Source organism: Aulonocara stuartgranti, assembly GCF_965226115.1.
Source record: "Aulonocara stuartgranti genome assembly, chromosome: 2".
Taxonomy (NCBI): Eukaryota; Metazoa; Chordata; class Actinopteri; order Cichliformes; family Cichlidae; genus Aulonocara; species Aulonocara stuartgranti.
Genome location: NC_138940.1, coordinates 9232255 through 9363386, shown reverse-complemented (window position 1 = coordinate 9363386; position 131132 = coordinate 9232255). Strand labels below are relative to the sequence as shown.

Genomic DNA, 131132 nt, shown 5'->3' with positions numbered 1-131132 from the left:
AAAAGGAAGAAAGAAAGAAAGAAAGAAAGAAAATGGGAGACTATAGAAATGTCTGTCTCCTAAACAGCTAATGCAGTGCTCTTGTTAAACTCTTTGAATTAAAGCTGAAAGTCTGTGCCTCAATCACATCTTGTTTTTTGTTTGTTTGTTTGTTATTTTATTTTAAATCCACTGTGGTGTGGACAGAGACAAAATCACAAAATATGTTGCTTCCCCAAATTCTTTGGACATAACTGTACATAGTCCTCACCCTCACCTGACCGTGAAATTTATACAAATTGTAAAACCTCCATACACACCTATCGTTCAACTAGATTATCCCATTATTGATGAAAGTATATGAATCAGTATAATAAAGGGTTAAAAATGCTCACACCACTGATTTCTCAGAATCATTTTTGTTTCAGTCAATCAGGTTTGATTCCTTATTGAATGATTTTAAACACAAAATTAACATCTGAGTATATCAAAACAGTGCTTACAGACTGGCAAAAGCAAAGGAAAAGGCAGATAGTGAATTTTATAGGAGGTCGGATACTAAGGCATGAGAAAAGAACTTGTATCAACTGGCTAGGCAGAGATATCAAACTGTAAAGGATGTGCAACAGGTTAGGGTGATTAAGGGCAGAGATGGAAGTGTACTAGCACTCAAAATGAGTACTTTGAGTGGAGGATGGATGGTGGAAAGAGTGAATCAGGAAGAGCTGATGATTCGTAGGGAGGAAATGAGGGTAGCTATGATGAGGACAAAGAGTGGAAAGGCAGATGGTCCAGATGACATACCAGGAAATGTCTAGGAGAGAGGGCAGTGGACCTTTTGATCAGATTGTTTAACACAATGAGAGTAGGGAACAGCTGGAAAAGAGCCCGGAGAGGCGAAGGCGTGCTCTGGAGAGGATGACTGAGAAATGGAATAGAAGTGCGTTGGTACCTATTTTCAAGAACAAGGTTCTCAGAGTTTAACAAGAGCAGTGAGCAGTATTCAGTGATACAGGAAACATCAGGGTAACGAGACACAGCTAATTCAAAAAGATGATACCTGGGCATCATTACTGGAAACAAGTGACAGGAGTTACAAAACAAAATACAAACCTTATTTATTTAGATTTTTCTAAAAGGATCTTGGAGCAGTTACCACTTAAAAAAAGGAATGAGAATGAGGAGAGAAAGTGGGGGTTTGGTACCTCTGGGCCTCCATCTGGAGCCTGCCTAACATTAAAAGTTTCATCCACAGTGAGAAACAACCAGCAGCTTACTTACAGGTATTATCACTTCTCCTTCAGTTTGCACAGACGACAGAGCAAAGACTGCCGGCCGAGGAAGACTGCAGGTGCTGCTAAACGCTTCTGGAAAAACATAACGAAACTGATTCCAAGTCCAGCATAAACTTTTAAATTTATGGATGGATACTTGATTTCTTTTTTGCCAGGCAAAAAGCTGTATTGAACATATTGTAACAACAACACAGGCTGACCAAATACAATGATCCATAAATATAAATATGAAAAATAAATATGTCAATAAATAAAAATTATACAAAAAGAAAAGAGAAAAAAGAAAAAAGGCACAGACACATATTAAATTTAAATTACTAAGTAATGAGAGTAATTTATAGACTGATCCATTTTGAACTGCTTTCAGAGACTTACTAAACAGGTTTAGATCATTCGTCCAGAATCTGCATTTGTGAATGAAATATTTTCCAATTAAAATTACATTGTTAAGTTCAATTCACGGAGAATCTCCGTGAATCGCTACCTTATTGTGTTCCCAGGGATCCCAGGGGCTATGCTGTCTGGGCGCTTTTGCCCCCTGGTAGGGTCTCCCATGGCAAATTGGCCCTGGGTGAGGGACCAGACAAAGAGCGATTCAGAAGACCCTTATGAAGAAAAAAAAATAGGGTTACCGGGGCCCCGCCCTGGAGCCAGGCCCAGGGAGGGTGCCCGAGGGTGAACGTCTGGTGGCCGAGGCTTAGTCCATGGGGCCCGGCCGGGCACAGCCCGAAAAGGGGACATGGGCCCATCCTCCCGCAGGCCCACCACCCTTGGAGGCGCCATAGGGGTCGGGTGCATTGTGTGCCCGGCGGCGGCCAGGAGCGGAGGCCCTGGCGGACTGATCCCTGGCTGCCAAGACTGGCAATAGGGACATGGAACCTCTCTGGTGGGGAAGGAGCCCGAGTTAGTGCGTGAGGTTGAGAGGTACCGGCTAGATATAGTCGGGCTCACCTCTATGCATGGCTTGGGCTCTGGAACCAGTCTCCTGGATAGGGGCTGGACTCTGTCTCAGTCTGGAGTTGCCCCTGGTGAGAGGCGGCGGGCTGGGGTGGGTATTCTAATATCCCCTCGGCTTGCTGCCGGTACGTTGGGGTTTTCCCGGTGGATGAGAGGGTTTGTTCCCTGCGCCTTAGGGTCGGGGAACGGGTCCTGACTGTCATCTGCGCTTATGCGCCAAGTGGCAGTTCAGAGTACCCAGCCTTCTTAGAGTCCCTGGGTGGTGTGCTGGAAGGTGCTCCACCTGGAGACTCTGTTGTCCTGCTGGCAGACTTCAATGCTCACGTGGGTAACGACAGCGAGACCTGGAGGGGCCTGATTGGGAGGAACAGCCTCCCTGATCTGAACCGGAGCGGTGTTTTGTTATTGGACTTCTGTGCAAATCACAGTTTGGCCATAACAAACACCTTGTTCGAACATAAGAGTGTCCATAAGTGCACATTGCACCAGGACGCTCTAGGCCGTAGGTCGATGATCGATTTTGTAATCGTATCACCAGACCTGCGACCATATGTTCTGGACACTCAGGTAAAGAGAGGGGCTGAGCTGTCAACTGATCACCACCTGGTGGTGAGTTGGATCAGGTGGCGGGGGAGGACGCTGGACCGACCCGGTGCACCTAAACGCGTAGTGAGGGTGTGCTGGGAACGTCTAGCAGAGGCCCCAGTCCGCGAGATCTTCAATGCACACCTCTGGAAGAGCTTCAACAGCATTCCGAGGGAGACTGGGGACATTGAGTCCGAATGGACCATGTTCAGCGTCTCCATTGCCGAAGCTGCTGCATTGAGCTGTGGCCGCAAGGTGGTGGGTGCCTGCCGTGGTGGTAATCCCCGAACCAAATGGTGGACACCAGAGGTGAAGGGAGCCACCAGGCTGATGAAGGAGTCCTATCGGGCTTGGTTAGCCTGTGGGACTCCGGAGGCAGCCGACAGGTATCGACAGGCCAAGCGGAATGCGGCTCGGGCAGTGGCTGAAGCAAAAACTCGGGTGTGGGAGGAGTTCAGAGAGGCCATAGAAAAAGACTTTCAGACTGCCTCGAAGCGATTCTGGCAAACCGTCAGGCGTCTCAGGAGGGGAAAGCGGTGCTCTACCTGCACTGTGTATAGTGCTGGCGGAGCGCTGCTGACTTTGACTGAGAAAATTGTCAGGCGGTGGAAAGAATACTTCGAGGACCTCCTTAATCCCACTGACACATCTTCCGAGGAGGAAGCAGAGTCTGGGGATGAGGGGAATGACCCGCCAATTTCTGGGGGCGAGGTCACTAAGGCAGTTAAACAACTCCTTGGTGGCAGAGCCCCTGGTGTTGATGAGGTCCGCCCCAAGTTCCTGAAGGCTCTGGACGTTGTAGGGCTGTCCTGGTTGACACGCCTCTACAATGTTGCGTGGAGATCAGGGGTAGTACCCCTGGACTGGCAGACCGGGGTGGTGGTCCCCATCTTTAAGAAGGGGGACCGGAGGGTGTGTTCCAACTACAGGGGGATCACACTCCTCAGCCTCCCTGGGAAAGTCTATGCCAGGGTGCTGGAAAGGAGAGTATATCCGCTAGTCGAACCTCGGATACAAGAGGAACAATGCGGTTTTCGTCCTGGTCGCGGAACACTGGACCAGCTCTTTATCCTCTCAAGGACACTTGAGAGTGCATGGGAGTTTGCCCAACCAGTCTACATGTGTTTTGTGGCCTTGGAAAAGGCATTCGACCGTGTCCCTCGGGGTGTCCTGTGGGAGGTGCTGTGGGAGTATGGGGTGTCTGGCCCATTACTATGGGCCATTTGATCCCTATACAACCGTTGCAAGAGCTTGGTTCACATTGCCGACAATAAGTCGGACTCATTCCCGGTAGGTGATGGGCTCCGCCAGGGCTGCCCTTTGTCACCGATTCTGTTCTTTAGGCTGTTAGCCTGTACGTTAGCCTGTTATTGGACTCATCTCGGACGGGGATGAGTCTGCCTACAGGAGGGAGGTTGAACGTCTGGTGTCCTGGTGCAGCCACAACAACCTGGTGCTGAATGCCCAGAAGACAGTGGAGATTATTGTGGACTTCAGGAAGCACACAGCCCCACCCCCCCTGTGTTCACTGCATCATTCCATGTTTGGAACTGATCACCACCTGCACTCATGTATATATCTATCTACTTAGCACTTTTAATTCTTATTTTTATTTTTATGTCTATTTAAGCGTTATATGACAGTATGTTTGCACTAAGTACCGCAGCAATTTCCTAATGTTGTAAACCTGCTCAACATTTGACAATAAAACCCTTTCTGATTCTGATTCTGTTCAGAATTTTTATGGACAGGATTTCTAGGCGCAGCCAAGTGGCGGAGGGTTTTCACTTCGGTGGCCTCGGAATCTTATCTCTGCTTTTCGCGGATGATGTGGTTCTGTTGGCTTCATCGGGTGAAGGCCTCCAGCTTGCACTAGAACGGTTCGCAGCCGAGTGTGAAGCAGCGGGAATGAGGATCAGCACCTCCAAATCTGAGGCCATGGTTCTCAGCCGGAAAAGGGTGGAGTGCCCACTCCCGGGTCGGGGATGAGTTCCTGCCCCAAGTGGAGGAGTTCAAGTATCTCAGGTTCTTGTTCGCGAGCGATGGGAGAAGGGATCGGGAAATCGACAGATGGATTGGTGCTGCAGCTGCAGTAATGCGGAGGCTGCACCGGTCCGTCGTGGTGAAGAGGGAGCTGAGTGTAAAAGCAAAGCTCGCAATTTACCGGTCGATCTACGTCCCTACCCTCACCTCTGGCCACGAGCTGTGGGTAGTGACCGAAATGAGCTTCCTCCGAAGGGTGGCTGGCCTCTCTCTTAGAGATAGGGTGAGAAGTTCGGCCATCCGGGAGGGGCTCAGAGTAGAGAAGCTGCTCCTCCACATCGAAAGGAGCCAGCGGGCCAGCGGGCATCTGATAAGGATGCCAGGAGGCATCCTTATCAGATGCCCTCAGGAGGTGTTCTGGGCATGTCCCACTGGGAGGAGGCCCCGGGGCAGACCCAGGACACGCTGGAGAGAGTATATCTCTCGGCTGGCCTGGGAACGCCTTGGTGTTCCCCCGGATAAGCTGGAGGAGGTGGCTGGGGAGAGGGAGGTCTGGGCTTCTCTGCTTAGGCTGCTGTCCCCGCGACCCAGCCCCGGATAAAGCGGATGAAGATGGATGGATGGATTGTTGAGCAAATTTCTGCTTTTCTATTCTGGCCTGCAACCAATCCAAAAGGACTGTATTGTTTTACACTGAATTTTTCTGACTCACTGTTACAAAAATACAGTGATTTACCTGTTCTTTAAATCTTAGTGTAATAAAATCATTAACTGGATAAATTTCATTTAAAATGGTTTAAAATGTTGTCTCCAAATTTTGGTTATCTGATCTGATAGAGATAAAAATATCTTATAAAGATATAGTGTCTTTTAACCTGATTAGTATAATTTTTTTAGCATTAAATGTAATATTTTCATTGTGGCGCAGATCAGGATCTTTGAAATCTCTGAGTGCTGCAGATCTTCGCTAAAGTTTGAGAGAGTGGGACTGTTTTATCAACTTTTTATAGATTTTTGGATTAAAGCGAAGACTGAATTTAAAACAAAGTTCTTGACACGGCCAGACACCACCAATATCATTCATTTATATGTGCTATTGCCCAAACGGATATTACTGAGATTGGTGTAATTAAGAAAACTTTGTTGTTGTATTTCAACATTTTGACCACATGGAGGCGCAGTAAACATTCGTAAATTACCACAGCCCGTTCAGACTGTAATAATAAACTTCATGTCAACAATTTATTATACTTTTTAAGTTCTTTTGTGTAGTTTATATGATTTATTTTCAGATAATTTACTTGGCTTGTAGTTTTTATTTTGTGCCAATTTTTCAATGTTCAATTAATTAATTTCACTTTATTTTATTTTAGTTTTGTTTGCTTAATCGTCTAAATGCATTAATATTAAATTAATGTAGTCATTGTTTTAAAGGTACGTAACTGATTGTCACTTAAGTAACGACAACTCTGTTGTTTGTTTAACTGAAGCATTGTTTGTTGTTGTTTACCTGTTTATTGGTTGTTTATTAAATTGTTTCTTCTCATTGTTTTATTTTGTCTTAATGTACTTTATTTTTATCTCTTATTTTACTTTGTGTAATTCATTTGATTTAAGTAATTTTATTTTATTTTAGTATGATTTATTTCATTTCATTTCATTTTATGTATTTATTTATTTATTTTTTCGTCTTCTTCGTTTAATTTCTTTACAGCCTTTAATCCTTAAGAATAACTAGCTTGACTCAGGGAAGATCAATGATTCATAACGCAAATAAAAGATTTGTGAAGTCTGTAGGCGGTAAGAAGACGTCACTGCTTTGTATAACCGCAAGCCAAGTCTCTTCTTCAAATTCACTACCGTGAACTTCCTCCAGGAAAATCGTTGCGTTTGCCTTCAAAATAAAGGTCTGGCTAGGAGCTAAGAAGAGTTTAGCTAATTTTATTCTCAGGTGTTATCGTCACCCTAGCATATTAGCATAGGAAAAAAGTAACTGATTATGTGAGTAATTTCATTCAATAATCTGATACATCCTAAATGATTTGGTGCTCTGATAATTTTGACAGTTGTATATTTTTTATGTTTAACAATAATTTCTGATTTGAGTTCTAGTAGTTCTTACATTCGATGTTGTCTCATTAATCATCTGACAATTCTTCTGACCTCTACAGTTTGGCCTGGGTCTGCCTCTCCACTGTTAGGATAAGAAGATCTTTTGGAACCTTCACTAAAGCTGTTTTTTGTACTGTGATGAGCTCTGAAACCTGACTGGATCTCTTCAAATAAACCATCTTCAGATAAAAGGAAGCTTGGAGATTGGCCTATAATTAGCTAAGACAGTGGCCTTTAAAAATGATCATGAAAGTACTTGAAGGCATGTGGTACATAGCTGATTAACAGTGACAGATTAAATGGTGAGGTGTTTCTTTTATTATGTTTATCTATATGATTGGAGCAGAACTGGCTGAAATGTTATATTAATCACTATGTGCCTCATTGTGGCATTTTAGGGTACTGTATTGCACAGGTACAAAAGTGTGTTGCCCTTTCATATGTGAACACTCAATATGGTTTCTTGAATTTTTATTTCAATTAACTTTGGCCTTGGGCAGTGAGAGTGAAGGTAAAGGTCAAATGCAAGGCCTAATATGTCTTTAAAGCTGTGGATGCGAACAAACCGACACTACCTACTCCCTCCCTTGGGGTGGAGTGTGTGTGTGGGGGGGGGTGTTATATTAAAAAGAGTGTTTGTCAATAAAAGAAAAAAACTTATCAATGGATACATCCATGTTTTATATAGAAAAAGACTTCTTGATTGATTAATTCACTGACTGACTGACAGATCAGTGGGATTAATTTATAACATATAATTTATTAGTAAGCATTTAGAGAAACGGCACTCCGGGTGGTTTTGTGTTTTATTGTGAAAGTCTGAAACCGGAGGTGTTCACAATAGTTTCGTCACACTGACAGGTTAGTGTCCTCTGCGGCACGCGAAAGTTTATCCACTCTCTCCGGAACTTCGCAGCTCACCCTCCGAACTGACGTTTGCTGCTCCCGGCTCCGGTACTGACTGACGTGCGGATGTTTCTCTCGAGCACTTTTCAGAACTTTTCTGCGGGATTTGTTAACGTTTGTTAGCCAACTTTAAAAGAGCCGTTTAACGGAGACGCATAGTTTCCGAGCCGCGTAGCTGTGAGTTTATTTTAAACCGGAACTGAGGGGCAAACTAATTAATTTACCATCCACCTGAACGTGACGGAGCTCGTTTTTGTTTTTCACGTCTCGGTTATTCGCTTTATTCCCGCGACATTTCGCTCTTATTTTAACCGGATATCACAGGAAACTTGGAAACTTTCCCGACAACTTGCAGGAAAATGGAGTCTGAAAGCAGATAACATTAAGCGACCAGGGGAAACAGACGTTATTTCCGCTTCATCGGCCGGGTTTTAACGAAACACCTCCGGGACTGTGCGAGCCAGGATGCCCGGAGAGTCCTCCGTCAACTTCGGCGTCCTCCACCGGATTTGTAAGCTGGTGGTGCTGCTCTGTTTTCTCCACATCGCCGTCACTGTGGTCTTCTATGTCCGCTCCTACGATTTCCGCCTCGCTTTCGTTCAGAATCAGCAGTCCAGTAATAACATCCCTAAGATCCAGAATAACAACCCGGTGGTGACCTCCGGACTCGAGCCTGCGAAAGACGGGGATAAAGTCTCCGAAGAGGGGGAAGTCTTGGAGCAGCCGGTGAAGAAGCTGGAGAAATGCCCCGAGACGTCCCCCCTGCTGGGTAAGACTAGCCAGAACCCTGGTTCTGAGGTCCACAGTCTGTTTAAAGGTTTAAAACAGCACAAACCTCGGAGATTGACTAGTTTCGGTCCTCACATTTTAATAGGAAACAGGGCAGTATAATTGTGACAGTATTGGTTTCTGTGACTTAATAACCTATTCAAACAGACTTTAGCTTCAACTACCAAAAACAATAAATATGCTTTTCACGACTCACGATCGTTTACTTTTTAACGGCATAAATGCAGATTACTAACAATTAAAACCAAGCATTTGGGGCTTAAATAGTGTACTTGTTCCCTCCCGACACCTCACTGTATTTCTGTAGCAAGATACTGTACTGCTCCTTTAAGTTTTATCACCAAGAACAAATGAGGTCACTTGAGTGTTTGAATTGTTGTTTTAGAAACGGTTTGTGGAGCTGGATTTTTTTTAAATAACTGCCCGAGGTTGGAAATGCTGCCTTATTGCAGGGGTAAGACATTGTTTAAGATCCATCCATCCATTCTCTTGCGCTTATCCTTTTCAGGTTGACGATGCTGTGACAGCATGAGTCGTGGCAGAAAAAAGCAGCACACTGGACATCGTGTCTTCCTTTCCTGACAAAAACTACAGTTAGGGTAGCTTTATCTACTAAACTTAGTTCATACTGGTTGTTATTATTTACGTATGGCACATCACTCTGCTGTGGAGAAGAGGCGCGAGAACAGTTACTCAAAGAGACGCCTTCACGTGCTCATCTTGTCCAACAAACAGTCCATACCTCTATGATATTAAATAAATGAAAACGGCACTTGAAGAGTTTAATTCAGAAATGTGGCTGCCTTAAAGCCACATTCCTGTACTCTTTTTGCCTGCTGCACAATCGAGTTACAAATCACTTTCTGTTCCCACTTTATGGCATTAGAGAGCACCTACTTTCAGTGATGCTGGCAGAAATGAAACTTACAGGTTTTAAAAGTATGATCTAAATATGAAGCTCAAGCTTCAGGATCTGCTCCAGTATCAGGATAGGTGAACAGACAAGGCTTTGCAATTTAGCTGAGATCTTTAGACTTGATCAGGTATTTTTCATAGGTTTTACAGCTTTTTATATTGATAAAAGACCCCTCCCTGCAATAGTAATAGATACACAAAGAAAAAAAGGTCACCTTCTGCCTTCGGGTATAGAAATTACTCTCTCTCTCCTCCTCCTCCCCCCCCCCCCCCCCCCCCCAGCGAGTTCAAGGAAGTCTTTTGTGAATGAACAAAAACTTCATATGTTATATTTACAGGACAGTCTGGACAATGAACCGTCAGCAGTTATATTTTCTGTAATTTTACACATTTTGTTATATACTTTCACTGATCCATGATGCAAAATAACTTTGAGATCCCTGGACTAGATTAACCAAATATGTTTTGTGGTACATGATATGTTTTGAAGTGTACCTGGAAATAGCTTAAATGACATCTCGGTCCAAAAATACCTCCTGCCTCCTTCTGTCGTGAGGTCAAAGATAGCTCTGAAGTACGACTGATAAGAACTTGTGCTCTGCCTTCATGCTAACAGTTTGTTACCATGAAAAAGTCATTACAAAAAAAAGATCCAGTGTAACTCCATTCTTCCTCCTTATTAAGGCTTCTCATGTCTGCATCACTATGAATTATGGGACAGCATTATCTCCTTTCCTTCCATAAAGGAGAATTCAAATGACTAATCTTGTCAAATTGCATATGTGTATGAATTTCATGGACACATGCTAAATCTAGCAGTGGGAAAGCTTTAATGTTTGTTTTGGGTTTTTTTTTTTTTTAGTAAACCAATTAGACAGAAAATATTAAAATTTTAATCACTCCTCACAGTCTTAAACCTCAAAAATGTGATTAATTTGCTTTAATAATAAGAGTGCATGCACCTTTGCATTCATGTGCTCCTCGGAGAGCCGGAATCTCCCAAGCTGAGAAATCATTCCTATGATAGTATTGTGCTGATTTTGGCCGAAGAGGATTACTGCCAGTTAATACCTCTTCCAACTCATCTTTGTCTGTGAACGGTTACAAATTACAAACTAAATCCCAAAACAACGAAAAGTTTCAACTTTATTACCATTTTCCCATTATTTATTTTTTAGCCAGCTGGAAACAACTTTTTTCGATATCACATGACCGCGCAGTAAGATTGAAATAACCAAAATGAGAGTAATTGTTGTGTGTGTCGTTACTTTTTAAATAGATGAGGTGGAAGAACACGAGGAGCTGCCTCCACGTTAGGTTTCATGAATCTGTGGGGTTGCAGATGGCTCTAGTTTAAACACCAGAATGGGCTTGATTTATGGGAGAGTTTTGTGTGTTCTTGAGTTCATCTGATTGGAGTCCAAACAGCATTCAGGAGATACAACGTACAGCTGCAGCCAGGTGTTCGGTTACTTTTAAACTTCGTAGTTTTGGCTCACATTAAATCTCAGTGTCATCCAGCTGTGATCTAAAGATCTCTAATAAGGTGTTTCCTCTCTCCTCATGTCTCCTCCTGGTGTGGGGATGCAGTCAGAGGTGCTGGGATGTTCTCCAGATGTGAGATAATGCAAGCCAATCAGAGCCTCTGTACATGCTCCTCCTCTGAGTTTCTGCTGGAGCTCGGGTTTCTGCTAAAGCTGCTTGTCCTCCATGCTTTGTTTGTGAGAAACAGCCGACAGAAGCAGCAGCAGTTTGCAGGCTTACGAGTCTCTGAGGAGGTAGAGTAGAGGAAACCAGATGCTGTCTGTTCACATCTGACCTGAGGTTTCCAGTCCTGAGGCTTCCTTTATAAACACACACATGCAAACACACACACACCTCATGTCAAGGTTGGAATTTATAAGATAAAAAAACGCTTACAGAGCCCCTTTAGCGGAAACATTCAGACCAGCTGGCTCTCGAGTGCGTCTCTCCTCCCATAGACACACTCAATCTCCTCCGTGTTGGACTGCAGCTTGGAGTCCTCGTCTTGTTCTGCAACCTCTGTGACTTTGGCATAGCAGCACCCATGAACCAGTTCGCCAGCCTACTGCAGGTTTTAGCTAGAGTGCTGCAACTAAAAGGAGAGAATCCATATTCATGAGGTGCTTTGCATTTTTGGTTGAATGAGTTGTGTCCATTATGAGGTGGACTGTGGTTTTAAAACAAGTCTGTTCCAAATCACAGGTGCAGACAGTGTTATAAAATATTTTGTAGTGCAGGTACACTTTTAGTACGAGTTCTGTGTTCTCTTTCATAAACGTCCTCTCTGCGTGTTTGTCTGGACTTTCAGTTTGATCAGTTTGTGTAACTTTGATCAGGATGTTTGTTATTAGTCTGATGATCTCACCGTTTCCTCAGCTGTGACCTCTCGGACCCCCTCAGACCTCTCAGATCAGCTCTGTCAGCCCACAGACATTCAGCTTCATCGCACTCTTTGGTTTCTGAGTGCGAACTAGTCTGAACCCATCTTGACTTTTAACTACACAGAGAACTTGTGAAAGTGTGGATTTTTAAAATTGTGACCTCGTACAGACAGCTTTAGAAAATGTGACAGAAAACATACATTTTTAACTGTATTTTCATAAGCTTTATAGCTTTATCTACCCAATATATGGATGTTCATGCTACACAAAAAAGATTGTTTTTTACAATCTACTATAGACATTTATATATTTATTTATTCATTTATTTTTTGCAGTGTGCAATTAATATTCATTGCACACTGTCCATTTTCTTTCTGTTTGAGCCGGATTAAGTTTGCTCTCCTTGGTTATTAATGAGCAGTGAAAATGATCAATGGTTTGACTCTGTGAACTCTGTCAGACATTGTGTCATATAAAGAGGTTTCACTCTACAACACTTATTTGTTTCTGTAAGACCAAAAGCTCCTATTATCCTAACTAATATTTACTCAAGTATTGGGCAGATTACGTGGAGCCACAAGATGGCTCCATGTAATCTACGGTCTGACAGCCAGAGGTCAGTAATGGGTATGTAGGATTAGTCGATTGGTCAGCTGTGGGGTTATTTAGGTCAAGTGACTTGTGTTTGCTCCAATCTCATAGATGGCAAACTGGCTGAAGTGAACCCTCACTATCAAATAGGTTTGAATTTTCACAGTAAAGAAAGACCATTGAAATCCGCTTGTTAAGTGGATATGATTTGCCATTCGCTCTTTCTGGGTCCAAGCGCTCCTTCGGGTTTCAGAATCAAACAAGCACTTAAAAACAGTCCAAATTCTTCTAGCTCCAGTAAAATGATCTGTGCAAGTCTGCTTTTTAAAGACTGCCCTTAAATCTCCTCAAAGACCAGCTTGAATGATCCAGGAGCAAAGTGACATTATCCAGCAGTTTGTATCCATTGGCAGGAAACTTCTCAACTTTTAATTCAACTGAAGACCTACGAGCAGTCCTTTAAAAGCACAAACTGTGATTAGCTAGGAGTGTTGGTAAGTCCAGCATGCTACGGAGGATTGAAAACGTTATGAAGGAGACTCACAACTGTAAATACGGACTCTACACTGTAAAAGTGAATTATTTAGCAATAAAGTCTTTGAAACTTATGACATGCTTATGATTGTTGTTCACTGTATCATAGGGAGAAAATTGAGCCATTGCCCAAACTTTTGTATATGACTGTAAATACTCAGCTCAAGATTAACTCCCCCTTTATAAAAAACAAACAAAACTCCATTAGGATATCTCAAAACTCCTGAAATATGATTGCACGCTGCTCTATTTAACAAATCAAATCTCACACAGGCGTACATCTTTTAATAGCTGACCTTAAATCTTTATCCAGAGGGATGACCAACTGAAAGCAGTTTGAAGTGGCTTAAAGATGAACATATTAACATGTAAAACTGTGCTGAAACCACGAGTGGAAGGCTAACAGTGAAGGATGTGGTAAAATGGTTCCAGCTGTGCTCCTGCTTCCTCTGTTAGGGAGTCCTGTTTGGTTTCTGTTGACACGTCATCACACGGTGAGAAATTGTACTCTGGACTTGCAGAGGAGCAGAACATTTTATCTGACATGAGTAGGACTCTGTTCTAGCTGTAGTTTTCTTGGCACTGGTCTAGCATGATGTCACTGTTACAGAGATGTCCGTAACGCGCGGGCAGACATGTTTCCGTGTTCAGGAAAATGACGTGAATATACAGGCTGTATAAAAGTTGTTGACCTGAGATCAGCGTCTAACTGCTTTCTGGATGAAGAGCGCAAATCTTTGTGTGTTAATGAGCTGTTTGGACTTTTGGACGCTTTCTGCAGCAGCATATTTCTCTGATTACACACTGAGAACTGCAGAAGGTTGGAAAATGTTCTGCAGGACAAAAACAGTTTTCTGTCCTGCTGTTTGTGCTCACATCATTTCAGTCAGAATAAACCAGAACAGACTGGAAGAACACGCTGCAGGCGTACACAAACACATTTAACCTGTCCTGACGATTATGTGACCAGACTCTTCACAGCAGTTTTCCTCAGATACATTTTACTTCGTCTCTCAGGGGCCGCTCTTTTCATTCATTCAGATATAATGCTTATAACACATCAGAGTTTAATGGGAGGCGGTGCTGGTTATCTTGGTGATATGTTTGGCATGAAAGGACTCCGCATCGTTTGATGGGAATGAAATTTATCACTCACAGAGGGATGAACCCTGAAAATCAAGGTGTGACTGGCTAGTCCAGTTTGCCCAAATTTCATTGTAGCAACTCAAAAGCGGTTCTCAGTAGTTTGTATGCCTCCCCCCCCCCCCACCTGCTTGTATGCATGCCTGACAGTGTTGGGCCATGCTCCTGATGAGATGAGATGGTGTCCTGGGTATCACTGAGCTCCTGGACAGTCTGAGTTGCAACTTGGCATAAGCCAAACATAAGTTTTGAGCGCAATCTATCGGATTTAGGTAAGGCAAGTGTGGGGGCCAGTCAGTAGTATCAAATCCTTCATCCTTCAGGAACTGCCTTCATACTCTCGCCACATGAGGCCGGGCATTGTTGTGCACCAGCGGGAACCCAGGGCCCACGGCACCAGTGTATCGCCTGACAACAGGTCCCAGGATTTCATCCTGATATCTAATGGCAGTCAGGGTGCTGTTGCTGAGCCCGTGGAGGTCTGTGCGTCACTCCATAGATATGCCTCTCAGACTATCACTGACCCTACATACTAATACATACGTGCTAAACAATGTTACAGGGAACATATTGTTCTCCACGGCTTCTCCATATGCTTTCACGGCTGTCACATGTGTTCACGGTGAAGCTGCTCTCATCTGTGACGAGCAGGACGCCAGTGGTGGACCTGCCAGTTCTGGTATTCTATGGCTAATGCCATATGGGCTAAGGGCCTTCTATGGCCCTGTCCAGCACTCCCAGGGTACCTGCCTGTCTCCCAGAATATTTGGAATAATTTTTATTCATTAGCTTATCCTACTGTATTTTTCCATGTGGATGTTAGTGAATGAGGCCTAGTTGTTGTATATTTATATATTATTTAACTTTTTGTTTTTCTACACTCTATTTTTTTTTTTTTTTTTTTAAATAATACTTTGTCTCAGTTTTTTGCCTGTGGGTGAAGCTCTCTGCTGTGGCCACCTGAAAAGGTTGTGCTGATCCTTTACTCTGTAGTCAGACTCTCTGATGTTGGTGTTTGTGTCCTCAGTGGGTCCCCTGCGAGTGGAGTTTAACATTCCTGTAAACCTGGAGCTGATAAAAAAGGAGAACCCCAACGTGCAGCCGGGCGGACGCTTCAAACCCAAAGACTGCGAGGCGCTGCAGAAAGTGGCCATCATCATCCCGTTCCGCAACCGAGAAGAGCACCTTAAGTACTGGCTGTACTATCTGCACCCGATCCTGCAAAGGCAGCAGCTCGACTACGGGATCTACGTCATCAACCAGGTACACTTGCGATGTGTGTTCATACATGAGAACAAAGGGACAATTAAAATCCTGTGTGTATAAGTTCCACTGTTTACTTGACAGGGTGGACTGTTGGCCTCTTTGCGTAAAAATGAAATGAGAGAGAGCATGTTTATCCAGAGTTTGGTTTCACAAATAGTAAAATAATACATCAGGTCTCCTGCCTGTGTGACGCCAGTGTTGGCATGAATGGCTCTTTAGCCTCACAACGCCAGATACATTCCTGGAATTCAAGCTTCAGCTTGTTGCTTACATGAAATAATCAGTTTGGAGACATTAAATACACTGTTGTGTCTGGGTGCTTCCTCCTCACTATCACTCCCCCTTACTGTGCGATGGCAGGAGTTTGTTTTGCAGTGTGCAGCTGTCAGTGATAAAAAGAAGTTTATCAAATGTGACTGATGGGGGTGTGTGCAGGGGGTTGATCTTGCTACTTCTGACCAGAAATACCAGTCAGTTAAGCTATTCATGTAGCTAACTATTGATTTACAACAGGAATAAACCATTTATAATAAGTCCTCTGTACAAAATCAAACTTTTTATTAATGCAGTAACTACCTTTAAAATTACTGTTGAGTATTAGATTAACAAGAAAAATAAGTAATGAAAGCAAGCCATGGGGTTTATAAATAAGATGATAATCTTTATTTATTTATTTTTTTGCCTCTTTTTGAACTGGACCCCATCTTATAACTAAAAAGGAGCAGTGGCTATCAGATGTAAAGCTCTTAAAGTTCCTCTTAGGGTGGAGAACAGTGGTTAAAAAAAGGCTTCAATCCTGGAACAATTAATGAAATACCTTTGAACTTCTCTGTCTACTCTTCAATCACATCATGATTGTTTAACATAAAAATCCACAGGTGGTTCACAGAGTATCTCACAGTAAGAACTCTAAACTTCTTTCTTACGCGAAGCTTCTTCAATCAGCAGAATTTACTGTGAATTCTTGGAAACTGGGAGTGTGATCACTAGTGCTATTGATGTTTGCAGGCCGCAGTGTCACATACTTTTGAGGATTCTGGAAACTGTGCGACTGAAAGACTGGTGGCTTTTGCTTAAGTACACAGAGAGGGTGTGTTCACTGTGTTTTGTGTTGTGCAGAAGGCTTATCAGCACAACACAAACTGGAGCAACACTAACAGCGTTAGTGGCTTTGGAGCTGAAATTCGAGTCGGATCAGTCACCCATCTCAAACAATTTTAGGTTTAGATTGGACTCTGGTTACTAGGAAGATTCATTGTATTGCAGTTACTCCCACCACTTATAGATTACCAGAGGAGTTATTTAACATCTCTCTTAGCAGGACTGAAGTAAATACGCTTAAATCTATTTTAAGCCCAACAAAACCCACTCAGGCAAATTATTATCAAAATAAACTATTGTTGTACAGTTTGATAAGCTGACAGATTCTGCTACTCCAAGATGTAGGTGATGATGATGCGTTTAACTAAACAAACGAATGTGTCTGTGTGACATCAAGTGTTGTGTTTGGATAGTAATGTCTTTTCTCAGCTTCTTAGATCCTGTTCCTGATAAATCCTACAAAGGGAAACAAAACTGAATTGAAATAAAAATTCAAAATTAATAACTCTCATCTGTGTTGATTATTTTTTGATTACTTGAATAAAAGGACAGTTTTTAGTTTTGGGGCTCAGAAGTCACCAGTGTTTCTGGATCTTTGCATAGTTGAAATGTTAAAATGTGTTTACACAGCATCCGGAGAGCTTGTGATATGCAGTAGAGGCCATCAATTAAAAACTTGTTAGAAATTTGTTATTGCTCCCAAATGTTGTGCCTCTGGGCGCTGCTTTCTGCTGTCTGTGTGGGAATAAGAACTTTGCGTATAGTTACAGTCTGCGTGCTTGGTCTGAGGATCTTTGCTGCTTGGTTTGATGAAAGCCAGCCACCAGGCCTCTGAGGACGGATAAGCAAGCTCGGGTGTTATTTACATGTAAATGAGCTGGTGCCCCACCTGCAGACAGAATCAGGGTCAGTTTACACCTACCCAGGTGAACCCAGGTGACCTAACGAATGAATATTCGCTAAATACGTGGGAGTTCATTTGCAGAAAACTTAAATAACAGAGACGAGTAAACACGAGTAAACTAGCACCTGCTTTTCCAGTCAACAAAGACCTCAGTGTTTTGCCTTTCTATACCACGGAACTCTATTCAAATATCTTCTAATTTACCTGCAGTCACTCTGCATGTATCCAAACCTAATCCAAATGTTTCCCAGCCTCCATTCAAATATCTGCTGATTTACCTTCTCTGTAGGTATATGCTAACGTAAACATACACAAAACTTAATTTAAGATAAATGCTAATATAACATCGGTCTGCGCGTAGGCCAGCAGGAGGCTGTCGCTGATGAAAATTTCACACAATTGAATGGAAGATGACAAACAATAGTTTTGTAATATAATCATTTTAAATTGAAGGGTTTGAATCATAAATATTTAACACTCAGTAAATATATGTGGTGATAGTGACTGTTTACAAACATCATCTGGCACACGCAGCTGTTGTATGTAGTGTGTGTGTGTGTTGTTGTAACTGCATGGACCCCAGTGACTGAAGACTGAACGTCATAGTCAATCACCTGACTGATTTCTGAACTTTCTTCTTCTGCTTTGTTTCTCTGTGTGACTCACAGTTGTTGTTTTTCTCTTTCTTGTGTGTGTGTCCTTCCTCCTCCTCTTCCTCCTCACTGTGCTTATCTTGCTGCCCCTCCTCACCCCTCCAACCTCCCCTCCCTTTGCATGTCAGGCCTTTCTGATCAATGGTTGTGGCCCTGGAGACGCTGAGGCTCAACCCCCGTTTGGTGTTGACTGAGGGGGTCGCACTGGTAATACAGGCTTCCTTCTTCTCTTGTTTTCTATCTGCTCCAACTTGTTTCTACTGTATTTGTTTCCTGTGAAGCTTTACTAACCTCTTTGTGGATCTTTTCATTCTGGCAACAGGAATTTTATCAGTTCCCTTCGGGCGCACTTCTTATTTTTTTGCATGATTACACTTGTTAAAGCATGCTACAGAGCTGCTGTGATGCAGATATCTGCAGCAGCTGCAGATCTCAACTTGCCTTCATGCCTCATGAAGTCACCTGAAGGATCTCTAGCTTTGCGTGCTTGTCAGCTGAAACACAACTCCTTTGTTGGGTTGATTTTGCCCTAAAAATAAATATGTTTAGTTTAGTCTTTTAAAAAGAACGCTTGTTTGGTTAGAGCATTAAAAACTACTTTGTTAAGATTAGTCACTAACAAGAACTCAGTTATGTTTAGGCCCTCCATACACCTTGGTCAGGTTTAGACTTTAGAAACTACCCATTAATTGGCTTCTGTACTTTTGGATGGAAAATCTGAAGATTTACGTTTATGTAGATGTACATCAACCTTCATCTTTAGGCTCCCTTCACACCTGCTCAGTGCTCACGTTTGTTGCGTAATCACCTGAGGTCTGAAGTTTCTCTCATCCATCCCACGTGGCTGCTCACAGCTCCTTTATTCATCATGAAGGACAACTGGACCAGGATCAGTGAAGGAGTGTTGGATTCACTGCTGGTCTGTTTGTGAACAATGGTCATGAGTACCATTCACAAACAGTTGGAGAATGGCTGCAGTAACAGCATTGTAAGATGGTGAAAGATGTACCCTTAGGTTCTGTCCTCGATTTAGAGATGGTGAGGTCTTCCTCACAGCCCATTGTTCATTCAGTGAGCTTGTTTCAGTTATTATGCAAATATACGGTTTATAATGTTGGGGAAACCCGCAGTCACCTGAGACACTTATGTTACACTTCAATGAGATACTTTTCACCCCCCCCAAAAAAGGCAGAGGTACAGGGAGTGCAGAATTATTAGGCAAATGAGTATTTTGTCCACATCATCCTCTTCATGCATGTTGTCTTACTCCAAGCTGTATAGGCTCGAAAGCCTACTACCAATTAAGCATATTAGGTGATGTGCATCTCTGTAATGAGAAGGGGTGTGGTCTAATGACATCAACACCCTATATCAGGTGTGCATAATTATTAGGCAACGTCCTTTCCTTTGGCAAAATGGGTCAAAAGAAGGACTTGACAGGCTCAGAAAAGTCAAAAATAGTGAGATATCTTGCAGAGGGATGCAGCAGTCTCAAAATTGCAAAGCTTTTGAAGCGTGATCATCGAACAATCAAGCGTTTCATTCAAAATAGTCAACAGGGTCGCAAGAAGCGTGTGGAAAAACCAAGGCGCAAACTAACTGCCCATGAACTGAGAAAAGTCAAGCGTGCAGCTGCCAAGATGCCACTTGCCACCAGTTTGGCCATATTTCAGAGTTGCAACATCACTGGAGTGCCCAAAAGCACAAGGCGTGCAATACTCAGAGACATGGCCAAGGTAAGAAAGGCTGAAAGACGACCACCACTGAACAAGACACACAAGCTGAAACGTCAAGACTGGGCCAAGAAATATCTCAAGACTGGTTTTTCTAAGGTTTTATGGACTGATGAAATGAGAGTGAGTCTTGATGGGCCAGATGGATGGGCCCGTGGCTGGATTGGTAAAGGGCAGAGAGCTCCAGTCCGACTCAGATGCCAGCAAGGTGGAGGTGGAGTACTGGTTCGGGCTGGTAACATCAAAGATGAGCTTGTGGGGCCTTTTCGGGGTGAGGATGGAGTCAAGCTCAACTCCCAGTCCTACTGCCAGTTTCTGGAAGACACCTTCTTCAAGCAGTGGTACAGGAAGAAGTCTGCATCCTTCAAGAAAAACATGATTTTCATGCAGGACAATGCTCCATCACACGCGTCCAAGTACTCCACAGCGTGGCTGGCAAGAAAGGGTATAAAAGAAGAAAAACTAATGACATGGCCTCCTTGTTCACCTGATCTGAACCCCATTGAGAACCTGTGGTCCATCATCAAATGTGAGATTTACAAGGAGGGAAAACAGTACACCTCTCTGAACAGTGTCTGGGAGGCTGTGATTGCTGCTGCATGCAATGTTGATGGTGAACAGATCAAAACACTGACAGAATCCATGGATGGCAGGCTTTTGAGTGTCCTTGCAAAGAAAGGTGGCTATATTGGTCGCTGATTTGTTTTTGAATGTCAGAAATGTAGATTTGTGAATGTGGAGATGTTATATTGGTTTCACTGGTAAAAATAAATAATTGAAATGGGTATATATTTGTTTTGTGTTAAGTTGCCTAATAATTATGCACAGTAATAGTCACCTGCACACACAGATATCCCCCTAAAATAGCTAAAACTAAAAACTACTTCCAAAAACATTCAGCTTTGATATTAATGAGTTTTTTGGGTTCATTGAGAACATGGTTGTTGTTCAATAATAAAATTATTCCTCAAAAGTACAACTTGCCTAATAATTCTGCACTCCCTGTATTGTTGTCATTCCGCCAGGTGGCCATGTAGTGTAGACATCCAGGTCAAAGGTCAACTTTCCTTAAACTCCCCTAGTGTGCGATAGAAATCCTATCTATTAGGATGTTTTGTTGGGCATTGTGCCTTTGAAAAGTGAAGAGTGTAGACACACAGGATTTTATTTGATCAATGTGACTTGAAGCTGTCAGACCAACTTTATTTACTTTATGGGGTAGTGCAGATGTGTGACTTAAATGTTTTTTATTTATCACCTCGAGGCAGTATGAAGATTTGGGTGGCTGGTAACAAGTCACCGAGGAATCCAGAAGACTCAGTCTAATAGCTTGAATGATCCATCATGCTGGGATTAACTATATTTTTTTTCTAGTTTTCGTCCATCTGTTTAAAGTTTCTGTGCACTGTAATAACCTCTATTTGGAGCAGCTTCGTGCTGTCTTATTGTCCTTAAACGGCTCTTCTGACTTCACTCTCTCTTTGAAGGAAGTCATTTTTTTTCATATGAAGCAGAAAGTACACTAAATGCAAGAATAATGCTGCAAACTTGCATAAAGTGATTAAGAGTGTAGCAGGACACTCAAAGTCTGTCACCACTAAATGGGTGATGCAGATTAGGCTGCATTGAAAGTAGCCCCTGTAATCTTATGACACGATAGTCGTACGTCAGCGCAGACATAAACATTTTTAAACCCAGTAAAATTTCATTAAACTGTTTGTGTTGTCTCAAAATCCTGCAATGTTTTAAGGTCATACTGAGCTTTATCTTGTATTACCTCGAGGGAGGCTTTTACGCATATCAGTTTCTGCATATTTGTACAGTTCAAGTTGTCTAACATTCTTCAAACCGGTCGATCAGGAAGCTGCTGTACAAGGAGACAAAAAAACATCATTGTTTGCCTGGTGATGGATTCATTACATTTGATCTATATTATATACTCTACGATACAGGTCAAGTTTGAAAGTGTTTTTTGTGACTAACTTCACACTCTGTTCTTTAACCAGTGCTGCACTTTTAACCCCGTGATTACCTGTGTGTGTGTCAGGATGGCGACGAGACCTTCAACAGAGCCAAGCTGCTGAACATTGGCTACGCGGAGGCCTTGAAGGAGTACGATTACAACTGCTTCGTCTTCAGCGATGTCGACCTCATTCCCATGGACGACCGCAACACCTACAAGTGCTTCAGCCAGCCTCGGCACCTGTCTGTGTCCATGGACAAGTTCGGCTTCAGGTGAGACGCCACAGGAAATAAAGGGATGAGAAACTTAAACGACAGTTACGCTACGGAAAACTGAATGGAGGTGCAAGACAAGCAGATTTATTGTGACCATCTCCAATGAACTTGGGATCTCGTTGATTTGAAGTGATTACTTCAAAGTCGGGGACCAGGTCTGCAATAACTTGCAGTCTACTGTTGTCTTCAAAGCAACTTTAGTGCATCGAGATGGGACGGAGTTAGTCTGCTATTAGTGATAAAAACTGTGATTGGAAATCATTTGCTGTCTACATTCACAGAAATTCATATGTACTTCTTACAGTCAAAGTCCAGTCAGAACCTCGTAGATTTAGAACAGAAGTTCAGAAATTCCTCCATTTTACACGTGTACTTACAGACAGACAGTAATGGTTTATCAATTTCTTGTAACCTGACCCTGTTATTGAGGATCTCTTTGTCATGCTTTGAGCTGATGGTGTCAAACTCTGTTCTGTTGAGGTCAGCTGAGAGAGGCACAGTATGTGCCGTATACCTGTCAGATACATGTTTTGGGAGGAGACTTTTAAAGGAGTCGTGTTTATCTCAGCTATGTAACCCAAGGTCGAACACAAGGTCAGGCAGAATTATCTCATGATTAGTTCATAACAATACCCTGGAACTGTAAAAAATGACCCCTGCTTGCATGCATTTAGAAGTTTTTGAGGAACAACATCCTCTTCCTTTTTCTTGCTGGATCCTCCAGCCTGTCTGACTGCATTGCAACACAGGAGAGGCTATGCAGCTGCTGACTGTAATGCTGTGTTTGAGGCTGGGATAATTATATAACACAAAAGTGATTGAACTCATTAGTCACAGTTTTGGAGTAAAAGAGACTTGCTGCTGGAGATAAATTTAAAAAAAAAAAGCCTCCTTGAAGCATTCCTAGCTGAGAAATGAGGGTCTTTTTTTTTTCTTTCTAAAAATCCTTGTCTTTGGTCTCGCTGTGAGATGTGAAACGAAAGTGCCATTTTTGGCATCGGATCATCCCGCAGAGCTGACGTGTCAGTACTCAGGTCTGGATGTGCTCAGCACTGAATCTGTATTGTGGGCCGGGTTAATCGTGCAGACAGTGTGTAGTTCTAGTGAAGAGAACAGACAGACTTTGAAACCACTGAGAAAGAGGTGGGTACTGAAAGAAAACCTCCCTTCCTGTTTCCTGTCACCGCTGTCCCTGAGCAGCAGCATTTCCTGTCAGGAAGCCCAAAGAAGCTGATGTGTGTCATTTCACCTCCTGCTGTTGTTCTGTGAAAAACAGGCTGAGCATGGAAGGAAAAAATGTCCACTGTCACTCAGATCACGACACGAAGTGTTTACACAAAACTGCTTTGTACAAATACAGGATGGTAACTGGTTATGAGAACAAGTGAAAGCTGCTTCCTCTATGCTCTGCAGGCTGCAGCTGAGTGAGGCCTTATCATGTCCAGCTTTATGTTTTTCTTCTTGACTTTATTAGAGTCACTTTGCACGATTCACAGTTTAGAATAATAATAATTTACCTTATATTAGGCCTTGGTGCAGTCCCTCAGTTCATGCTTTGTCTGAAATGAGCCATTTTAGCTCCTCTGCCTTTAATATCCAAGATCGATCATGTCGGTCAGCTTTAATGACCTGTTTGTCCTCTGCAGGTTACCGTACAATCAGTATTTTGGAGGCGTCTCCTCGTTGAGTAAAGAGCAATACTTGAAGATCAACGGCTTTCCCAACAACTATTGGGGCTGGGGAGGAGAGGACGATGACATCTACAACAGGTACATTTTCTGCTTTACATGCTGCAGCGGACTCGCTCGTGTCATTACAAACGCATCACATTAGGGCTGCTCAATTAATCGAATTTTAATCACGATTACGATCTGGGCTTTCAACAATCATTAAAAATGACTGAGCCGATTATTAGCCCCTCCCTCATTTATCCGCAACACCTTAAAGGCCGGTCCGTGAAAATATTGTCGGGCATAAACCGTCCGTGGCGCAAAAAAGGTTGGAGACCGCTGATTAAGAGGACCCGAGGGAAGCTCGGAAAGCTAAGCAGAAGTTATTTGGAGAGTGACTGCCGTTGGTTGAAAAGAGAGTTTAAAAAAAAAAAACTTCAGTGGTGTTGCACACTATTTTATATTATTTTTTAAAGTCATTATTCAATACATTGTTATTGTTAACCCTTTAAAGCCGGTCAGAGCTGCACACTCCGTTTTGTGTAACTATTTTTAAATCCCTGTAGAACCTGAACTGTGTAAGCTAGCGCAATAATTTGTTTTGCATATGAAACTTACATCTTATGCCATCAGCTTGTCCTCGGTCACGGTTTCCTTCCACATAAAGCTTTGCAAAAATTGCATAAAAAGCGCTTGCAGGAACAAAAACATAATATTCCAGAAACACGCTTTGCCGTTCCTATCAGCTGTTCGTAACACTTCCCACATTGAAACAGACGTCACCGCTAACTATCGCATGTCCGCCATTTCCTGCCCGAAACCGGAAGTGACGTCATTTTCGCGGAAAATGTAGTTGTTTTTTTTAACTTGTAGGCCTTAAAAGCCTATACTGGTCATGTTTGACTTTTCTGAATAGTTTCTGGGATGCTTGCACTGCTGGAAATAGTTTATTTTGATGCACATGCTGTTTTCTTAGCAAATTTGCATCATAGGATTGTTTTTGTTTTTCCTGCAGTATATAAAAATTGCTGTATCTCCAAAATAAAACTATGAAGACACTCAAAATAAATTTCCTGTTGTTGTAAACTATTTTTTCCAACTTTTTTGTATTTAAAGTTTTGAGGGATAAGCCTCTTAAATTTCTCCAAGTAGAAATATATGTAAAAAAACAAAACAAAAACGATTTTCAATTTTTTTTGTAGTTTATTGCACTTTTTTGCAATTAATGTAGTTACTATGGACTTAATGCATACATATTATTAAAATATGGGCTATAACAGTTGTATAGCAACTTGAAATGCTCCCACAAATGGCACTACAACATGTAAAAAAAAAATAATATAAGCTCTGGCGGACTTGGTTCTATGGTAGGTCGTTAGGGTTAAATAAATATCGTCAAATAATCGAGATCTCAATTTCAGTGAAAATAATCGTGATTATCATTTTTGCCATAATCGAGCCGCCCTACATCACATACCGTCTTTATACACATGTCACATGATCCACAGTCTACAGGTCAACCACAGCTCCAGTGTCAGTTTTTATGTGTCTGAGGCTTTTATTTGATTTGAATTGACAGCAAATATGTGTTGTTATCCACTCATCAGCTAATGAATCATCATAAAAATGAATAAATATGTGCATGAAAATTACCCACGTTTGAAAAGAACATTTTTATATGGGGCAAAAAGGAAATATGTAACATTTACAAACACTTGGAAAATATTATATTATAAAATATATTATAAAATTATGAAGAAAAAAAAATGCATGCCTGGACAATAATAACATTTTTTTTAAATTACCAAAAAATAATTCAATGCTACAAATTAATTATTACCATCTTTATTATATTTAAAAAATATAAATCAAAGAAAGACAGTTTAAATATATTCTTTTAAAAAAACTGTTGTGTTTTCAGGGTGGCATCTAAAGGAATGTCCATCTCCAGAGCCACCGGTGAAATCGGGAAGTGCCGCATGATCCGACACAACAGAGACAAGATGAATGATCCAAACCCACAGAGGTGCAGACCCAAATCATCTTCACACAACTCTGCTTGTTATACCAGACACACACAACACACACTGTCGTTTATTCTGCATGATGACAGGGAGTCACGCTGGAGTACACCCACTCCTGAACTGTTTTCACTTCATATAAAACTTGTCACATGAGATTTAATTTCATTAATTTCATTTCCAATGTTATTCCTCACTGTTGCATACTTTGGAAATATAACATTGACTTTCACTGCTATGCCGATGATCCGCTGCAGTGTATTTCTTCCAAACCCAGTTTCTCCCTTCCACCCATCTCTCTTTGATTGCTTTAAGAAGATTAACCAAAGTTCTCTGATTTTCTCAAACTCAGTGGTAATAAAATAGAAGCTCCACCTGTCAGCACAGATTCCACTTCAACTAAATCCTACAGGTTTTCCATTAATATTGATGACAACTCCATCCTTCTCTCCACTCAGGTTAAGAGTCTGGGTGTCATCCTCGACAGTACTTTATTAATCTTCCACTTAAGCAACATCAGTCATCTCTATCCCATCATCATCCTCCATGCTGCTGCCACGATTAGTCGACTAGTCACGATTACGTCGACTATCAAAATCGTTGATGACTAATTTAATAGTCGGCGCATCGTTTGAAGCTTTGTAAGATCCCAAAAGACGCAGGAATAAGTAGCAGGATTTAAGAGTGTAATAACGGACTGAAACAGAAGATGGCAGCACTGCATGTACAAGGATGCCAGCTGCCGTTAAAACCCGAAGAAGAAGAAGCAGCGTCCGGTATCGTAGCTGTGTCCAAATTCAGGAACCGCATCCTCCTGTGACCGCATTTGTAGGCCGATTACGTTACAGTGACACGACGAAGACTGTCCAAATTCGAAGACTCCCGACAAATGCGGCCGACAAATGCGCCCTTCATTTCCCCAGATTTGAAGGATGGGTCGGGTGTATACTTCGTGGCCAAACCTATCCCAGAATTCATAGCGCGGCCCTGCTCAGTTTCCAACAATGGCGGCAGCTAGTTAGTTTTGATATTTGATATTTTAATTATTCTTTCTGGGTCACAAAATAAACATTTAACATATTTTCAGGCGAGAATGTAGCTGTGTAAACTTCAAATATCTGCTCAGTTTATCAAGTAACCACATATAGGGCTGGGTATCGTCACTGATTTCTAGAATCGATTCAATTCCGATTCACAAGGTCCCGAATCGATTCGATCCACGATTCGATTTGATTCGATTTAAATCTGGGAAATTTTGACAGTCAGAAATATTATAATTCAGATCAGTACATTTACATATTTTTGTATCAATAAAAAGGAAGCTGACACACGCAAGACTTTATCACAGGTGTGAGCATCACAGCAGATGCTTTTGTGTCAAAGTAGCTGAAGATAAAACACAGAAAAACATGAAGGTGATTTTCCTGGCCTGGGATTTTATAAAAATATTCTGCAGTACATCAAAAACGAAAGAAAACCATTAATCAACATATGAACATTACCTCTGACGTTACAGCGGTTTTATTAGAGACACAGTTAAGCGTTTTACATTTTGAATAATTTTAAAAAGTTTAAATTTGTTCAGTATTGAACAGCAGAAATTAGGTTTTCTTTTCGGAAGAATATAAAAGGGAAAAAACAGCGGCTGACAGCACTGTAAACAACAGACTTTGCGTAACAAGCAAGCGAATAATGAAGAAAGCGAAACTGTTCTTGAAGTACAGAGAGAGAGAGAAGGGGGAGGGAGAGAGAGAGCTGTGCATCGCGGTGGAAGCAAAACAGTAAAAGTCAGAGTGAATTCATGACGATGTTTATGTGAAGCGTTTGGATCTTCTTTTGCTGCTGGTTCGGTCAATATTGTTTGGAGAGAGATCAAACTAACAGCTTTAGAATCGGCTCATTAAGGGCGTGAACACAAGGCGCGGAGCCGCCGACAGATCAGAATCAGCGAGCTGTCGGCTTTCAGCCCCGACTGTGAGAAAGGCAACATCTGATTCTGATCCGCGGGTCGCGCTGTGTGTTTAAGTCTATGTGCAGAATCCGTGTTCCTGCTCTCATTTACTGTCTTAACTGTTTGGTGGTTCTTGAAATTTTGTGAGATGTCACCAGAGATTCTGGCATTTTGGGCAAAATAAATTTATATTAAAAAAATCGATTCAGGATTTTAATGAATCGATTTTACGTTATCCAAGCCAGAATCGATTTTAATCAATGAATCTATTATAAAAACCCACCCCTAACCACATATTTTCAAAAGCGCTCCGACGTTTTCGGAGACGTCTGTTACCCACTAGCTCGATAGCTAGCCGGGGTTCAAGGCTCACTAGAGCTCGTGAAAACATCGAACTCTTGGTAAATCGTTTTCAGACCCACCGCCGTCTTTCGCTACTCAGGTTAAACATGATATATGAGTCACTTAGATAACTTAAAATGTTATTGTTTGGTTTTTTTTAGTATTTTATTTGTTCCTGAGTAAATCGGTTTGGCTGAGATTAAAGTTTTTACACAGCTGAATAAACATCAAGCAGACAACTGATTATCAGAAGTGTGAGATGCTCGAGAATATTCTCCGGTGTCCTGTTATATTTTAGATAGCAAGGAGCAGACGGCTGCGTTTATTAAACTCCACCAAGACAATCTGCTAATTTCATTAAAATTGAATAAACTATCATCTTGTCTTTATTTTTAGTTAGCACATACCTTAAACACTCAAAGCTGTAAGCTAATGATAGTTATATAAGAGCAGATCCATGCTGGTGCAGTAAGCTGTACGTTTTACGTCCAATGGATGCATGATCTGATTAGTCGACTCATGGCAAAAATAATCGGTGACTAGTCGACTATCAAAATAATCGTTTGTGGCAGCCCTACCCTCAATGCTGCTGTCATCCTTGTCCATGGCTTTGTCACTTTTTGGATGAATTATTGTAATTCTCTTCTCTTTGGTCTCCCTAACAAGTCCCTTGATGAACTCCAGAATTCTGCAGCCTTGATCGTAACTCGCCCACACCCTCAGAGAGCACATCACCTCTGTGTTTCAGCCACCTCACTGGCTGCCTGTAGTGTCTAGAATCACTTTTAAAATATTGCTTTTCACTTTCAAATCTCTCCATAACCTGGCTCCTCCCTGCTTGTGTTGCTAGTCCCTTCCGCTCCCTTATGTCTTCTTCTGATACTCACCTTATTGTTCCCCGCACCCATCTCACCACTTTTGGGAACAGAGCTTTGAGCTGCTCTGTTCCCCAGCTCGGAAATTCACTTCCACCTGATATTAGAAACACAGGCTCTTTTCCCTTATTCAATTCAAAACTAAAAATGCATCTTCAAACTGGCTCACTCTCTTTAAACATCAACTCCAATTATTGTCTAATGGTGTTTTGTTTTTTGTTTTTTTTTTTTAAATCCTTTTTACTCTTTGTCTTCTATGCTTTGAACACTGACCTTGGGTTTTAGTAAGGCGCCCACAAAAAATGTGTTATTATTGTTATCAGTACTGTTAGGTCTACACTTATAGACCTCGCTGACTCAGAGACTTATTCCCGTGAACAAAGCAAGACGAACAGAGATCGATCGGTTTTAACTTGCGCACGGGGAGCCCAGTTGGAATCTTAGAGCTGTGAGTTCTGCACCCAACCTCAGAGGCCTCCAACTCTGGCCCCCTCCTGCAGAACATATGTCGTGTGTGTCCGCAACAGTGAACGTGTGATGTGTGTGTGTGTGAGCATGTGATGTGATCAGTGAAAAGTGAATGTATGTCTGTGTAGAAAACAGAGGTGAGCATTCATGCTAAAGACCTAATCATCTTGCACACTGACAACCATAATGATCCACAATTGTCTAACAAGTACCATTACTCATCAATATTTATACTGCTAATTAAAATGATGGCTAAATGTGGTTTTAAGAGTGAGGCTGTTGGTTCTGAAGGGTCTGGATGCTGTTTTTGGTTCCAGGTTTAACCGGATTGCTCACACTCGAGAGACCATGTACAAAGACGGCATAAACTCTCTGAATTACCAGGTGGTGAGCATCCAGAAGCTTGACCTTTTCACTATGATCACCGTGGATGTGGGAAAGCCATGAAGGATCTGTGGCACTGGGACCAGGCTGAAATTCACACCGTGCCTCTGACACTTGAAGCTTTAAGTTCTGGTTCTGCTCCAGAACTACTGGACTGTTTCCATGATTTTTCTTTTTTTTGTTTTTTGGGTTTTTGCACAAACAGACTCATGGTTTGTGGAGTTTTTTCGGGGCCTTAAGGACTCATTTCTGATTGGTCAGCTGGAACCAATCAGCTCCCACCATCTGTGCGTCAGACGCTGCTGCTGGGATATTTCCTAAACAAGACTTTTGTTTTGAAAATCAGACAATCAGAGCGGCCCTCAGGGTCATGTGGTCTGGGCTTTACTGCTGGAGGATTAGGGGTTATTGAGTGTGTCTGTTTTACCTTTTTTAAAAATCAGGTTTTCAATCAGTGATCAATGTTTCTTTTCTTTTTACAGCCAAAGTTTAATCCAAAATGAAACAAGAGTCTGTTCCTCAATAGATTCTATTACTAATTAATCAGCACTGATTGATTATCTGCTCGTTTTGATTCCAACAAAACAGGAAAAAAAAGAAAAATGATAGATTATCGGTGATGGTTGGTTTCTCTGTTGACTGATTAGCTGTACTTCATTTTGATTGATTGATTGTATCTCTAAGTGTCCTTATTGGTACCAAAGACTTTACTGATCCTGTGGATGAGGTCAACTGACTGCTGGACAAGTTCGTTTGATTATTGATGACACATATTGATTCAGTGTGTGTTATCTGTCCTGCATGTTCATTTGTGTCTGCAGACCAGTCTCCTCCTCACTCTGTGAACAAATCACCTGTAAATGTGCCTTAGTGGTGGGACTGGTGGAGAAGCCAGTGTATGAATGTGTGGGTTCTTTTTGTTTTGTTTTTTTCCCCTTTTAATATGCCATGTGTATGTTCTTCTTTGTGTCTTGTTTCACTCGGTGTTTGTGGTGTTGTCTCTGTGGGTCATGCTGTGCTGTAGATAATCATTTCCAGGGTGGAGGTCAGCCTGACCCACAGAGATGAAACGTGAATGGGAACACAGCAGGCTAGAAAAAAAGAAAAGGTAATGATCCTTTTAAAAGCACTAAATTCAGATTCATAAAACCAGTTAAATTAATAAATACCTGAAATCAGATTTCTGTCCTGCTGCAGTGATTTTGACTATAATATGTTTCTGTATGTGGACATTAAAGATGATGTGTTTGGCTTTTCATTGTTTCCTCTATTTGGATTCCTTTCCTGTAATGCAAACAGCATTTCACAATTTAAAAAAAAATTAAGTAAATAAAGAATTATTTGGTTTCCCTGCACCATTAATATGCTTTGATGCTTCTTAGAAGATTATAAAAGCTTTTGCTACTGAAAAACAGGTTTTTTAGTTAAATGTTATTCACAGAAGCCCCGCCCAACTGCTCTTTCTGACTCGGAAAGCTTATTTAACGTTTGAATCTGTTTTGCCTGAAAAAGAAAGACACTATAGTCCTGTCTTCCTGTCTTCACCCCCCAACTTGTTGCTGCAGATGGCTACCCCTGCCAGTGCCTGATTCTGCAGGAGGTTGTCTGACATTGGGGTTTTCGTAAGCTGTAAGCCATAATCATCAACATTATAAAAAAAATAAAGGCTTGAAATATCTTTCTTCATATGTAATGAGTCTATATCATATATTAGTTTGACTTTTTAAGTTAAATTACTGAAATAAAATAACTTTTGCAAATCTTCAAATTTTTCAAGTTTCAGGAAATTCTATCCAAATTCAATAAAAGCTGTGCCTCCGAAGCATAACAGAAAAGGAACTTTGCTTTGATTAAAAAACATTTTACGCCAGTAAATGAGGGAAAGTGATACAGTCCTAAAAGCAAATATTTAAAATCACAGCTTAAAACTGACCACTGCATGTACAGAATCATTAGAAACAAAGTTACAGGGCAACTTAACAAATTTCTTCCTCGAGATCAGAACACAACAGAGAAATACTAAATTACTGTGGAAAAGTATTAATCAGAGAGCACCTGAAAAATATATCCATACAACTTCAAGTAAACTGGGCCATACAAAATGAGTCTCGTTTTTGTAAACAGTTTTAATGACTATTTTATTAATATTTGTTATTAATATTTTATTAATAAAGTTTGCAGAAATACAATCTGCTTTATTTTAATTGGTAAAACTACTTTAACTCCCAATTACAAAGATGATGATGATAAAGTACGTAAAAATATCTAAACTATAGCCAAACTCATGAGCAAAGTGCACCTGGGGGCTTGATACTTTCCCCCTAAAGAATTATAAGGAGTTTTTAACTACTTCTGTTAGTCATTTTATTAATTAGTCATTGGAGGAAGGTATATTCCCATGCCATTAAAAACCTCTACTGTAACTCTATCAATATACCACCAGCCTCTTCAAAAATGATTGAAAAGGTTGTGTCTAAAGAACTGATGGCCTATCTAACTGGAGAAAATCTACTACACCCCATACAGTTTGGTTTTCGAGCTTACTGCTCCACATCAATAATTTCCCCCAGGGATCAATAAAGTATTCTGATTCTGATTCTGATGATCTAACTCCATCTGTCTATCAATGCCAACAAACTGGATTCAGTCCTGACTCCTGCTTATCGTACTGCTTTCAGTGTTTCAGGATAAAACTGAAAATATAACTGAGAGCCTGTATGGGAGTACCACAAGGCTCAATCTTAGGACCATTGCTGTTCACTATAAACAATTTAGTAAATATGATTTTCCATCTGTGTGATGGTGTTAAAACCTTGATGTATGCTGATGACCCAGTGCTATATTTACACGTTAAAGACCTTGAACAAATTGCTGCCAAATTAACATTCAGTATTCAAAAAGTGCCAAAATCATTCATATTTTATTCTGAATAAACAGAAATCAGTGACTGTTCTTTCAGAATGAACACAACGTATTCACCCAAGTATCTACACTGATGGAAAACAGTTAAAAAAATGCTGTTCAGTTTAAATATTCAGAGGTTACCTTAGATTCCACTCTTATATTTTAAAAAACATTTCAAAAAGATGTGTCATATGCTTAAATACAGCATAGCTACTTTAATTCATTAGGAACTAACTGACAGTTGCTGCATCGAAGACATAATTGAATGCAATGATTCTTTCTTAATTTCATTACTGCATTTCATGCTGGTCACAGGACTGGATTAAAATCCATCAGATCATTTCACAAATGAGTTCTTCAAGTTCTGGATACTATTATAGTGAGATAATTACTGAAAATAACATGTAACATTTTGATAATCTAATATTGTATTGTTTATACATAATGCTGCTCTGACACCTTTGATGGAGAATGAAGTTTCACCAAGTCATGTAGTATAAAGAAGAGCTTTATGACTTGACCAAAGAGTTTCAGCTTGTCCCCTTCATCAGGGTCATCAAGAACAGTATTGCAGACAGCATTTTAAATAAACTAAGTGTCTGAGTAGAGAAAAAAATCTAATAGGAAACATTTAAAACAACCGATTGTATGACCTCAGTGTATTTCTACACCAACAGAGCACCAGCATGGATGGGCTCAGCATGTGGTCATGTGACATAAGACCAACTAAAGAGTGACTGATGTCCAGAGATGGGCAGTAACGCGTTACTTGTTACTGTAATATAATTACTTTTTCAAGTAACGAGTAAAGTAAGGGTTTACTATTGTAAAAACGGTAATTAGATTACTGTTACTTTCCTGTAGGAACGCTGCAACAGTGGATCATATATCGAGTGCGGGAGAGAGTATGAGCATGCAGTGTTTAAAGCGTGGAAGTACTGACCTTACTTTGAGTTTGATTCCATAAAAAGTGACAAAAACATTAGCGTGGGAAGAAAACTTCTTTTTACAGCGAAAAAAACCCTAAACAAGCTCCTAGTGCGCAACGACGTAATGGGAAATTCACAGAGAAACTCGCAGATTCTTCCACTGACCACTGCGGCACACCTGCACCAGGGCACACCTCCGCCTACTCCACTCCTGCTTTACAGGTGAAAATAGAGCAACAGGACCGCTAGTCTTTGATTTTATTTATTTTCTGCTGTGTTTTACTTGCATCTATTTGAAAGACTGAGTGTAAACACAACAAATATTTTATTTTATGTGCTGGAATGTGCAGAAAATAGGTTTAGATATTAAACTAATTTCTTCAAGTCAGAGAATGGTGCATATAATTTAATTTTTGCTTGATGCATAAAGTTAAAAGATTAAAACTGATAAAACAAGTTTAAAAAAAAGAGACTTTTCCATTTGATTACATTTTGTATGATGGATTATGCAGAAAAAGTAGAATTGGGCTGAAAGATCTATCGCTTTATCACCTATTCAGGTTGTAAATCGTGTTTTTAAAAAGTAACTAAGTAATTCATTACTTTTGAAAATAAGTAATCAGTAAAGTAACGGGATTACTTTTTTGGGGAAGTAATCAGTAATTAGTTTTGATTACTTTTTTCAAGTAACTTGACCAACACTGCTGATGTCACATCTAAGTGTGAGATTTGTCCAGCACTGCTCTGAGTAAATAAACGGAGCTAATGGTAGGACTGTAATATACCTTTCCAGATGACACTGGGAGTGTCAGCGGGAAGTTTAAGGTGGTTTTCAAACAAGATTTATAACCAAACACCTTTATTATCAGCGTGTTGATCAGAGTGAGTTTACTGAATGTAGTCATAAGAGAAAGTTTGAGAGAGTTTGAGGTATTTTCAGACCTGGAGGTTTGATGATTGCTAAAGTCTCCATGAAACAAATTGAAGTCACAGCCCATTGTTCATTTAGTGGGCTAGTTTCAGTCATTGTGCAAATTTACTGTTTATAAGGCTGAAGAAACCTGCAGTCAGCTGAGACTGAAGAAGTCACTTGGATGAGTGACAAAACGATTCTCCCACTGAAAAAGCTAAGTCCAGATGAACAGAATCAACCTTTTGGGATCTTGATGAAACAGCACACCCCTGCTGAAGGACCAGAGTCCCTGCAGCTCTTCGCTGTTTCAGGACTCCGAAGTTCTGCTGTCTCTACAAAAAATAAAATATAAATAACTAAAACTTAAGAAATATGAAAAATAACAAAATCACAGTTAAGGACTTTTAAATACTGAATGCAATACAAATTTCTTCAAATTTGTATTCTATTAAGGAGGTCAAGGGCAAATGTGGCACCATATATTGACCTCTTACTCTTACTCTTAAACTCAACCCTGAGATTTCTGCTATATCTTCTCGCAAGTTCCCAAAATGCTGTCCTGTTCAGTCACATATTTGACTTTCCAAGTAGGTACAAAGGTTTTGCATACAGTTGCAGTGATCTGGAACGTTCCACTCAATGCATGTTTTGCGCTCTCCTCAGTTGCATCTTCTTGTGCATTACTTCTCATAGCATCTTCATGTCTGCAGCCTTACTATCATGAGAAATATCTCCTGTCTGAAGAATCAGGTGTCAATTTGTGCTCCCTGATGATGTTTCATTACAATTGACAAAACCAAATAAAGGTATCAATCACCATATAACAGACTACCTATAAGCATTTAATAGTTTCTCATTTTCTGTGAAGAAGCAGTGTCATTGTGGTGCTACGAGTGCTGATCATCAGCCTGAAACCGACCGGCTTCCTCAAATTTGACCCTGGCTCACTGTCATTAACAACTGTTTAAAACCAGTCCTCAAGCTGCTCTGCTCACCTTTGTTTTGGAATAAAGTTGTTTTCCTATAACTTCGATACCCTAATGTGGCTTCTTGGGGAAAGAACAAGAGTCAAGGTGTTTGCCAGTCTGAGTTTGGTTTGAATTAAACGAATGTCTCATGCCGCTGGGGCTCTGGGATGCAGAAAAGTTTCTAGTTTGGCAACTAATCTTCAGATAAGAGATAAACCTGACTCATTCAAAGAACATGAAAAAGGCTTGGAACATAATCTGAAATCTTACTGAAACAAACCCGAGATTTTAAAAGTGACAAGTTGTTGACAAACTGAGGTGACAGGTGCACATTTAATCTGTTCTTTCCCCAAACAGAAGATACAAAACAAGCCTGATATAAGGGAAGCGACCTCCATACACCCACATGTGAAACCAGACTAAGTGTGGAGGCCTGAATTTCCTAAATGAAAAAACTGGAGAATCATTTTTAGAAAGTGATGAATGTTTGAGACCATCACTGCACTGTGTTAAGCCCTCATCAGACATGTGTCAGAGATAAGGGAGGATAAGGAAGTTGGCGGTTACTTCTTTATGTCATGGTTACCAACTGCCTTTGCAGGTTGTGGTTCATTATCTGATAGCACAATAGCAGAGGAGGCATTTGGTGCATCGTTTCTCTTCTATTCAAACTTGACCAAGTGAGCTCCAGTCAGAGACGTTATCAGAGGGAGAGGTGACAGACAACAGCAGATAAAGATCTATAAGCTGCAGAACAGCATTAATATTCCTGTGAATTTATGAGATAATATTAATGCAGTAAACAAGCATGAAACTGTGTTCTTATCACTGTCTATGAAACAGTTGCTTTGGTCTTTTTTAAATATTATTTTCTTTTGTCTTTGTTTTTATGTGTTGCCGTGTTCCACTGCCCCCTGGTGGTCAACACAGATGCTGCAGGTCACCTACAGTCATTTAGAATTAAAAAAAAAAATTAAAAACAATTTTCTTTTTACTTAACACTTAAATTCAAACCTCTTTAAAAACCAGAAGTAAAAAATTAAATCCATATTTGATAAATGCACGTTATGCTTCAGTTTTTAATTTTGATCCTGATCCCATCTTTGGGTTCATTAACAGGGGGACAATTATCAACTTCAGACTATCTGAAAATCTAAAGGAATCATGAAAATACAAATTTTATCACGCAGTGTCTCCAGTTATGCTGCTGCTGTGTCTGCCATCAGGAAGCCAAGCTGTTCATGTTGGACTTGGAGCCGATTAAAAAAAAGAAAATAATCATGGCTAAAGGTTTTGACAGTGTCAGAAATGTGTGCTTCAGCTTTTTTAAATGTCTCCATCTCATAGAGAACAAAGCAATTTATACATTTTAAAGGCTTTTATTGGCAAATAAATCAAATGTATGCACAGGGTTAGTATTTACAGTGTTGACCCTTCTTTGTAACCTCTACAGATCTCCGTAATGTGCTCTAGATCCATTCCTGCCTCATCAGCACTCCAGTTGATCACAGATTCTCAATCTCATTAATAGTGGAATTTTCTGGTCCTGGATCTGAGATATTAATATGCAGATCTCTGAGGGATCACTTTACCTTGTGATGTGGTGAAAAAGGCACAGACTGTCACCAAACTGCTCCAGGATTGTAGGAAGGAGCCGCTCTTTGGTCAATCCTCAACTTCTCTGAACATTTATAATTTTGACATTACTTTTTTTTTTTTTTTTAAATATTCCCCCCTCACCCTCATCTAGTTTTATTTATTTTCATCTTGAGTCTGTCATGTTTGTGGTTTTTGAGTGGGCAGGTTCTTTGACAGCTGCTTTTCAAAAACGTTCAGACTGGAGCTCCATGTGAAAACATGTAATGATCCTTTAAACACTGAACAGCTGTAGCCATGCTCAGTGTAATGTCACAGAGCCCAGGAGTGACATCACTGCAGCATTACACCTGGACTCAGGTCTGAAGTGGTCTACAGTGTGGGCTCTGCTGGTTCAGTCGGTGTCCTGGAGTCAAGAAGTCGTCTAGAACGCCCCCTGCTGGACCTTCCTGAACAGCTGCTGTCTCTGCTGGGCCGTCATGGTTTCGGCACTCTGCAACAGGTTTGCGATGATCAGCGTCTGCTGCACGCTGGCTGATTTGACCCAAATGCGTCCGTTCATCCCGACCACAAGCTCACACGGGAAGAGGTGCTCAAGGTCTGAGCGGATGTTGCTTTGGGGTGCCAGCAGCCTGAGGGGGGGAAAGTAATGTTTAGCCTGAGTTAAAAAGACCACAGACACAAATGCTGGTGTCATGTTAGCTGCAGAGGGTGCCATGTGTCAGTTACCTTCTGACAAGACCAAGAGAGACTCTGAATAGCAGACCTCCTGTTCCAAACACTCCCATCCCATTAGCTCGTCCTGAGCTGTCAATACACACCAGCTCTGGTTCCATGTCCTTATTGGCTATGAGGAACTGAGCAAACACCAGGTCGCCCATCTGTACAGGTGACACACAAACACACAGGGAGGAGAGAGGGGGAATCATTACAGTGGCTCTCTTTAACCTAAAGGTGGATTACCTTTAGAGTTCCCTGCACACCAAACTCCAGTCTGATTTTGGATACCTGGACGTTGGGTCTGTTCCTCTTGGTCGCTCCTTCGAATGCCAGGTAGGACAGAGATGCCTGCTCACTCCCTCCGAAGTCCACCTTGAAGACATCTCCAGATTTGGCGGTGACGATCCCGATGATGCTCTCTCCTTTAGCTGGGACATACTGAGGATAAAGAGAGACATAATCAGCTCCCAGCACGCACTGGTTTACGGAGGTCTGCTTGGTGCTGTGATTAATTCGGGGTTATACTTGAACACTGAGAGAAACACACGTTTCACACTTCCAGGTTTCTGAGATAAATTAGCATCCAGAGAGCAGAAAACCAGCCCCTATCGATGAATTAGGTTATCAGAAACTCACACTGGCGTTATCTTACTAATATTTCTCTCACCCTTCTCTGTTGGGAATCGATCCAGAACACGTTGGGCTCCTTGTGTCGCAGCACGCCGCTCTTACATACCACTAGCCGGTCACCGCAGCGCCGCAGGCCCGGACCGCACATCACCTTCTCCGACTTCACCGGCGCCGTCAGAGAAATGTTCTCTTCGGCCTCGAAGGAGAACTCGTCCCCCGGTAACAGCACCTCCCCAACCCTTTCCTTCACGGTAGAAAACATGCTGCCGCCTATTCTTCAGCGTTAACTCCTCTAACAGGTTGTTGTTGTTTTCCACCGGAACCCCCCCCAGTATCACACGCAGGAAACATCCAACAGCGCCCTCTGTCAGTCAGGAGGTATTACAACATGCTGGCAAACATGCCAGTAATTTGTTGGTAGATTTAGAAAACAAAACAAAACAAAATAAAAACCAAAAACATGTGTGACCCAAACCATTGTTACCAGGTCTGACTGATCTTTACCTAATTTTTAACATGTCTCTTTATTAAATATGTTATTTAACATCTCAAAGTGATTATAAATTGAGAACAAAATCATACATCATTATAGTGTTATTTTATTCTTCAGATACTTTGATATGACAGTAGATTGAAAGACAAGAGAAAAAAATAGGGATACGTCTGAGAAAAAAGGCTAAACAGTGAAGTCCCAATTGTATCAACAAACAATTAAATAAACAGGGAAAAAACAAAAATCCAAGAGTAACATTATAATTTACAAGAAAAAAAGTGTCATTTACAGTGAGGATCATTGTACACCTAAATAAACAACTAAATAAATACATAAATATGTGTAGACAAACAGAGGATCCAATCTAAATTAATTTACAATAAAACAGTTATGTCACATTATATAATTAATGATTCTTTAGTTGTTACATTTTGTGCATTTAATGGCACTTACTGTACATTTTAATTGGTATGAATATATTTTTGTATTTATTTTATATTTTGGCAGGTTTTGTCCAGTCAGCTGCTGTTTTCTATTTTTATTTATGTAAATATACACCTCACACCTAGTTAATTTCAAATTAATTTTGCGCATCAGCAGATCTCTTTTCTTGAGCAAACGAGAGATCAATCAACTCATTCAATTCAGGCCATAATAAAGGAAAATAGCAAAATTTAGAGCATAGATTTTTACCATTAACTCAGCAGACAGATCTTTTTTAAAATTTTCCACCACCTTTGGCAGCAAGAACTGCAATTGGGTTTTCTGATAACTGACAATATAAGTCTTTCATATTGCTGTGGAGGAATTTTAGCCCACTATTCTTTGCAGAATTGTTTTCATTTCATACACATTGAAGGGTTTTCCAGCATGACAGACCTGTTTAAAGTCACACCAAGGCATCTTGGCATCTTGGCTGAGTCAATCTGGACTTTGACTCAGCCACTCTAATGCCTTCATTTTGTTTTTCTGAGCCATCCAGAGGTGGACTTCCTGCTGTGTTTCTGATCTTTGTCCTGCTGCTTAACCTCAGTGTGCTTGAGCTTCAGGACAGGAACTGATGGATGGATTTTAGTAGAGAGCAGAATTTATGGCTCCTGGGTACCATCACACTGCCACCACCATGTTTGAAATGTGAAATGTTGTTAGTGTGATGTAATGGGATTCAAAATAGTTCCACTTTTGTCTATCCAAACAGTCTACAGAATATTTTCCTCAAAGTCTTGGGGATCATGCAGAAGCATTTCAAAAAATGTGAGATGAGCGTTTGTCCTGTTTATACTCAGCAGTGGTTTTCTCCCTGAACTCTCCCTTGGATGCCATTTTCGCTCCATTTTTTTCTTAATTATTATTATTTTTTTTACCTCAACTGAGATGTTACAGTGAAATGATCAGGGTGACAAATATGCAAAAAGCTAAAATCATGAAGGGGGCACACACACAGTAATATAAATGTTCTTGAGGGGGTAAATGAAGTATTACTTGTGTTTTAAAGTAAAGGGTTGTACCGAAGAAGATTAGGGCCAATGGAAAAAAAAATGAGCACATCTTTTTTTTTTCTTCTTTTCCAGAATTCTGAGATCAAAGTCAGAATTCTGACTTTTTTCTCAGAATTCTGAAAAAAATAATTCTGAGGAAAAAGTCTGAATTCTGAGAAAAAAAGTCAGAATTATAAGAAAAAAGTCAGAATTCTGACTTCTTTTTCTCTGAATTCTGACTTTTTCCTCAGATTTATTTTGATGTGCGCACTTTTTTTCCCCAGTGGCCCTAATCCTATTCTGTTAAAGAGTATGACTTGCTCACTTCCATGAAAATCCCACTTTGTTGGTTTTTGGAACAGGAGCCTAACATTTAAAAACGTCTTAGCTTGATTACACATTACAGCAGTAATGTGATTACTGTGGGGTTTACTTTTATATAGAAGATATAGTAGGTCGGAGGGCACTCTGAACTCATACTTATATAGATGGAAATATATCAAATGCGTTATTAGTTAGTGCACATCAACATGTTAATATATGACTCTTGTATTTGAAGTATTCTGTGATGCTAGAACTGCCCAGTATGTGGTTATGTGGTTTAGGTTCTGACACCAATCTGGTCCACTGGATTTATAAACATCTGGACACTATAGAGAAGAAATGTTGATATTTGCAACTATTTTAATTAAGAAGATGACAGAAGATGAAAGTTTGAACTGCAATTTATTTTGAATCATCAGACTTAATCCACACCAAGGACCAACACTTCAAGTGTGGTAGCAGTAGCAGATACTAATGTAATTGCACTAACAGTATAATGTAACTATAGTAACAGTAACTGCTACTATTACTATCCGGTCTTTAATTGATGACGTGATGAATCCTGCTTCCAAAGTACCCTGCGTTAAATAAGGCTTTTGTGTTTTTAACAAGTTTTAATGCTTTGTATCTGGTTCTTTTTATTCTCAAAAAGCCCCTAAAACAGTCAGTGATCACTGTCGCCCTCTCTGTTTTTATTACCGCTATTCATTTTAAAGCTCAGTGGATGAATTATCTCAGTTGTTCTCCTGACTTAAGTTTGGTCCGTTTACAGCATCCTGCCATGCGATTGCATTTGACCCTGACCATCAAGAATCCTCACGGCAACTTTTATCGAGTGGAATAAAGTTAGCGTTCATCCTCGACCTTCACTGTTTATATTATGCTAACATAGCTGTGTCGCTAGCGATCACGTAGCACATCAGCTAGCCAAACTTCAGTAACCCTACAAACGTCAGTGCTGTTTACTTTCTTGTCTTCATTTATGTCGGAAGTGATAGCAGAGCTGTACGTTTTAATTTGTTTCAGAAATCTCTCAGTCAGGACAGGCTATATTATATTTAGATAAAAACTAGCGAGCTAACTTCCTGCTAACTCCATTAAGTTTAATAAATTCCGTTTTCATGGATGCCTGGATGTTTAACCTAATTGTTACACCTGGTAGAGCAGAACACTGATCATTTTATTACAGATGAAAGACAGTAATTTTTAGTAACAGATATTGATAAGTTGACACAAGAAACATAAATATATTGGTGGAAATCTGTGTAGAAAAACTAGTTATGCGGATTGGAAAATGTTTCGGCACGTTCTTCACTCAGGAAAGAGTTGCAGTCATCTGCAACAGGCTTACCAACAGAATCTGGGCTAAAACCAAGGATGAATTTGCCAAAATCCCCTTAGAGAAGTTCACAAACCTCGACAGATGATTTTTGAAGTCCTGTGTAAAAACTGGACACATGGAGAAGTTCTTATGGAATTACATAGCAAATTAATTGAAGATGAAATTGTTGATATTAAATCGGACGTGGACAAGCTGTAGATATTGAACCTTCGAGTCAAGTAACAAGGTTTCTGTAATGTAGGAAAAATAGTGATATTGATTTTAAAATGTTTCTAGAATACTAATTGGAGACTTTAAATTGGCTAGTTTTAAAATTATAATGGCTCTTTTAAATTCATGGAGTCACTTTTGAAAATCCTTTGACTGGTCCTATAGCAGGCATTCGATTCGATTCATCAGTATAAAATATTTATGTTCAAAGCACATTTCTCAGATTAAAAAGGTACAGAAAGGTAATTTGTTTTGTAAATAAATATAAATATACAGCAGAAAAGTTGTTTGTTAAAACAATGACAAAAATGTTTCTGAACCTGCATGGAACAGTTAAACCTTTCCCAATACACTGTGAACAACAGGCAGGTAAGTGTCTTAAACTCTCACACATAATAGCATTTCTGTCACACTTCACTATCAGAACCTTTTGTTCCGTTTCAGCAAGAGCTGCTTTTCTAAATTGACAGAGGCTATCTGGCTTTGTTTGGCTGTGAAGAGTAAACCAGTACAGCTAAAAAGTTGTTCACACGCAGCAGAAGCAAGCAGAGCTGTGTTCAGCTTAAGGTTCTTGATGGCTGAGAAGGAGTGCAGCAGCTCCATGGTGTCTGTGGCACAAGCAAGATAACCATCAAGCTCAACTGCAATTTGCAGCCTTCTGGAGATTGGTCTGGAGAAGAATTCATCTTCATGACTCTCTTTGCTGATCCTCACTCTCATGCTCAATCTTTTAAAGATGTTGTATGATGTATGTCAAGGCTGCAAGTAGATAACACAATTTTGTTATTTAAATTGAAGTAATTATTCCTGAACACACAAACTTAAAATCAGCTAATTCTCAACAAGGATCGTTTGATATTAAGGACACACCATCAATAACTTACAATGTATTAGGTGACATAAACATGTGTTCAAATGTAATAATACACAAAAATGGGATCATATGAATCTGGCATACCAGCCTACATTACATCTGCTCTATCAGTCCAGGAAGGCTTGAACTTGGGTAAGAGGACTGCAGCTGCAGCCAACTCTGGATCCTCCATCATCGGTCCAAAATGCTTTTGAAGGCCATGTTGCACTCTGATGAGTGGCATGCATGTCTTGCTTGATGTCTCCAGCCTGCTAAGTTTGGACAGTAGTTGTTGGATTACTGGCAGCAGCCCTCCCATGAAGGAAGTGGACTCAGACTGGAGGATGTTTGAAGCTTTCACCAGTGGCTTCATGGTGGTACAGCCTTAGGAATGCAACTTCTGCGGGACTCAACCTGTAAGATACAACAACAAAAGCCACTATGACTACTAGGGGTGCAACGATATTCGTATCGATATTGAACCGTTCGATACAGTGCTTTCGGTTCGGTACGCATATGTATCGAACAATACAAAATTTGTAATTTATTTTATCAACTTTCCTTCTGACGATGCTGTCTGTGTTGAGCGCTCAGTGAATCTGCGTTCGACTACTCCGCCTAGGCTCGACAGTGCAGCCTAGGCGGAGTAGTCGAATGCAGATTCACTGAGCGCTCAACACAGACAGCATCGTCAGAAGGAGCAGGGCAAGCTAGCGAGACAGAAGTTAAGCTCTCCTTGCAACATGGACCTCCCCCACCCTCATTCAGATCTGGCGTTTGGAATTATTTTGGTTTTCATGTGACGTATGACCCTGAAGGTAAGCGAGTCATGGACTAAAGTAAAACAGTATGTTGGATGTGCCATGCAATGCTCAATTACATGGGTGGGAACTAGTGTGTTAGCGCAGTTAGCTCGTTAACGTGTTGGCCGTCTAGCCCCATGCACGGAGCGATCGGCGGTAGCTCGTTAACAGAGATTTGCCGTGTTGTGGCGTTAAGGTCATTTCAACGAGATTAACCTGAAAGCACTAGTGGGAACACAACGAATATGACTGCACATTTACGCCGACATCATCCTAGTGCAAAGACAAGTGGAAGCAGAAAAAAACAAGCAAGCATGCTACTAACTTTAGCCGAGTCATTTAGACAGCTGTTAGCACATGATTCTCCTTATATGTTTAATATGCTGCTGAGAATATAGCCCAGAAGAAGCGGATAGTATAGCTTTTATTTTGGAAAGAGGCATTTCTCTGTAATAAACTCTCTTTTCCAAAGATGAGTGATTCCTCAATCAGATACAGGGCTCGCAATATCGCTAGCCCGACGTCCGGGGGCTAGCGATTTTTTCAGTCGGGCTACCAAAATCTAGCTCTTCCCTGCCCATCGGGCTATTGTAGGAAGGAAAAATATATGTCAATGCTTCTGCATTCTTTCAGAAATGTAGCTGGGTAATTATGTCATTGGCATCGGTGAGCCACTGTCAATATGTGACATATTGAAATGCGTTTGAATTTGCGCTTGTTTTTTGCTTTCACTTTGCAATTGCGCGAACTGTGTATAGAGAGCGACAGCACTGATCTGTGAGTGATGATAATTTGTGCACCAATTCCTCTGACATCGTCTTATTAATCGTTAGCTTACTATGCAAACATGACAAGTGAAATCTCCCGCAGCTTAAACATGTGAGAGGTTGATCGCGCAGAGAATCGCTGAGCTTATGTGAGTCCGTGTGTAAAAGCAGCAGGATTTATATTTGACTACGATGACCTGGATGACTGAGAACCTTCACAGACAGATATATATTTTAGTTCTGCTGAGCCAAATAAGACAGGTCAGGGTGAAGAAGTGACAGCCAAAGAAAAGCTTACCACAAAACGGAGAAGTTATGACAAATCAGACTATAAGGCAAAAAGAAAGTGCAGCTTTATGGTTTCATGGACAAAAGAATTTCTGTGGCTGCAATATGACGAGCTAAATAACCAGGGCTGCACATAAGTGGTCCGCAGGTGCGCATTCGCTGTCAAAATAAAAAACACGCACAAGGGTTAGGGTTAAATTTAAAAACTGTACTTTTGAGTTAAAATATATATTTATAATTTTAATAAATGACAAATTAAAAAGGCATGAACATTTTTTTTGTATCGAAAAAATATCGAACCGTGACACCAAAGTATCGAACCGAACCGAACCGTGAATTTTGTGTATCGTTGCACCCCTAATGACTACATATTTATTACAGAAGAGAGCGCTTCGAATTATGCATAATGTTAAATATAGAGAACACACTAATAATTTGTTTATAAAATCGAAATTGTTAAAACTAGAAAACATAGTGAAATTACAGACTTTAACTATTATGTTTAGGGCGAAAAATAAAACACTACCTCTTAAGTTACAAAGTTTATTTGTATTGTGTTCAGAAAATGGGGACGGCAGAAGGAAGTTTTATTTTAAGCACCGGTTTGCTCGAACCACACAAAGGCAAATGTGTCCAACAGTCAATGGCATAAGAAACTGGAATTCTCTCAGTGATCATCTTAAGTGTTGTATAAATGTTTCCCAATTTAAAACCTACTATAAGAATAAAATGATAAACCAATATGAAGAAGTTGAAAAGAATAGAATTTAATTGTAGAAAAATGATCCTTTTAGTTTGATATTTAGTGGTATTGCTCATTGTTGAGTATATTGTTCTGTTTGCTTTGTTTTGTTTTGTTATGTGCAGAAAATTGTCATAGTGTAATTTTGGTTGCCTACTTGTATTATCACAGATAGGGGGCAGGTATCAATAAGAATTTATTCTTCTTCCTGCTCCTTTTCATGCATGGAAACAGTGTTACTTTAATTGAAAGGAAGGTTGTGTATGGGAATGCATTACCATGTGTGAAACAAAACAAAACAAAACAAAAAAAAAATAGGGATCTTCTTATTAAATATTAAGAGTCTGCTCACGTTTTCAACCGTCTATTAAAGAAAATTCACAAAATTTGCAACCATATTGGTAGGTGTCCAATTTTACTCACATATTTACCTTGATCATCAAGAGAACCGGTGTTGTGCCAAAAAGTGATTGTCTGCCAAAAACTGATTCCCAGTGTTTCTGTGTATTTTTTATGTGTAATATCTTTACGTATGTTCGTAAATAGACTTCGGTGAACAGGGGATACAAAGGGGTTACATAAAGAATTAAAAAATTATCTGTTTTTTAAGTATCTTTACAACTTGTACTTACATTATAACCAATCCGGTCCTTTATCCCCACTTAAAATATTTTTACAGAACTATTGTAATATTTGCTGCCATTTCTGCTGTCCTGTTGGGCAACTTACTCTTACAAAATACATTTTTAATGTTAATGAGATTTTTTTTACTGCATAAATAAAGGTTATATAAAAGTCGCTGCCAAAAACTGATTGCGGCTTGTATCTTGTTACACGAATGTTGTTTGTGGCTCAAGATGACTTTATGTCATCCATAAGGGATGCATTTGACATATGTTTAACATATTATAGCCCAACAAGTTACTTATAGCACTTTAAATATGAGCAATCGCTTTTTGGCAAATACCGGAAATCAGTTTTTGGCAGACAATCACTTTTTGGCACAACACCGGCAAGCATGTCAAATGTGCGACACCCTCTCAATCTTTTGCACGCTAGTTCAGAAAACGGATCACATACACAAAAATGCTGCTCATAGAGCTAACAAATCAAAACAATCCACATTATGTTCTGTAAAAAAAAAATCACATTGGGAAACATATAACCCTACCGATTAAGACCCATGTCACTATGATAGACCTATATTTGGCCGATGATACTGATCCATCAGTGGCTCTGCTATGTGTCAACTGAGAGCTGGAAGATTAATTTGAGATGCAGCTCAGCAGTGTGTGCCATTTTTGTTTTTAATATAGACCAGCTGATTTTAGGCCTCTGAGTTTTATATGACTCAAGATTTAATTTATTGTAATGATGATGGTTGTCTAAATAAGCTAAAACATTCCTAAGAAGTGTAGCTCAATTGTGTTATATTATAATTGTACGAGTTAGCTAGCTCCGTGTTACTTTAATACTGTATCAGGCTAACCAACGGCAGTGACAATATCTTAGCCAAACTAATGACCTTAACACACATGAAAAATAAAAAAAACAATATCGTACAGGTATAGTTGTAAGACTTCTTACCTCAATGTGTTTTTTTTAGATTAGATGCTGAAGTCTTGTAAGCTGATATCACTGTAGAGGTCAAAGTTTGCACTGCATCTGGACGCTGTCTCCTTTTCTCCCTCTCTACATGAAAAACCCATTCCTCCGGTACGGCCACAGGCACTCGTCCTCCGTCTTTTCTACATAGTTTTCTCGGTTGACGGCGTTGTCTTCTGTCTCCATTTAGGCTTCTTTGTCTCCAAATCTTCAGTCTATAAATTTGTTTAGCAGCGGAGGTTGCTTGCGTCTTAAATTGGCGCGGTCGCGATTGCCTGGTTTTTCCTCTCCACTGTTACATATTGCTTGCTCAGAGTTTGTCTGTTAGGGTTTTCTTTTTAATACTGTAAGGTTAAGACCTTAAAGTAATACGCTGCAAGCTTACCTTGCTGTGTATTACTTTAAGATCTTAACCTTACATTGTGAAGGCTTTGAGAAAAACACCATTTCATTTGGTGCTATACATATTGAAGTGAATTGAATTGAACTAACATGACTAATGACTAATGACTTCAAGTTTTCTTTCTGTTTGTTTCCATTGTCTGTAAGTTGAATAAATACATGTGTTACCTGTTATTTAGTTCAAACTGCGGGTACAAAATTCAGAGAATATGCTGTGTTGTCATGTGACCTGTTCTCTCATGTGTGCCTTTTTCTTGTTTTGTATGCATTTCTCTTATTTATATTTATTCCTGCTGTCTTACTAATAATATTTTATTCCTGCGGTTGGTGTGGAATTCACATTTTCATTAAATTATTTTAACCCTCTCTGGCATTGATTTTAGTTTTTCAGAGAAAAAATACTTCACCCTATGTGTGGTGCTGGAAACATTTTACCAACTTATAAACTCATAAGTCTAAAACAAACAAGTTCATGTCGTGATTGCTGAAATTTCCCATCACCTGAGGGTTATGCAACTCAGTTACCTTGGGTCAGATGTTCGTGCTACACGGAGCTGAAAGGTTTGAGTTAGAGAACTTTTCCAACTTCTGTGCCCGCTCCGCGTGGTGCCCTGCTGCGAGCCGCAGCTGTCCTGCATTACCTGCTGCTGTCACTCATCTCCACAGCTGACACCTGAGCCGCAGCTTTAAACCTGCTCTGCATTAAAAGAAGCCAAACACAGAGAGCAGACTGACAGGAAGTCCCAGAGTCTGCTCATACTAACTAAATAAAAGGCCCGGTAATTTAATGAAATCAGGCAGGGAGAGCATGTTTGTAGAAGAGGTCATCCTCACCGTTTCCAAAGTTTCAGATGAACTGAAGCTGATAAGAGTTAAACTAATGATATTGGTGACTTATTACTGACTTGATTTAGACTCACAATGAGTTTGTTTTGTGCTCATGTCTGAAATTTGATTTTGATGGGAAACACTCATCGAACAGCTCACGGCTGATGTTGATGTTCGGTCTTGAAACAAGATCATTTTAACAGCATGTTCTGGTCTCTGAGAGGCGTTCACTGCTTCAAATTAAACTGTGCAAAAAGCAGCTCAGTTTCAAACCTGGATCACATCAGGGACGATGCAGGATTCCCAAATGTTAGAGGGATGGAGTCACAACCACTGTCATAGGTAGAATCTGAGAAAATTACAGAGCAACTTTTGTTGTAAAAATGTAACTAAGACATAATGATTTGATTGTTCTTCAACTTCACTTTCATACAGAGATGTTAGTGCAGACAGATGCGAGGTGAGGCTGAAGGACACATGGTGTCAAACGAGCGGCAGTGTGGTCTCACTTTTCGGTTTTATTTTACAAAAAAAAAAACCACACACACAGAAACCATCAGCTCTATGGTTGCTTCGAGCTCTGACATGCTGCAGAACAACACGAGTACAAAACACACTTTACAAAAGTTCACACTCTGAATTATGGAAGTAAAAACTAGCTGTTATATATATATATATATATATTTTTTTTTTTACAGCGCACAGAAAAAACAACATTGGTTTGATTAAAAATAAAAAAGGAACAATTTTAAAAAGTCTTCACACACATTTCTTCTTTTCCAGACATGAATTACACCAGAAAATCACCTTCAGATCCTCTCATGGCCACGCAGCAGAGGATTTAACACTTGACCTTTGACCCTCTCTAGAGAGCCTCTGCTTTTCTCCTTGTCGTCTTCCCTCTTGGCAGTGTTACTGCCTCCGGCTGATCATCTTGCTGGAGTGACTGTTGAGAACCTTATTGAAGAGATCGTCTGAAGAAACAGAGAATGAAGCAGAGCAGATTCAGATGAGAGTGGCGTGCAGCAGGAACTAAACATATCATGAAGACATTACAAACACTCACCGTTCCTGAAGCCCCTGGAGTCTGCCTGCAAGACACAAAGGAGGGCATTGCAGCCCAAACATGTGATTCAGTAATCAGAGGACAGGTATTACATCAATCTTTCTGATTTCAGGATTTTGGACATTTTGAGGTGCAAAAGTGATATTCAGATTATTTGTGAAAAGGTTTTTTGGCATAAAGAAAGGCCTTTCTCACCCTGGAAGCGGGAATGGCTCTGAGAGGAGCTGCAGGTCCGTCGCTCTGCTCTCTGTCCACCTTTGGAGCTGAAGACACAAAAACGCCAGGTCAGCTTTAAAGGACAGGTCTACATTTGAAAATTGCTTACTTCGCTTCAATTTTATGTATACAGCGCCAAATCACAACATCAGTGGCTGCATGGCGCTTTATATTGTAAGATAGACCCTACAATAATACAACTATCTTATCCATAGTTCGATGTTGTAAACACGGTACTCACGCAGAGGTCTGATGATGCTGTTGACCGCGTGGATAATTCCGTTTGTCGCCATCAGGTCAGCGTCGGCCACGGGGATTTTGTTGACGTAAACCGTGTAGTTACGCTGAGAGACAAAGAAAGGCGTCAGACTCGCTGATTATTCCTAAGAAGACAGCAATACTGTGCAACATCTATGGTCAACACAAATTAAATATGCCTTTAAATGTGAAATAAGATACAAAGTGCTGAATAAAATATTGAAAACAAATATAAAATAGACAAATTAGAGATGAATAATCAAAATATAACAACAACAACAATAATAATAATAATAATAATAATAATAATATCAATAATAATAAACTGTGTATTTAAACAAAAAAGATTTCGACATCTTTTAAATAACGTTTTTGAACCAACCAAGCCCAGCTCTAGCTTCTCCCCCTGCAGAGTTTGGAACCTGGTGTGAGAGGAGACGCCACCGCTCACCAGCATACTCTCCCCCAGGTGATACTTGAGCACACCTGACAGGTGCTGAGGGTCACCTGGACACAGAAACACAAACGGTTCTTACTGTGCGTCTGATCTCATTTCCTTCTTCATGCTAAGCTCTGGTATAAGCCACGACTTGCTTTGCCCCGTGTCAGTAGATGACTGGAATCAGAGCAGAGTCTCTGTATGTCTTTATTAGGGTGGAAGCTGCTGCTGTTTGTGCAGCAGATTAAACAAACAGTTTGTGAACATTCAGCGTGTTCAGTCCAAACAAAGAGCAGAAAATTAGCCCCCCTGAGAAATCTCTACAAACCACCTCTCAGTATAAACTGCTGTAAAGAAAATAGACGCTTTCCACACGTGTGTGGAAACTGTCCATGTGGATTAATTAAGAATGTGAATAAAGAGAAGCTGTGTGGTTGAACAAAACTCACGCATCAGCCTGTTGCGTTCATCCTGCGGCAATTCATTGAAGGCATCGTTGGTGGGAGCGAAGAAGGTGAACACCTTCTGCTGGTTCAGAAGCTCGGTCATACCTGCTGTCTGGATGGCATTGACCAGCGTGCTGAAAACAGCAATAAATGATGTTAGCTCGAATGGCAACTACACAACAACACACTAACACCTCTGCTTCCAGTCATTATGCAACACCAAACTAACAGCTTTATGATAATCTAGGCTAACAGCTGACTCACTTTTTTGGAGCTTCAAACTACAAAAAACCCTTTTTCACTGATCATAGTTTGTGCAGTTGCTGCTCTGTGCCTCTAAGGTGCACTGTAGAGTCATTAAAACTGCCAATAGGTGACAGGGAGTGTTTTTGCTGTACTTTTCCATCAGAGAAACATGATTCAGATGGTACAGATCCTCACATGAAGCGGTCATCGGCCTTCAAGACATCCATGATGTTTCCCATTGGTGGAGTGATTACTTTGTCCACTGTGAACATGGTGGCATAGCGTCCAACCTTGTCATGCGCAGCGATACAGGCGTTCTCGATGCAAAGGTTCTACAAAGAAAAAAAATTGTGTTTAAATACCTAACACTGGGCTTTGGAATCAGAAAAAACGAGTTCTAGTTATTATTATTACTGTTATTATACTGTTTAGATACCACTGCTAGCAAGCCAGAGTGTTTCTGATATATTTGTTGATCTAATATTTGTTGTGGAAACCTGTTAACCTTCACACTGACCATGCTGAGTTTGACCATCTTGATTTTGAAGGTACCCTTCTAGTTATTATTATGTTGCTTAGATTAAAAAACCTGACCAACTAAAGCTTCTTCTCTGTAATGTTTGTTGACTTGCGGAGGAAACCTGACTACAGGCCTGAGGGAATCACAGATGACTAAGAATTTTTTCATGCTACTGTCTCCACATTCTAGAGTCTAGTGTAGGATATTATGTTGGTCTTATCTTTACAATGTAAAGTGTCAAACACAAACCTTAAAACATACTTCACATTAAAATGTAACAATTAATGGTGTAATGTAACTCTGTGGCTAAGTAGACAGGTTTATATCCTCTTTAAATGAGGTAACACACCACACACAGTCCCACAATGGTTAAGTATGGAAAGACTTAACCACTGTGGGATGCAGGAAGCTTGATGTGGTCTGCAGAGTTCATTACCGAGCAGACAACCACCCACAAACCAGACCTGGGACATGTGGAAACGAGCAGAAACACAAACGCCTCACATCCTGTGTCACCAGAGCACAATCAATACTACTGCTAGGACGTATCAATGCGTAAAGCATCAGTGTGAGAGGCAGCTAATCCACTACAAAATCAGTTCATTTTTCGGTCATTCATCGATTATCTGACTTGACTTTTGCAAAGTATGTTTCTGAGAGCCTAAGGAAAAAACTAAAACTGACACATAGAGAGGGGTTAACAAGGGCAGAACAAGGGTCAACGGAGGGGAGAGAAACGGGGACCAAACAAGGGCTAACAGCGTGCAAGGGAGCACACAAGAACCAGCAACGCTAACATGGGGTAAAGGCCAAAGTGACTCAATACAGGGGCGATAGAGGCCAAATAGGTATCAACTTATTAGGTGTAAGCTTGTGAGATTAAAAAGGTTTTTAACGTAGACATAGTTATAACTGACCTTTGGTCAGCAGCCAGCTTGTTCCAAAGAACAAGACCACAGTAGCTGAAAGCACCCTCAGCAGGCTGAGATCTGATTCTGGGAACCGTTAAAAGATCTGCATCTGATTACTTGAGCGGTCTTACTGGGTTAGAGAATCAGCAAGTTGAAGATAGGCCAAAACGTGAGCCTTGAGGAACCCCTGGTTGGATTTTTTTTAACTACTAATCACAGTTTAGGTCTCTGACCTGAACCAATGAAATCATAAAGGCTTTGAATTAAATGTCATGATCAACAGTGTTAAAGTCAATAATGAGATCAAGAAGAACTAAGACAATACAAACAAGGACCAACCAAGTAGAGGGTGCACAACATAAAGTAATCACCCAAAATAGTGACATGGTATGACTAATCTGGCTAGCCTACTCAGCAACTGGTGATGCTGACTGTTCAGCTCCAAACAATCATGGGAAAATAAGCATTTATTGTGTTTCATTTATTACTTCAATAAAGTTCTGTCTGCATGTTTCAAGTTAAAGTTAATAAAGAAAAGAGGTTTTCAAGAGAGATGAAAACCAGCATCTCGTTAGGAGATGGAGGCGGTTTGATTCCTCATGGCAGCAGCAGACGGAGGCAGCAGCTCCATCAGAAGTTGATTCTTCAGCAGCAGCTTCCTGTTCTGACCACAAACAATCACATAAAACAAAACCACATAAAAGAGCAACATCTGCTGTGAACAGCCTCTTGATCCAGCAGAGAACTATCCACACTCAATTCAGCCAAACAGCTGAACAGTTGGCTGTTCTGCATTCAGAATATTTAACTTGTTTCAGGTCCAATTAAACACTCTCATGGCTGTATTTTGACACATGATGAAACAGTACTACTCTGCTTCTTTACCCTGTGAATTCCAAGTACTCCTAACCACATCTGTACACTTCTAGAATTTGTGATTTTTGGCTGTTCAGTCGCCCTAACAGAGAGTTATGGTTAGTAACCACAACTGAGTCTGAGACACAAGGAATCTGAAAAGTGTCTCTAACAAACTGTGGAACAAACCACCAAGTAAAGAAATGTCAGTTCTTACTTTTCTGTAGACAAAGACTCTGAGTTTGAGGCCTCCCAGTGTCTCCAACTCCTGGCCATGGTATAGAGCCTTGGATGACAGCTGCTCCTTCAAGACGTGATTACTCATTAATTTTCTCATGCTGGGAGTCATTGTCATACTTCCTGTTAGACACGTGGAAACAATGGCTGTTCATACCCATTTCTGATTATCCCTACAGGATGGCAGGAAAGGCCTTTTTTGGGGGCCACACGTTACCTTTAAAGGCGTCGTTCAGGGGAGCAAGCATGGTCAGAGCCTCAGACCCGGTCAGGTGGGGGGTTAGACCAGCTTCAACAAACATCCTGGTCGCAGTGGAAACAGATGAACTTTCAGCCAGCTCCAGGAGAGTTTTAGCTGCAAGAGACAAAGAAGTATTAATACTATCTCTGGTACAACTAATAATCCTTTTAGGTAACCCTAACCCTAACCTAAAAATGGTAACTGTAAATTTTCCACCATTGTTCACTTCCAGTGGTACTCAATGTGGACAAATGTGACTTGGTTTATTTTAATATAATTGGTCCCATAGTCACTCGACACCACCATCGGCCCAATCAATTGGTTCAAGGTGTGATTTCATAACACCAAAATTTGATTTGGTTGAATACCACCCAGGTGTAGAGATCCAAGAAGTGGACGGATCTTGTCTCTTAGTCTCAGTGAGGACCCTAAACTTTGAAAGATCTGTAAAAATAATAAACATGAGATTTTTTTTGGATCTCCTGCTAAGACAGAAGCTCTTCCAATGACCTGAAGGTGATAATTCAACTCTGAGTCCATGATTATTCCAAGTGCTTATGTTAAAACCACTACTGAAGGACTATTTTGTGCGGATTCCTTGTGCAGCAATATCTTCCCTATATTGGGTGAAGCATTGTGGTATTAGTAGTATTGTTTGTAGTGCAATTACCTGAGTCAGGAATGAGCAGCTCGCCGATGTAGTGGATGACTCCATTGGTGGCTAGCTGGTCCGTCTTGGTGATGATAGCTTTGCCATTCAGGGTCACGTGTTCTCCATCACAGCCGACCTCCAGCATGGTTCCCTGCAACGTTTCCATTGGTGTTCCTGACACAATCGACTCTGCGCAGTGCATGTTCTTCAGGATGTGGTAGTTGAGCAGGTCTGAGGGGGCATACAAAAGTAATTAAAAATATAAACAGAGCCAGATAGAAGGAGTCAGAGTGTCTTGTGCCAGTCACCTTTTAGAGCTATGGGGTCTCCCAGAATTCTGTTGAGGGTCTCCCGAGGAATCTTCTCGAAGGCGTCGTTGGTGGGAGCGAAGACCGTGTAATGACCCTCGTTCTCCAGCATGGTGGTGAGACCTGCAGCAGCAAAGGCCGTCTGAAACACAGACAATGAGATATACAAGAAAACAGAGACAAGAGTTTAAGCTGCTTATTCCATCAGAACTTACAACTACTACAAGTGTCTGGGGACGTGCAAACCTATTGCTGTAGAAAAGCTAAATGTTCAGGATTTCATAGCTCTCTAATTGTTTTCTGTATGTGACAGATATGGACAGCAGTCACCCAGAATCTGTTACTGTGGAGCATGTGGTTAAAAATGTCTTTTTGACATAAGAAACAACTTCTGTGAAAAAGATTTTTCCCCAGTGTCAACATACCCATGGCCACACTCTAAATTGCCAGACAAAAGGTGGTGGCCAGGGTTCTTCTTCTTCTTTCATGTTTGACGGCAGCTTGCATCGGTGGCCAGGGTTTGAAACAACTAAATGCAAAGAGGGATAACTGGACCGCACCACCACTTCCTGCTGAAGGGTGAATGTGTGTTTTCTTTAATTTACAAATAAAGTAGTTGTACTTCGTGGCTCAAGAGTTGGGAGTTCGCCTTGTAATCGGAAGGTTGCCGGTTTGAGCCCCGGCTTGGACAGTCTCGGTCGTTGTGTCCTTTGGCAAGACACTTCACCCGTTGCCTACTGGTGGTGGTCAGAGGGCCCGGTGGCGCCAGTGTCTGTCAGCCTCGCCTCTGTCAGTGCGCCCCAGGGTGGCTGTGGCTACAATGTAGCTTGCCATCACCAGTGTGTGAATGGGTGGATGACTGGTTGTGTAAAGTGCTTTGGGGTCCTTAGGGACTAGTAAAGCGCTATGCAAATACAGGCTATTTACCATTTACTTAATTAAATGTTTGAGTTTAGTTTAGGGTTTAGTAGTTTTGATTTCCTTCTTTGGTGTTTAGTTTATTAACAAACAAGACTGTACTGCATTGTTTGCTGTTTATGATTGTGTTTTGTTTAGTTACCCCTCGTGTCTCAACGGTCTGATCAGCCATTATATATACCCTCGTGTGTAATTTCATGTGGAGGTCATTTATGTTTGTTTGGGCAGTCATTTGGTTTGTTAAGTTTGCAGTCTTTGCCTGAGTTGAGTTTTGTTTCTTTGACCTCTTTTATGAGCTCAACATTTATGACTTTTGTAAATATAATTTTTGGGTTGGGTTCACAAATGAAAACCCTATTTTTGTAATAATTCCTGTGACTCCTCCTGCTTTTTCAACTCGGTCCATCACAATGTCCCATAGAGGTCTGCAACAGCAACTATGGACTAGCAGGTCCAGTTAATGGGGTAGACCTTAGATTCAGAAGGAGAGTTCATGGGACTTTAGAATTTTTACTGATACTTTACCTTGTGATATATTTTAATGATTTACTGTGATGGAATCAAACTCTTTGTCATTTTATGGTGAAAAATGTTCTTCTTAAACTGCTGAGGTATTTGCCCCTGCTATGTTTCACAGCCTGGTGAAACTCTCTGTGATAGTCATTTTATACCCAGTCATGTTACTAATGAACCTAATTAGCTGGCTGATGTTCCACCAGCTGTTACACAACTTTTACAGTTCCTTTAGCTGTTCATGTAACAACTTCATTTAAATATTTTTAGATAAGCAGGTATTTCTAATTTCGTAGGCTGTTTTAATACAATTTTTTCCAAAGGTTTAAAACAACAAAAGGATTTTAAATTCAATGGACTTACACGCAGAGTCTCCAGGTCGTCATCAATGTCAATGATTGATTGCATGTTGTTGGAGATGGCTGTGATGACGCGGTCAACCACGTGCACGATGCCATTGGTGGCATGTTGGTCAGGTTTGACCAGACGAGCGCAGTTCACAGTCACAATCTGTAGATATAAGAAGAAAATGTATTAATGTGTTGTTACTGCAAATATTTGTGTTACGCCTTTAACAGTTATGTGTATGATCATACATTGATGATCATACATTGATGATCATACACGTGATATGATACCTAATGTAAGATAATAATGATGTTCAGAGCAAGACTGTACATACACCCTCAGTTTTGAGCCTGGAGACAGTCTGGTAAAAAAAAAAAAGTATCCTAACAAGCACTGGAACTGCTGACCAAAGTCCTCTGTGGAGAAGGGAGAGCAATAGCTTAGCTGATCAATACTCAGAACCCTGACTAAAGTCGGTTGTCTCAGCTAATGATTCTTCCTGCGGTGGTTTCACATTAATTACAAATTTCTCTGGTCTATATTCATGTTATCATGACAGCTAAACTTGATTCCTGTGCCAGAGTTACAGGATAACAATAGTATGTCTTCATTCACCCCATTGCTGTAGTGGTGTATATGGACGGGGGCGTCCTGGTACATGGAGGAGAAGGTGGATCCGTGCTTCAGCTCCTCAGAGGTTAGCCGGCGACTGACCATGTGGTAATGAAGAGCATTTAACAGCTCGATATTCACATTGCTCACCAGAGCGTCAAGGATCTCCTGGAAAACGACAACAAACGACACACAATGAGTTAAGCAGGAGAACCATCGCTGATTGCTCCTCACAAAAGGAGCGCGAGGTTGCAGTAAAAGTGTGTGAGTGTGTACTGACTGTTGGCAGAGATTCCCAGGCCTTGTTACTCGGGGCGAAGAAGGTGAAGCTTCCTGGACCTTCGATCTCCTCCCTGAGTTGGGCTCGATCAGAGTACATCTGAGTGGTGGAGGCGCCAACCATGCCCAGAGTGCTGTAGATGTTCACAAGAGGCAGCGCTGCAATGGTGCACATAAACAAACCCAGCTGATGACTCTCTGCAGTAAAATCCCAACAGATGTTTTAAACATATTTAGTGTAAGGGGTGAGAGGTCATACCTGCAGGACAGCCCTTCTCCCCGGGAATCTTCTCATAACCAGGGCAGCACTCATAGGTGATCACCCTGCAGAGAACACATAAAAACACAGGAGAACATGAGGATTCTTGTAGACCTTCTTGTATTCCCTGACGTCAGAGCAGAGGCTTCATGTCAGACTTCATGTTCCTGTTTCTCTATAAAACTCTCTGCCGCATCAGGAGCTCGTAACTTGTCTGTAGGGTTTCTGCTACAGGATACTCATAAATTCCTGTCTGACAGTAATTATGCTAATAAAGTTACGAGCTGCATGAGCAGACCTGAGAGTCTGCAGGTAGTGCAAGTGGTCTTATGAAATGACAAAAAAAGAGCTCCAGTAACCAATCAGCCCTTACCTGACTCAACAAAACCCACCTGTTTGTCCAGGAAAACAACAGCTTCTACAAAGCTGAAGACCCACCTTTGTTTACTGCATCAGTACTTTGCACACTAACCACTAGTTTATCTAAAGAAAAGACAAAAAACTATCTGTATTATGGCTTTAGCTGAATGGAAGACCTACACATCTTTCAGCCTGAGTAAGTCATCAGATGGAAGGAGTTAATATTGTACAACACAAGCTAAAAGGGGAACTCTGAAACCAAAGATGTCTTCAAAAGCAACTTAGACTTTGAGAGAGCTGGATCTGAATCAGAGGCAGCTCAACTCTTTGCTGGATTATGTCAAAGTGCTGAATGAAGGCAAAGTATAAGATAGTGGAATGGCAATATGATAGGAACATCATCCTTCCATGTGTGCCTGTTTGGTGGCTCTTCAGTGTGCCTATGTACAAATGACACCAATCTACCTATTTAAATAAGCATTTGTATGTAGAAGACAAAAGAGAATGGGCACACCCTCTGGATAATCACTGGAAAAGTCGGACCTATTGAGGCCACAATATTAGCCAGAGAAAAATCACGCTGCTGTACTACAGCCAATATCATCCAGTTGGACAGGTGAGCACTGAATTTTGCTGATGACCCTTTTCTGAGCGCCCAAACATGACTCATTTGGACACAGAGTGGATGAGGTGAGTGACATGCTGCCTGCAAATTATGGAAAAGAGAAGAAAAACAGACAAGGAAAGGCTTTGTGTTTCCCTGAGTGTTTTGGATTCACAGTTTGAAGTGTATTCCACCAGAAAAATTATTCTGCATCCAGAGCATTTAATTGCCCTCTGATTTTTTCCAGTTTCTCACTGACTGAAGAGTTTTTCAGTCATGACATGCAGATCATGTTATGTGTGCTAGATTTACATGTCACACATTAGTGGAAGCAGCACATCTACTATTCCTACTCATTGTAAAGCTGTATGTATGGGACTGTTTTTCGTCGCTGCACCAACACATTCGCAGTCTGTCCACAATCTGTTCTTCATGGTGGGCAGAAGGTTCCTCTATGTCTGAAAAACAATTAAAAATAATTGGAATTCGCATTATAAACATAAACTTGTCTGAGAAAGGAGGAAATTAAGAAATGCTTTGGTGACAAGTTTATGGTGTCAGATTGTAGTTTAAAATCTTTTAAAAAATCCAAAAAACACAGTTTATTTTATAAATTATGGTCTGGATGTAAAAAAAAATAAGGAGAAAGAACAGTATGGCTTATGGCTGGGTTACCCTGTGAGTGACAGGGATTAATAATGGATTCTGACTCTGATTACCTAGTGTACCTAGTGGTCACTCTGGGAAGTGCACCCACTGAGCAGGATTTACAAGCAGTAACTGTGGGACCAGGAGGACCTGTGGAGGTCTGTCTGCTGGAAAAATCTCAGAACGTTACTTCAGCTACAGGCACATGTGGGCTGCAATGAAGCGTACAGCCTGAATGGAGCTTTCAGGACTTCCTGTTGAGATTTCCATAATAAATGTGGCTCCGCCGTCTGGGCTCATAAAGCTCATTTCCTCAGAGAGGAGAAGAATCTGCAACCAGACTAGACGTCTGAGAGGAAACCTGCACCCACTGCCAGGAAAAACACTAAAACCAGGGCAGGAGCCCCCATCCAGCTCCTCACTTCCTGTCCACTACAAAATAAAAGGTCATTATGAAGAGAAAAGTGGCAACTCGACTGCAGTTTGAATAGTTCTGGACATGAACATTACTAGTTTCAGTTTAACCGGCAGCTTGAGGGTGATTAAGACTTAACCAAAGCAGATTTGAACTATTATGTCACTGCAAAGGTAGTGAAGAAGACTGCATACCCATAATAGTCAGTGTCTTTTAAACTGAGAGCAAATGAACATAATTCAGCGGGGGAAAAAAATCAACCGTTGGCTCAACAACCTTCACTAAAAAAGCTTCTCAGCTCTGACAAATACTTTGATTACATGTATGACAGAGTAATTCTTCATTTATTTGAATGTCGTCTTCAAAGACTGTTTTATAAAAGACAGAATCAAAACTGAAGAAAACTTCTTGGTCAGTCTGTTTATCGAGCAGTTTGCTGGGGTTGAATTCCAGAGGGACATAACAATGACACACAGTGACAGTGACAATACTATCATTATGAAAGCTCTAGCTACATGTATTAGAAATACGTTGGAAATAACAGTGGGCCAAAGATTAAGTCTTGAGTCTTGAACACCGTAGTTAGAATGTAGAAGGTGGAGAGCAGATTAGCTGAGGTGAAGCCTAGCAGACAGCCAGCAGCTACAACCACCTGTGTCGCTTTAATATTTAATATTTATCCTGCATGTATAAGCCAACCTCTTTGTGTCAGCCTGCCTCTATGTTGCATGACATGGGAACTTTTTAATTTGCAGCTGGAGATAAATCGTTGATTGATCAGTCTGCCAGCAGTTGAATTCTTCTATAAAAATCAATTTCCTAAACTTCCTCCTGTGTCAGCTCCTCCACTATGTCCTCTCTCTGAGACGTTCTGAGTCTATAAACATCAGATGTGTATTTTCTTCAGCTTTACGAGTCAACAATTGTTGGAAGGTTGACTGGCAAATTTATTAAATATATAAATTTTCCTGATGGGAAGAGTCCCCTGATGGAGGAATCTCATTATGAATTTCTGAGTTTCTTGTGTTTGTTTTAACAGAGCGATTAGTGGACGAATCTTTCAGTGAAGCCAGGACCACCAACCAGTCACTGCTCCATATTAACACTTAAACCGTCTGCGGACAGAGGTCTTATTTCTGCTCTCAGGTCCTCTATAATAAAGTTTAACGTCGACAAAGAGAAAAAGGAAGCTCCCAAAGCTCCCGCAGCCTTCATCACATAAGTGCAAACATGTGAAGAGCAGCTACTGATGGTGTGTGTGTTAATGTGCGCAAACACACACTGGACTGATTATCAAAGCAGATGGAAACTCAGGTCCCTTTTGTTCTCCACATAAGTAAAGATGGCTGCTGTGGATTTATGACAAAACAAACAGAGCAAGGTTGCAGTAATTCTGCCGCCGGGATCGAGCTGCTCGATGAAAACCTTAAAAAAGAAATGCTTTCACATCAGTCAGCAGCACGTCATCCTTCAGATTGTCAGAGGAAGCTTCAAACATGAAACTGCCAGCCATGAAAAGCCTGAGAAAAGTTTCATCAGGGATTAAAAGTCATTTCCAGAATGTAAAAACAAGGTGGACACGTACAAATTTTGTCTTTGAGAAACTTTTATTAACTAAAGCTGATGAATTAAAGTTAGACACCACAGTGAGGCAATTAAGGGACGAGTTACACAAGCTTGGTTATTGTGAACGTGTGCTAGTTAATTCTAAATGAAATGCCCTTTATTTAACAAAAATGCCTGTTAATGATCTAGATTTTTTTTCTACAAAATTAATACTTTTACACAATATTTAAGAGCCAGAAATCTAATCTTCTGACCGAATTCTGTGTCATATACACCGCACAGGTGCAAGATCACTGATTTTATTAACATCTCAATAAAAACTCTGAATAAGTCAGTCATGACAAGCTAACAGCTAACAGTTTAAATCCAGACTCTACAAACCACATCACACATTCCCAATAATCAAAGTCTAAACATAACACAGCTCAAATCATAGTCAAGCGTTCCAAACTTCATGTGTACATCAGTGTGTACCGCTATATGCCTTATTATGTGGGCAAAAAGGACAGAAAGTTCAGTTTTATTTTGCATTTTACAAATAAAGGATTTGAAAATTATACTAAATTGCTTCTAAAAAATCTTGTAGCTCTAAAAACTACCAAAGCTCTCAGAGGTTTCAAAGCTAGAAGTGAGCTTGAACCTTTGAAGCTCTGAAAGCTAGTGGAGCCCTTGAAGGTGTCTGAGCTGTCAGAGTGATCAACGCTCTCAGAGCTCTTAAAGTTCTTGGACCTCTAACAGCTACCAGAGGTCTCAAGTCTTTGAAGTTCTCAAAACTTGTGGAGCTCTGGAAGCTACCAAAGGCTACAAGGATCTGGAAAGTCCTCAAAGCTCTCAGATTTCATAATAATTATCAAGACTAGGTTGGGTAGCAAAAGATCAGCGAATAACTTTGGACACCAGACCTCTGTGCACTATTATAAAAAGTTCTGACACATAAGAAATCACAGCAAGAAGATCAAAGGGACAAAAGTAATGTAACAGTGATAAAGATATGTAGACCAGAGTGAAATCCCCCCATCAGATCTCACCCAGCTGCTGAGCTTTAAACATCTCCAGGCTACATCTCTGACCTTTGAGCCATGTTTTAGCAGTTGTAGGCTGACACAAAGTCTCTTCTCGCAGTTTGACTCCAAACCTTTAACGCATTTTGCTTTTGTTGTTTTAGCTCCTAAACTGTGGAATGAATGAACTCTCACAATCTGCACAGCTGCCTCCTTCAGTTGAAAACCTGTTGACTTGGATAGTTTTACCTCCTTTAACTGCATATTTAGATCTTTTGTTCTTTATAACATAAATAAGATGGTTACTTCAGTGCTGTTATTGTAAGTATTATTATTATTATTAGCAGTATTACTTAGGGTTAAAGAAACAGATGTGGCATTAGTGTCTGACAGACAGAGGGTACTTTGAGGACCCGGGGTTCAGAGGGGGGTTGTAGTGAATTACGATGGGAGTTATGAGTCTTCCTTCTGCTGACCTCTAACCTCCGGATCCTCCTCCACAGAAACCCACGGGTCCAAAGCCGCAGAGACAAAGACATGACTGTTAGACTCAAAATGCCCCACCAGTGTAAATCCAACTAAACTGTCAGAGATAAGAGCTCAGTGTTTCCACACCCACACTGTGGGTGTTGTAAGATTTGTGTGCATGGGGCGTCAGGGTCCTCCAGCAACTTCACTTCCTACAAATGTCCACAGAAAGTCTCACTTCCTCTTTCTGTCCTATTTGCTGCCAGCTGAAAGAATCTGTTTGTGAGAAACATTCAGGCTGAACTGTGAGCTGCGTCAAGGCTGTGTCCAACATCCTGACTGGACACATTCAGGACAGGAAATGCACAAACACACAGGACGAGCCTCACAAATGCATGAATAAATACACAGAGTAAGCAGGAGAGATGAAAACAGTATGAGACAGAAAGAGGTGGCGGACAGGAGGAGGATCATCTTCAGATACAAGACGGGAGAAGAAAATAGTGGAGCAGGCTGAGAGATGAAGAAGATGAGGGAACAGAAACTAACTAAGAAGAATTACAGTAGAAGAAAGAAGAAGTAAATGAAACATTGCAAACAAAGTTATGAATCATTTCTTATGCTGTCTGTTAAACTGCTGAAGCGGACATTTCCATAAGTTTGCCTCATGATAAATCTGTGACAGAAACACCAACGCCTTCGGTTTGAATTCACCACGCACCAATAACCGATCAGCTGATACTAGACTGTGGCAAATAAAAAGACATTAACCAGAGACAGGGCTGATATTTAGCTCTTCTATCTGGCTTGCTGAATATTAAAAATTAGAGCGACAAAGACCAAAAAGGTTTTAAAATTGTTATTTTTATCATCATCTGTGTAAATCCAGACTAAATGCTCCAATAATTCTAACATGTGAAGCATTCCTCGTCCAGAGCTCATGGAGAGATGATGGATGGAAGAGTCACCCAAGACACCAAGATTCAGGTTCCATTTAAAAATAAAAGTAGATGTCCGAATTAATATTTTTAGACTCCGATTTAAGAACTCGCGTTATAACGTGAGTTCAGGGATGCCACGATCTGCTGATCTAATTTAAAGAATCTCCCCAAATATGGAATAAATAAAGTATTTCTCATTGATAATTGATCTGAGCCCACACGAGCTGATGACTTAGCTGATACCCTTCCACAAATCCACTTTTTCATCTATTTTGATTTTAAACACTTCACACACACTTACTATGCCTCTGCAAGCTGTTTTGCAACCCTCTTTTCTTGTTTCAGCGTCATATCTGCTGTCACTGACGCCTGCTCTGATCTGTGAGAGGCTCTTTGTGCTACACACGGAAAGGTGGGGCGGTCCCAGAGCAGAGTTTTACCAGTAAATCTAAACGACTGCAGATATAAATCTCCTCTGACTGCTCCTTTGTGGTGCTACTTTAACCCTGTCTGGGTTCAAATAGACGCTTTTACAACATTAACCACATACCTTCTGACTTTGTGTACTCTGTTTTGGTGGTAGTTTTTCTTTTTCTTTTGTATTTTGTTGATTTTTTTTTGTCTCAGTTTAGTTTTTCCCGTCGAGAAATCTTCATTTCTCCACAACATCCATCACCTTCCTCTTACATATTGGACCAAAGCTGAGTTTAAAGTGGCAGCAAACAAACAAACTGCTGGCACATTTTGAAGGCATGAATGCATTCACACTGACAGTGGGTGTTTGTGTTTGGTAAAATGTGCTGTCAGAGGCTTGACAAGTTGCAAATGTTCAGATTTAAAAATCAACACTGATATTCATGTTTGAGTTTGTTAGAAAAAGAGAAGCTAATAAAGTCTGGGGAAAGCTTGAGTGGACTGAATAAATGTGGTTAAACAGCCTTTAAATCATATTTAGTTTCATGTGTCCAGCTGATTACTGCTTTGCTAAACTGGCTACTGGATATAACTCAGAGTTTAGTTTTTCTGAGTGAGATTTAATGCCTGTAGTGATGAATGTTATGTAGATTAATCAGGAGAAAAGCTGTTGTTATCACTGCAGAGGCTTCAAGTCCAAATCCCTGTTTATGTGTTCTGTCATTTTGATTCAGCATTTGCAACTGCTGCTTCATAAGTAAACTGTATCACTGTGTTCCTGTTAAACAGTGTTGTCTGTATAAACACATGCATGAAAAATAAGCCTCCTGTCTTTTAAATCTTCCTCACCCACCGTCACCTTCCTCATGTTCACAGCTCTGCAGGGACACTCCGCAGCCAGCTGCGTTTCACTCAAGAATGTGCCCATAGAAAGAGTCTGGGAGGATTTTAGGATTTAGCAGCACGTTTCCTCTGCAGCGCCTTCCAAACACATACCAAGCAGAAATCCGGATTTAAAATAAAAATCAAATGCGGCGTTTAATGTTCAGAAAGGTTTTTCCTCTTTGGGCTGAAGATGGAGGTGGGAAGTAAATGCAGACAGTAAATTTCAGTGGTTTACAGTCAGAGACACACACCCACATTATTAATGAGGCAGCAGAGGCCAGCTGTGCTGCAGATCTCATGAGCTGGACAGGATTAAAGCAGAGTGCTGTGTCTGTCTATTCCTGTGAGGACGAGTTTCAGTTTTAGACTTTAGGGCTTTCTGGCCCTCACTTTAGAACTGTTCACACTTGGGCTCAGGTTTAGCTTTAGGCCAAATGAGATGAGTTCTCACAAAAGCAGGTGTAAAAAAGCAGTCTGTTTCTCGGCACTCATGGAGCTCAAATGGGAAAAATCAGCTCTTAAGTGAAGTTGGTTTTAATCCAAGTGTTTGTGGATGGTTCTGGAATGACTTGTCTGACTGGCCAACTTGACCTCGTGACAAAAAAAGCCAAGAAAATCAACAGTATTTGATTTTTCCACTCCCAAATTTCCTCTCAAACTTTATGTGCATTCTCTTGTGTTCCTAATGTTCAGATGATGTGCATGAGGTCTTTCCTGTTTGTGGATGCTTTTCACCTGACAGACTTGTTTATTATACTGCCTGATTTCCAGTGTATGACCTCAACTTTGATCAAAGACTTGGATTTGATAGACACTTACAGCAACAGCAACAACAAAAAGGCTTTCACTTTATGTACATGGATGCATTAATAGAGATGAGTTTATTAAGAACAAACTGGTTTCTGTCATTTTGAGGTTTAGATTAAGTCTTGTAGTTTAGCTGCTGTTTAAGGTTTTAGTCACTTTTAAGGACTTTTGTGGTTTGAGGATTTGGGCTTTGTATTCCTGGGTTAAGTAATATTTCCTTCTTTTTGTTTAGGTTATTCTTTCTTCCCCAAGTCTTTATCTTCTTTAAATGATAAGCGGACAGTTCTTATATAGCACTTTTCTACACTACCTGAGCACTCAGAGCACTTTATACTACTTGGCTCATTCACCAATCACTTTTTAAAAAGAAAAATATAAGTGCTTTCTATCTAACATTCACACTTCAGTGGATGCAATAGACCAACTTGGGGATATTTGACATGCAGACTGGAGGACTGAACCACTAACTTTAGTACATCACTCTACCTCTACCTCCTGAGCTACAGCCACATAGAGGCACTTCTTTTATTTTTAAAGTATCTCTCATGTCTTGTATTCAGTTTTACTTCCCTCGTGTGTTTGTTTTGATTAGTTTCAGCTGTTTCTTGTTGCCCACCTGTTTCTCTTATCTTGACTGTTGTCAGTGACTATGAGTGTATATATAGCCTCAGTTTCTTTTATCAGGGTGTCTGTGATCTAAAACTGGTACCAAATACAGATGGAACTTAGTTTATGTCATTGTCAGAGCAGAACAAAAAATAAAAAAGGTATATGTGGGCATGTTTTGGCAGATTTGGACAGAAATGGCTACCACAGCAGGTAGCTCCACGTTTGATTTGGTAGAGTTATGCACTGGATGCCCTTCCTAATGCAACCCCACAGCGTCTTGCCATTCACCTGGGAGGGATCTTTTGTTTATCAAGTGAATGTGTAGAGACTAGCCTTACGTTAAAAGTCTTGTTATGATCATATTCCTATGCTCTGTAAAATAAAGCTAAGTGAAGAGGACTTTGTTTTCCTATTCTGGACCACAGTGTGATTCATAGGCAGGTATCTGGATTCACTCTTAGGACACTGGATGCTGTTTATCATTCTGCCTTCTGGTTTATTACTGGCAATGGTTACAGCCATCATCGCTGCAGCTTACATGGAAACACTGGATGTGCTCTGCAGTCCTTACGAAATAATATAAACATTTTACTGTTTATAAGGCTGGAAGCTTCAGTTTCACATCTACTTTGTCCTTGCGTCGTATCCTTATGTGACTTTAAACTGGCATGACTGTAATTCAGAGCTACCCTCATTGCAGTTTAAATAATTTTCAGAAACTCTCTGGACGACTTTACAAGCTAAACTCACTTTTCAAAGGATGAATAAGTGTTTTTAATAAATTAAAAACTTGCTTTATATACTTTGAAGAACATCATTACCGCAGTTTGGGGACTGAGTTCTGTGTTTCAACCTTATTTGATCTGAAATGAAGCTTTAGGTAGGAAACACTGAAGGAATTCAGACTTGACTTGGACTTAAATTAATGACTCGGACTCTAACTCGAGAGACTTTAGACTTAGACTTGAGGACTCCAAAGGAAGTGAAATATATCAGAAAAGTCAATGTATATGTTTGCACGTGTCCTTTAAATGAACTCATGAGACTGGGAGTGGAGTCTCAGCCTCAGATGTAAACTGACTCTGAAGTTTGTGCTTCGCTCTTTTTATTCTGAGGTTATGTAAGAGGCAAGTACACCTAGGGAGAAGGACATTTCTCTGTCATCTGAATACAAACTCTCTCTTTTTAGCAGAACTAAAGTCAAACTAACAGATTGGGGTGAAATCAAATACAAAAATCAACTCAGAACCACAGTTGTAACCAAAAGTGAGAAGCAGTCGACCTGTGCTCTGCTTCTTAAGGAAAACTAAGAATGTATTTAAAATGGTAAATATGGCAAAAAGTGCAGTCGGTGGGACTTACGTGGGTTTGCCACAGATCTTGCGGTGGTACCACTGTTTGCAGTTGGTGAAATATTTCTTGCTGGTGCCTTTAATCTGTTGCATGGCGCAAACATTGGGTCTGAAACAGAAGAGAGACAAAGAGGAAAATTTTTATTTTAATTCAAATGTTTATACTTATTAACCACTTTCATTTACAACATACAGAGACAGTCGGCTTAAGTAAACCGCTAATCCTGAGCGTGAGAGCAGAGACACGTAGAAGCTCTGTTAAAAGTCTAAATCAAAGTATTTGAGTCATCAATTCATAAACTGAAACAGACTGACAGCCATAGGTTTCACAAATGATAAACTGGGACTGTCAAAAATTCAGTTCATACCAACTCTGGTAAACATAATTATCCCCAATTAAGAAAAACACTCAAACTCACTCAAGCACAATGTTGTGATCTCAGTCGGCATGCATATCGTTTCATTGTGTGTTGTTCTGTCTGCATAGGGATAAATATTAAGACGAACCACACCACACAATTTAGAGCCTAAGCTAATTTGCACTGGCTGTCTCCCGAGGCGTCTGTGCAAAACACACACACGCATGACTAATAAGCAAAACAATCTATACCATAAATCATCCACAAAGAAATCCCAAACTCAGAACATAAAGGACAAACAGAGCAGTAAAATACATGAAAGAGCAGATCGTTCATGGCTGCAGGGCTGATCCCTCTGCAACAACCGTCAAAATGATTAAAATGATCTCAGTTTGAGTTCTGCAGGTTAGGAATTTGTCACGTTGTTGACCCGAATTGAAAAAGCTGTTTATCCAAATGAGGATTTACGTAATGGCACCTTACAGTTCCCACTAGCTGACCCATGTGATTATATCCATCGAGGAGCCAGAAGGAGAAGGCAGGAGGAGGAGGAGGTCTGATATTAGGTAATTCTGTGCGGAAACCAAGTAAGCAACCGTTTTCTGAAGTGTTGTTTCTAGTTTGGTAACTAAGAAAATGTTGTCTGCCCTTCTTCCCTTCCAGCCTGGGCTCACAGCCAGATGTGAAGTATTTAGGAAAATGCATTTGTCCTTGTACATGAACACAGTTTACATCGCTTTTTTCAATTCCAGTCAGGGTGACAGTGAAACCGGGAGTTTTTTCCTCTGAGAACTTTTCTATGATCGTTTTGTAAACCTATTATAGCTGTTAAAAAAAAAACAAAAAACAGAACACGTGAAGAAAAACTTTTTTCTAAAAGTTGAGGTCATTAAAGTTGATGGAAACTAAACTTAAAAGTGAAACTGCCGTCGTTTATAAAGGTTTTGGCACTGGTTTTTGTCAAATGGTCGATGACTGATTGCTGGAGCTCTTTCTCTAACATCGTAGGGTCTTCAGCTTAGGTATAGAAATTAACTTAAATTGAACATGAAGAGTTATGGCAGATTATATCAACCAGTACAGAGTACAAGCCGGATCACTGTAACACCCTCACACGCTGACTCTCGGCTTACACTCACACAGACTCGCTCAGGCTGGCACTGGTTTCCTGTCTGTGAAGGAAATCCAGCTGTTTAAACCCTGACACCCCCCCCCCCCCCCCCCCCCCCCAAACCATGGATATTTAATATCGTACTGCAGTACACAAAGAAGAATTCAGATCCTTCGCTTAAGAAACAAGAAACCGTGTCACTCCAGTGAGAGATGAAAATTACCACCACACCTGGCACGAATTGAAACCCTGGATTCAGATGGATATCTGGAGCTGGGCTAGTTTTTTCATATTTTCTTCAGAAGAACCAGGATGTCTCCCTTTTTGTGTGTATATTTCAGTTGTATTTGTATGAAGTGTGAAGATATGACAACAAATATTCAATTATGTCACATCCCACAACAGTGAAGAATGACTAGATGTGGACTGACTCGAAACATTAATCACCTGAGTTGGCCAGAGCTCCACCTCTAACAAAAACCCATCAAGTGAATCCATCCAGAACTTTAAAGGCAGTCCTGCTAACAAACAGACACATTGAACCAATCACATGAGGAGATGATGCTCAAAAAGTCAGCGACTTCCTTCCGACTATTTCTAAAATTATTTTTTTTAATTGTCCTTTTATCATCTCTGATCATTTAATAGTTGCTTTATTGATTTTCAATTCTCCAGTTGTGCTTTGGAGGAGTGCATTATACGCTTTGAGATCATGAGGAAAACGTGAAGTGGTAGTTCTTGAATAAACTTGATCACAACCATTGTCCAAATATGGAGATACGCGCTTTTCCCTGCACAGTGAGGCCATAAGAAACAACCGTCAGACAGATGTGAGTAAAATGAATATTTTAGCTGAGGTGTAGTGCAGAAAAAAGCTGCACAACACGAACTAGATTAAAAATCAGCAGAACATCTGTTTTTCATTTGCAGCAAATAAGTATATTCATGACGAATCAATCAATAAAATTCAGTCACTTTCTAGTAGTCGCCCTTAGAAGGAATCTTTTTATTTCTCCAGTAAAAATATTCGATACACGTCATGTTCCTGCGTAATGAAGTACTTTTATTTTCATACTTTGTTTCCAAACCGGGACTTTTATTTCTTTATTAAAGCTGAAGTTTTAGTACATTTAGTGTAGTGACTAAAGGACCAGAGTACTGACACTCCCGCAGATTATCGATCACTCTCTGATCATTTCTATTGATCAGCTCAGTAGTAGTTGAGGTTCAGTCGGGCAGGACCAGGCTCGGCTCGGGTCACTTAGATTCAGGAGAGAAAAAAAGAAAAAAACCTCACCCATGCGTCCGGCCTCTGATCCGGCTGTGCTGCAGGACCGCCTGGAACGGAGACCGGGCCACACACGCGGTCAGAACCAGGGCAAGACCCAGGGCCAGCGCGCACACATTCATCTTCACTTTCTGGAGGTAAAACCTGCTGCTGGTGCTTCTTCTTCTCTTTCTTCCTGTGCTTTTTCCTCCTTCCCTCTCTGCAGCCCTCGGTCCCTACAGGGACCAGGACAGTCCGGCTTTATACACCGAAGAAAGAGGAGGAGTGGCGAGGAGGATGGGGAGGGGCGCACCAGAGCAGAGCTGGGAGAATCCTTTGTTGCAGAGAAGTACTAGTACAATTGTGTAAAATACTCCCCGGCAAGTTGAAGTTTTTAAGAGTACCCTGCAGTAACATGAGACTACTGCTTTGAATTCACGAGTCACCGATGATGATCGATATATTATTGGTTTATGTGTAGATTGTTCTTCACGAGTCGATCAAATATTTCTCTTTTATCTGGTGCGAATCCCTTACTTTGATCACGTTATATTGTCAGAATAAGTCATTATTTTATTAATTTCATTTAATTATATATACCAACAACCATTGATCCATCCGTTTTCTCAACCGCTCATCCATCCAGTTGAGAGTGGTGGTGTTTTCATGGGTGGGTGGGGGGCTGGAGCCAATCCCAGCTGTCACAGGGGAGAGGCGGGGTACACCCTGGATCACAGCTCTAACACAGAAAACAGACAACCATTCACACTCACATTCACAACTGTTTCTGGCCTATGGGAAAACGCAAGAGTACTCTGAAGAAACCCACGCAGACACGGGGAGAACACGCAAGCTCCACACAGAAAGTTAGTCTGTGTTTTGTCACTGAATTTTGAGATTTTTCAGTTATTATCTCGTGCAAACCAGACATTATCCCATGTGAATGAGTTCTCCTGTGCAAAGAACACATTTCGCGCAAGCGGAGTCACCTTCGTTATTGTCGTATGCAAATGAGCTGTCTCGTGCAAATCAGTCACTGTCTCGCGCAAATGAGTTAATAATATGAACAAAGTTAATGACTTGTTATGATATAATAATTGGTTTGCATGGTCTTTTCTTGTGAAAGAGTTGTTATCTTGTATAGATAACGGTGTTTTTGCTACGCTTGCCACAATTTATAATTCTTTCACATGGACATAATTTGCTGTAACACACTGCCTGTCTATGAATTTCATTGTATGGCCTTCAGGTAAAACTAAAACTTGACCCGCTGAGCTCTGGGGGCTGCACGCAACTACTTAGTGGTTTTATAATGCATGAGATGTTTTACTGTTCCAGTAAGATAAAAAAAAAAAAAGTCACCTTATGAGATCTCAGGGGCTCCACAGATTTGTAAAAACTGAAAATATGGTCGAATAAATTCTGAAATCCCAAATAAAATATGTGAGGATGAAATCAGTTTCACGTTTTTGCTTCACGTGTGTTTCCTTTTTTCCCTTTCAGACCCTGAAGTAATTTTGAGTGTTTCCACTGCATGGTTTGATGGTTCAGGTCACTAAGGTTCACAAAAAAAGGGATTATTTAAAATGAAGATGATGATATGAGATTTGCATATGATCTCATTGCCCTCCATCTCTCTCGGGCATTAAACAGCTGCAGCTCAGATTTGTCTTCTGACATTACTTCATACAGATGACATGATTTTTCTCCTCACATCAGCTCCTGAAACTCCTACAGTCGGCCCACGTGTTCTCTGTGAACTGAGGCAGGGCTGAAGTTTTTCCATCTGTGTTCATCGTGATGGTGATGACACCGACGAATATCTCACACAGTCAGGGGTGGTTTTAACAAAGAAAAAAAATCTGTGTTTGAAACACGCACTAAAAGCCAAAAAGGCTGCTAGGAACTTTAATTTAATTTAATTTTCATCTCGTGTGCTGAAGTAAATGAATAGGAATGGACACCCCATCACCTTTTCCATCTCCCTTATATTTACTAAATCATACATAGAAACATCAGTATCCAGTAAAGATTCGAGATTATGGTGGCCACAGAAGATCTGCTGACATGAAGTTATTCACTTTGCCCTTTTCCTCTCATCTAAAAAGAACAAAAAACATACACATTCACTGACTACTTTATTAGGTACAGCTGTTGAAGTGTTTACTAACGTAAATATCTAATCAGCCACTCAGCCAACCACTTGGCAGTATCCAATGCCTTTAGGCATGTACATGGTCAGGATAAACAGTTAATGTTCAAACCAAACATCAGAATGTGGACAAAATGTGATTTAAGTGATATTTAATGTGGCATGGTTGTTTTTGAAAGACTGGCTGATCTGAGTATTTCAGAAACTGCTAAAATAATTTTCCAGAGCAACTATCTATAAGGTTTACAGAGAATCTGAAAAAGAGAAAATATACAGTGAGAAGCAGTTTTCTGAGAAGAAGTGTCTTATTGATGCCAGAGGTCAGAGGACGGGCTGATTCAAGCAAGGCAACAGTAACCACTAATAAGTAAATAACAATTCATTCCAACCAAGGTATGCAGAAGAGCATCTCTGAATACACAATATCTCGACGCACATGGACAGCAGCAGAAGATCACAGCGAGTGCAATTCCTGATGGCTAGGAACAGGAAACAGGCCAATGAGGCTCAGTTTCTGCTGGAACGTTCAGGATTTGAAATCATGGATCAGCGGTTCAGGCTAGAGCTGGTTGTGTGATGATGTGGGGGATGTTGTCCTTTAGACTTTACCAACTGAGGATTGTTTAAACACTACTCCTCATCCAGCTGTTTAGAACCACAGTGTAGCCATTGTCTGACAGCTGCTTCCAGCAGGATGACGCACCATGTCACAAAGCTCAGATTATCTTAGACTGGTGTGTTGAACATGACGACGAGTTCACTGTACTCAAACTTCCTCCACAATCACCAGATCTCTGTCCAACAGAGCACCTTTGGATGAGCAGCCTACAAATCTGCAGCAACTGTGTGATGCTGTCGTGTCAACTTTTACATGTAAAAAGTCAAGTTTAGGTCTGAAGGCAAAAGAGGATTCCACCTGGCACTGATAAAGTGTACCTAATAAAGTGTCTGGTGTTTTATTTATGCATGTGTCAATAAAATTAAAGAATAGATGATTCTCTGCTGGACAGATGTGCAGTATTATACAGAATTAGTGGATGTGAAATGATTTCCTGTATCTGTCATGTGCAGAATCACTCTGTTGGTGCTGCCTGTGGTGCAGAGGGTGGTCAGGATTTCGGACAGTTTCTTCAGTGATCTCTTCTCCAGGCTTTGTTTGAAGTCACAGTTTTTTCTCTTACTGGTCCATGAACTTAAATGTCTCTGACATGTCTGTTCCTGGCTTCAGATCGCCCTTTAAAAAAGAAAAAAAAAATGACTTTCTGTTTTCTGGGGTTAAATACTGATTTATTTTAGTTCGATGTGATTTTATATCTGAATATCTGAAAGTGGAAACCACTCCACATTTAAACTCCCTCTGCACAAAGACATAACGTGTCCATGTCTGTGTGACAGCTGCTCTTCATTTCCCCACACAAGCAGATTATCAGCAGGAAAGCATCACAGCAGAAAATTTAAACCTGCACGAGGAGATGTGAGCAGGCTGATAGGAGCAGTTTGGAGGAGGTGAACTGGACTGGAACTGGACCTCCAGGGTGGGCTTAAGTTGTTCCAACAAATGCGTCCTCAAATTTTCCAGATTTAAAAACAGCAGGAAGCAGGAAGTTGCTGCTCTGGTTTGCATTATGTAACTTTACAGATTATTCACTCTGACACAGATTTTTTCCACCAACTTCTCCTTCTGCTCCTCAGTGAAGCATCACAACAAAGATTTCTTCCAGACTTCTTTCTGAAGTGCCTACAGTTACAGTTAATGAGGAGCCATTTTAGCATGGGAGTCTGTGGGAAGTGATTCGCTTTTGGAGCCAGCCTCTTTAGTGGTGACTTCATTTCTCTGCCCCAGAGGGTGATGCTTGGCCTTGATGTTTTGGCAGTATTAGATCGTGGAGCTGTTTCAGAAACCTGTAGAGATCCTGTCAGGGCAGTAGGGGCAAAGGTGCAGGTTTGCTTTCATTTATAGTTACACTCTCAATAACAACTCGGTGTCATGATCCCTCCTGTTCTTCAGGTGGGGTACCTGTCATTGTGAGTGTGGGTGATCTCTTTCAGTGGCGGGCGTGGTCCAAGCAAACTACAGTCAGACGCACCACAGTCGATGCAGTTTATAAAACTGACTTCCACCAGATTTTTAACCTACTCATGTAGTAGTGGACTTATCCGCTTCTGTAATGCCTCTAGTATTATGCCCATCTGCAGCACTGTTGGTCTTGCAGAGGTGACAGCTTCTGGATGTTGCATGGGTTTAAATTTAAATTGTCTACACATGAGAAGTAGAATATCTCACTTTTTGTGGGCATGATCCCTTGAAACATGTGGGTCACAAACAGATTCTGATCTGTGGAAGAAGGTTGGTTATTACCAGACCAAACAACAGCCGAAGGTTTAACAGGAGCTACAACAGCAAGAGGAAGATACACTAGACTTCTAGTGTCCATTTATACTTACTAGAAGTTATAAAATGTAATTCAAATAAAAACAAAACAGTATTTCTGGCATACACAAGGCAAAACTTTGATGTATTATCTCAGATTTTAATTGTAAAAACGCAAAATTCTGAGTTTTTAATTATTTATTAATTTTTTAATCACAAGTGAATATTAGGAAGTTGAAATTTCTAGATAAAACCCTGAAATTTCCATTTGAGTGCAAAATATTTTTCCCATAAAACACAGAAAAACACACACGATTGTAATAAATATGTGATAAAAGATCAATATCGTTTTAACTTCTCCATATTCAGTAGCCGTTTAGATTCCCTCCGCGCCGCTAGGGGGCGACATAGCCACCAATTCATGTTTCCGCGTCAGAGGTTAAAGGTTGTGAGTCTGACACCGCCACATGCATGTTGTTGATGTTGGAGACTGGAGAGATTTTCCTTACCTCGGCTTGTTTTTTCACGGTGGGTTTATTATTTTTGTTATCGTTTTATTTTGTTCTCGTCGCGTATTAAAGTTTCTTTAGCTTAAAGCAAGCTAGCACGTCTTGTTCCATTTTCGGACACCCTGTAGCCTCGGCGTCTTCATCCCTCTCACACTGAGCAAGTACTGGACAACAAACCAGCTGTTTAAAATGTTAAATGTCTTTAAAAAACTTTTGCCATCATCACTTTTATTTATTTATTTTACTGTTTATGTGTAAAAAACGTTCAGTCCTGACTCAGAAACCTTGCTAACAGCTTAATACGATTCCTTACATACATAAATATTCCTGTAAGGAGGCTCGAAGTTATTTTCACGCCTTTGAATAGTAATTAAACTCATGTGAAACAAGAATGTGTATTTATATATTTAATGTTTATGAATCTGGAGAAATGTAAACAGTTAAAATAGCCTTGATAAATACAGTTGCAGTCGTTCGTAAATAACCCAGTATTGATGAGGATACATTATTTTTATTATTTTATTTTATAATTTGTTTGGGCACTTTTAAGATTTGTTTCCCATCATAAGGCAAAACTAAAAATAACTTTTTATTTTCTATGAAATGTAGAATTGTTCCTGCATTATTTTTTTCATATGTGATATTTTCTGATTCTATTGTTAGTTTTTTTGAGTGTACCATCTCATTTGAGAGCAAACTAAAAAATGTGTATGGAGAATATAACTAAAGGGAAAAACAAACTAAGTATGTGACTTCTTTAGATGAAATTTTCAGCTGATAACATCCATTTCTTTCTTTGTTGTACACTTTAGACTTTCAAATTAATAACGCTGGTTTAAAAGATGAGGTTGAATGGATATGAGACTTTTCCAGTAAAACAAAACAAATGCAAACGTCATTTTCTCCACATTCAGCATAGTTATTCTATATTTCCCTCCAATATTATTAAGTGTTGAGTTTTAAAACTGAAACACAGATCTTGTGGTTTTAATCTGTGGTAATTTAGGTAAAAACTCTTTCAACCAAACATTTATTTTTTGCCTAATTTGTACCAAATATACTGTGTCAGGTCTCCTTTGGCACTTGGAGGCAGGTCCTGAGGTGAAATGAGGAATCTGAAACTTCTGAAGAGCCTTCGGAGCTCGGAGCTGCAGGGTCCAGGCTCGCCCCAGTGTTTCTCTGTGCGGGCGGACACCGGCTCGCTGCTTATCGCCTCTCAGTACTGCATCACAGAGTACGACCCCCGGACAGGCCAGGTGAGAAGCGATGATGTAACACTAACACACTGGAAATACTATGAAGTGCTGTTAATACTCAACAGGGTGTAGTTTAGCGTGATTCAGTGAGGAGACGGATGTGTTTCAAGTGTCCAAATTTGAATATTTAAGTGTAACATATGTTTGCCTCAAGGTGCACCTGGAATTTCTTCATACCTGTTCTGTTTGGGACTTGAACAGGGCGTCTTTCTTATAAGCTTTCAGCTCTTCCCCGTTTTTCTTCGGCAGGTTATCAGTGAAGCCTCTTTGACAGCAGACGGTTTCCTTCCAGAGGACGGCAGCGGGGTTGTGGTCGGACTTCAGGACCTGGCTGAACTGGAGTCTGCATGTTTGGCCACAGCAGGTGGTGATGTCGTCCTCTTTAACCTCAACACCTGCCAGGTTAGTAATGCTCAAAGTCAGACAGATTTTTAAAACTTGTGTCCCCCAAAAAAATCTGAAGTTAGGTTCAAGCTCTGGTTATGATCAGGGGGAAAGAAGTTAGGACAATCGGGGTCCTCAGTAAGTGTGCTCTGATCCACAGCTGGAGTGCGTCGGCAGTGTTGATAGGGGCCTCACCTCGATGAGCTGGAGTCCTGATGAAGAGCTTGTGATTCTCACTACTGGTCAGTATGTTATATAATCATCAGAAATGCTGATGATTTCCATATTGAGCAATATTTCTTAGATTAGAAACCATCACAGATGAAGAAAAGTTCATCTGTGATGGAATGTTCAATATTTGGAGTTTTTTTTTTTTTAAAATTTTGTGACACATCATAGCTTAGGTAATTATTGATCACACACAGTTATAGGTGTTGTGGTTGAGTCACTAGTGTTTTGTGTTCACAGGCCAGGAAACGATCATCATGATGACTAAAGACTTTGAGCCGATCACAGAGGTTGGAATCCACCAGGACGATTTTGGTGAAGGTACGGTGACTCTAAAAAAATTAGTGGTCTCCCAGCTGAGTATCAGGAGCTACTCAGGTTCACCAGACGGTGATGTGCTCACCCACATAAGTTTGTTTTGCAGGGAAGTTCATCACCGTGGGCTGGGGGAAGAAGGAGACTCAGTTTCATGGCTCAGAGGGCAAACAGGCAGCACAGAGGAAGATCCAGGTCCCTTTTAATTACTCAAATATTTGAGTTTATAAAAAGAAACTGTAAAGTCAAGTTGATGATTTGATCATGTGCCTGCAGGAGGTGCAACCTGCTGTATCATGGGACGACCACAGGCCGCGGGTGACGTGGCGAGGGGACGGGCAACTTTTTGCCGTCAGTGCCATCTGTCCCCAAACTGGAGCCAGGAAGGTCAGAGTCTGGAACAGGGAGGGTGTCCTGCAAGCCACCAGCGAGCCCATCAACGGCCTGGAGCAGGCGCTCTGCTGGAAGTAAGTTAGTTCATTAGTTTTCCCCCTTTCTCTCTCTGGAGAACTTTTATAAATCTGAAGCACACTTATTGTTGTCTGCTTCAGACCTTCAGGCAGCCTGATAGCAAGCACTCAGCGCCATCCCAACAAGCACAGCGTGGTGTTCATGGAGAAGAATGGGCTGCTGCATGGAGACTTCGCTTTGCCGCTCAGTAAAGCCCAAGCCAAGGCATGCTCATCGAAATCACTCTTTCTGCACGAACACTGCAGCTTCTGATCCAGTGGAGAGTTTAATCAGATCATTGCACTGTGTTTGTGTTTTTAGGTGAAGGAGCTCCTGTGGAACAGTGACTCCGCTGTTTTAGTCGTCTGGTTGGAGGACATGAGTGCTGGAGAGGACGGACAGGCCAACGCTTACAGTAAGTTCACCATCAGATTTAGTGAACTGTCTGCCACAGATGCCACCAGCTGCAAACTCATTTTTGTTAAGAAGCAGGAACAGGAAAAATACCGTTAATGTGGAGAGTGTTGCATGTTGTAGTCAGTCAGAAAATCAGGAAACAAAAAAAGTGTCTTCGCTCTGCAGTCCAGCTGTGGACAGTGGCAAACTACCACTGGTATCTGAAGCAGAGCCTGGAGTTTGGACCAGACCCTCAGAAGGTGCCAGTTTGTGTCTGCTGGGACCCGGAGCGCCCCCTACGGCTCCATGTGGTGACCCGGAGCTGGACCAGTATCACCTACGACTGGGGCTGGACAACAGAACGGAGCACCGGACTGGACGCCACTGACAACGCCAGCGTGGCTGTGATTGATGGAGGTAAGGGTCAATGAAAGATGAGAGGGTGCTCAGTTGTAGATTTATTCCAGCATGGTGTTAAGATTTACCAAAATCCCCTCAGAAAAAATCTTGGTGACGACCTTCCGGCAGTGTGTGGTTCCTCCTCCCATGTGTTCCTTCGAGCTCCAGTTAAAATCACCGGTTAACCAGGTGACCTTTCTGTGCCAGCCTGAGGGAACCAATCAACTGGCAGCATTCACCGCAGATGGACAGATTTCAATCTACACCCAAGGTGGCTTAATAAAAACAAATTAATCTGTTAATTTTCCTTCAGAAAAAAAGTTGAAGTTTAAGGATTCATGTAGTTTTAGAATGTAACACCTTTTAAAATCTATTCATCAAATGCATAAAAGCGATGTTTACCGGATGTTAAAACCAGAGAGCGTTTACTTCTGAAATAAAAATGAAACTTCTAAATTTAAGTGAAAATACAACCTACTTAAAAGAAAAAATCATAATACTTAAAGTTTTGTGGCTAGAAGAAGACCTATGTGACTGTGTCTTAAATTTTTTTTGTCTCATAAACATGACTTTATCTTCCTGCATGATTCCAGATTCAGGAGAAAAATCAAACAAATTGGCAGATGGGTTCAGGATTGTGTCTCATCCTCTCATCCTGCAGAAGTCCTTCAGGTAACACAGTCTTCAGACACACATTCTCATTTTCTTCACCTGATTAGGCTGTTTCTAGAGTTTCCCCAGATTTTTCTCCCTCCTGTAGACCGGCAGTTCTTCAGGATGTTCCTCTGGCTCTGCGGCAGCTGCTGTGGCTGCAGGATGAGCTGTTTTTGGGTGTCAGTCCTGGTCTGCTGCCAACCTCCTCCACCCTGCTGATGCTCCGCCCCAGTCAGGATGGTGGTGATACCCTCACTGTCAGGTCTGCAAACTAAGAAACCTCCTGCAGCCCCGTAAAGCTTGTAGCGTGTCACAGATGTCATTAACAATTAATCTTTCTAATAGTGATTTTCTGCCTCAGGTCTGAGGTGGAAGTGGACGGTGTTGTGGTCAGTGTGGTTCATTCCTCTCAGACAGGAACTGTGGCCCTGCAGCTGGAGGATGGACGGATCAGGAAACTGATCTGGGGTCAGCAAACGTACCTTCATTCATGCGTTTTAGCAACTGATCCATGGGTTGGGGGGTTAATTTTCCTTTTTTCATTTTTCTGACATGTTGATACTTTCCTTTGAAGCTTGTTGTACATGTAAGGAAGCTGTATCAGTTTACAGGAATAAATGTTTTATTTCTGTATATTTCTGTGTAGATTGTCAAGAGCCATCAGTGGAGGACTGGCAAGACTCCAGCGGCTGCAGCATCAACTTTCCTGTTCCCTGTGTCCAGATGGCCCTCTGCAGCATCGGCGGAGAGGTAGAAACTCACCAGCATGTAATTAATTACATGAGTAATTGTCTCTAAGTTCTAGTCTGCAAGCCTGATGCTCATGTATGCTTTTGCTTTTCATCCTCAGGAATATCTGCTCGGCTTGACGGAGAGATCTCACCTATATGCTGGAGACTCAGAGGTCTGCATTTTTCTTTCTTGTTTCATTGGCAGTGAAGAAGCAGCAGAGCTTATTAGAAATATGTGCATTTGTCTCTGCTTACTTTCAGCTCGCCTCTAGTGTTTCTTCCTTTGCGATTTGCAACGACTTCCTCCTCGTCACCACGCACTCACACACCTGCCGCTGCCTCCAGCTGAGCACGCTCACAGTGAAAGGTGGGAGTTTTTCCTCCTCTTAATAGGCCTTAGAGACCAGGGCCCGTATCCCTAAAGATTCTGAGAATCCTCTCAGAGAGCTCCTAACTTAACCTAAAAATTCCTTGCCAGGAGTTTTAGCTTAGAAGTGATTCCAGAACATTTTCAGTGAACTCTGAGCAAGGAATGGATGGAAAATCCTATCTTAGTGAGGAGGTGTGGTTGACCCCGTTGCTAGGTATGAGTCATTTCAAAAGCCGTGATTGGTTGATCCTACAAGTTTGATGGAAATGAGCTTTTGGTGATAATGAGCAAAGGATGTACCCTCAAATCAATAAACATATTATATACTCTAATCTTATGCTGACTGTAATTGTAAATAATATTTCACATTCAAGAAAATATCTGGAAAATGAATAGTAAGCTGTAGGGGTTATAGCCATTAGAATCTAAAATATGTGAAAACTTAAACTCATTACACCCTGTTCAAATAATGATTCGTGTCTTATTTGCTCATATTAATATCCTAGCTGGCATATTTTGTACTTTCACTCCCATATGGACCCCGTTGAAAACAAGATGGCCTATCTCAAGAGGCTGTCCTTAATGAAGTAGAAATCACAACGTTACAAGTCCAGTGTGGTCTTAACGAGGGTAACACGGCTCAGCTTTTAGCAATGTCTGTGATTGCAGACCCAAGTCATCACTGCTGCATTGTTGCATTTTCCCGGTTGCCAAATACCTCAGGGTTGTGATTACTTTCGTCTCCGGTGTAATAGCGTTGTGGCGTCGAGTTGGTGAAGTAATTGCATCTCTAAGGAGATCCACCACAAACATGATTCCTGCACGATCCAATCTGTAGCATCTCAATAATTCCCTGTCATCCAGTGTTTGCAGGACATCTCTCCTGCCTCTTCTGTTGGCCATTTTGTGCAGCTGCTTAGGGGAACTCCTAAGCCACTAAAAGTCCTCTTCCCTGCTCTTAGCAGATCTCGCCTTAGGAGCCCTTTTAAGCGCTAGGAATCTTGAGGAATAGCTTTTATATTAACTGGGATTGTCGTGTCACTTTTAGGAGAAATTCTAAGAAAACGTCATGACTCTGAGAATTTTCTTAGAATTTGGCCGCTAGGAGCCACTTTTTGCACAAAGATTCTTTAGGGATACGGGCCCAGGTGTGAAAGTAACAATCATGATGGTTCATGACCTGGGCCCTATTTCAGGAAGCCGGTTTAGAAAACTCAGAGTGAAAAACGATACTCAGGGTTGAGTAACCCCGAACTGTCCAACTCGGAATATTCGGTTTCAGAAAGGCTGATAACAATTAGTTCAATCAACGCGGAGTTGCTTTAACCCCAAGTTAAACGCGCGCACGAGGATACATAAAGCCCTGATTAGTGGAGCACAGATTAAGTGAGTCACCATGGAGACGGAGGGAAAGAAGGCGCGGTCAATGTATTTTACAGCACTTGAGGCCGAAATTCTGATGGCAGCATATGCCGATAACATGCAAGTTTTGCGGAAAAAAAGTAACACAGCCTCAGCTGCAAAAGAAAGGGAGCATGCATGGCAAAACATAGCCGACAGAGTCAATGCGTGAGTGTTAATTTAAACATTGATCGAGGGATTTCCACCCATTTAACACGTTATTTTATTTTATATTTTATACATTTTATTTTGTGATGTGACGTGAGCGCAGGTGCAACCCAACAGGCCCCAAACGTTCCTGGCAGCAAGTAAAAATGAAATATAAAAATATAGTCCAAACAGGTAAGGTGTAATTGTATTATGAGCCATAGTGCTTGGTCTGTTTGTCCGATGTAAATCAATTGCAGTTAGAGGCTACATTAATTTCCCCTCTGTAAGCACTTATTGAAATTATCTGAGCACATTACAAGTACATATTTGCTTACTCTGTATGCTCAAATGTGACCCGTTATAGCCAACAGAAAAAAAAAGCGGAGGCCCGAAAAACAGGTGGGGGTCCTCCACCACCACCACTCACAGAGGCTGAGCAGTTGGCTTCCATATTTGTGATAATGTTGGCAGCATCACATATGATCTTCACAGTGCAGAGAACACAAATTAGCATCCATTACTATAATGAAATAATTTGTTAGTTTGAAATGCTACAGGGAACTATGTACCTGTACAGTAATGCTGTGGAAAGACTCCCTGTTCACATAGTCTCCTTCATTTACTGAAGGAGCAATGATTGGAATGTGAGTGCCATCTATACAGCCAATCACGCCTGGGAACCCTGGAAATAAATGTAAAATTTAAGTAGTAGTTCAAATATCACCACATCATGAATTAAGTTTCGTTCATCCTGCTACCTGCAATTTTGTGGCATCCCTCTTTGATAAATCTTGTGGGTCTATGACCGGGGAACACCACAGACGAGTACAGGAGACGTTTCAGTGCAACTGTAACATTCCTGACTGCCCGACAGACGGTAGCCTTGGAAACGTGCTCAGCGTCACCAATATTATACAGAAAGCTCCCGTTTGCAAAAAACCGAAGTGCAATACAAATAATATGTACAGAACTGAGAGCATGTCCGCGATGTGTCACATGAGCAATATTAGGCCTGAGGATGTTATTCAAATAAATTATAGATTGTGCTGAAAAACGGTAACGTTCACACAGGAAATCATCAGGAAATGATAAAATGTCCAAACGCGCTCTAATCACTCTCTCCCGGCGGAGAGAGAATTTGGGCTTCAACATCTACTGGCTCTTCAAGGAAGGGGCACGCCATGTCTGACACTTCCTACAGTCAGGTTTCTGACAAAGAGGCGGAGAAGGTCAGGGTTAGTTGAAGTAAACCTGCTAGGAGGCAGGTTAGCTTCACGGAGTGTGTCGTCATAGTAACTCACTCAGAATTAATCTAAACTCGCTTTGTGAAACCGAAAACCCAGAGTTTTCGTTAACTCAGGGTATACTTACTCAGAGATTGCACTAAACCGGCTTCCTGAAATAGGGCCCAGGTGGATAGAAGCCTCTGAGTGTTTTCAGTGTCATCATCTTGGTGTTTTAACATTGCACGCTGTGTGATCATACCATGGTTTATGTAACAAGGACCATATTTACTAAATGAACTTGAAAATAGTGCTTTGAGCTCATAAACCTGTCAGTAAATGTTTACTGAGGCTGGGGGACGGTTGGAAGTGAGGGGACTGAACACTTCTATGCGCTCAGAAACCTTTTGGGTATTAGACTCCAGCAGGGGTGGAAGTAACGAATTACAAATACTCACGTTACTGTAATTAAGTACATTTTTTGGGTACTTGTACTTTTACGAGTAATTTTTTAAAAGTGTGTAATTTTACTCATACTTGAGTACAACTTACACCATGTAATCTACTTCGCTACTTATAAAATCAAAAGTCACTACTGAGTACGCCCACAATTTGAATTAATATTCAAACCTTTCGTCTGCATTTTTGCAGCCAATAAGGCCGTGCAATCGCAACCGCGCCAATTTAAGACGTAAGCAAAGAATAAACTCCGCTGCAGCAGCAGGCACAGGTGTCTGGAGGTGCTAAATGGTGGAGTATAAACTACTTTATAGACGAAAGATTTGGAGACAAAGAAGCCAAAATGGAGACAGAGGACAACACTGTCAACCATGAAAACGACGTAGAAAAGACGGAGGACGCGTGCCCGTGGCCATACCTGGAGGAATTTTTCGTGTACAGAGGAAGAAAAGGAGACAGCGTCCAGATGCAGTGCAAACTTTGTTTGACCTCTACAGTCATTTCAGCTTACAAGACTTCAGCATCTAATCTAAAAAAACACATTGAGGTAAGAGGTTTTACAACTATACGTGTATGATATTGCTTTCTTATTTTTCATGTGTGTTAAGGTTACTAGTTTGGCTAAGATATTGTCACCGCCATTGGTTAGCCTGATATTAAAATAAGACGGAGCTAGCTAATGTGCGTGTGTGCATGCATAACTGAGCTACAATTCGTAGGAATGTTTTAGCTTATTATTTGGATAACCACCGTCATTACAATAAATTAAACTTGTAGTCATTTAAAACTCACAGGCCTACAATCAGCTGGCCTATTTAAAAAAACAAACAAACAAAAAAACAAACAAACTTGAACACAGTGCTGAGCTGCATCTCAAATTAATCTTCCAGCTCTCAGCTGACATGTACCAGAGCCCGATTGATGGATCAGTTGATCAGTATCATTGGCCTGATATAGGTCTATCATAGTGACATGGCTCTTAATCAGTAGGGTTATATGTTTCCCAATATGATATCTTTTTTTAAAGAACATAATGTGGATTGGTTTTATTTGTTAGCTGTATGGGCAGCATTTTTGTGTATGTGATCCCTTTTCTTAAATTAGATTTGCTAGATACACATATTTTGCTCTCTTAGTATTTTTAGGACCTGACTAATACTGAAAACTTTAGGGTGATACTGATAAAAAGGAGTTAAAAATTTAGATACTGATACATTGGTCGATACTCTTTTTACAGATAGTATACATATTACAGAACTTGGAATGTATACAGAAATTCATGTTTTTTGCAATGATCGTTCAAAATTGGTTTACACTTGTGAATAAATACAGCAATATATCTGCAAAATTTGACCAATTCACCACTCTTTTATACTATGCTCAACAATCAAAGATTAGCTCAAGTCTAGTTGAATAATGTTTTAAAAATGTGTTTTCTTTTAGTGTTAATCACAGTGATGTTATGAAGTAATGTATGAACCTGACGTATGATAATATTTATCTCTACAGAGGAAACATCCATCGAAGATTGAGCAGTACAATATCACTGTGGCATCAACATCTCGACAGCGAAAGACCACAGCCACACCAAACAAGCTCTCAGCAAATACACAAGCCAAGTTACCAGACCTGATGTTGAGAGCTGCAAACAAACATGTTCCACAAGCAACTGTTGACAAGCTTGTCATCAATTTCATATGTGAGGGTCTACAGCCATTTGCAGTGGTAGAACAGCCATCTTTCAAAGAATTGGTTACCACATTACAACCTCAAGCCAAAGTCATCTCCAGACCCACTGTCCGTGCCAGAATCTGTGAAGCTGCTGATCACATGAAGATGACTTTGGTTGCAGCATTGGATAAAGTCAAATTTGTTGCTACCACTACTGATTGTTGGTCAGCTCATCAGAAAAGTTACCTTGGAGTCACATGCCATTGGATAGAGGAAGCGTCCCTGGAAAGAAGATCTGCAGCACTAGCATGCAAAAGATTGAGAGGGTCTCACACATTTGACATGCTTGCTGGTGCGCTTGATGATATCCATTGCCAATACAAGATTAGAGGCAAAGTTGTAAGAACCACAACTGATAGTGGATCCAACTTTGTCAAGGCCTTCCACATGTTTGGGGCACAAAATGATGCAGATGAAGCTGAAGATGAAGCAGACCCAGAAATTATTGACCTGACTGACCATAGGGACTACCATGAGGCAAGTGCAATTCTTGATGAAGACTCTGGTTTGGAGTATCAACTTCCGCCTCATCAGCGATGTGCATGTCACCTGCTAAACCTTGTGGCAACAACTGATGCTGCCCTAGCAGAGAGCATGAATGAAACCTACAAGAGGCTCTCCCGTGCAACCTTTGCAAAATGCCAGGCCATTTGGAACAAAACTGGCCGATCTCATTTGGCTAATGAAGTGGTAGAGGACAAGTGTGAGCTACAGATCATTCATCCCAATGCAACACGATGGAATTCAACCTACCTTGCCATTGAAAGGATAATACGCATCATTGATGAGAAGGGGGAAGATGCCATCAGGAGCATTTGTGAGGAGTTCAAGGTGAAAATGTGAGTAAAATTGGACACCTACCAATATGGTTTCAAATTTTGTGAATTTTCCTTAATGGATGGTTAAAAACGTGAGCAGACTCTTAATATTAAATCAGAAGATCCCTATTATAGTCATGGTGGGTTTTGTTGTTGTGTCTTACAGGTTGAGTCCTGCAGAAGTTGCATTCCTAAGGGAGTACTGTACCACCATGAAGCCACTGGTGAAAGCTTCAAACATCCTTCAGTCTGAGTCCACTTCCTTTATGGGATGGCTCCTGCCAGTAATCCAACAACTACTGTCCAAACTTAGCAGGCTGGAGACATCAAGCAAGACATGCGTGCCACTCATCAGAGCCCTGCAAAATGGCCTTCAAAAGCGTTTTGGAGCGATGATGGAGGATCCAGAGTTGGCTGCAGTTGCAGTCCTCTTACCCAAGTTCAAGACTTCCTGGACTGACAGAGCAGATGTAACAGAGGCTGGTAAGGATTCATGTGATCCCATTTTTGTGTATTTTTACATTTGAACACATGCTTAAGTGAGTATTTCACCTAATACATTGTAAGTTATTGATGGTCTGTCCTGAATACTAAACAATCCTTTTTGAGAATTTGCCGATTTTAAATTTGTGTTCAGGAATAATCACTGAAATTTAAATAACAAAATTGTGTCATCTACTTGCAATTACAGCCTTGACATACATCAAACAACATCTTGAAACGACAGAGCATGAGAGTGAGGATCAGCAAAGAGAGTCATCTGATGAAGATGAATTCTTCTCCAGACCAATCTCCAGAAGGCTGCAAAGTGCAGTTGAGCTTGATGGTTATCTTGCTTGTGCCACAGACACCATGGAGCTGCTGCACTCCTTCTCAGCCATCAAAAACCTCTCTCTTAAACTAAAAACAGCTCTGCCTGCTTCTGCTGCGTGTGAACGACTTTTTAGCTGTGCTGGTCTACTCTTCACTGCCAAACGAAGTCGGATTGCCTCTGTTAATTTAGAAAACCAGCTCTTGCTGAAACTGAACAAAAGGTTCAGAAAGTAAAGTGTGAAAGAAATGCTAAGACTTTAAGACACTTACCTGCCTGTTGTTCAGTGTATGGGGAAAAGTTTAAATGGTTCTACGCATGTTCAGAAACATTTTTGTCATTGTTTTAACAAACAAAATTCCTCCTTTTATATCTACATTTATTTACAAAACAAGTTACCTTTCTATACCTTGTTCATCTGAAAAATGTGCTTTGAACATAAATATTTATACTGGTGAATCGAGTTGAATGCCTGCTATTGACAACAGAATAAAACATCAGTCTGTTAAAAAGTAATTAATACTCTGAGTAGTTTTTGAGAACAGTACTTTGTACTTTTACTCAAGTATTTTTTTAACACCAGTACTTTTACTTGTAATTGAGTACAATTTAACCAGTGTAACAGTACTTGTACTTGAGTACAAATTTTGAGTACTCTTTCCACCTCTGGACTCCAGACACTTGCCCTTTAGGCTCCAGTCGCAACCTTGTCCCAGGGAAGCTAAGGCCTAATTATCATGTGGTCTTTTTCTAGTGTTTTATATACAGTACCAGCCAATTAAAAACAAATAAAATGCTGTTTGTTTGTTTTTTTCCTTTAATTTTGTTTTTTCCCTTCCTGGGTCCACTCCATTTGCTTTGTGCAGTTTTTCTTTTTTAAGGCAGACATATTTGTCCCTCAGGTTTTTCCCTTTCTTTGTACATTCCCTCACATCAATTCTGATCTTTTTAGCAGGAATCTGCTGACATTTGTGAGTCTTTATATTGATGCTATAATTTTATTTTCTTATTCTGTTGTGATGATCGTTAATCTCTTATTGAAAAATTCAAAAACTGCAGTGAAAAAGTAGCGGGAAATGTGCAGGATCAGGATGAATTGCACTGAACAGGCTCATCACTGTAGTTGTGGGCTGCGCTGACCCAGAGTGTAGTAATATTTCTCAAGAGGTGCACGTCAGGTTACAGCGTAGATTTCCCGCTGAAGCATAAATCCCTGCTAACTGTGCATCGTAATCGTCATGGTTTTTAGTTGGGAAAGAGCCCACTGTGGGTCAAGTATGATTTGTTTCCACAGGTGGAGGAGTTTAAGTATCTTTGAGGTCTTATTTTCTTAACTGAGGGAAAAGCAGAGTGGGCGATCAGTCTGTAGTACAGATGCTATACTGGTCTGTTGTTGTGAAGAGGGAGCTGAGCTAGAAATTTACTCCATCTGTTTGATCTATGATCCATGTTATGTGTGATCCATGTTTCTACATGGATCACACATAAATGTTCACCTACAGCCATGAGCTCTGGCTATTGACTGTAAGAATGAATCACCAATACACTCAAATGGGTTTCTGGGCTCTTCCATAAAGAAGAAGTGAGTAGCTTGGTCATTTACAGCTCACTGTAGCTTGGACATAAATGTTTTTCATTTACTGAGCAAGGTCTTCTTTCTTTGTGTGTAATAGTGATGGTGAGCTGAGTGAACTTTGACCCCACAGGGTTGCAGGCGGCTCTAGCCTCCGATGGCGGTCAGAATGATCAGAATGATGAGACACTTAGACGAGTGGAGAGAGGATCCAGGATCGTCACTGTGGTGCCACAAGACACCAGAGTGATTCTGCAGGTCACACACACACACACAAGCCCGTTCAGCTATCTTAGTGAGGACCTTCATTGACATAATGGTTTCCCTAGCCCCTTACCCTAACCCTAACCATCAAAAATGAATGCCTAACCCTTACTCTTACCCTAAACCTAACCATAATCTAATTGTAACCCTGCCACTAAAACCATATTTTGACTCTCAAAAATGCCTTCAAATGTGTGGGGATTTTGATTTAAATTGTGTCCATCCAGATGCCTCGTGGGAATTTGGAGACCATACATCACAGAGCGCTGGTGCTGGCTCAGCTCAGGAAGTGGCTGGATAGGTGCGTTTGAGATCGTCTTGTTATGTTCTTTCAGAGAACATTAAGGTTCTGATATCCAGAGCCAAGACTAAACATTTTACACTAAATCATAAAAATGAGACGTGTTTGCGTAGGTGATGGCCTTCTTTTTAAAATTTTTGATCCTTTTTATTCATGGAGTTTATCTTTAAAATATATTCTGTTTATGGCTAAAATTCAAAGTTATTTCTGTTTGTTGCTATGAAACAGTTGGAAGAATTTAGAAAGTTTTAGTACACAGTTCATGCGGGATCTGAGAGTACAAATGACTGTAAACATATGTGCACCTGACATTTCTGAAGAAGAGCTTTTAAAAATGTCTCCCTTTCTACACTTCCAAAAAGTTTGAGAACCAGACATCACACCTCTAAATACTGTAGCCGAAATCTCAGCAACAACCTTCTGCTCCCAGGCTGTGATGATCTGTTCCATTACCTTTTTTTTTAAACCCTTTAAATTAATTAAATAAATCTTATAAATAATGTGTTAAGACTGAAAACATTCAACTTGTTTTTTTTATAACCAGTTTGAAATTCAGAGACGCCTTTGAATGCATGAGGAAGCTGAGGATCAACCTGAACTTCATTTATGATCACAACCCAAAGGTTTGTTCTGCGTCTTTATGTGTAGTTTTATAACTTTTTATTTTCCTTTAATGTTCAGGGCAGGCAGTTTATTTAAAATGAAGCTAAAGTATATAGTAATATCTACTATTAGTCACCAAAAGTGATGTGAATATATTGCAAAGCCAGAGAAGCTGCAGGAGGTTTCTGTGCATAGACACTGAAAGACGGATGGATGGGTGGATGTTTCTAAGCTATAACAAGGCTGTGAATGAGTAAAAACAATGTTATTTTTCTTCAAAGGCTTTCCTGGAGAACATAGAGACCTTCATCAAACAGCTCAGCTCCATCAACCACATCAACCTCTTCCTCACTGAACTCAAGTAAGACTTTTCAAAGAGGTCAAAGGAATACATTCTCACCTTAAAAGAAAAATGACTGTATGGTGTGACATCACCTGCTGTTTTTAAAAACTGCTGTTTTTACTGCATTTTAAAGACTTGGCATCAACATTTCAGCCACAAGTTATCCTATTGGAAAAGAATGTTTAGTATTGGTGCAGTGCATAGAAACAGATGCCTGCTAATTAGTACTAACTGATTAATTAAAATACTAGAATTTAATAAAGCTGAAAATATTGGATGTTCGTTCCCATTGAGTCATATTATTTGTTAGATCCTTTGTTTGTGGGTTTTCTCCGGGCACTCCAGTTCCCTCCCACAGCCCATAGACTTGCATATTGGTTTAACTGGTGACTGTAAATTGGCCATACGTGAAAAGATGGATGCCTGGATCAAAACAGTTTTGTATCAGGCTGTAAACATGTTTATTTCTGCTGTAAAGAGATTTTAACATGGGCGTCTACGGGGACTGACTCACTGCTGGAGCCTCAAGTGGACATTTTAGGAACTGCAGTTTCTTATTATTTGTGCATTTGTTTCGATCTTTAATCCCTGAAGGTTGCAGTTTGTTTTTTATTTTTATTTAAACAAAAAAAAAATTTCTTCCGTTTTTTACTCAGAGAGGAGGATACGACCGGTAGTATGTACCCCCGTTCTGAAAGCAGCCCGGTCCAGCCTCAGCCTGCCTCGAAGCAGAAGAAAGTGGACGTGGTGTGTGATGCTTTACGGAGTGTCATGGATTCAATGGATCCAAACAAGTCAGTGAAATCTTTTTTTTCTTAAATGATAGTAAACATATTAATGTAACAAACTGTACTATTTGCGATCTTAAAATAGCTGAAAGTAAAACTAGGAAGGATTAGAAATGTTCAGTAATTGGATCATTTGATGGGAGCAGTGGGACATAAAACAATTCTCCTTTCAGGTTCTGTCTGTCCATCCTTACTGCATATGTGAAGAAGACTGTTCCTGAGCTGGAAATTGCTCTGCAGAAGGTCCACGAGCTTCGAGGTGAGCACACCTTAGACCCATCGATGACCTTTCTGTCTGTACTTGCTCTGATCCTTCACTCAGTGCTCTGTGTGTGCATTCCTATTTAGAGAACCCTCCTAAAGCTCCTGGTGCTGTGAGTGCTGAGGAGGCGTTAAAGTACCTCCTCTTCCTCGTCAATGTCAACGACCTTTATGACTACTCGCTGGGAACATACGACTTTGACCTCGTACTCATGGTGGCGGAGAAATCCCAGAAGGTAGGAGACTGCAGGGGAAGAGGAACCACCAGACTTTACCTCAGTGCCATGATATACTATATACTTTATACAGAATCGTTGATAGTGAGATCAGTAAATAAGTTAGTGGATCATCAGGATGTGTTATTTAAAATACGTTTTACATTATTTCTAATAATGATAGACCATTTGATTTTTTTTTTCAAACATTAAACAGGAGACTTTAATGCTCTGAGAGCCTGTGGTGTAATCAGGGGAAAGAGTATCAGTAAATTTGGTGTGAATTAAAGACTTTTCCATGTCCAAAGTTTTGAGATCTTTATTTTTTGTGCAGCAACAGAAAGGTTAATCTTTCACATTGTGTATAGAGTAAGGATACAGCTGATTCATGTTGCTATCTCCTCAATCCCTGCAGGACCCCAAAGAGTACCTGCCTTTCTTGAACATGCTGAAGAGCCTGGAGCCAAACTACCAGCGCTACACCATCGACAAACACCTGAAGCGCTACAGAAAGGCCCTGCACCATCTCAGCAAGTGTGGTCAGTCCGCTTGTGCCTGTCAGCTTGGTCTTATCTTACTGAGAGTTGCTGTTTTTGGAAACTCTGCCAGAATCTTTTTAAGTTACATGATGAGTGTTTTTGTACAGGAGAGGAACATTTTCCTGAAGCTCTGCAGCTCGTGAAGGAACAGAAGCTCTACAGTGAAGCTCTGAGACTGTACTCAGCAGACAGCGCTCACTACAAGGTACGCACACAGCTCAGGACTGTTTCAGGTCCGTGTCGAGCTGAACCCAAACACTGCAACATGACACATGCATTCATGACACTGATCATAGTTTTTCAAATCACTAATACCAGGAATGACAAACATACACCCACAGAAGGGTTTAATCTGGCCCCGAGGATAGTTTTGCAGAAAAAATGGAAAATAAAATGGCATAAAAATCATCAAGGCTAAATCACGATGAAAGAGGCTTTCTGAGCTGTTTATTATTTCCAGGCCAGAGGTCTGATTCTTTGTCAGTTTTACAGCCTTTTGTCTGACAAAGACATCCCACATTGTCTGCCATGCCACACCAAAGTCAGGTGGTTAAACCCAAAAGAGCCGTGCTGATGGGGCTCTTTGATTTACTAGTGGAATTTCTTTGTAATGACTGGATGGATGTGGGAAAACTGAGGCATTTTGTTGAGATTGTGCTTGTTTTTCCCAGACTCAAGTTTTATAAAAGATAATTTGTTAAATGTGAAATTTGTCAGTGTTGTGTTCTCAGTCATCCACAGATCTGGATGGAGTGAAACATTTGAAACATTTCACCTCATACAGCTGTAAACACTGACTCTCAGGTATTTAACCCCTTGCAGGGTTGTCTCCTTGTATGCTGTGCAGTGCAGGGAGGAGCGTTTGGACCTTTTACATAGGAGAGACTGAACAGCCACGGCACAACATGAGGCCCAGGACTCAGCTGTACTCTCCTCTTTCCTTTAAGTGCAGATGTTTACATTTTGGACTGAGTAGACATGACACGTGGTTTAAGCAAAAGAGGCCATGTAGATCCACTGTGATTGACCATCATCAAACAGAGGTGGTGGTCTTCAACACCAGCTGATGGTGTTGAAGTATAACACAGACTTGAGATGCTTTACCAGGCGATTTGGCCCACACTCGCATCACACCGTGGCCTCTGTGACTGCAGTGAGCCACGTCTTGGGTTACGTGAGGTTCAGTTTGAGTTAAAGACACCGAAGCCTTTTGGATGAAAGCTGGACAGATCTTAAGACATTAAATATAAAAGTTTTTTCTTAATTTAAAGAAAAGGAGAACAATTTTAAAAAGTTTTTATTTTATTATTAGAGGTAATTTAAAGAAGAGAAATCAGACTACAAATGTCTTAAAAACATTTTTAAGAATAAAAAGGCACCGAGCAAAGTCTAATGGATGAAATTAACACAAATATAAATAGAGAATTTATTTTACATTCTTCGATAATCAAACCTCATTTCAAATCTCACTGTGGCACTTTACGCTGTGAATAAGGTCACACACATAAATTCACCCGTAGAAAGCGCTCACCTGTTCACCCGGTCTTGTGTTTATATGCTAGTTAATTTTGACACTTTGCTCTTTGACCTCAAGACACTGAGCTGTGCCTACGCCGAGCACCTGGTGGAGCAGCAGCAGGCGGAGCAGGCCGGCCTGCTCCTTTGGCGATGTGGAGAGCCAGCACGGGCCCTGCAAGCTTTTGCCACCAGCTCCAGCTGGAGGAACGCCATCTGCGTGGCGCAGCAGATACCGCTACCACCCGACCAGTTAGCTCTGCTGGCCAGAGACCTGGCAGGTAATCATAAGAACAGGTGGTCATGTGACCTGGAGATTAAGTGGAAAGTCAAGAAGCCACATCGCTGCTGGATTATATTTCCAGTGAATGTTTCTGCTTTGTTCCTTTGTAGAGAAGCTGAATGAACAGAGGCGCTACTCAGAAGCTGCTCTGCTGTTGGACCAGTATGCTAAAGTAAGCTCTTCTGCAGCCATGACCAACCTGAGAAATTCTGATACAGCTAAAGATCATCCAGCAGTGTAGCACTTCCTGCCTGCAGTTGCTAGCCAAGGTCTGAATGCCTGATTTTCCTTTATTCCCACAGGACTGTGAGGAAGCCATCTTAGCTCTAATCACTGGGGCATCCTGGGAGGAGGCGCTCCGATTGGTCAGTAAATAAACCGCCATCTCTTGGGCCTTTTCACTTTGCCTTCACCTTTCTTTTTACACAATAGAACACAAATATTTCCTCTGCCTGCCTCAGATTTACATGCACAACAGACAGGACATCACTGAAACCAACCTGAAACCCGCCATATTAGAAGGTAAGAGAAGTTCAGTCTCTTATTTTATTGAACCATGCTACTAAGAAAGAGGGCAGCCATACAAAGAGGGCATAGTCTTAGCATGTTGATGTTTTCCATCAGCTGTAAACACCCAAACCTCCTTCCTGGAGGCTCAGGTTGGGACTTTCACCCGACACAAGACCCGCCTGGCTGTGGTTCGAGAGCAGAAAGAGAAAGCCAGACTGGACATGCTCGGTGAGAATCGGACTGAATTAGCGGTTTTTGTGTTATCTAACGTGAACGTGTTGTGACCCGACCTTTTGTCCGCCTCACCAGACGAAGACGGTCCAGACTGTGCTGACGCTGAGCTTTACTCTGAAGCCAGCAGTGTGATGACCAATTCCAAATACTCTCACAGTAACTCCCGCATCTCCTCGTAAGCCAGCCGCTTCCACCTTAAGAGTTTGTCAAGCGTAGCCCAGCTGGAAAATACTTCAGCTTTGTTACTGATGGAATGTTTGTCAACGTGCTCGCAGGAGATCATCGAAGAACCGGCGGAAAGCAGAGAGAAAGAAGCTCAGCTTGAAGGAAGGAAGCCCAATGGAGGACAGAGCACTGATGTTCGCCCTGGCTGAGATCATCACTACTGTGGACAAAATGAGAGGTACGACTATGGAACAAAAACATCAGCAAACAGTTGTTGGTCCACATTTAGTGCTGCTCCCCTTCACAAGGTTTTTCTTTATAATCATTCCTCTTGTTTGAACTCGACATCAAAAGATTAATTCCTGGTCTGACTTGGTGTGCAATTTAAACATAGTAAGTAGAAAAGTTTTACTGCTCACATGCACACGTCTTGTTTTAATACAGAATTCAAGACTTGTATAAGTCACTGTACCCTTCAGTGATGTTACATCCATCTAGGTGAAACCTTATTTGTTAATTCCCCCTGACAGAGGAAGTCCACAACCTGCTGAAGGTGTTGGTGCTGTTCCAGTTTGACAAACAGGCAGAAAAGCTGCAGCTGACCTACGATGAAGCTCTGCAGATGATGGAGGCAGCAGTTCCTGAGGTGTGGCCTGAAGGCCTGCAGACCAGCCAAGCCCCGGTAAATATAGTTCTTATCATTGTCTTTAACAGTCTTTCTGCACATTTGGCTTTGTGCATTAGTATGGATCTAAAGATCTATCTTACATGAATTTACATGAACTTACATGAATCCTAAATACACTAAAAGGACCTTTTATGAAAGAGAACAAATAAAGGGAGCTGGTCACCCTGCCTGGGATAAGGGTACACTATTTGGGGGGTTTGCACTACTCAGCCTTCCTGGGAAGATGTATGGCAGGGTACTGGAGAGGTCTCTCCATTAGTCGAACATCAGATTCAGGTTTTCTTCCTGATTGTGGACCGCTGGACCAGCTCTTTATCCTCCTGAGGATATTTGGGGTGTGTAGGAGTTGCCCAACCAGTCGACATGTGTTTTGCAGTCACTGAGAAAGAATTCAAACATGTTTCTCGGAGGAATCTGTGGTAGTTTCTTCAGGAGGTTCTTCAGAAGTATGACATATCTGACTTATTGCTATGAGCTGGCCTCTCCTTTAGAGTGAGGGTTTAAATCATTTGGGAGGGACACAGAGTCGAGTCGTTACTCCTCCACATCGAAGGAGCCAGATGAGTTGGTTTGGCATCTGACTGTGATGTCACCTAGGCAAGGTATTGTGGACATGTCCTACCGGCATGAGTGTGGGCCTTTTCCTTAACGTCATTCCCTCCTTTCCTGCCCACTCCACTGACCTGTCATAAAAATGACAAAGGCCAAAAATAAATCTTAAACTTTTCCTGCTCTGCAGCTCACTGGGCCAAACTCCACGGCAAACAGCATCATGGCTTCTTTCCAACAGCAGCAGAGACCAGCAGCTTCACAGCAAGGTCAGCACAATTTGTTTCTTTAGCCAGTCACTTCTCTTCTCCTTAGTTTCACCTTTTTAGTCAGATAAATATTAAATGCCACCATTTAAAATTTTCTCTTATTGTTTCCCATCTTTTCCCCTCCGTAGACGCCGAGGTCCCGACCGCTCCAAAGATGAGAAACGGTGTCAAGTGGAAGCTCAGTGTTCTGAAGTGAATTAGTTTTGTTTTTAATTTTTAACTGTAAGGTCAAATACTAATCATGTAATAAAGAAGGACTCAATTATTGACTTCTCTTATAAAATGTGTTCATTCTCTTGAGCTCAAAGAAAACAATATGACATCACATACATTTTTTTCCCCAGAAATCAGAATAATTAATGTGGCTTTCGCTGCAGACTTTTTCCTAAGTTGCTCTGCTGCTCCACAGCAGAAGATAAAAACATTTCTAATGTGTGAATCCTGCGAAGGTGGGTCTTTGAACCAAGTCCTGCTTTGTTCTCGCTTTGATCACGATCATTATCACACCCTCTTTGCCCGTTTTGCAGCAGCGCGTCTCCGGTTGATTGCCTTGGTGGTGACACGCAGCTTCCGCATGCGTAGCTGCCGCAGCCTGAGCTGCAGGTCTTTGGGAAGTTTCCCTCCCTTCATCAAAAGCTCCTTCAGCCTCTCTTTGGGCATCTTAGTGAGGCGGAAATCACAGATTGTGGGGTAGTGGTCATACATGACCTGGCAGGTGCGGGAGGAGGGGAAGTAGCCCTCTGCGGTGGCCGTCACCCGATACTCGCCGGGGTTCAGCAACCGCCAGTAATCGCCATCGGCCACTGCAGAAAGGAAATAACAGAAGGTGGCATGAGGAAAAGTATCAGTGCAGTGGACTATCACAGTATACACAAACATCCAGAAAACCTTATTTTTTTCCTTTATTATAAAACATGCAAAAAGGGCCAACATTTTATCACGTTATCAGATTTCCACTTAACATCATGATAAAGAAATAATTAAAAATGTCCAGAATGTATTGACAGGCTATTGATGTTTAGTTGCTTCTGTTATTCTTACCACCAAAACTGATTCAATATCTGACGTGAAATAAAAATGTACCTGATCTAATGTGATGATTAATGTCATCGACTTTGATAACGGCGTCTGCTATTCCAGCCCCCGTATCCTTGTCGCGAACCACACCCTTAATACCACGATGCACCTAAAATAAACACAGCCTTTAAAAAAATTAAATAAAATGATAATCAAGCCGTTCATAAACTAAACCTATAAGTAATATACCTGCTCCATGTAAGTCAGCAGAGACTCCCTGTTGTTTTCCCACTCGATGGGAAGTTCGCTGGCGTGAGGAAATTTATCACAGGACAACTCCACAGTCACCTCGAAGCAGTTGGTGTGCAGATAGCTGAAGTCATTCATACCTGAAAGTAAAAAAGAAAAATATGACGAACTTTATTTATTCAATCCAAGTTATGTTTTGTGCTGAGGTTTTTCTGGTGTTGAGTTTATGTTTTTAAAGACATAGTCATGTTCAGCTAAATCAAACACATCTTTGGTCACCTGCTAGGAGAAACCCTAGTTTATCTGTTCTGACCCGAGAGGTTTCAGTCATATTTCAGCTCTGCTTTCAGAACAAAATGAAGCTAGTGAGGCTGATCTGCGCCTGTGAATCTTACTAGTAGGGATGGGTACCGGTATCCAGTGCCATGATGGCAACTAGCAAACACCGTCGTAGTTACATGCTGCTGTCTTCTTGTTTGATGACAGATACTCCCTTCACCCTGGCCAAAAAGGCTAAAATGACCAAAGAAAAAGTGGAAAACAGTTAAACATGAGAGGTTTTTGGACAAAGTTTGTGTTTTTTCCATTGTTTAAGCACTGCTTCCAGCCAAGAGTGATACCATATATGCCCCATAGCTGCAGAAAAGGCTAACATTGTTATCTTTTTACAAAAAAACAGCTGAACATGAGAGGTTTTTGGACCAATTTTGTGTTCTCCATTCTTTAAACACCGGTTTGAGCACCGTTTAAGCACCGGCACCCTTTCAAAAGTACCGGTTTGGCACCGGTATCGGATAAAACCTAAACGATACCCATCCCTACTTACTAGGGACCTTGGAAAAAACTGTGACCTATTCTAATGTTTGTCAAACTACGTCTTTACTAATACATAGGTGTCAAAACCTGTCATTAAGGGTACAGAGGTTGTATAATATCGTCTTTATCCATTTAGTCTCCCCTATTTCACCCAAAGCATCTTATTTACTTTTAAATAGGTGTGCATATGTATACCATCAGTTTCAGAGCAACCAGGTTTGTTAGCAAGCTGAAAAACACTTTTAATATTTTGACAGCAGCACTTTGTAATACAGCCCATGACAAAGGCCTTAATTCCTCTGTAAATAAATGAAAATTAAGTGCAGTTATATTTACCTACATATACTGAAAGTCGGGGTCTCGAACTCCAGACCTCGAGGGCCAGTGTCCTGCAGGTTTTAGATACCACCCTGGGTCAACACACACTAAATCAAATGAATCAAATCACCTGAATCAAATGATTAGTTCATTTGATTCATTACCTCAACAAGACATGTTGCAGAGGTTGTTTAGCCATTTAAATCAGCTGTGTTGGATCAAGGACACATCTAAAACCTGCAGGACACCAGCCCTCGAAGCCTGGAGTTCGAGAGCCCTGACTTAAAGGTAGGCGCACCAGATTAACAGGGTAACAAATCAGTTTTTCACAGGTAACAAAGAAATGATTATACTATTATTAAATTTAAGCAGACTGAAAGTAACCTAGTAATGCATAAGTAATTTTAGGTAGTGAAAAAGTTAGAGTTAAGGTCACATCTGTCTGCAGATTCTGATGGTATTAATTTTGTCTTGTAAGCTGATAAAGGAGATAAACAGAATAAAAATTAAATGTTAATTTAAGAAACAGAACAGAGATTTAAGCTTTAAATCTGACTTTAAAAACACTCGTTCTTACTTCCAGGCACATTGTGCCAGTCGGCTCCATTGATGATGTTGTTGTATCTCAGGAAGTCCTTGTTGTGGCACGGCCGGCGGTCATGGTTGGACATCACCTGTTTTATATTACGTGTAAAAGTACACTGTTCACTCACTTTCTTTAAGGCGTTTTGTAGTTTAAGAGCGTGGAAGGAGCAGTCACCTGATTGGTGCTGGCGTACACTACCGCCAACCAGCGGAAGAAGCTCTCATCAGCGGTGGGCGTGTGCTCACGAGGCGCCCAGTCCCGTGTCATGTCGTATGGGTAGGTGACCACCAGCTCTCCACCGTGGAGGTTGGCACCCAGAACAAATGGGATGTTCTGCATCCAGCTGATGACAGCTCGGGTCTCTGACGCCACCTGATGTTAAAGGTGGCGAGTTTGTTAAAATTTGCAATCAGGGTAAACTCGACTCTGTTTTAGGTGACATTTTAATGGCAGTAAATAGTGGACGGTATCCCCAGAAAACATGATGCTGTGGATATCTGTCCACCTTTTTAGCTGTTTTACAAGCTCTAGCTGTTGTTTGTTCCACAAGAAACAAAGAAGCATCAATTATAACCCTCCTGCAGCTCCTTTCTTCCTCTACCCACTAGATGCATTTGAATTAAGACATCCTTCAATGTGTTGTATTGAGATTAACTTTGGGATCGCAGGCAGGAGGAAAGAGGAGACAAGGAGGCACAAATTAGCCATAAGAAACATTTAGGTATGACTCATCACAATCTAAGAGTGAAACCTACAAAATTACAGGAAGAAAAACTGGAAGCTTATTAAAAGGACTTTGTCCTATTGTTAGAAAAACTAAGTTTAAAATATCTGTTTTTATTTTAAAAAATTCCTTTTTCTTTCTATTTTCCAGTTTAATTTTTTAAATTACATTTTTTAAAATGTTTTTATTTGTTTAATGGTTTTTTAATTAATTAATTCATACTGAAAATCGTTATTTATCACCCAGACAGTCAGAGAATTTTAAAGTTAAAAATAAAATGTTAAATTTAGACATGTTTGGTTTGAACTATCCCTGCTTCTGAAAGCCTCCACATGACCCTGGGTCCACGTGTACAGGTTGTTTTTACTGATGCCTTTTCTCAGGACTGAATCGATGTAAAAATACTATGACCCGTCACCGTCGTGTTTAAACCGTTAGGATTAAAACGCCATTAAAGTATCAAAGTTTTAAATCATTCTACAATAAAATATGAAATTGAGAGGCAGGAAAACAGGTGATGGAGATGTTTTTCGTGTGTGTGAAATGTGTGTTTGTCACTCGTGTGTCTCACAAAAGCTTCTTCGGTGGTGTACTGTTCAGGGATGGGGAAATAGTGGTTGATGAGTTTGGACCGGTCTGTCTCCAGCTCGATGGCGGTCCACATCACTGAGTTGAGGTCAGCAAAGTTGTGGTTCATATCGATGCCTTCATAGCTGTAACGTCCCAGCGACCAGCCTGCCAGCTCTGAGCCCTGAACGTCAAAGAAAACAGGATTAACTCCTTTCAGTTCTGGTAATTTATTACTCTCATGTCTAGTGCTGACATTCAGAGCTGACAGGGGAGTTTCCTGCACCTTTTTAAAAGCCATCTCATATCCATCGGGGTTCATGGAGGGCAGAAGGTGGATGCGGGTCTCTTTGACCAGGTGCACTATGCGCTGGTCTCCCCGTTTATACTCCTGGCAGATGTACTGCATGAGATTTAGCAGGAGCTCTCGTCCCAGCACCTCGTTTCCATGCATCCCTGCAACATATCGGAACTCTGGTTCTCCTGCAGGGGGCGCCAAACACAGAGATGGGAAGGCTGGCTCATACCAGACTTTTACTTGTCATTTGGTTAATGCCTTTAAAGATTTAAACACAAATCACATCAAAATCCTTTATGTGCAGTGGATATCATATGCAACAGCTTTTAATACACGTGCAGTTTGATGTTTTACATGCAGAGTTGCACAGATCAGTGGGCCACATACTGCACATTCAATGGCAGGTATCTCTGAAATGTCACATGTTATTCTGAGAAATGCTCATGAGGAGGACTCTGAGCTCACTTCACTGCTAACAACAAATACGGCACATAACACTCAGAAAGTTTTCAAACAGCGAGCTGTGCTGTAAGCAAATATATTTTAAATATGAAAATGGCTCCGAGGCTATTTAAAACACTTTAAAGCACAGATTTAAAGCTCACCCATCCATCCAACCTATAGAGAGATATATATATATAGTATAATAGCAGCGTATTGGTAAGACTACACGCCTCTGGAGTGGGACTTTCAAGTTAGACTCTCACCTGGGGCATCTGTATTCAGCAAGGGTACTAGGCTAGACCCCTCATGTTGCTCTCACAGCTAGAGATTGATGAGGTGCAGCACACATGCTATGGCAAGGGGGAGCCAGGATGACAGGTCGGGGGGGAGATATCATCACCCCTCCCAGTGTGGTGTTCTGGGATTATACCAGGGGACCAAGTATAAGATGAGTATGGGGGCAGATTTGCATTCAATTTCTTGTTCACACTATGTTTAAAGGTCATATTCTATAAGATAAGATAAGATAAGATAAGATAACCTTTATTAGTCCCACACGTGGGAAATTTGTTTTGTCACAGCAGGAAGTGGACAGTGCAAAAGTTATGAGGCAAAAATTAGAATACAATAAGAATAAATACAGTACACAACTGTACAGAATAGAATAAAATAAAATACTATATACAGTAGAATAAAATAAAATAAATATACAATAAGATAAAAATAGAATACAAATACAAATACTATATACAACTGAGTAAAAATACAACGATGACAGAAAGGATTATTGCACTTAGTATTATTGCATATGTATGGATGTGTGTGCTTGATCAGTTAAAGTCTTTATTATGGAGTCTGACAGCAGTGGGGAGGAAAGACCTGCGAAATCTCTCCGTCCCACACCGTGGGTGCCGCAGTCTCCCACTGAAGGAGCTGCTCAGTGCTGTCACAGTCTGCTGCATGGGGTGGGAGATGTTGTCCATCAGGGATGACAGCTTAGCCGCCGTTCTCCTGTCACTCACCACCTCCACTGGGTCCAGAGGGCATCCTAGAACAGAGCTGGCCCTTCGGATCACCCTGTTCAGTCTCTTCCTGTCCCCAGCAGAGATGCTGCCGCCCCAGCAGACCACACCATAAAAGATAGCAGAAGCCACAACAGAGTCATAGAATTTCTTCAGGAGTGGGCCCTCCACTCCAAACGACCTGAGTCTCCGCAGCAGGTACAGCCTGCTCTGCCCTTTCCTGTAGAGGGCGTCTGAGTTATGAGTCCAGTCCAGTCTATTGTTCAGATGAACACCAAGGTACCTGTAGCTGTCCACAGCCTCAATGTCCATACCTTGGATGTTCAGTCGTTGCAGTGGAGAATGCTTAAATGCTATAAATATGACCTCAGCTTCAACAAAGCCATCATGGTAAATGGCAAACGGCCTGCATTTGTATAGCGCTTTTCTAGTCCCTAAGGACCCCAAAGCGCTTCACACTACATTCAGTCATTCACCCATTCACACACTGGCGATGGCAAGCTACATTGTAGCCACAGCTGCCCTGGGGCGCACTGACAGAGGCTAGGCTGCTGGACACTGGCGCCACCGGGCCCTCTGACCACCACCAGTAGGCAAACACGGGGTTAGTATCTTGCCCAAGGATATTTGGCATGCCGCCAGGAGGCAGCCTGGGATCGAACCACCAACCTTCAGATTAGTGGCTGACCTGCTCTGCCACCTGAGCTACAGCCACCCTTATCAACAGCACCGTAAAATAAATCAGAGAAAAGAACAATGAAGAAGATGTGGTTAACCAAACAAGAGCACAGATTTAAACCCAAACAGACCCCAACCTCCCCCCGACTGACTTCAACATAACAACCTGAAGTGATTTTTTGGCGGGAAATACCCTACCTACCACTCTGCTGCCACGCGGGCTGAGTCGATGAGGCCAAAGAAAACATTTGTACACCTTAAAGCAAACGAGGGAGAACTCTGGACTGTTTATGTCTCACACAATAGTGCACTGTATCTGAAGAAGGGCTGAAAGACACGGTCAGAACCAGTATACTGACCTGCTGACCTCTTAGTTTACTGTCTCATTAGGGGAGAAGCGGCATGGCAGCACAGCACCATGTGGAAGATTCAAGGTTTAGTTGAAGCTTTAGATTGGAGCTTTCTTATGAAACAGTGTCTGCCCAGATTAAACGGTAAATAAAACTGTAAATATTATAGACATCAATGAAAAGGCAAATTATGTTGAGGAATACTTTGACCTAGATGGAGCATGTACAAAGAGAAAAAAGAACAGGCTCCATGATTAACGCCTGTGGAACTCCAGATGTCATAACAGCTGATCTGCAGGAGTATTTTCTAGTGATAGCTGAGAAAATCCTGAGTTTAAGATAAGATTTAAACCAGTAAAGAGCCAAAGCCCTGACTCTTCACAGTGTTCCAAGCTCTCAATAAGTAAATAATGATTGCAGCTTTGTGCCATGTTTCTAATTAGAAATAAGAAGTTCAGCTTCTGAGAAGTAAATTAAAAAACACCTGTGAGGAGGAGGTGGACGTCATGAACACGCACAGAGCACCACTGCCATCCTCAGGGAATTTAGGGTCTTCTGCTTTTTTGCGTTGCACATCCAGACTAGAGGAGTCAGGGATTAAAACCGGAAACCTTCTAACTAGTAAGACTAGATTAAGCTTTGATTTGTGTTAAAAAAAACCAAATGATTTCACTGATGAGCTTTTCTTCCTAGAGTTAAGCTTCCCTCTCCTGCCGCTTTCACATTTCTCTGTAAGTCTCACCCAGCTCGTGTTTTCCTGGATTGTCGGAGATCTCCATGACATAGAGCTTCAGCCCCATATAGCTCTTCCCGATGCTGTAGATGCGCGTGATGTCAGGGCACTCCTCTTGTACTGACTTCATCAGCTGTTAAAACAAAAAACAAAAAAACGTGTTTCACTGACACAGTATTTCAAAGGGCAACTGTTTTGTAGCCTCATTGGAAGTGTGTTAAGCTTAGATGATGCCCAGATAAAATTCAAGTGCATCATTTCAACCCATCTCAGCGGGAAACAAATGATATGTATAAAAATGTGGGGTAAATTATTTTACAAACGGATTATTAGAAATTAATTATCTGAAGGTTCCTCATTTAGTCTGAGTGTCTTTGAACCATCTGAAGTATTTATCCAACACTTCTTTTAGGAAATTGAAGTTAAAAAACTGCCAAAGAACGCATAAAATACACATACAAAGTAAGTTAGATGGCACAGAGAAACTTCTTGTCACTGAAGTGGAGTATAAACATTTCATACGTCTACATCCCATAAATCAGCCATGTCAGACCTCTGGCTATGTTTGGGGAAGGTGGACCTGTGTTTGCTTTGGTTGTTTGTTTTCTGACCGTCAGATTCAGACAGCTCGTAGTGGCAGCACAGTTCATTCAACAGAATGAAACCTCTGTATATTTGCTTTTGGTCAGACCAAGCAGACCACACACACATTAAAATGTTCAGGATATAAAACAAACACCTTTCTCATCTCCTTATAGTTGTGGTGTCTGAAGTCCAGCTTGTCTTTGGACTCTGTGGGCTCTGTCTGCCATGGATAGATACTGTTTGGATCTGTAAAATGGGAAACGTGTGTCACTTTAATTAAATACTTATATCTATATGAATGTAAAAAAACTATTTCCAGCTAGTGGCCTCTTATACCTGAGAGTGCACAGCCCAACACCTCAGCTCTCAGGCAGATGTGCCCCTTCGTCCCATTCTGGTACCAGGACTGTGGGTTGATCCGAATATAGCGTGCCACTGTGGAAGTGTTGAAGAGGGCGAGGACGGGTGTCTCTGCATCTTGGTTTCCTTCAAATATCTGCGACACAAGGACACATTTAGGTTAACGACCTATAATACAAATACGATTTTTTTAGTAATAAAAATATAAAATTGTACTGTAAAAACTATTTTCATAACTGAATATGAGCACATTGCTCTATCACTGCAAACCGTGAATTTTAACGTCAGTTTGTGCACGCTTGTCATATTTTGATCTCCTCTGATTTTCACCACCTGAATTCAAAAGCCCCGTGGGGAAAAAAAGAAAGAAAGAAAAAGGTTGGACAAAGCACATCTGGCACATCGTGCCAGCTGTGGCTGAGTCACACATGCCAGACAGAGCAGGGGAAAGAACAAACCCCAACAAATCTGCACAGTTAAACCAGTTTTTGAGTTTTCAATAACCGAACGTCACAAACTTTGCCCTCACACTGTAAAAATGAAATAGCATATAATCTTTAAATGTGCTGCGTCAACACTATGGACCAAACTTTCCTTTACAGGACTTTGTTGGAATGATGGTAACAGCTTGCGGGTAAATTAAACTCTAATGGCTTTTCCTTTTTTTGTCCATGAAGTGGGTTCAAGCTTCTGTGGTGGGAGTAAGAATAACGCAAAGTTATTCCACAAATACAAGAAAAACACCCCCCCCCCCCAAAAAAAAAAAAAAAAAATCCCTAAAAGTCAAGTGATAGATCAGTTTGCTTATATTATTTTGGCCTGTATTCTTTCATAAACATGCAAAAGGCTAACCCGTTACCTTTAACAGATAAACCCGAGACAAAGAACGGCCTCGTGACTCCTTTTATAACCAGCTTAGAAAGTGAAACGTATACACAGAGTAGAGGGAAGATCAGAGCTCGGGTGTTCACTCACAGCCTCTTCAGTCCCGTTCATACATGGCTTCCAGACCAGTGTGTCATTGCTGAACTGCACCTTGTAGGTATGCACAATGTCCCAGCTGTTTGTGAACAGAAAACACACATCTGGGTTGTAAATATGGCACATGTGATATGACACACACTTTTTAACTTAATCAAGACATTACCAGGTTTCTGAAAAAGAGCACAAACTGAAGACGGAGCAAAGCCTGCTTTTATGTGTCTTAAATTAAGTAACATTGAGTAACATCTCACAGTAGGCAGACTTTGGGAACACTATCTTGGACTTCAAAATGAAACAATACTTCCATTCTGTCCTGAAACCAGTTTCCCAGCAGGCTTACTGATTTCTAACCCACCAGCACTGACCTCCAGATGGAGTTGCGCCCCTGCAGGATGACACCAGTAAAGCGAGTCAGCCGTCGAGCGTCAACCTCCAGCCACTGCTTCTTATCTCTGTACTGAGCACACCAGGCCCCATCATAGATATCTCCATCCTCTATTCCAGACTGCCACACACAAGTGGAATGCACAGTGTTTATGATGCTTCTGCAAGTATAGCCTGAAGTGCAGCGGTGGATCTTTTTTTAAATTCTGCGCAGTCACCTGGATGTTGAGTCGACCCCTGTGGGGACCCAGGCCTCGGCGCTTGTAGGACGAAGCCCTCAGCTGTGTGTCTTTGACCTTCAGTGACTCGAGACCCAGTGGAGGACATTCTGAGACAACCAGCAGGGCTTTATCAGTCATTTCACTTAATTATGAATGAAATTACAGGAGAAGGGGTGAATTCGAAGAAGTGTGAGTTCGAAAGGTAGAAGTCAGATTTTTTTAGAACGTTATTAAAAGACAGAATATCTGTGAACTGTCATTTTCTGATAATTTAGTGCCATCAGACAGAACACACTGTTGGAAAAAAGGGTTTTCTTATTTACACTGAAGCACGTTAGATTATTTTAAAATGCAGATGTTCAAATCAAACTTCCAGGAACTTGTGGCTCAGTGCGCTTTGACGCCCTGCATCAATATGTGATTGTATAAAATATTCAGCCGCATGGATGCATTGCATTTAAACAAACATAACCGTGCCTTGTACATATTTTACTGAACACATGCACACACGTTTCTCGTGAATAAAAAGCTGAGAGTTGACCCCTCAAAAGCATTTTTCACGTTTTTTTTTTAGCAGATTAGATAAAAAGGCAGATGCTTCCATACAAAAATCGCTTGTATGATGAATTTGGAAATGCTCATCATTATTGTTGACCTTTTTAGTGGGCAAATCTGAACCCCTCTGTACGAACGCTGAGCGGAAACATAACTATTATTCTTTTATGTTTTTAAGATTTTCACTTGTTCAAGTGTCTTCAACCCTGATGGGTTTACAAATTAAGTCAAAGGCAGCAGGTAGAAAACAGAGAAAGCTGAAGCACTGAGGTTTCTGTAAACCTGTTCACGGGCTCTGCAGCCATGAGTCCTCGGACAGACTCTCATTGTCTGCTGGGTTCAGCTCGGTTCAAAATGCCTCCTCCTCTTAGGAAGCTTTATTAGCTGCTAAAAAGCGTTGGGCCAGAATATAGAAGTAGCATAAATGAATGCTAAATGTTGATGGCATTTCCTGTAAAGACCCTTTCCCCCTTTTGCCTTGCACTCCTGTAGGATCTCCTTCGAGTTGCTTGTGAGTCAAAATGTGTCTTTGTTGCTGCTGACCACGGGAATCCTGCCAAACCACAAATTTATTCTCAAACTTCTGAAGCGGAGCCAAAGACAGCTGGCAAACTCATAACGATGCCCGGATTACACTCAGCTTTGACTACATTAAAGGAATCCACAACTGAGCTGATTAACTGTGTAAATAAATCCCACCAGGAGTTTTTCTAGAGGTAGAAGAGCATTATTGTGCGTCTTTCATTGTTCTCCAGCACTAAAGATTTCATCTTTCATTTAAAATGAATGAAGCCATAGAAGATGTTTTCCTGACCCTGAATCTGACCTCTGTGCTGGTTTCCCATTTTTCCCAGACTCGCTCTTTGCTGCTTCCTGTTGTTCTAAAGTTCAAGTCAAGTCACACTCATATTAACTTATGCATCATGCTGCTGATGAATGAAGGCATGAAAACACCTCTGCTAACAACCAGGAAGAGGCAATATTATAAGTTTGACACGTACTTATTCTCAACATGCAACATTTTCTGTCATATCACTCACTGCTAATCTCACTGTCTGACAGGCCTGCATGGATTTTAACGAACATCGGCTCTGATTTGACATGACATGACAGCTTGCCTACTAAGCATTTATTTCTAGCCAGCCTCCACTGAGCTAACCTTTGATCATTCCCTCTGTACACACAGATTATGCAGACAGATGCACTATACACACACACGCTTACTCAGCTGGCACGATTTCCAGTCTAGTACACAAATATGAGATATGTACTGTATATACAAGGGAATATGCACACGGCAGAAACCAGACTGTGCATAATCACACTAGTAACTACAAAACACTTCTATTCTGTGATGTGTGTTAACTACAGGGACTAAGTTCGGCTCAATCATACATGAGGGACAAAAATCAAGAGACGCTAAGAGTAAAAGGAAGCTAGAGGAAGATAATAAAACTCTTCAAATTGAAGTGAAGGAGGAGGAAACTCATTGTATATGGTACAATACATCATCGCTTATCGTGTTCCCAATGTAAATAAAGAAGACTGGCAGAAGCAGAAAGGTGAAATCTGTGAGCAGTTCAGCAAAAGTCTGAGTCTGCACTTTCTTCTTTTTAAGGGCTTCAATGAATCAATTTTGCGTTTGTATCATGAATACCTGTGTTTTTAAAAGTAGCTGCAGGTGGATGGAAGCTGCTGCCAGGCTTTAGTTTGAGCTTGCACTGAATGAGTGTAACACACAGCAGTTATACATCAGGCTTTACATATACAGTATGCCTCCATTCAGCACTGCCTTGAGTTTGATTGTCACAATATTAAACCCATAAATGGCTCTTATCTGAGCTAGTTTAGGAAATAGTTTGGTTTGTGGCTGCCTGGTGTGAGTGTGACCTGACAGCTTGACCTCTTTCAAGCAGGAAAAAGCAACCAAACCTGTCTGATGGGCATACTGTATACTTTGGGGCTAACCCCCGATACATACGTGGGGCTGTTTCTGTGGCCACTGATGGGCTCACTCTTTTTTTGACCTGGGGTTTTGCTCTTTCAGCAGCATTTGGCTTCTTGCCGATGACTTTGGGTTTCTTCAGGACCGTTTTGGGCTTCTTTGCTACCTTAATGCCTCTGGTGGACCTCTTTGCTATAAAAAAGCAAACCATTTGATACACAACAGGGCATGCATTCCTCATACCACATCAATATGCAATATTTTAGACAGGACACTTTACAATGGAACTTTGCTTTCAAGGAAAATAATAATAATAATGGATTGGATTTATATAGCGATTTTCTAGGCACCCAAAGCGCTTTACAATGCCACTATTCATTCACTCTCACATTCACACACTGGTGGAGGCAGCTACAGTTGTAGCCACAGCTGCCCTGGGGCAGACTGACAGAAGAGAGGCTGCCATATCGCGCCATCGGTCCCTCTGGCCAATACACCAGTAGGCAAGTAGGGTAAAGTGTCTTGCCCAAGGACACAACGACCAGGACAGAGAGCCCAGGGATCGAACCGGCGACCTTCCGGTTACAGATGCGATTTCCAACCCCCTGAGCCACGGGGCAATCGTGGCTCAGGGGGTTGGAATAGCTATATTTCAATCTCTTGCAGAGAACTAGATGAGACTCTCATATATTTCTATTAATAATGAATTGGTCTGCTTATTTTAACACAGAAACGGGAAAAAGCCCTGCACAAACAATCAAATTTAAAAATTCAAAAATATTTAACTATGGAGACAAGGCCAGCTGTTTCTTGGTGCTGTCCATCATTTTTTCATGCTATAATAATAATGTACGGTTTAATTTTTGAGGGTGAGATGACTCTTGCCAAGAAAGCAAACAAGATGTTACTCCCTGTGCCCCAAGTCTGTGAGACAGTTAACATGCACTGTCCTTCTTGAATTAAATAACGAGCTCAATAAACAAACTAACAACCCCTGCAGTAGATGTTCTGGATATGCATCTGCTCGCTGTGCAGTGGAATATTCCTGCATTACCAACATTACATGTGACTGGTTTTAAGAAGAGTTGCCTTCTGTTTTCTGCTCTCAGGCATTGCACAGCACATCTGGTTTTCATCAGCGGAAACACACGGCTAAAATGTTTCACTGCACCCTCTGCAGAATGTGGAACATCCTCCCCCAGCCCTCGGACAATGACTCTCCGACCGCAGATATGAAAACACTAACACAGTCCTTTTACACTCCGAGTATCTACAAAACTGTGGCTTCAAGTTGTTGTTGAAAGTCTGTCGCTTCATCAGTGATTAATGCGACCATGATTAGAGTTGGTAGACAGTTTGTTGCATCTAACTTTCAAAGCAGAATTTACATTGAATTAAAGTTTTGGCTGCTTTGTTCTCTTTCAGTGTCACCATGATGCATTTACACTGAAACTGCTTTACCACATAGGCTTTTTGCTTAAGGGAAAAGTAATGACCAGTAAAACCAAAGGACAATCAGTGGAGTTCATTTGCTCTCATGTAAGCTTTTCCATGAAGGAGAACCCTTTGAATTTAACAATTTGTCATCAATTTGAGATTAAACAGCATTAAAGAAAATGAAAAACAGAAATAAATATCAGTTTGTGTCCACTCACCCAACTCTGGAGGACCTTCTTCTTCTCTTTCAGTTGTTTTACCAGCAGCTTCACTCAGACTTTCTGGAGCTGTGGTGGGTTTGCTTATTGACTTACGATACCTAGTTGTGAATCCTGCGGTGGGAACCTCAGTGGTATTGGGTTTCCCTGCAGAAAAAAGGCTCTCAGTTGAAGTTAGAGCTGTGTTTAAAGCCACAGTGGCTCTCCTTGAGGTTGTGCCATCTGCAGGTCTGCTTATAACAACAACAAATGAGCCACAGTTCAGATAAAAAAGCACAGTGATGAGCAGAAATCCTGCCATAGCAACTCTCCCCTGCAGAAAACCTAACACGAACTTCTCATTCAACCTCTGTGACCAGCTGCTCTGCAACATCAAGTTCACAGCAATGCAAACAACTTCCTGTTGTATATATATATATATATAGAAGTTAAAAAAATAAACTTTAGTATGATGTGTTTTTGGCTAAATTAAATAAGACTTCAAAAAGCTGAAAATAAATTGAGCCTTAGTCTGTGTGGAATTCTTTTTTGTTGAAAAAAGTAGGATACAAATAAGTAATTGTTCATTGGTGTAAGAAACCACCACATCCTTCTTACATGCTGCCATTACAGGAAATAATAAAAGGCTCCAGAATCTTTAGAATAAATGACACTTTAATAATTTTCTGAAATGCTCTTGACTTGGTAAAATAATCAAAACAATTCTGGTGACAACAATCAGAGTAGAGGTACATTATACTTTTCACATTTGCGCTTTTATTTTGAAGGATTTACAAACCTTCCTTACCTCGCTGACTGACTGGATGCTCCTCTCCTCTGCAGAGCTGCTGTACCAACAGCCATGCACCAGTTTATTCAGGGATTAAACGCAGAGGCAGAGAATTACCAAAACATCTTCCAGAACTCGGGGAGGCAGGAAATTAAATGTAGACCGAACTGCCTTTAAAAACTTCAGATGTTTTGTGAAGCTTCTTTTTTTTTTCTCGCCTTTAAAATGTGGAAGATTTCTTGAATTACCGGTATGTCGCAATGATTCAAAAGCACTGGAAGGGATTATTTCTTTTGCACAGATGTCACATTTCACTGCTCTGGTTAAACAGTTTAATGGCACAGACAGACGGCGTTACACAGGACGTGTGCATCCAGACAGCAAATTCATATAAATGGGTATAAAAAAAACCCCGAAAAACAAACCAGAAGGAAAAAACAAAAAACACTTGACATATTACACCCCATTTCCAAATGATAACCAAATAGGTGGTATTTTATAGATCACTGAACAAAACTGTTTTCTGTCCAAGATCAGCAACGTTTGAGGAATTCAAAAATACTGGGTAACATTTTCTACATCTTATACTTTTTCTATTCTAAATGAGAGGAACCAACATGCAACCATGAACTATTTAACCAGATCTTACTGAAAAATGCAAACAAAAATATATTTACAAAAACAAACTTTTAAAATGAGTCGGCTCAAGTATCTGCACTCTCACTGTGGACCTCTCTCCTCCTGCTGAAGCGCTCTTATATAAAAGTTGGAAATGCTTGCATGTTGAACAACAGAATCTTATTTATTGAACAGCCAGTGGAAAATGTGCAGAATTCTTTTCTTTAGGATTTCACTGAGTACAGTTCGAGAATTTGTGACAATCACGTTTCCTTCACATTTGTAATAATTTCTGTGGAAAACTGTTAATGAAAACAACAACAGTGGGTGGCCTACAAATTATTAAATACCATCGCTGTTCATCAAATTGCTTTCTAAGACACATGAAATGAAAACTTTATTTGTAAAAAATATGCAACAAACCTAAGAAGCTGAGTTAAATAAGACTCTGCTGTGCAAACACCCCAAACTGCCGTAGCTGTCAACATTCACATATATATTTTTTTAATGATACAAAAACTTCTTAAAATCCTGCTCAGTCTTTGCATGTTAGTCACTACTGTGTTCCCATTAATTTAAACCTCTGAACCACCTGAATCTGAGAAGGATTTATTAGGGCTGCAGAAGGTTAAATAAATCAAAGTGGGCGGAGCCGTGTCCAGACTGAGGAGAGCATCAGTCTCTTCTCCTGAGGGTGTTTTTTTTTTCTTTTTAAGGTTTCCAGAGCTTCAGCAGGCCATCCTCACTGTAGGTGGAGATGAGGTTCTGGTGGGGGTGGTGAGCGATGCCGATAACATCCTTCTCGTGGACCTGGAGATGGGAGATGTAAGATGTGATCAAGATACACCAAAAACATCAAGAGTGAAACAGAGTAGAGCTTCTTCCAGTCTGAAGTGATGGATTCACACAAAAATTATCCATTATTTTGCAAAATAATTTCAGCTACTGTGTGTAAAATGGAAACATCAGCAGTGACCAGTACAACACCTACATGTATATAGTTTTATATGGAAGACAAGGCAGTTACACATCCCCCCCTTCAACACTGACTTCAAAACTTCAGCGATAAGAACTTGGGGGAGGAACAGAGGACAGAATATGGTGCGGTATTTTTGGAAACTCTGATCCTGAGTGCCGTAACGTACCGTCAGTGTTCTCTCCAGCTTGCCGGTGACTGTGCTGAAGCAGTAGAGCACAAAGTCTTCACCCACGCAGTAGATCCACTCGCCGCGGGGCGACAGAGTGCAGCACACAAAGTCACCACCTTCCCTCTTACCGGAGCTGAAACTCCTCACGATCTGCACAAGAAAACAGCTTATTACCTAAAACTCCGGGTTTAGAAGAAAATCCCAAACAACTGTTAGTGATGTGGCGACATTAACTGACCTGTCCCTGCATGTTCATGATGACCACTGTGTTGGAGCGGTTGCACACGACAAAGTGCTCCGGGTTCTTGGGCAGCAGGATGACGTTATTGACTGTGATATCAGTGCCGGCTGACGTTCCCAGAGGCTTGAAGGTGCTGGTGCACTCAGTGGTCTTCACGTTCCAGACCTGAAGCACGTTGAAGATGAGTGGGAAAGCAAGAAGCATTATGAGAAAGAAGTGGATGAATGGGGTTATTTTTAAATCAGCCGCTTCTCTTACCTTTACTGTACCATCAGATGAAGCGCTGATGATGTGATGGCCGTCCGGAGTGAATGTGACCTCGTTGACAAACGAGGAGTGACCGCGGAACTCCTTTAGAGTTTTACCTGACTTAAGTCCATGGATTCTTATGAAAAAAAACAACAAACAAATAGGGATGACGTCGACATAATAATTTAAGAAGGTTTACTGAAGAGCACAGTAGTTTTAATGAAGAATGAAAGAACAGTAGTCTATTCCGCCTTGTTAAATTCCTGTGATTCTGCTGACTTCGCACTATATTTACTGATGCTGATAAAATACAGACGCTAAGATTGGATGCCACTGTTTGTGTGTTGCTGGTAAACATCTGGGACATTAATAGAAACAAAAGTACCTATGCTATTGTTTTAAATCAACACTACATTAATGTTACAGAGGACCAGAACTATTTCTTGCCCAGATCCAACATTAATGTTATCATTTATTAGTCATAGCCGGCAGTGCTACCATAATCATAATGTACGTAATTACATGGCTAATGTTAACGTGTGTGCCAGTCAGGTAAACATTCTAACTGTCTTGGAGCTAGAGCAGGGCGATATGACCAAAAATATTTATCACGATATACATTTGAAAATTTGCGATAACGATATACAGTAACTGACAATATAATTGACACTAGACAAAATACTTTACAACTCCACAACTTTATTAGTGCAAAAACCCCCATCAATGTATTTTCACTTAAACAAGCAGCTGTTTTTTTATGTGCATTAAAGTTATATAAAAATGTAACAGCGCAAATTCCTTGCTGACAGTTTGCCAAAAGGCATTTCCAGTGGGATTTTTACAAACCAATTCTGGTTCATCTGTTTCATTTAACGATCCACTTTCGCTCTTTTCATTCTGCGTCGCCGTCATGTGCGTATGTAAACATAGGCACTGCGCATGCGCGTTTTACCCATATTCTATCGCGATATGTCATTTTCCTATCGTTGCCCAAAATGACACCGGTATTACCGTGAACGGTATGATATAGCCCAGCCCTACTTGGAGCTTTATTGAGCTCTTGAAATTCCTTGTTATTACTGGTTGGTTGTTTGTTGCTACTGTTCATGTGTTCAGCTGCTAGTCGGGGGAGGGGCTTTAGTAAATCATGTTCAGAGGAGCCACCACTGCTGATTTACTGACACAAAAATGCAGCTGTTTTTGTTTTTTAATGTAAGTGTATTTAATACTTCAAGACACAATTAGTATGGTCTTTTGTTGCCAATGGTAACAGTATTGTTAGCATCTAGGCACCAGCTGTTGTTAGATAAGAGAACTTCAAACAGTAGCAGCCACTCGTACACTCACACAGAGTGTACAGCAAAGAGAGAGCCTGAGTGGAGCTAAAAACTACGGTTCTTCTTAAACAACCAAAATCATCACGATAAAAAGCCAACTGAACTTTGGGAAAAAGTGATCTTTTCACCTGCTCCCATCCACCTCCTACATGCTTGAACACAACCAGACCACACTCATGATCCCATAGCCTGCTTTGAAGTTTGGTCATCATGGACATCAGCACTAAGATCATTCACTTTGTGACAATTAAACAACCTTGCACGTCCTTAGTATGAGCTTTAGATTTTGAGAAATAATAGTGGCAGCCATAACCACTGTATTATCTTTATTTCACACCACAGTCGCAGTGAGAAACTAGAAGTGAGTGCATGATTGAGTTTGGTAAACACATTGTGCATATGGGGGAAAACACCACTAGAAAAACACCACCCTAATGGCTGCACAGCCTCCTCTGCTGCTGGTAAGGACAAACAGTCAGATAGTAGTTTACCTGATGGTCTGATCAAAGGAGGCACTGAGGAGCTGGCTGCTGTCCTTGCAGAAGCTGACACATGTTACTCCTTTGCTGTGGGCACGCTCGAACCTCCTCAAACACTGACCGCTCTGGATCTTCCAAACCTACACAGACACATACAGTTTGTTCTCGTGTTTTAGTAAAACAGAAAACACACGAGTGAAAGAAACTGAGGTTTTCAGTTTTCTGAGAGCTTTCATGTGTAATAATTAAAATGTCTTCTTGGTTTTTATAATTTTATACCAATAGATGTGGTTATATAGCTAGAAATGGGCTGCAAGTGCAGAATTGGTGAATGAAACACAGAAGGACAATGACAGAAACTGAAGTACAGCTGGTCCTCTATACCTTAACCTTCCCATCCTGGGCTCCAGTGGCCAACATCTCTGTGTCCCGACTGAAGCCCATACACAACACAGCGTCATCCATCATCATGAAGTTATCCTGAGCCTGGTATTTCAGATCCTGCAAACACAAAAGATATATAATAATTAAAAATAACTGGCATAAACAGAGTGACATTTAAGCAGAAACTAAATCTGCCTTTCTTTTCCTTTCAACCCACCTTCCTGATTTTGCCAGTTGTGAAGTTCCAGACTTCGATGAAACCGTCCACAGAGCCAGTGACCAGATACTGACCATCAGGGGAGAATCGGGAACACTCCACGTGAGATTTCTGTCCAAACTGCACAGGGAGGAAAAACAAGTCACGTCAGAACAAGTTTAAGTCATGAACTTGAAGAAATGGCAGTAAGGCCTGGTCACAGTGAAGAAGCTGACTAATACAAATTGCCATTTTGGGATAGTGTGGGTACCTTGATGTGTCTGCTGAGCTGCGTGGGAAAGCGTTCCTCTTCTACATCTTTAACGGCAGCTTTACCTCTGAACAAGTCAATGGTCATACCAGGAGGCAGGAGACCCTGATGCTGCTGCCACTTCAGAGCCTACAGAAGGAAAAAGATGACGGGGGACGACATAAGCATTTGCATTTTATCTGAACTGAGGAACAAATTTTATTTATATAGCACCAAATCACAACAAGGTGCTTTATCCGGTTGTTAAGTCTGACGTCACTAGCCGTGTCTGGGTCTAAACTCCGCTGCAGGTCCATATATCAAACGATCACTATGGCATTACTGAGAGTTGAAAAACTGTCTAAAGTCTTTCATCTTTAATAAAATGATCAGCATTCTGCTCTACCAGGTGTAACAATTGAGTTTAACATCCAGGCATCCATGAAAACGGAATTTATGACATTTAACGGAGTTAGAAGTTAGCAGGAAGTTAGCTCGCTAGCTTCTATCTAAATACAATATATCATGTCCTGACTGCGGGGTTTTGGAAACAAATTCAAACGTACAGCTCTGTTATCACTTCCAGCATAAATGAAGACAGAAAACTAAACAGCAGTGACGTTTGTAGGGTTACTGAAGTTGGGCTAGCTGGTATATAATGATGTGCTACGTGACCGCTAGCGACACAGCTATGTTAGCATAATATGAACAAGCTAACTTTTTTTCCACTCGATAAAAGTTAACGTGAGTGTTCTCGGTGGTCAGGAACAAATGTAATCGCATGGCAGGATGCTGTAAAAGGACCAAACTTCAGCCAGGAGAACAACTGAGATAATCCATCCACAATACGAGGTTAGTCATTCATATACTGCTGCATGGGCTGGGCTGTAGTTACATCCTAAGGTTTTAAAAACTGAGCTTAAATAAATGATTAGTGGTAATAAAAGCCGAGGGAGGTCAACAGTGATCACTGACTGTTTTAGGAGCTTTTTGAGATCAAATATAAGAAAATACATAACATTAAACATGTTAACAACACAAAAGCCATATTAAACGCAGACTACTTTAGACCCGGAAGTAGGATTCATCGCGTCATCACTGAACAACCGAATAGTGTGTAGTTAAGACAATACAATAACAAGGAGTCGATATTATGCATGCAGAATTATAATCAAGGACAACTCTGCTTGTACATTCCTATTTTTTTTGTAAAATTAAGAGGCAAATGAGTTTCACAAACTAGTACAACACCTGCAAATTTGCAGGTCACATACCTGTCCCAGCAGAGCCATGAGACGAGAGGGAGGCACCACGCTGACCTCTCCTGCCAGCGCCTGAGCGATGGCCGCCCGACGCTTCTCCTTACTGCTGCCATCTGGGTAGGCCTGGATAGAATTTCAACAATGCGTAAGAAAGAAACATGCACATCTATTAAAAACGTACAGCACATTTTAATCTGATGTTCTTTCTGATTTAAAACCTTATTTTTCCAGATTTAAAAAGCCGAGGGAAAAAAAACGAGGGAAAAAAAATAATAAACTCAGGAAAAAATGGAAAAAATAAATAAGAGTCACTTTAAGCAATTTATCTCACCTCTCTGGGATCAAAGTAGGAGCGAGCCAGCAGGTTCTCCAAGTGGATGTATCTCTCTGGCTGGGTCTGTTTCAGCATGATCATGGGGTCGGTCTGTCTGAGCAGTGAACGAGCTGCACCCAGCTCTCTCAGTTCAATCAGCTCTAACACGACCTGGTGAGGGAATCAACACAAAGGCCCAACTTAAACAAACAAAAAGATCTACTATGCTTACACTGGGAGATTTGCTATGATACAAATGCTTAGAAAAGAAAACATCTGGATTAAGATAGTATTACAAGAAACACCTGAAAAAAACCCTTTCTGACCAGAAACCATTAGAAATAAAGCTGGAGGACTTAGCCAAGCTTTGGACACCATCCAAAATGGTGTGAAAGCCCAGTTCAATGTACTATCATCATCATCATCATCATCAACATCTATCTATAACTCTCTAAATCTAATATTCACACTTTACTGTCAACACTTCTCATTGTATACAAACAAGCCCTCACCCCCCGTATAATCCCAGATGATGATAAGATGCCAGCGTCTTCTGGACCTGTCAATCAAAACTTTATCCAGACCATACCTGTTCGTAAAGGTCTATCAAGGTCTTGTCTGGCAGCTTGAGGGACTGGATGGCTTGTAGAACAGTATCCCAGTGGCCGCTGTTGATGTCTGCCACGAAGCTCTCTATACTGTCCACTGTGTTCAGAGACACTGTCGTCTCCTCCTGCAGAGTGGCTAGTGTCCGGTGCAGATTGTTCTCTTTTAAGTACTGCATAATCAGACGGACCACGCTGTGAAAATAGACAAACAACGTGAGACAGAAGACGGCTCAGCTCAGGTAAAACAAGCTCAGGATTTGGTGGTCAGAAACGTTCCTGATGATACCCTACACTTTGAGGTATAGTGAGTTCAAATTCAGAATTTTCATGTCACAAGGTGGCACTCTTTTTACCTGGTTAGGTTCTCATAGTAACTTATACCAAACATATACTAGGGGTGGGGGAAAAAAAATCGATACTGTGTAGTATCGTGATATTTTGTTTGCTAATAATGTATCGACACAGGGACAGCAGAAATCGATATTTTGTTACAAAAAAAGTTTTTGTGGACTGGAACATGCTCTGACTTCAGAGCATGTTGATCCTTTTTCTCAGCAAGAATCCTGACACTGTCCAAATGTGTTTAACTTTTTTTTGGCAGCAATAAACATGACAGTTTACTTATTTTAATTTAAGACATGTTTTATTTTAATTAAGTTTAAAACTTTTTTATTTAATGTAAAATTATATTTTGTTTTAATTTACTTTCAAATTCTTCAGTTGCTGAAGGGGCTGCATAGTTTTCATAAATTGCATAGTTCAGAATAGCTATAATTGTACCAGATGGTTGCATTCAGTTAAGTTGGACTAGACCGTAATACAAACCGTTCAGTTTGTCAACAATAAAACTGACTGAAATGAGAGAAATACTGAGTGTGAGACTTTGATATTAGATAAAATGAATATTGATAACGTTTACCTTTATGTACAGAATCTGAATATCGCAAAATATTTTAAAAAATTGCAATAATATCGTATTGTGCGTTAAGTATTGTGATAATATCGTATCGTGGGATGTATGGTGATTCCCACCTCTAACATATACCATTATCTGCATTTTATATTCACTAAGTCTTCAGTACGCTCTAAGAGTGAAATAGATTCTCTGGTGTTGGAATAAGTGTTTGTGCCTTACTAACACCACGGTGCATTAATGTGGCACATAATCACTGGGACTGAAATACATTTAGACTTTGATGCAGAAAATAAATGCTTTTATGCTTGACTCTTATCTGCTGCAATGTCTGATTATACTGACACAAATGCAGCCAATCTAAGAAGATAGATAAGAAAAACATGAGTAGGCTATTTATTGGCTATTCATCATGGAGAAGATTAAATCTGTTGAAATAATTCACTTTAATCTGGGAACAAACTAAAGTGATTTCTCTTTCATTAGTGTAGGGAAATGCCAGTACTGCATGCACTGAAAGTCCAGCACACATTTTAGAATTGAGTGAACTAATAACTTCTAAACTCAAACTATGTTCTAGATCATCATCACCATCAGCACCACCAAGGGCGTGCCAGGGGGGGCAAAATCTGCTGTCCTCCCCAGAGGCCCCTTTAGCAAGACTGTCCTATGTTGGTAATACATTTTAATAAACTTTGATGGCTGGATAAAACTGTTTTGAATAAATGTGTTGCCAAGAGATTATTTTGTTTTGCACCAGTAAATAGTTGATTGTGAAACACATGGAAATATCTGTGTGGTGTTTAAAATGTCAAAAGTCTTATTTATTTATAGGTATTTGATCCATATCAGGTTGCAGAAAACCTAGTTCATCTCAGGGCCAACATAGAGACAGGCAAACAGTTCACACTCATACGTCTTTCCTCAACAAGTTTTCTCTTAAAGTGAACTCCATTCTGGGAGAGGAATCTTAAGCTGCTCCTGCTCAGCTCTGCTGGGAAACATTAAAGAGTTGGGACGTTCCAGTTAGTCAATCAATCAATAAAATTTTTCTATGAGTCTGTGGTGGCCAGTGCGATCCTCTATGCTGTTGCATGCTGGGGGAGCAGGCTGAGGGTCGCAGATGCCAACAGACTTAATAAACTGATCCGTAAGGCCAGCAATGTTGTGGGGATGGAGCTGGACTCCCTCAAGGTGGTGTCGGAGAGGCGGATGCTGTCCAAGATAAAGACAATGTTGGATAACACCTCCCACCCACTCCATGACATGTTGGTCAGTCACAGGAGCTCGTTCAGTGAGAGACTGAGATTACCGAAAAGCACCACTGAACGACACAGGAAATCATTCCTGCCTGTGGCCATCTCCCTGTACAACGCATCCACTTAACACACTGTTTGCTGCTACAACTACACATGTTTCTTTTCCAAATATTTATTTATAAGTGACTTATGTATGTATGTATGTATATATATGTATATATTGTACTATTCTTAGTTAGCGTATTGTCTGTCTTGTCTTAATGTTGGTTTAAAATGGAGCACTGTAACAAAAAATAATTTCCCCCAGGGATCAATAAAGTATTCTGATTCTGATTCTGAAAACAGGTTATTATGGAATTCAAAGTCATGTAATTCTTTTCTTTCTCACCATATTTTTCAAGTATGTATATATATATATATATATATATATATATATATATATATATATAAAACACCCAGCACGTCCCTGCGGGCGGTTTATCCTTCAAGCTCGGGTCCTCTACCAGAGGCCTGGGAGCTTGAGGGTCCTGCGCAGTATCTTAGCTGTTCCCAGGACTGCGCTCTTCTGGACAGAGATCTCCGATGTTGTTCCCGGGATCTGCTGGAGCCACTCGCCTAGCTTGGGAGTCACCGCACCTAGTGCTCCGATTACCACGGGGACCACCGTTACCTTCACCCTCCACATCCTCTCGAGCTCTTCTCTGAGCCCTTGGTATTTCTCCAGCTTCTCGTGTTCCTTCTTCCTGATATTGCTGTCATTCGGAACCGCTACATCGATCACTACGGCCGTCTTCTTCTGTTTGTCTACCACCACTATGTCCGGTTGGTTAACCACCACCATTTTGTCCGTCTGTATCTGGAAGTCCCACAGGATCTTAGCTCGGTCATTCTCCACCACCCTTGGGGGCATCTCCCATTTTGACCTCGGGACTTCCAGGTTATACTCGGCACAGATGTTCCTGTACACTATGCCGGCCACTTGGTTATGGCGTTCCATGTATGCCTTGCCTGCTAGCATCTTGCACCCTGCTGTTATGTGCTGGATTGTCTCTGGGGCATCTTTACACAGTCTGCACCTGGGGTCTTGCCTGGTGTGATAGACCCCAGCCTCTATGGATCTTGTGCTCAGAGCTTGTTCTTGTGCTGCCATGATTAGTGCCTCTGTGCTGTCTTTCAGTCCAGCTTTGTCCAGCCACTGGTAGGATTTCTGGATATCAGCCACCTCCTCTATCTGCCGGTGGTACATACCGTGCAGGGGCCTGTCCTTCCATGATGGTTCCTCGTCTCCCTCCTCTTTCTTGGGTTTCTGCTGCCTGAGGTATTCACTGAGCACTCGGTCAGTTGGGGCCATCTTCCCAATGTATTCTTGGATGTTCGTTGTCTCATCCTGGACTGTGGTGCTGACACTCACCAGTCCCCGGCCCCCTTCCTTCCGCTTAGAGTACAGCCTCAGGGTGCTGGACTTGGGGTGAAACCCTCCATGCATGGTAAGGAGCTTTCTTGTCTTTATGTCAGTGGCTTCTATCTCCTCCTTTGGCCAGCCTATTACCCCAGCAGGGTACCTGATCACGGGCAGGGTGTACGTGTTGATGGCCTGGATATATATATATATATATATACACACCCAGCACGCCCCTGCGGGCGGTTTATCCTTCAAGCTCGGGTCCTCTACCAGAGGCCTGGGAGCTTGAGGGTCCTGCGCAGTATCTTAGCTGTTCCCAGGACTGCGCTCTTCTGGACAGAGATCTCCGATGTTGTTCCCGGGATCTGCTGGAGCCACTCGCCTAGCTTGGGAGTCACCGCACCTAGTGCTCCGATTACCACGGGGGACCACCGTTACCTTCACCCTCCATATATATATATATATATATATATATATATATATATATATATATATGACAACAACATAATAAAACTGGAAATTCTGTTTTTGGTGTGCCACCCCTATATGGTATTTGTATAGCACTTTACTCAGTCCCTAAGGACCCCAAAGCGCTTTACACTACATTAGGGCTGCCACAAACGATTATTTTGATAGTCGACTAGTCACCGATTATTTATGCGATTAGTCGACTAATCAGATCATCATCCACTGGACGTAAAACTACAGCTTATTGCACCAGCAGCATCTGCTCTTATATAACTATCATTAGCTTACAGCTTTAAGCTTTGCTAACTAAAAATAAAGACAAGATGATAGTTTATTCAATTTTAATGAAATTTGCAGATTGTTTCGGTAAAGTTTAATAAACTCCTTGCTATCTAAAATATAACAGGACACCGGAGTATATTCTCCAGCATCTCACACTTCTGATAATCAGCTGTCTGCTTGACATTTATTCAGCTGTGTAAAAACTATAACTTTAATCTCAGCCAAACCGATTTACTCAGGAACAAATAAAATACTAAAAAAAGCCAAACAATAACATTTTTAATTTATCTAAGTGACTCATATATATTTAACCTGAGTTGCGAAAGACGGCGGTGGGTTTGAAAACAATTTGCCGGGAGTCCGGTGTTCTCACGGCGCTAGTGACCTAGCCCCCGGCTAGCTATCGAGCTAGTGGGTAACAGACGCCTCCGAAAACGTCGGAGCGCTTTTGAAAATATGTGGTGTCCTGATAAACTGAGCAGATATTTGAGGTTTACACAGCTACATTCTCGCCTGAAAATATGTTAAACGTTTATTTTGTGACCCAGAAAGAATAATAAGAGTAATATTAAAACTAACTAGCTACCGCCATTGTTGGAAACTAAGCTGGGCCGCGCTATGAATTCTGGGACACAGCTGCTTCTTCTTCTTCGGGGTTTAACGGCAGCTGGCATCCTTGTACATGCTGTGCTGCCATCTTCTGTTTCAGTCCGTTATTAACTCTTAAATCCTGCTATTATTCCTGCGTCTTTTGCGATCTTACAAAGCTTCAAACGACACGTCGACTATTAAATCAGTCGTCGACGATTTTGATAGTCGACGTAATCGTGACTAGTCGACAAATCGTGGCAGCCCTACACTACATTCAGTCATTCACCCATTCACACACACATTCACACACTGGCAATGGCAAGCTACATTGACCAGAACTCATTTGGCTCAGAGGGTAGGGCAGCTGCCGTGAGACCCGGTGGCAGAGGTTCGAATCCTACCTGTGACAGTTGCTACACATGTTCCCTGCTTGCATGCGCTCTGCAAGCTACATTGTAGCCACAGCTGCCCTGGGGCGCACTGACAGAGGCGAGGCTGCCGGACACTGGCGCCACCGGGCCCTCTGACCACCACCAGTAGGCAAACATGGGGTTAGTATCTTGCCCAAGGATATTTGGCATGCAGCCAGGAGGCAGCCCTGGATCGAACCACCGACCTTCTGATTAGTGGCTGACCTGCTCTGCCACCTGAGCTACAGCCACCCCACCTATATTATTATTGCCCTCAAATGGCCACCCCTATGAAAAAAAATCCTGAGGCATCCCTGTATGTTAAACTTGCTTTGGAGCAAATCCTTCAGTCGTGATCAATAACTTTCCCTATTTTTTTATTGTTACTGTGTTTGCCATCAATTTTCATTTTAAGGAGTAAGAATCTGCAGACAGATGTGTGGTCATTTCTAAACACTATGCTTACTACTAATGTTTTCACTAGTATTTTTTCTTGCAAAAAGCCTCAGTTTAGATAATTCAATTATGGATTCCTGCGAGATTTTGAATATTAGCAAATTATGAGCACCGTTTTGAATCTAGTGTGAATCTAGTTTTGAATAGACCGCGAGTTTCTGACAAAAAGTGGAGTTACTGACACTAAATGAAGCAGACTTAATATGTCAAGCAATCTGGCTACTTTAGTGAGTTGTCCAGGTTGGGTTTGTTTGAATCAGTAACATTTCCAGCTCATGTCAGAATCTACGGCGACTGGGAAGCGCACATCTTAAGCTAATGCTAATTTACTCACCTCTTTCAGTTTTGTGCAGTACACAGAAGCGATTAAAATATAAATGATCAATAAACAAATGTTTCATATCACATAGTGCCAGTTGAAAGAGTACCTAACTCCACTTTCCAGTCATACACTACATACACTTCAGCGTATGGCTGGAAGTTAGCTCGTTAGCTTAGCACAAAAACGCTAACTACCGCTACTGCAGTTTACTGCAGGATGAAGGAGGCCTCACTGCCCAAAAATGTGATCAAATATGGAGCTTTTAAAACCCAGTTTACTTTAATAATAACACTCCTTTAACAATAGTTAAGCGGAGTACTTACTCTGCAGATTCCACCTCCAGAGACATGATTATTTATGTGAAAACAGCCTCCAAGATGCACTCCTGAGTCCACAGCAGAAACAAACGCCAGGAACACACGGCTACGGCACCGGAAGAAACAGGATCAGGAGGCGGTTTTTTTTCTCCAAAATAAAAGATTCATTTGACGCTCAAAAAACATGGAGTTATTTTTTGCTGCCGTTTTTGTTTTTGGATGACAAAAATGTTCACGTTTCGACGTCTTCATAATATTCAAACTCTTAAAACAAAAACAAATAAAGATACCAAATAACTGCACTAGTTCGCATTACTGTATTACAAAAAAAACCTGTTCTATGTCAACTGACCACCTGTTTCCTGGCAGGCCACCTCATATTATACCATACACAAACAAACAAACAAACAAACAAACAAACAAACAAACAAAAATGCTTAATTTTAGCTCTCCGCTGTTATTAGTTTGGTCAGAAAAAGGTAAGAAGTATTTTTGCGATGAAGCTGAAGTTCAACATACATTTCTGAGAGCTTGAGTTTGGTTAAAAAATTGACAACAAGGCCTGAACTACCATATTTGAAGGTTTATCGAAATAATAATTTCAAAGATGGGTGTTGAAATTTGTAACACAGATGATAAGTATAAAAAATACTGCTCAAGCTTAAAATGCCCCTAACCTCATCACAAAACTCTAGAGTGTTTTATTTATTTCATTAATAACATTACAAAACTAAAATTGGAAAGTTTTAAGAACTTTTCCATCTGCCAGGATTTTTTTTTTCAGGGAAATCACATATGGTAAATGGCCTGCATTTGTATAGCGCTTTTCTAGTCCCTAAGGACCCCAAAGCGCTTCACACTACATTCAGTCATCCACCCATTCACACACACATTCACACATATGGTCAGGATGGGAACTTGGTCAACTGATATGTTATAGAACGACCCAGATAAAATAAAAACAGGTATCTAATCCAGTGTTGTTCAGTGCACTTAAAACTTCCTTAGTTTGAAATTTTCACAATTATTTTTCTTTAAAACTGGTAAAGTTATTAAATTAGTCTTTTATTTCGTCTCATTTAAGGCACCTGTAATTTTTTTCAATGTTCCCTCCAAATATCCATGTTACTTTGGTTGAGTAGAACATAATTCAAATTCACCCACTGATTCATGATTCCGCTGCAATATTCACATTTGTTGTAGATGTTCTAATTCTGAGATCAGTTATTTTTAAACTACAGGAAAGCCATAAATCCTTGGGGTAGCCCCAAAGGACAGCAGAATTATTTTTCTGCTAGAAAAGATCAAATAAATTAAGATGGCTATTTAATTAATTAAGGTTGTTTGAGTGTGGATTTCCTCTTGCGTCCTTACATGGCATCAAAGCACCATTCCCAGCATTAAGGGATCTTTTCCTCATAAGCGTGTAGCGTGTGCACAGCCAATTCCCCTTTTTTGCTGATCAACAGGGGGTGCTATTTGCACAGTAATGGCATCGAGGCCCTCTTGACTTCCCTCTCTCTGCCCATGAAGGTCTTTCAAGGTTATAATGATAATAGTGCACAGTGCAGCAGCACTTCAGACTGCAGGCCTGGGTTTGATTGTTTTGGCCAATCATGACATAATCCCACTGTGAGCCCCATCCACATGGCAAATGAAATTGGCATTGAGAACACGGCAGATCCTGGTCGGTTTCATTTGCCTTTGCAGATGGAGAAATATATTGGGAAACGATGAGGGGAAGCAGACGTGATGGGGAGGGGAGGAGTGGTGTTTCCACACAATACCATAAGACCTCAGTCATCCCGAATATATTACCATAAAAGCACAAGAAAGATGTCAATTCAATTTTGCCATCTTCTGGCAGGACAAAGCACAGGCTGCTGTTTGGAGACTGCTTGCCGATGAGATAGACGCCACCATACTGGAAGAGTGACAGCAGCACAAAAGGCTGTAATGCAATCACTCCGTCTTCTCTGGTAAAAACAAAAGAAATTTCGTTTCTATTTATGCGAGGTGCCATTCTTGGTGTGAAAAATTGTTACCTCTTTCCAACATAATTAGAACGCATTACCACCACAAAGAAACATAACCTGTCTTTTGTGCTGTCGGGGAGGAAAAACTGAGTGAAAAAACATGTTTTTACCTGATCTGTAACTGAGTTTTGAAAGAATGTCACTGCTGGTGTAACTACACTTATCTTCTTCTTCTTTTTTTGTCATGCCAAAAAGGAACACAAGGACACAACAACCAAATGGTGACATTCATTCAAATAGCATTTATCTACCATTCACAGCCACTACAAACAGTTCTACATATCTAGGAAAATCTTCACAAATCTTCACTGTCTATTGTTCTCATGGAAACCATTGCTGAGTCCATTCTTTAGTGCAGATATAAGTGAGAATAGGTAAACTCGAGAGGCAACAACAAGACAACTCTCAAAAAAGGAAGCAGACTGCTGCCTTCTCCTTATGCCTCCCCTAACTCATTTTCCTCTGTTTTTTGTCACTGCAGGTCAAGCTTCTCCAGGATGGCACATCCGTACAAGACATTGCAAGGTTTGCTGCATTTCCCAACACAGTCTTAAGAGTCTTAAGAGTGTGGAGAAGACATGAGGTGAGCTGGGCAGGACTGTAGAAAGGGCAATAACCCAGCAGCAGGCCCATATCTGCTTTTTTTTTTTTTGCATGAGGGGCAGCAGGAGTGCTGCCAGAGCCTTAAAAATTAACCTACAGTGGACTACTCGTTATTCTGAGCAGTGTTTAGCAAAGTGCAAAGAAAAAAAAACAGTGAAAGATAGAGAGCAGATGATCATGAAGGGTGTAATGCTCAGAACTGAACAGTAATGGACCCAAAGCAGAAACATTCACAAACACTAAGAAAGGACTGGACTGTAAATACACTGAGGGCTGATTGTGAGTAGGAAACAGCAGAGGAATGAGACACAGGTCACAAGTGAAAACAAACAGCACAATAACAAAGTGGGATGTAAAACAAACACAAAGGAAGAAGGAAGCCCGATTCAGATCCCAGAGACGAGAAGTCTCAATATACATGAAGACAGAGAGAAATGAACTTTTGAGCACTCAGATGCATCCACATAGGAAATCAAATCAGGAATGAACAGACAGGGAACTAAACTAATATTTAGGGAACTAAACACAAACAACAAACTCAAAGCAGGAACTTCTTAGGAATAATCCTAGAACAGAAACCAGAATCTAGTCTGCATTCTGCAAAAACATGAAAGCTTAATATACTAGAATACACATTTGAAGCATGAACTGTAACACAGGACACCTCACAAGAAAATTCACTTTAGAATAATAACAAAATGAAAAAAGGAACCCAACATTTCAAATGCCGGGATAATTGAACCCAAACTCAGAGATAATCAAAACCCTGTGACTGTGACAACAGCACAGCAGAAAAAGACATAATGATTAGTTTGAGGAAGGAGTGGAGAAAGAAGAGCACCCAGGTATCAATGCATGTCTGCATGTATCACTATGGGACTGTCTGTGATGTCGATATTACAGAGTGCTGTTAACGAGACATCAGACAGCTGCCCTACTTTCTATATTTTTACCCCGTCGTGTCGTGTGGAACTATTGGCAGTTCTTCCATAACAGCTTGTGTTGCTTTGATCGAGAATATATACAAATGAAGCCACTGCAGGTGCTGCAAGAAGAAATGATAATAATTGTCAGGTATTCTGTATGCTATCTTGGTTGTATGTATTTGTGTTCAGTGTTTTGAGACACAGGGGCACCAGCAGTCGGCCAATTACTATGAAAACCCACACAAACTTCTCTGCATGTAATAGCTGAGACTCAGTGATGTTGCTTTTAGTTGGAATAAACCCAGATACGATTAAGCTACATGAAGCAGTAAATCCTTGCAATGAATTGTCAGCAAATGATGGGAACAGATGTGTGGTTGGAGTAGGATGCACCGGGCTCTCTTTGCATGCTTTCTGCTGTTCAGTTGAACTCTGCACATTCACAAAACCGAGAAGCAGCTACAGAAGAAAAATAAACATCCAATCTCATCTTCTGTGTGAAATTGGACATTATGGAATAGATTCATCATTCACATCAGACAAGAAAAAAAAACAACCTAATGGGATTGGTTTTTTTTTTTGTTTATGCTGATTAGACACTAGAATATAAAGAACATCACGCTGATGCAATGTGATGGATTATCAGACTGTGAACAGAGTGACAGGTTATTTCTTCAATACGGCTTCAAAAAGGCAGGGAGTTTGGGTAAGCAAATACAGATAGATCAGTGATTTGTTGGACAAAGACACTATTTTTGTACTTTTGCCTCTCTACACCACAACAGCACTGTCAAGATGTGAGTGAAATACAAACTTTAATTCAACTTCAATTCCAAGGATTTTACAAAACACCTGCAGTAATTATTTATCAATTACAGCCTTTTTTAAACATCACTCCACAATTTCAGAGTCTCAAAACTAATTGGATAAACTAATATTATGTTTAATATAAAGAACGTTTTTAATACTTGCATGAAATTCCTTGCAGTCGGTGACTGCCTGAAGCCTAGAATCCACAGACATCACCAAATGCTGTTTCCTCTCTCGAGTTGCTCTGCTAGACCTTTACTGCAGCCAACTTCAGCAGTTTCTTTTTTGTGGCTCTGTTTACATTCAGTTTTGTATTTAATAAATGAAATGCTGTTCTGTTGGGTTGGCATCAGGTTATTGCCTTGGCCATTGAATTTTCCATATCACATATCTGTGCTATATCTTTGAGAAACTCTTATGTTGGTTTTGCATTTTGCTTTGAGTCATGATCCTTTTTGCATCGTGCGTCCCTGTTAAACTAATTTTGGAGCATTTGTCTGATTCTGTGCAGCGAATATAGCCCTGCACCAGTGACCCCAGGTCCATTGGCAACCATACATCCTGCCATCATAACACTGCCTTCACCATGTTTGACAGATGTCGTATATGCTTCAGATCATGAGCCGTTCCTTCCCTTCTCCATACTTTTATCTGCCTATTTGGTTCATCTTGTATCATCTGTCCAAAAGGTTTCCAGAAGTTTACAAAGCAGTGTTTTATGGCAAAATCTAATTTTCAAATCCTTTGTATTTCCATTCATGAAGGCATCTGTTGATTGTAGAGTTAACCCACCTCTTTGGGAGTGACCTTGACTTGGCTCTATGTTGTTGTGTTTCTTAACCTTGGAAATAATTCTGTCATCATGCACTTTCCTTGTTTTCTGACATCGTTCAGGCATTTCGGTGTTCCTGAGTAGGTCAGAATAGTCATCATTTTTAAGAATGGACAACACTCTTGATTTGGCCACTCCTGATGTCTCTCCAGCAGGTTTATTTTGTTTTTATATGCAATTACAGTAAAAAGCTTTGAAAGCTTCATTTTGTCAAGGGAACAAGGCTCCTGTAGCCATTAAACTGCAGTCATTTGTCCAATTAATTTTGATGCTCTGAAGATGAGGAACTACTTATAAAATTTTTTGTAATTCCTTAAAATTTAATGAAATGTTTTTGTCAAACACTTGAATTAAAGCTGAAAATGTGCACTCCAATCACATCTTGATTTAACATCTACTATGATGTGTACAGCAAAACTACATCAGAACGTATGTTTTATCCAACACATTAGGAACCTCACTTTACATCTACTGTGTGTTTTTCTATTGAGTGGAGGATTTAAATCTGCAGTCGACTTTCCTTACT

General features: G+C 41.0%; 6 protein-coding genes across 6 annotated transcripts; 2 read left to right on the top strand and 4 right to left on the bottom strand.

Moving 5' to 3' along the window:
• Positions 1-7751: 7751 nt before the first annotated feature.
• b4galt1l (DP-Gal:betaGlcNAc beta 1,4- galactosyltransferase, polypeptide 1, like) lies at positions 7752-31058 on the top strand. The gene is made up of 6 exons (XM_082507530.1): positions 7752-8586; positions 15222-15457; positions 21899-22086; positions 23736-23858; positions 25681-25785; positions 29734-31058. The coding sequence occupies exons 1-6, from the start codon at positions 8283-8285 to the stop codon at positions 29861-29863; spliced, it is 1086 nt and encodes a 361-aa protein (XP_082363656.1). The 5' UTR covers positions 7752-8282; the 3' UTR covers positions 29864-31058.
• Positions 31059-36864: 5806 nt separating this feature from the next.
• On the bottom strand, positions 36865-38784 carry exosc3 (exosome component 3). The gene is made up of 4 exons (XM_082545180.1): positions 38498-38784; positions 38119-38268; positions 37840-37991; positions 36865-37742 (listed from the first exon to the last, which is right to left on the bottom strand). The coding sequence occupies exons 1-4, from the start codon at positions 38720-38722 to the stop codon at positions 37535-37537; spliced, it is 735 nt and encodes a 244-aa protein (XP_082401306.1). The 5' UTR covers positions 38723-38784; the 3' UTR covers positions 36865-37534.
• Positions 38785-49093: 10309 nt separating this feature from the next.
• On the bottom strand, positions 49094-71005 carry tgfbi (transforming growth factor, beta-induced). The gene is made up of 17 exons (XM_082506983.1): positions 70757-71005; positions 68000-68098; positions 57920-57984; positions 57662-57819; positions 57385-57549; positions 56785-56931; positions 54991-55132; positions 54701-54913; positions 54007-54144; positions 53770-53912; positions 51462-51598; positions 51024-51154; positions 50518-50642; positions 50119-50221; positions 49857-49924; positions 49662-49686; positions 49094-49569 (listed from the first exon to the last, which is right to left on the bottom strand). Exons 1-17 carry the CDS (start codon positions 70867-70869, stop codon positions 49508-49510), a joined length of 2034 nt encoding a protein of 677 aa, XP_082363109.1. The 5' UTR covers positions 70870-71005; the 3' UTR covers positions 49094-49507.
• Positions 71006-75661: 4656 nt separating this feature from the next.
• On the top strand, positions 75662-96903 carry elp1 (elongator acetyltransferase complex subunit 1). Its single transcript, XM_082507469.1, has 36 exons — positions 75662-75777; positions 76828-77014; positions 77264-77416; positions 77559-77640; positions 77867-77947; positions 78051-78136; positions 78218-78408; positions 78493-78616; positions 78713-78806; positions 78974-79204; positions 79287-79457; positions 79780-79858; positions 79947-80102; positions 80202-80308; positions 80487-80590; positions 80691-80744; positions 80833-80938; positions 89241-89365; positions 89599-89672; positions 90217-90295; positions 90557-90636; positions 91275-91412; positions 91580-91665; positions 91755-91903; positions 92298-92421; positions 92529-92626; positions 94016-94217; positions 94330-94391; positions 94522-94584; positions 94681-94741; positions 94844-94957; positions 95039-95138; positions 95239-95366; positions 95659-95810; positions 96556-96634; positions 96763-96903. Exons 2-36 carry the CDS (start codon positions 76865-76867, stop codon positions 96828-96830), a joined length of 3951 nt encoding a protein of 1316 aa, XP_082363595.1. The 5' UTR covers positions 75662-75777; positions 76828-76864; the 3' UTR covers positions 96831-96903.
• A 110-nt stretch (positions 96904-97013) lies between these two features.
• On the bottom strand, positions 97014-111736 carry cpxm1b (carboxypeptidase X (M14 family), member 1b). The gene is made up of 14 exons (XM_082507490.1): positions 111126-111736; positions 106968-107077; positions 106731-106870; positions 106357-106441; positions 105358-105517; positions 105176-105267; positions 104446-104569; positions 101198-101394; positions 100916-101095; positions 99795-99992; positions 99612-99708; positions 97901-98040; positions 97718-97820; positions 97014-97437 (listed from the first exon to the last, which is right to left on the bottom strand). Exons 1-14 carry the CDS (start codon positions 111496-111498, stop codon positions 97136-97138), a joined length of 2301 nt encoding a protein of 766 aa, XP_082363616.1. The 5' UTR covers positions 111499-111736; the 3' UTR covers positions 97014-97135.
• Positions 111737-112212: 476 nt separating this feature from the next.
• Positions 112213-125535, bottom strand: smu1a (SMU1 DNA replication regulator and spliceosomal factor a). The gene is made up of 12 exons (XM_082507498.1): positions 125406-125535; positions 118961-119171; positions 118390-118542; positions 118071-118181; positions 116818-116946; positions 116568-116687; positions 116351-116467; positions 115979-116106; positions 114160-114286; positions 113899-114066; positions 113658-113810; positions 112213-113322 (listed from the first exon to the last, which is right to left on the bottom strand). Exons 1-12 carry the CDS (start codon positions 125429-125431, stop codon positions 113224-113226), a joined length of 1542 nt encoding a protein of 513 aa, XP_082363624.1. The 5' UTR covers positions 125432-125535; the 3' UTR covers positions 112213-113223.
• Between the last annotated feature and the right edge of the window lie 5597 nt (positions 125536-131132).

Excerpts from the sequence above, each read along its gene's own strand:
- b4galt1l (XM_082507530.1), top strand. The coding sequence starts at position 8,283 with ATGCCCGGAGAGTCCTCCGTCAACTTCGGCGTCCTCCACCGGATTTGT. Across the intron at positions 22,087-23,735 it reads ATGGACAAGTTCGGCTTCAG|GTTACCGTACAATCAGTATT; the intron begins GTGAGACGCCAC and ends TGTCCTCTGCAG. Across the intron at positions 23,859-25,680 it reads GACGATGACATCTACAACAG|GGTGGCATCTAAAGGAATGT; the intron begins GTACATTTTCTG and ends TTGTGTTTTCAG.
- exosc3 (XM_082545180.1), bottom strand. The coding sequence starts at position 38,722 with ATGTTTTCTACCGTGAAGGAAAGGGTTGGGGAGGTGCTGTTACCGGGG. Across the intron at positions 38,269-38,497 it reads TCGATTCCCAACAGAGAAGG|TATGTCCCAGCTAAAGGAGA; the intron begins GTGAGAGAAATA and ends CTTTATCCTCAG. Across the intron at positions 37,743-37,839 it reads TCTCTTGGTCTTGTCAGAAG|GCTGCTGGCACCCCAAAGCA; the intron begins GTAACTGACACA and ends TCCCCCCCTCAG.
- tgfbi (XM_082506983.1), bottom strand. The coding sequence starts at position 70,869 with ATGAATGTGTGCGCGCTGGCCCTGGGTCTTGCCCTGGTTCTGACCGCG. Across the intron at positions 54,145-54,700 it reads GCTGCTCATTCCTGACTCAG|CTAAAACTCTCCTGGAGCTG; the intron begins GTAATTGCACTA and ends TGTCTCTTGCAG. Across the intron at positions 50,222-50,517 it reads AGAAGCTAGAGCTGGGCTTG|CGTAACTACACGGTTTACGT; the intron begins GTTGGTTCAAAA and ends TTTGTCTCTCAG.
- elp1 (XM_082507469.1), top strand. The coding sequence starts at position 76,865 with ATGAGGAATCTGAAACTTCTGAAGAGCCTTCGGAGCTCGGAGCTGCAG. Across the intron at positions 94,742-94,843 it reads GAAACCCGCCATATTAGAAG|CTGTAAACACCCAAACCTCC; the intron begins GTAAGAGAAGTT and ends GTTTTCCATCAG. Across the intron at positions 95,139-95,238 it reads AGTAACTCCCGCATCTCCTC|GAGATCATCGAAGAACCGGC; the intron begins GTAAGCCAGCCG and ends ACGTGCTCGCAG.
- cpxm1b (XM_082507490.1), bottom strand. The coding sequence starts at position 111,498 with ATGTTGCAGAGCAGCTGGTCACAGAGGTTGAATGAGAAGTTCGTGTTA. Across the intron at positions 106,442-106,730 it reads GGGCGCAACTCCATCTGGAG|CTGGGACATTGTGCATACCT; the intron begins GTCAGTGCTGGT and ends GTTCACAAACAG. Across the intron at positions 105,518-106,356 it reads TGAACGGGACTGAAGAGGCT|ATATTTGAAGGAAACCAAGA; the intron begins GTGAGTGAACAC and ends CTTGTGTCGCAG.
- smu1a (XM_082507498.1), bottom strand. The coding sequence starts at position 125,431 with ATGTCTCTGGAGGTGGAATCTGCAGA. Across the intron at positions 119,172-125,405 it reads CTGGAGGTGGAATCTGCAGA|CGTGGTCCGTCTGATTATGC; the intron begins GTAAGTACTCCG and ends CTATTTTCACAG. Across the intron at positions 116,107-116,350 it reads CCCAGGATGGGAAGGTTAAG|GTTTGGAAGATCCAGAGCGG; the intron begins GTATAGAGGACC and ends GTGTCTGTGTAG.